Below are 128,519 nucleotides of genomic sequence, written 5' to 3'. Positions count from 1 at the left end.
AACAAATAACTCTGGATAAACAGAAGGAAAAGAACAGATTTCAGCTCTTGTTGCATTTCTTTAAAATGTATTACAGGTAGTCCTCAAGTTACAACAGTTCATTTAGTGACAGTTCAAAGTTACAACGGCACTGAAAAAAGTGACTTAGGACTGTTTTTCACAGTTACAACCTTTTGAATCATCCCCATGATCATGTGATCAAAACTCAGATGCTTGGCAACTGGTTCATATTTATGACGGTTGCAGTGTCCCAGGGTTATGTCATCCCCTTTTGAGCCCTTCTGACAAGCAAAGTCAATGGGAAAGCCAGATTCACTTAACAAAGAGCCTTGATGGTACAGTGGTTAATGCACCCTGTTATTAACACAGCTGCCTGCAATTTCTGCTGGTTCGAATCTCTCCAAGGCTCAAGGTTGACTCAGCCTTCCATCCTTTCTAAGGTAGGTGAAATGAGGACCCAGTTTGTGGGGGCAATAAGCTGACTTTGTATAAAAATATACAAAAGTATGAAGGCTATTGCTTAACGCCTTGTAAGCCGCCCTGAGTCTCCAGAGAAGGGCGGCATATAAATAAACAAAAAACAAAAAAACAAAAAAACAAACGGGTTACTAACTTATCAACTGCAGTGATTCACTTAACAACTGAGGCAAGAAAGGTTGTAAAATGGGGCAAAACTCACTTAACAAATGTCTCACTTAACAACATAAATGTTGGACTCAATTGTGGTCGTGATTCGAGATTACCTGTACTTTGGAGGTGACAAGTTTAGTCAAGGTACTTAACCTGCTTTCACCTGTATCATCTCTTTCCAGAAAATCCAAACCCATCAATGCCCAAAGCACCCACATAATTGTTATCAGGAACACCAACCCCCTTTCAACCCCATATTCCAAACCGCAATGTAATTCAGAAGAAGAGACTAGACAGCCATTTGTCCGGAATGGTATAGGAAAGTGATGGCTAGCCTGTTACGTCACCGCGTGCCAGCCTGAGTGCCAGCCTGTGTGCCGGAAATGGCACATGAAACCATCTTGTGAGGAATGTGCGGCCCCGCTGGCCTTTGCACACGTGGGAGCGCCGATACCCGGAAGAGCAGCGGTCCATCATGCATACGCGAGCTGGCACCCAAACTTCCAGTTTCTGGCATGGATACGCACTAGATGAATAGCTGGCCATCATGTATGCGCGTGACATAAGCCCAGAGGTTTAAGTGCCGGCAGGGGTGAAATGCTCCCGGTTCGGACCGGCTTGGGCAAGTAGGTAGCGATGGCAGAGGGCAGTTCGGAGAACCGGTAGCAAAAATCCCTTCCCCCACAGCCTCCAGCTTGCTTACCTTAGCTGCTGGTCGCAATGCCTGCCTTGCTTCGCTTGCTGTAATCCCTGCAATCCATTGCATCAGCAAGCAACTGAATCTCCCTGCCTGCAATCAAGCTCATCGGTGAGCAGCTTTATCTGCCTGCCTGCCTGTAAGTTTTTTTCCCCTTTGGGAGCTTAAAAAAAATAGTTAATTGGGGTTTTTTTTAGTTGTTCTTTTTTTAGACCTAGCCATTTAAAATTTAGGAAGTTTTAAATTTAGCTGCTTTTATATAAAAATAAAAATAAAATAAAATAATATTTGTGCAGCTTTCTGAGATTTTGTGTGTTTCTGTAGTGTTTCACTCTAACTACACAAACACACAAAATCTCACAAAGCTGTATGTGGAATTCTGTGTGTGTAAAGTGTGAAAGTAGGTTTTTTTGGACTTTTTGTGGCTGTGTGAGGTGTCTGCTTGTTGCAGGGGCCATTTTGCCCCTGCTTTTACATTGTAGGTGAACCAGTTGTGTTGTGTTGTGTTGTGTTGTGTTGTGTGTGTGTAAAGTGTGAAAGTTGGATTTTTGGGCTTTTTGGGGTTGTGTGATGTTCCTGCTTGTTGCAGGGGCCATTTTGGGTCTAGCACAGCTGCTTTTACATTGTGGGTGAGCCAGTTGTGTTGTGTTGTGTTTTGTAGGTTAAAAAAGGGCAAAGAAATGAGTTCGACTTGGCCACGCCCATGTAACCAACAAGCCACGCCCACCCAGTCACTTGACCACCAAGCCCCACCCACTAATTAAGCCCTGCCCACAGAACCGGCAGCGAAAATTTTTAGATTTCACCCCTGGGTGCTGGGCTGCGCATGCATGACAGAACGCCGCTCTTCTGGGTTTCGCTGCTCCCACGCACGTGACAGCAAGCTAACTGGTGCACATGTGTGCACAGGAACGCGGAAGAGGAACCAGCAAAGCTGCACATTCCTCGCGGGATGGTTCTGCGTGCCGCTTCTGGCACACATTCCATAGGTTCACCAACACAGGTATAGAATCTCCTACCATGGGCATGTGGTTGGACTAGAAGAACTCCATGGTCCCTTCCAACCCTATTATTCTATGTTCTACTTTAAGTGTCTCAAAGCAAGCAAGCGTTGCATTCCCTCACAACTGGTACTTAAGTAGGTTATAGATAGTCGTCCAAGTTTGAATTTGAAGCCATATTTTTAAGCTCCAGACCAATAATTCTGGCCTACAGAGGTGTTTGAACTGCTGGGCCTTTCTAAGAATAAAGACACTGTTTTATCCTCAAGAGGACTAGAAACATTGTGCACCACTAGTCATCTCAATTTTTCACTCTACAGCACATGTTGTACAATTGGGCCAGGGGATTCTAGAAGACCTCATTCTGAAGCAAAGCAAAGGGTAACCCAGCAGCAGTCCCTTTGATTGGATCAACTACTTGGGTCGGTTTCACACAACACATTTAATAGGCTACTGATTTCCCACATTTTGGAGAATGAATGCTAAATTTACCACATGGGTGGAGTTCACACTAAGCTCCCCCCAAGCTAACCAGAGTTAAAACAAGCTGTGTGAATGGAGAGACTTGGTCTTTGTGGCATCCTAGGCTTTAGGGAAGTTGGGAATTTGTTTGCCCCTTTAAAAAAGTTCCATTCTCAATCCATCCACCCTGCAATCTGTAGATTATACAAAGCCATAAAATGGATCAGGACCCAATAGGAGATCGGGATATCTGGGAGATGTGTTGAAATCCACGCATCTTAAATTCGCCAAGTTTGAGAAACATTGTTCCCACACAACTGGAAGATACCAACTTTTTAACAAAATGCTTTGTATCATTTACAGATCAAATTCAGAAGGCGGAAAGATAAGCCTGTTGCATTCCTTGATCAAGATGCTTTATTGAAAATGCTGCTTAATATTGTTCTTGAGTCTGATTGCTTAATTGACTGATTTATTTACTGGAGTTTGTAGACTACTCAAATTCAGCACGATTCGAAGTGTACTGGCAGACAGAGAGAAAAGAGGGGGGATTTGTGCTGCTACTGAGGTCTCTCCCCCTCCCCTCCATTGCTTAATACTTGATATAGGAAAGGGTCACATCTCCACTAATCTTGAAAGTGCGGATGTGTCCAATAGTGGCATAACGATGGGCAAAGTTGAACAGGTGACGGCCGCTGTTATAAACCTTGAACTTGTGGTTGTCACAGGCGATAGAGATCTGGGAAGAGAGGAAGGATATTAGTCTGGCAAATCAGCACCTGGATCACTTTCGATCCTCCAGGCAGGACAGTCTGCTGCCTACACCATCCACAGCTTGCATCAAAATCAGGTGTTTACCAGAGCCAAAAGTCTTTTCTATAGCAGGAGACTCCATTGGACAATGTGACCTGATCTAACAGGGGGAAGGAGAATCTAAACTTTAACTATGTAGGTTTGGGCGAGAAATAGTTAGATCTGGTTTTGCCCTCATCTTTGCCAAAATGATGTACTCAATAAAGTTTTGCATTAAGAGATGGGATTGTCTCGGCCGTGCTTGCTTTGGTTCGGTTTATCAGTTGGAATGTTGACGCATGGTTCTGAATGTCCTTCTGACGAGGCAATTCCACTCTTCTCCACTAGAGGTTCAGATTTCAACTCCTGAAAGCTGTGCTAGCTGGGAATTATGGGGGATGGAGTCTTACACTTCTGGAAAGCACTTGCCGGGTCTTCTCTCCCCTCCTCACTGCCTGCCTGCTTGTCGGCCAACCCAAACAAGCTCTTTGATGGAATCAGAGGTGGGTTTCAGCAGGTTCTGACCAGTTCTGGAGAACCGGTAGTGAAAATTTTGAGTAGTTCGGAGAACCGGGAGTAAAAATTCTGACTGGCCCTGCCCCCATCTATTCTCTGCCTCCTAAGTCCCAGCTGATTGGGAGGAAATGGGGATTTTGCAGTATCCTTCCCCTGGATTGGGGAGGGAATGGAGATTTTACAGTATCCTTCCCCTGGAGTGGGGAGGGAATGGGGATTTTGCAGTATCCTTCCCCTGGATTGGGAAGGGAATGGAGATTTTGCAGTAACCTTCCCCTGGATTGGGAAAGAAATGGGGATTTTGCAGTATCCTTCCCCTGCCACGCTCACCAAGCCATGACACAGCCACCAAGCCACACCCACAGAACCGGTAGTAAAAACATTTGAAACCTACCACTGAATGGGATGGGATCCAGGGCTGTCCACCCAAGTCAGATAAAATAGGGGTGATAGCATCAGTTGAATAGCTGTGGCTGCCATCTTGAGTTTTGTGACCTCCCTCCTGCTGAAATCGCCCAACTCACCTCAAAATATTGCCCAAATTGGAAAGGATTAAAGGACAGCTCATCTTCCTCAGCTCCCCAACTGCCATTCAGATAAGTGTTGCGCACCACATATCTCGATGGTTTCATGCGTGGATTAAAGTGCAGAGCAATATTCTGGCCAGCCTTTAAATCAATTACAAACCTTGGAAAGAGAGGGAAAAAAAGCAGGCGCTGAAAACTAGATCTTGGAATAAATAAAAAGGAAATCTGATTCTCCCTTCCCCAGCCCCTTAATGCAATAGCAGCCTGACAGATCCCTCCATGGGGGAAGGCTACAAGAAAAAAAAAACAGCTCTTCTTCCTCTTTGTAAATATTATTTATTGGTAGACTTGCTGAATATTTAAGTTCTATTTATCATTTTAGGTATTTATTCATTGCATTCACGTTCTGCCACAATCAAACCAACTTTTTGTAAGCAATAAATGAGATAGACACATATGAAAAAAAATGCATATTCAGCAGCAGTCTAGTAGTGAATAGCATTCTTCTAATGAAAAAAAGCTGGTCTTGCTTAATGGACTATTCCGATCTTAATCATTCTTTACAGCCATCTCCTTAGCTAGAGTTCCTAAACAATTCGTCAATCCTTTCATGGCATGTCAGATGTCCCCCTTTGGGGAACTCTGCCCTAAGCTAACTGCCCTTGCTTCTTCTGGTGGCAGTGAGTTCCAAAGACTACACGTGGAATTTTGCTTCCACTCTCCTTCACCTCCTTGTCCTCTGAGTTGACCCTGTGGATGTACAGAGGAGATGGGAGAGTCAGAGAAAGGACATCAACCGAGAAAGGTCTACGACAGGCCCTAACACTGATATTTTGCTGTGCCAAATCCAAACCAGCCCTGCAAAAAAAAAAAAAAGAGACCCGAAACCTGGTAGCATTCTTCAGAATAAAGCCTCGCATTGTGATGGTCTTGTTGGGTCCCAGACCTCCAGGAATGTTGCCTATGTAGGGCACCGGCTGAAATAGGCAAGAATCCAGGTTACACTTAGCGCCCCCTGTCCAACCATGCAGCTCTTGTCCCCACTACCTGTGGGTCAAGGTAGTTGCAGTCCAGTAGGTCTTGAGTTCCACAACATGGCAGAAGGCAGCTTGTGAGATCTTATCTTGGATCTTATCTTTTCCTGCATTCCATGCGGTTACAAGCATCCCTGCCTTTAACCAGTCAAGTAATTTTGGGGCTCAAAAGTAAGACACCAGTTGGGTTCAAGCTTTTGTTTTCTCAGTGGGCTGTGGTCAAAACAGTCAAGATGGCAGTCTAGGTAGAGCCACCATGGCAATGGGCAATGAACACAAAGATAGATGGGGTTGTGATGGTGTTGGCATGGCTGCTGAATTTTATTTATCAAACCCTGTGAAAGCCCCGGTTTATCACAACAGACCGAGTTTACAGAGCAAATCATACACTTTGGTTCTAAGTGCTGGTTTCCTTGTGCAGATTTTAACATGGGGCAAATGGACTAATATTAACCCCCCTTCTTAACAGTAAAGAAGCTGATTTTCCCTTAAATATTCCAGTCACTGTTGCTTTCCTCCCCTTTCTGTGTGATTTTATAGGCTTGGTGAACCAGACCAAACATTAACCAGACCAAACATTAAGCAGTGAGACAGGCTGAATTAGCATGTCTTTTGACACTTACTGGATAGTAGACTGCAGAGCCTGTCAACAGCTGATGGGAGAGAAATACAAAGAAGGTGTTAAAAACTGTGTTCAGCCATTGCACACTTCTTGGCTGTTGGTGTTTGTTAATAAGGATGTGTGGGCATCTCCTAAGCCATTCTGGGAGTTGAGTTGCCAGGCTGAGAAATTCTGCTTAATGGACAGTTGCAAAGGGGAGAGCAGGACCTTGGCCTGGGGTAAAACTGCTCCCTGTGCAGCTGCTGGTCCTAGTTTATTTTTGCTTGCTTGTAGAGTTGTAAGCCAAGACAACTGAGGACCAAAAGGCTGCAATTCTTAACGGTTAAGAAAAATGTACGAGAAGAATGACTGGAGGGGAGAAAGAGAAAGTGACGGCTTGGAGATTGAATCAACTCAGTATTTATTCCTAAAAAGTGATCAAGGGTTGATAGCAAACACTTACCAGGTTCCCCACTATTTGTCCTCCCACCATGGTCAGAGATTGAAACTCCAAGTCTCCATGAAGATTAATGAACTTTAGAAACTGGGGTTGGATTCTGTGCCTGAACTTGCAGAGGGGATTCCCGTTCACCAGGATCTGTCAGAGGGTAAAGTTGAAAGGATCACCCATTTTCTTTGCAGGAAAAACCTGTTTATTCTTGCCAGGAACACATCCCACCCCAAATCTGAAGAGAGTAAGCAGAGTTATGGAGGGGATCAAAAGGGTTAAAATGAATACATGTAAAAAGAGAGAGTCCTTCACTGATATATATTTTTTCCCCTGGACCAAAAGGTTTTCCATTCTGCAGCAGGACGTCCTCATTTAGTGACTGTTAGCAGTTAGGACACTAATGAAATAGTAACTTCGCAACTAGTTTGAAACTTGAAAGTGTTGCAAGTTGACACTGGCATTTACAACCTTCACAGGATTGCAAAGCAAAGAAAAGCTGAAGTCTAATAAAAAACAGTCATATTTTGACCCCATTAATGACTAAATTGCTGGCCCCATTATTGTTAAACAAGGACTGCTTGCATATCGCTTAAACCTTATCTGGAAGATATGACGTTGAGAAAGTCAGTATTAAATACATTTGTGGTTCATTCTAGACAAATAGTGAATTTAAAGGGGGTGGGGGAATGAAGAGGTCCCTGCAGTCCCAAAGGAACCTCTGTCACACGTACCAACCTGATATTCGGCCTCATTGACAATGAAGATTATCTCAAAATGCTCGCTCATTTGGAAGGGATTCTTGTGTCTCTCTTCCCTTCCCCACCTGTAAGACTGATATGAGTTGAGCACAAGAGTCCCCTGATTAAAGCGAGGGTTGAAGTGGAAGAGAATGTCGGTCTCCTGAAATTTGCCACAGGCAAAGTCCACCCTGAATCTGGAAGGAAGAGAGGAAAAGGGAAGAGGAATATTAAATTGGAGGGGCAAGAATCTCAGAGTAGAGGTCTTACTCCCTCTTCTCCTTTGCCCTGAATCTACAGGAGGCTGGGTTTTTGCTTGAAGAGAAGAATCAAGTTCTTAGCCATCAATCTTAGTTGTAGTTGGAAGAAGTAGTCCAAAGAATTAAGGAAGACTTTAATCTTGGCATAGAATCATTTAACCTTCCCTTAACAATATGATAATCTTAACACTATTGAGTAATCTTGCCCTTCCTGTGAACCCTCAAAGGAACGTTACTTGTTGCAGTTTCTCAGCACTTTGCCTCGCATATATACAGACATTCCAGGATGGAGTCCATCAGAGACAGGATGATGGTAAGGGAGAGTCTGGAAGACAGAAAATGATGAACCAAACCAATGACCATTGCAAAACAGAACTTTGTGTCAAGGTTCTGACTGACAAACCCAATCAAGCTAGCAAAGTTGAGATGATCCAATCTCTTAATGCAAAACTTTATTGAGTACATCTTTTCAGCACAGCATGAAATCAAAATCAGCTCTAGCTAACTCCCACGTGTCCTGTATAGATAAAGTATAGAACTTTCCCTCCCCCCATTAATGCAGGTCACATTGTCCAATTAGGTGTAGAGGTATTGTTGTGAGAAGATGTCCGTGGCTCTGTCAAACACCTGTTGAAATGGCCTTGCTTCCTATGAGACAGTTTCTTGTTGTCTGGCACTGACATTCCAATCTTCCCCGCCCCTCCCCCCTTGATGAATGGCAAGTTGAAAAGCAATAATGGCTGCAACAGCATGAGCATTTGACACTTTGACTTTCAAACCAGCCAACCGCAGCCTGTGCCTTGTATCAGCCTTTCCAGGAGGTTCTGAGTCGACCAAAGACCTCCTGGGTGAGCCCTCTGTAAGGATTAATTCCCCCAACGTGGCAGGGAAGGAAGGCTGGAGGAAGCACCAGAACTGCAGCCATGGACCGGTTCTGCTTTAGCTCTATGGGGGACAGGTAGAGGCCACACTATTCACCAACTGTATTGAGACCTCAGCATCTCCTGGACAAGATAGGTAAGTCCCATGGGCCACCTCCCATGGACAGCTTCCCACCCAGGTTAATCTCGTGCTTCTAACATGTTGGCCCTCAGGTTCCAGAATTTTTACCAGCCCGGATCACATACAGGATGATGGGAGTTCTAATAACAGATCAGACAATGTTCTCACCCCTTGCATCTGAATCCTGCCTGTTGGTCCAATCAGCAGCAGGAAATAAGCACCATAAAAATTCTAACTGGGACATAGTTTAGGGTAAGAGGTAGCTGTGCTGAGTCGGGCTGAGGCAGGAAGTGGCACTTGAGGGGCACAAACAACATGGACTTTACAGCCCCTCTCTAAGCTGTTTACAGAGTCAGCCTATTGCCCCCAACAATCTGGGTCCTCATTTTACTGACCTCGGAAAGATGGAAGGCTGAGTCAACCTTGAGCCAATCAGGATTGAACTCCTGGCAGTGAGCAGAGTCAGCCTGCAATATTGCATTCTAATCACTGTGCCACTCTACACCACAGCTCCCCTTGTGACTGAAGACACAGGCTGCCATGTTCAGCCATCACATAATTCTTGGCTGTTGGTGTTTGTTAATAAGAATGTGTGGGCATCTGCTAAGCCATTCTAGGAATTGAGGCCACACATCTTAATATTGTTAAATTGAGAAGCACTTCTTTATATTCATCTGCAAGGGATAAAACAGGATCTTGGCCTGGGATAAATTTCTTCCCTGTTCAGATGCTGGTCCTAGCATCACTCCAGGATGGTTATTTTTGCTAGCATGCAGAGTCATAAGCCAACACAACTGAGGACCCAAAAGGGCCACCATTTGTAGGGATGAAGAAAGGTGTATGAGAAGAGTGACTGGAGAGGGGCAAGAGAAAGTGATAGCTTGGAGAATCAATCCCCAAAGAGAGATCAAAGATCAGGAAGTGCCAACATCTCAATACAAATACTTACCATCATTGGTCCTCCCATTACAGACAGAGATTGCAGTTCCAGATCTCCATCAATCCTAATGAGCTGGACATTTTGTGGGGGGATTCTGTGCCTATAGTTGCATAAGACCTTCCTGTTCCCTAGGATCTATCAGAGGGCAAAGCCAAAGGGATCAAGTCTCAGTTGGGAGGTGCATTTTCTTTGCAAAAGAACTCTGTTTATTCTGCCCAGAAACACATCCCACCCCAAAGGTGAGCAAGGGAGCCCCTAGAGGGGGTCAAAAAGGTTAATATGTACATGTAAAAAGGGAGAGGCCTTTATTTCAATGATAGCAATAGCAATAGCACTTAGACTTATATACCACTTCACAGAGCTTCCCAGCCCTCTCTAAGCAGTTTACGGAGTCAGCATATTGCCCCCAACAATTTGGGTCCTCATTTTACCCACCTCAGAAGGATGGAAGGCTGAGTCAACCTTGAGCCTGGTGGGATTTGAACTGCCAAATTGCAGGCAACTGGCAGTCAGCAGAAGTAACCTGGAGAACTGCATTCTAACCACTGTGCCACCTCGGCTCTTGAATACCCATTTTTCCCTCCAGATCAAAAGGTTTTCCCTTCAGTTACAGGTCATCCTCATTTAGTGACTGTTTGTAGTTAGGACACTGATGAAATAGTAACTTTGCCTTCACAGGACTGCAAACCAAATAAAAGCTAAAGTTTGATAAGAAACACAGCCATGGTTTCACTTAGCAACCACATCAATTACTCAGTTGTTACTAAACGAAGACTATTTGTACATCACTTAAACCCTACATGGAAGATACGAAGTTGGGAAATTCGGTATTAAATACATTTGTGGCTCATTCCAGGCAAAGGGTGAATTCTGAGGGGGAAACAAAGAGGCCCCTGCAGCCCCAAAGGAGCCTCTGTCATGTGTACCAACCTGGTATCCGAAATCATAGACAATCAAGATGACCTCGAATTGCTCACCCCTTCGAAAGGGATTCAAGAATTTCTCTTCCTTTCCCCACCTGCCAGCCTGAAGTGTGCTGAGCCCAACTGTCTCTGCATTAATGTGAGACCTGAAGTGGAGGGGAACATCAGCCTCCTTATGCTGGCCACAGGCAAAGTCCATCTGGAAGTTCACCCAGGTTCTGGAATAGAGAGAGAGGACAAGATAAGTGGAAAATTAAATGGGAGGTTCAGGAATCTCAAAGTAGAGTTCTGCCCCTTCCTTCTCCTTTGCCTTGAAACTAGAATCTGTAGGATGCTGGGTTTGTTGGTTTAAAAGAAGAATCAAGTTCCTAGCTCTTATGGCTTACTTGGGAGTTGGAAAAAGCAGGAAGTTGAACTATTCAAACAATTAAGAAAGGGTTTAATCTTGGCATGCAATTGGATAATTGGACATAATAAACTTATCACTATTATTTTCAGTGAGGTAGCTCTTGCCCTTCTGTGAGCCCCCAAAGAAACCTCACCTATTGTTGCGTTCAGGCACTGTGCCTTGCATATAAACAGACATCCCAGGATGGAGTCCCACAGGGACATTTTGATAATAAGGGAGATCCTGGAAGAGAGAAAATAATGAACCAAGCCAATGAATTTACTGCAAAATACAACTTTGACTTTCGAACCAGCCAACCGCAACCCGTGCCTTGAAAAGCCTTTCTACATGGCTTCTGAGTCAAAGACCTCTTGGGAGGGCCTCTGCTAAGGATTAATCCCCAGAACATAGCAGGGGAAGGAAGGTGTGGAGCAAGCACTAGAATTGCAGCCATGGACCAGCTCTGCTTTTGCAAAAAAGAGAAAAAAACAGGCATCCTGTGTTATAGATGCCTTTGGACGAATAATTTGGCTCTTCCTGTTGTGATGATGCTCTGGGGATTCTGGAGATGCTTTTGGTTTAGGTGGAATAAAGATAAGAGGGGTGCTCCCTCCATCAAAGAAGAATATGAAAGAAAGCAAGGACAGAAAATAAACAGAAGCTACTTACATTTTTTTCATCTTCATCATCAGTGAATATACTCTAAAATGGAACAAAAGAATATCTTTATGAAGTAGCTGTGAATCCTATGAGGCTTTGTATGCACCAGGCCTGGGCCACTGCTCTTTGTTCAGAGCGGGTCACTAAGGTCCACAGAGGGTATTATTGGCAATGGGATGGTTTGAGCAGAGTAGATAAAGCCATTCCTACCAAAAGGAATAGGCAACGTCAACAGATAGATCACTTAACATCTGCTGTGATCCAAGGAAATGGCTACTTTCCAATAATCCAATCATCTAAAAACACATGACTTTTCTTTCCATGCTGTCATTGCCAATTTCAATATTAGATATACGTATCATATTTTTATAATTATAATTTCATTACTCAGATAGGAAACATACATTTCTTATCACAACAGAGAGTGATTAGGGCCAAACAGACACCTTGAGGAAAAGTACAAATATTGACGGAGTTTCTTGACTTTTCCTTCTAAGCCACAGGGAAGGCCTATGAAGCCAGAATCTCTCAAGGGTCTTAACAATAGTGATAATAATACCCTCCTTTGTTTCCTGCTGCAATTGTTCCTGAAATGTCTGTAAATCAGTGGGGGGAGGGGAAGCAGTCTCTAGAGGACTACCTCAGAAGGATCTCAGAAGGATAACATTGAGAACATAGAAGAAATTAGACAAGTTAACTTACCATTAGTATAGACACTCCTTTGCCACCCTTAGCTTTCTTGATAATAGGTATTATCTTTTTCCCGATTGACTATAAGGAAGAAGGTATTATACTTAGTAATGTTTTACCTGTAAATGACTTTTTTTGTTTTAATCACAATAATACACAGCCAACAACCGCTTTAAACTTAATGTAAATTGTTCTAAACTTGACTGTAAAAAATATGATTTGTATAATAGAGTTGTCAAAGTCTGGAATGCTCTACCTGATTCAATTATTTCAGCTACAAATTTTCAGTTTCAGTCACAAATTGACTTCCGTGAATCTTACATCATACTTAAGTGGTTAATAGAGGGGACGTGCATAAGTGCACTAATGTGCCTATCGTCCCTGTTGCTGTATTTTTATTCCTTTATTTTTGTTCTCATTTTTGTTTAACAAATTATAATAAACCCGGGGGAACCATCACTCCAGTTTAGGAGTCAGTGTTTTTTAGGGAATATAATAGGTATTTGAAGCTGCTTCACATGAAACAGGTGAAATATTTTCACCCTGCCTGCTCAGTTTCTGCTCCAGAGTCTCTGAAGATGGTAAAAGAAGAAGGCATTCTAGCAGGTATGAATAACAAGAGGCTTATTTTATGGCATGCAAGAAGAATATTACTCAAAAAAATCATGGCATTTGAAAAAAAAATCTACTTACTATTATCTCAGATTTCTTAACTTGATCTTTACCTATATTCTGTAAAGGAAACAGAAGGTATTACTTTTATTTTGAAACGATATCCCACATGATTTCTCCAACTATGTCAGCATGCAAAGAAGACTATCACTTAACAAAAAAGCAGAAGATGAAGAAAGAGCTACTTACCATTAATTTATTAATGTCCTTTCCATTCAAAGCATTCTACAAAGGAAACAAACACATCAAATTCTATTCTGACTCAAAGACACCCAGGACCTTTCTATCCGTGTCATCACTACCATCTTGGATATCATTTACATGAATTACTGCTTCCCTCCAGTTAGGAAACACACATTTCTTATCACAATAGGAACTGCTTAGTTCAAAAACCACATTTGAATTAACAGAGTTCTGAGGCTTCTTTAACCTTTTCTTTCTCTTTTCAATTTTCTTCAACGTTCAAAATATGCATTGAGAAACCTGAGAAATAAAGATTGTACCTATTCATGAACAGATAGAAGATTGCTTTAAAAAGAGGAGCTTTAACAGACATGGCCCTTGGGAGACAACACTCTTTTGAGAACATTGTCCTACAGTACATATCCACATTTCTTGTCTGAATTTAGATTCACATTAGTTCTACACCGTTATAGGTAAGACATCCTTATGATGGAATGTTGTTGTTTTTATTCTGCTTCATGCAAACCCCCTTCTACTTCTTCTGCCTCTCCCTCCTCCAAGTAAATTCAAATGTGAAAAAATTATATATTTATATAATTTTATAATTAAAGGGGATTTCAGTAGCCCCTTTTCACACAAATCTGCAATATATATATAGTCTTGTAGCAGCTACAAGAGGATAGTGTGTGTGTATGTGTGAGTGTGTGTGTGTATATAGTGGGACTATTAACTGAGATTTTTAGGGGGAGAAAAAAATCCCAAAAAGATTTAGGCCATCCTTAGTCCTAAAGCCTTTCTTTTACCATTCAACCCATCCCATCGATCAAGGTTTGGGGACGGTTGAAGGTAGGAAATTTTTAAAAAGTATGGTTGTATGCAAGAAAGATATTTCACATGGAAAAGGGAGAAGATGGTAAAAAAGCTACTTACAATTATTTCTAATGCATATTCCTCACTCAGTTCATTCTGTAATGGAGACAAAGTGTATCAAAACTCTATTCTCACATGAGAAGATATATGACTCCTCCTATCATGCTATCTCTGCCATTTCATATGCCATAAAAATGAATTTCTTTATAAATAAAAACTACTTACCACCAATTCAGCCAGAGGACCATGTTTGAAGAGTTCTTTCTACAAAGGAAATGAAGGGGATCAGTTCTATTCTGATAACTATTATTAATTATAACTACACCATCACAGATAACTTCAATACCATACATCAATTTCATCTATATCTTTTATTCTCCAGATAGGAGCTGTGTCTTTCTAATCGCAGATTGAGTGATAAAACCTAAAAGACACATGAATCAACAGCAATCTGAGACTTCTTATTGTGAGCAAAGCATTTTTGTGGATTTTTTCCTTAAAAGACACATTATTGTCAGCTCTTCTAAAAGTTTCCTGATATCCTCGTTTAAGTGTTTCTCCTAAACCAGAGGGAAGGCCTGTGAAGTCAGACCCTTTCAACTTCTGACAATAGTCAAAACAATGCCTTTCTTGAAATGTTCCCAAGAGCTTATAGCTTCCTGCTGGAATTCTTCCTAAAATGTCTGGGGTTCCTTTGGGGAGAGTGAATCTCAAGAGGACTGATCAGATTATATCTAACAAGGATAACACAGAAGACATACAAGAAATGAGAGAAGTGTGTATCTACTTACTATCAAGTTATATATCAGTTTATCACCATGTGCTATTCCCTTAAAAATATTTAACATCTTCTCTATGATGTTCTACAAAGAAGGAGAAAAAATTATCCTCTTTTATGGATTCCTACATAACTACATTGTTCCAGTACATGACATAAATATCTGGATGGGTCTAGCCTGGGTCATTGCAGTCCATTAAAATAAACTGGTATACTGGGCAGCCTTGAGGGCCATGGAGGATATTGATGTGAATGGTCTCACATCATCAGAGAAGGTATGTAAAGCCATATCAACCTTTTGAAGCAACCAAGGTCAAGGAAAACATGGCAGGGATTCCAAAAATACTGCTACATTTTTGTCAGATTTAGTAGCAGAATCTTGAAAGCTCATCCAAAGCCTTCATTACTCCTTTTTAAGGACAATAAAGTCAAGCTGGAGCTACACTGAGTCCTTTTCTCACCCATTCTACATAACCAGAGCTGAACAATCTTGATGATGATATGATAATACATTACATTTATGGGCTGCCCAATTCCCAGAGTGTCAGCTCGGCATATCTATCCTAATTTATTGGAAGTGGTCATGCGGATGGTGGATTGCAAGACAACTTCTAGGTTAAAGATTCTGGATTGTAAATATACACCCTGTGGAATCTTTGGTGATCTCTGAGTTTGGTTGTTTCCTTGAAGATATAATATTATTAGGAATAATAACAGCTACAGCAACAACAATAATGGATAATCCCATGGACCTTTCCTCACTTTAGGGCACCCTGTTTTACAACAGTGCAGGTGGTGAGGGTATTTTATGGGCTAAAGAGGTGCCTCAAGCTGCTTTATTCAAAACTGGCCCAAGAGTTTAGTCTTGCCTTCTTTTTTGATACTTTGGGGAGAATGGTGATGGTTGCTGGGGGTGGGAATGGAATCACAAAAGGGGTCTTTGATCACATGCAAAGAGAATATGTCACAAGGAAGAATAAAGGATAAACAAAGAGGTATTTACCACAGAATCAGCCATACTACACTCGCCTTCTAGACAATCCTATAAATAAAAGGAATTGCTACTATTTTGTCATCACAACACATATGACTTCTACAATGCACCACCTGAGCAACAAAACGTATTTGGACCATACAGATGTATCATGTCAAAAAGGGTCAGAAATTAGAAAGAGATAAAGAAATTGTTCAGATCAGTCTTCCCCAGTGGAAAAATGTTCCTTGGGGACAGTTCTGAAAAGGCCTTTATCCACACATACAACCAAAAGAAGTAGGTTTGGGTTTTGGGGCCAGTGTTATTGTAATGCTGAGATGTTTCATTGTAGGCAAGAAGAATATTACTAAAAAAGTGGGGGCAGAAGGTGAAGAAAGAGCTACTTACCGTTAATTTCTCAACATCCTGTGCGCTTAAAGCGTTCTACAAAGGAAACAAGCAGCATATCAAATTCTATCTTAATAGAAGACACTAAGGACCTTTCTATTCATGCCCTCACTACCATCTTAGATAGCATTTACATAAGTTGTCAGCTCAGATTCAGAGCATTTTCTGCTCAGAAAAAGGTTAAAAATAGATTTAGGCCATCCTGAGTCCTAAAACCCTTATTTAAGTTCTCCACACACCCCAAGACACTCCCCAAATTTTGGAGATGGTGGAAGTGTGCAATATTTTTTAAGAGTGAGTATCAGATCTTTCATCATAAAATAACTATTTTCCTAAATATGAAACCTTGGTATATTTACTAAATTTTGGTGGGATTGAATCCAAAACGATCAGCTTGAACGCATGGAAGAAAGATATTTCCCATGGAAAAGAGAGAAGATAGGCAAAGAGCTACTTACAACCATTTTCATTGTATGTTCTTCACTCAGTGCATTCTACAATGGAAACAAAGGATATCAGTTCAATTCTCATCTAACAACATATATGATACAGAGCAGTGGTGGGTTTCAAATTTTTTTACTACCGGTTCTGTGGGTGTGGCTTGGCTTGGTGGGTGTAAAATCTCCATTCCCATCCCACTCCAGGGGAAGGTTACTGCAAAATTCCCATTTCCTACCGATCAGCTGGGACTCGGGAGGCAGAGAATAGATGGGGGCGGGGCCAGTCAGAGGTGCCATTTACTGGTTCTCCGAACTACTCAAAATTTCCACTACCTGTTCTCCAGAACATTTTGGATTGGATTGTTTGAAACAAATCTCTACTTACCATAATTTTTTCCAACATATGATTGCTATTTTCCTACAAAGGAAATGAAGGGTATGAGTCTGAGCCTCACATGATAACTTCATGATAAAAAGATGACTTCTCCAACTCTTTCATCTCTGGATACTAGTACACATGTAAATGGCTGCATTCTCCAAATAGGAAACCCATAGTTCTTACTAAAAGTGAGGCCCCCTCAGTGTTTTAGGTGGTGGAATAAAGATAAAATGGGTGCTTGTTCAGTTCAAAGAATAATATGAAGGGAAGAAAATAAACAAAACCTACTTACCATGTTTTCATCACCACCACCAGTGAATATACTCTAAAATGGGAACAAAAGCATGGATTTATAATTATGGTGTGGCAGTATACCTATTGGGAGGGGGAGTCTTCAGAGAGTTACTATGGTCACATCTAAGAAGGACAACATAAAAAACAAAGAAGAAATGAGACAAATTAAGTGTGTATCTACTTACTATCAGTTTAGACACTCCTTTGCCATCATTGGCTTTCTTGATAATAGGTACTATCTTTTTCCCAATTGACTATGAAAAGAAGAAAAACCATTATGGAATCTGTCACAAGTCATTGTCATTGTGCAAATGCATGATACAAGTTGCCTGGGCCACTGCAGTCCACTAAAATAAACTGGTGAGCCCTTGAGGGCCACGGAGGATATTGATGTGAATGACCTCACAACATCAGAGTAGGGACGTAGAGCCACATCAGCCTTTGAGGTAGGAATAATCAGGGAGGCTACAAGAAGGATTTCAGGAAAACTATCATAATATATATTAGCAGAATCTTGAAACTTCATTATTCCTTTTCAAGGAGAGCAAAGTCAAGCTGGCTTTCCAAAACAAATTCTGATAAAACTAATCCTGGGAAGGGAAATGAGGAAACAGGTCTCACTACGAAAATTGCATCTGACAGAAAGACCATTAGAGTCAACAGTTTACCATTTTGCAGAGAAAAAAAACCACAATAAGTAAAGTAACTTTAGAGAAACCCTCCCCATCCAAAAAGTGTCCCTTGGCAACAATTCCAAAATATAAGTTTCTCCCTTGGCTACTGGGTGTAGTGCTATCTGAAGCTGCTTTAAAAGAAAAGTTAAAACAGATGAAATATTTTGGCCCTGTCTTCTCTGTTTCTGCTCTGGGGTCTCTGAAGATGCTTTCTGGGAGGTGTGAATTAACAAACGGAGTGTTTTTCGGATGCAAGAAGACTATTACTCAGAAAAAGCAAAGAATTATGAAGAAACGTATACTTACAATTAACGCAAAAATATTAATTGGACGTTTGCCTATATTCTACAAGGGCAAAAAAGATAATACTTTTATTTTGAAAAGACATCACACATGTTTTCTCCAATTATGGCATCTCTACCATCTTTGATATCATATATATGAATTGCTTCATTCTACAAATGGGATACATGCATTTGTTATCAGAACAGGGACTGACAGAGCCAAAAATGCACACATGGGTAAACTGTGTTCTGAAACACTTCCTTTCATTTTCTTTTCAATACACTCTTCCTCAGTGCAAAACATCCTTGGGGGCCTTGTCCACACATATAACCAAATGAAGTGGGTTTGGGTTTGGGTCAGTGCTGTCATAATACAGAGATGCTTCATTGCAAGCAAGAAGTATATTACTCAAAGAAAAGGCAAAAGACAAAGAAAGAACTACTTACCATTAATTTATCAATTTCTTTTGCATTCAAAGCATTCTACAAAGGAAAGAAGCATGTCAAATTCTATTCTGACTCAAAGCCCCCAAGGACCTCTCTATCCCTGCCATCATTACCTTTTTAGATATCATTTACATGCATTGCTGCTTCCCTCAACTTAGGAAACATACTTTTCTTATCACAACAGGGAATGCTTAGTCTAAAAAACACATTTAAATTAATAGAGTTCTCAGGAGTCTTTTTTCTTTTGTTCCACTTTTCCATTTTCTTCACATTTGTTATACACCTATACATCTAAGGTATTCTTATGATGGATGTTGTTGTTATTTTATTCTGCTTCATGTACTCCACTTCTACTTCCTCTGCTTTTTCCTCCTCTAAATAAATTCAAATGTGAAATATAGACATTAAATATGCATATTTGTGTGAAAATGGGCTTCTGAAATCCCACAATAGCATCATATATCCTCCTCTAAATGCTACAAGAATGTCAACTGAGATTCGGAGCATTTTCTGGCCAGAAAAAAACAAACAAAACAAAATGCTTTAGATCATCCTGAGGTCCTAAAGCTATTATTTTACCACTCAAACCATTCCCACCCATTAAGGTTTGGGGACTGTTGGAGGTGGGGATTTTTTAAAAAGACATGATTGCATGCCAGGAAGATATTTCCCATGGAAAAGAAGATTTTTCATTTTTTTTTCTTTTTTATTTATATGCCACCCTTCTTTGGAGACTCAGGGCAGCTTACAGTGCGTTAAGCAATAGCCTTCATACTTTATTTTTTACAAAGTCAGCTTATTGCCCCCACAAACTGGGTCCTCAATTTACCTACCTTAGAAAGGATGGAAGGCTGAGTCGACCTTGAGCCTGGTGAGAATTGAACTCGCAGTAATTGCAGGCAGCTGGATGTTAAATGCTACCTCAGTAGGAGGCATTAGCCTCCTATGCCACTCAGGCTCCTGAGACCTCAAGATGGTCAAAGAGCTACTTACAATTATTTCCAATGTATGATCCTCACTCAGTTCATTCTGCAGTGGAAACAAAAGTTGCCAGCTGTTTAAAAAACAAATGTAAAGACAAGGCAAATGTTTTTATTCTACCTGCTGGGTTTGTCTCTCAAGGTTCTGGAGATGCACAGCTGACTCATCACAAAACATGTCCCAAGACCCTCATTTGACACCTACACTGCCAAAGCCCTTATAAACAGAATACTGACATTGACATCCCCTAAACTTTGCTGAAGATGTTGCCTAGTCTGGTAATGAAACATTCAGAAACCAACCCACAAGCTTGGAGAATGAACTTTTACCCTCTTCCTATACCTGAGCTACAGATACTGGTATTCGCCACTATTGTAATGCTCTAAGTACTGACGGAAGAAAAATGAAAGAGATGCTCGTTCAGATGCAAGAAGTTAAAGAAAGAAACAGAAGAAGACAAATCAAAGCTACTTACTACCAATTCAGCCAGAGGACCATGTTTGACAAGTGCCTTCTACAAAGGAAACCAAGAGGATCAGTTCTATTCTGATAAGATAACTATCAATAATTATTACTATAATATCACAGGTAACTTCAGTACCATCTATCAATTTCATCTATATATTTCATTCTCCAGATAGAAGCAGTGCCTTTCCAATCACAGATGGAGTGATAAAACCTAAAAGACACATGAATTAATAACATTCTGAGATGTGAGAAAATAGTTTTTATGATTTTTTTCTTAAAAGGCTCATTATTGTGCAGCTTTTCTAAAGGTTTCCTGATATCCTCATTTAAACTTTTCTCCTATGCCAGAGGGAAGGCCTGTGAAGCCAGACTCTTTCAACTTCCGACAATAGTCAAAACAGTGCCTTTCTTTAAATGTTCCCAAGAGCTTATAACTTCCTGCTGGAATTCTTCCTGAAATGTCTGGAGATCCTTTGGTGGGAGTGAGGTTTAAGAGGTCTGATCAGTTCATATCTAAGAAGGATAACATAGGACACATAGAAGAAATGAGATAATGTAAGTGTACATCTACTTACTATCAAGTCATATATTGGCTTATCACCATGTGATACTTCCTTAAAAAAGTATAACATCTTCTCCAGGAGGTCCTACAAGAAAAGAAAAATAATTATCCTCTTTCATGGACTTCTTCATAACTATGCTGTGCCAGGACATGATATGAGCATCTGGATGGGCCTTACATAGGCCACTGCAGTCCATTAAAATAAATTCGGGTGGGCCATGGAGGATATTGATGTGAAAGACCTCACATCAGCAGAGAAAGTACAAGAGGTACTTTCAAGGTCAGAGCTGATTTTCCCAAAAAGCCATATCCCAACCTGAATATTGAAACCCTCTTTTTAACCACTCAATTTGAGTGCAATTTCAACTTCATAGTTGAGTTGAAAGCATTTCATATTTTGCAGAGAGAAAAACCACAAGTAAAGAAAATAAATTTTGTAGGGACCCTTCCAATGTGAAACATGGGGATAATTTCCATAGGGCCTTGATGACACATACAGCAACATAAAGAGGTATTAGGGTTTGGAGCCAGAGTTATATGGTTATAACAGCTATAACTCCCAGAATTCCCCAGCTACATGCTGGCTGGGGACTTCTGGAAGTTGAACTCCGCACATACTAAAGTTGCCAAGATTTAGAACCACCAACACTAATAATGGTAACAACAACAATAATAAATAATCACACCACCCTTCCTCATTTTAGGGCACCCTGCTTTACAGCAGTGCAATGGTGGCTGCGTTTTAAGGAGTAAAACAGTGCCTGAAGCTGCTTTATCAAAACTGGTCCAAGAATTTAGCCTTGCCTTCTTTCTTGAAGGTCTGGGGACAATGGCAATGGTTGCTGGGGTGGGAGTGGAATCACAAAAGGGGTCCTTGATCACATGGAAGGAGCGTAATTTCAGAAGGAAAGAACAGAGGAGGAACAAAGAGGTATTTACCACAAAATCAGCCATTTTACACTCGTCTTCCATACACTCCTGTAAATAAAACAAAAGATATTGCTTCTATTCTGACGTGAAATCACATATGACATGAAATTGCATATGATTTCTCTAACCTGATTTAGGACAGTTCTGCAGAAAACCGCGTTCCAGTTTGTGGCAAAACCAGCCCTAATGACTGAGGCATTTCTTGACAACCATCACAAAAAAAGGTCATAAAGTCATCACAAAAAAGGGTCATAAAACCAGGTCAGTCATATGGGTGACCCAATTTATGGTTACCATCACAATTTATGCCCATAATGGGCAGACTATATTGAGGTCATAAGTCATAAGTCAAGGTCTATCTGTATAGTATGTGATCCTAGGACAAAAGAATAACATGGTAACTGCATCAGCACAACTTCCTAAATTTAGATAGTTTTAATCTGTTTGTTTGCTTTTTTGTTTAATATATTGTGGAAATGCAGACTGTTTGATCATCTTAGTATTTAATATATTATGCAAACCCCAGAAATTCACTTGAATTTGTAGCCAACAGAAGAGGGTTGCATGAAATTTATACAACACTAAAAGTGTGGACTAAGTAACCCAGAGAAAGATTTAGGTTCCATTATAATTTTTTGGATCATTTGAAAAATACCTATTTCTCCTTTCCACATTTCCTGGTAAAACAGAGGCTGGAAAAGGAGATGAGGAAATGCACCAACTGACCAACAAAACTGCATTTGGACCACACAGGAGTCACACCAAAGAGGAGAGAAATTACAAGGACAGAAAGAAATTGTCCAGGACAATCTTCCCCAAAGGCAAAGATTCCTTGGGGACTGAAAAATTCTGAAAAGACATACAACCAAATGAATTTGGTCTGAGGGTCAGTGTTCTTATAACATAGGGATGCTTCATTGTAGACAAGAAGTATATTACTCAAAAAAAAAGAAGAAAAAAAAGCAGAAAATGAAGAAAAAGTGACTTACCGTTAATTTTTCAATATCGTTTTTATTTAAAGCATTCTATAAAAGAATCAAGCACATCAAATTTTGTCACAATGAAAGTACTGAGGACATTTTTAATCCATGCCATCACTACCATCCTAGCTATCATTGATATGAATTTGTACTTCACTCCACTTAGGAAACACACATTCCTTATCAAAACAGGAAGTGATTCTAAAAACAAATTGAATTAATGGTGGTGTGAGGGTTCTTTTTGCTTTTCCTTCTCTTTTAAATTTCCTTCGACATTCACAGAATCAAAATATGCATTGGGAAACTCGAGGAATAATGGTTGAAACAGATAAGATTAGGAAACAGGAGCTATACCAGACATGGCACTTGGGGGGTCGATGCTCTTTTGAGAACATCACCCTACACATCCACATTCCATTCCTTAATCAAGATTTCCATTAGTTATACACCTATACAGGTAAGACATCTTTATGATGGAATGTTGTTTTTTATGTACCCCTTCATGTACCCCCCTTTCTACCCTCCCTGCCTCTTCCTCCTCCAAGTAGGTTCAAATGTGAAATATACTGATGATTAAATATGCAGGTTTGTGTCTCTATCTACATGTGCTCTACTTGATTTTCAGTGTAGCCATGTGATGAAAAGGAGCTGCTGAAATCCTCAATTTCCAGCATCTTATTTCCTCTTTCAAGAATGTCCCTCAGTTTCAGAGCATTTTCTGGCAAGAAAAGGGTTCAAAAAAGATTTAGGTCATCCTGAGTCATAAAACCCTTAATTAGGTTTTCAACACATCCCCAGCCATTCCCAAAACTTTGGAAGTGGGTGGAAGTGTGCAATATTTATTAAGAATACTGTAGGTATCATAGCTTTCATCATAAAACAAGATAACTGTTCTAAATATATAACCTTGCTATAGTTCACTTCTTTGTATATATCTGCTAAACTTTGGTGGGGTAGAATCCCAAAAGAGTCTCTTGATTGCATGCAAGAGAGATATTTCACAATGAAAGAGAAAAAGGTGGTCAAAGAATTACTTACAATTATTTCCATTGTATGTTTCTCACTCAGTGCATCCTACAATGGAAACAAATCAACTTTCACATGAGAATATATATATCATGCTTTAAAATGGGTGGACTCCAATCATTTCCCTTTCTGAGCTGGAGAATTCTGGGAGTTGTAGCCCACACATTTTAATATTGCTGATGTTGAGATATCCTTCACTAGAGGGGGGAAAAACTCTCCACAGGCCCCCTCCTCTATTCAAAAAGGGTCCCTGGGAAGGCTCCAAAATGGCTTTGCTAAAACAGATCCCAAAAGAGAGAGTTAGGGACTTGCCTGAAGTCAGCAGCTGCATTTGTGAATTGCAGGTTCTGTGAACCAAGCAGTTCATTTGTAGCCTTCAATTGGGCCAAATTGGCAACCATTCTTGAACCAAATAATTCAAATCAAGTAATATATATAATGCCAGAACCTATGATTCCAATGGGAATAAAATTAGGGAATGTTGTGACCACCTCCACACCTTCCAACTACACTTTCCAAAACCCGTAGGCTGTGTGGGAAGGGAAGATAGGAGGGACCTGTCCCTGATGTTTTTCCCACCTCCATCTGGCCCCTGTGCCCAATCAGCTGGCAGCAAGGCTGATGGGCTAGAGGCCATTGTCTGCTTTGGAGCAAAGGCCAAAATCTGAAATCAGGGTTGACTAGGGGACGCCAGCTGAGGTGGGACTGACCAGGGAACACCGGCAGTCAACGGCGAAGCCCTCTGTCTATCTGGATGAAGGGGACCTTGGGGGACATGCTGGAATGGGGAGTGGGATGCAATTTTCATTGCAGTCTGTGGCCCCCTTTGTGGTATTTTTCTGAAGCTGATCAATTAAGCAGGAAAGTGGTATAAGTTTAACTTAAAAATGAAAGTCCTGAAATTCACTGCAGTAACTATGAATTGGTGTTTGGTGAGTGTGGGTGGAAATATGAATTCGTAAGTTGATGTTAGTTGCTTTTTAGCCTCCAGGAAATTCAGGACTCAAAGAAAAGAGCTCGAGATAAGGAAAAATTTTCTGACAATGAAAACAATCAGAAATAGTGGGTGCTCCATCACTGGAAGCTTTTAAGAGGAGATCAGACAGTAATTTGTCTAGAATGGTAGGGTCTCCTGCCATGGGCAGGGCAGGGGGTTGGACTAGAAGACTTCCAAGGTCCCTTCCAATTCTGTTATTTTGTATTCTGTACTTACTAGAACTTTTGTCATCATTTCATTGCCACTTTCCTACAAGGGAAATGAAGGGTATCAGTCTGATGCTCTCATAATAACATATATGACTTTTCACACTGTTCCATCACTAGATAGCACACATATGAATGGCTGCATTTTTCAAAATAGGAAACACATATTTCTCACTACAAGTGGGAGCAAGCAACAGGGCCGAAACTCCCAAACTGGAATTAATGGCCTTCTTAGACTTTTTTATCTTTCTTTCTTTCTTTTTTCAATAGGGGGATAGACATTTTCCCAAAGGCAAAAAAAATCAGGACACCCAGCATGATGTAACTTACTTACCATAGACTCTTCATCAGCATTATTCTTGTTATCCTGAAGTGAAAACAAGAAAACTTTAGGGTTAGCATTAGATCCCTTAGATGTTTACAGGTAATATAGCCACATATGATATATGGCTTAAGCACCAATGAACCTCTGAATTTTTCTTTGGATTAAAAGACTAAATACTCAAAGCCCTCTGCCTGCATTTTCAACCCCTTGATCAAGAAATATTAATTAAAGCATGGGGAGAACCTCAACAAAATGCTTACTTGTTTCATCTGCAGGCACCCCAGCTGAAAGGCTATTGGAACCCACAAAATTTAGCCTTACCTGCTGTGCAGAAAGAGCAAAAGTCAAAGCAAAGATTAAAAGGAGATGCATCTCCTTAGTTGCTCTTCAGCTCTTCTGGTCTTTGTTGTTCTTCTAAGTGAGTTTATTCAGCTCCACTGGCACATTTTAATATCTTAATCCTTAGGCCTCATTGCCCAAATCCAATGTCTTCATTGTTACTTTATTTACAAGGAAAAGTTAAGTTTCCATTGCATCATGCACTATTATTCCATTGTCCATGCTCAAAGTGAAACTAAGAAGCAGAACTTGTGTCTCTGCCCTCTGTGAAGTCTTAACATCATATGGGTAACACATCTTCCTGTAACTTTTCCATACCAAATTGGATGAAAGAGGGATTGAACCAAAGTCACACATTGGAAACCACATGGCTGAAAGTCTCTGGAGATTCTCAGTCATCCAGGTCATGGTTGTCCCAAAGGTGCTTTTTCAAGAGGCAACTGGACTTTCTGGTTTTTCTTTGAAAATGTTTCCCTTCTCATCCAAGAAGCTGAACCCGCACTGCATATTGGGCATTAATACAATTGAGTGAGTCCAGAGATATTTCACAAAAAGAGTCCTCCACTCCTCTGCTCACAACAGAATACCTTATGCCACCAGGCTTGAAATGTTAGGCTTAGACAACTTAGAACTTCGCCGTCTTTGGTCTGACCTAAGTGTAGTACACAAAATTATCTGCTACAACGTCCTACCTGTCAATGACTACTTCAGCTTCAACCACAACAACACATGAGCACACAATAGATACAAACTCAAGGTAAACCGCTCCAAACTCGATTGCAGAAAATACGACTTCAGCAACAGAGTGGTCAATGCCTAGAATGCACTACCTGACTCTGTGGTTTCTTCCCCAAACACCCACAACTTTAACCTTAGACTGTCTACTGTTGACCTCACCCCATTCCTAAGAGGTCTGTAAGGGGCGTGTATAAGAGCACCAGCGTGCCTACCATCTATGTCCCAATGTTTTCTTTTATTCATATCCATTTCATGTATTCATAATCATGTTTATACATTTATCTGTTATCTTATACACGCTTGACAAAACAAACAAATAAATAAATAAATAAATGCTTCCTCGTTTTTCTTTGAATATATTTCGCTTTTCATCCAAAAAGCTTCTTTAGCCCTCAGAGAAGCGCAATTGGATGAGAAGCGAAACGTCTTCATAGCAAAACCAGAAAGTCCAGTTGCCTCTTAAAAAAGCATCTTTGGACACATGGCTGAAGTGCCTATGACCTAAATCTGCCTGATCCTTTTCTAACATTTAACACCTCACCCTGCTATTTTAACTGTACCTTGAATGCAATCCTGGTTCTGAGGTGAGTCAGGTAAAAATAATTAATCAGCCAAGAACGGAATCACAGTTGATCACCTTATTTAAAGTTTTGCCTGACTGAGGTAACTCACTCCATATCTACAAAGCATTGGAAGAAGGCTGATCTTCCTCAAGTGGCAATTTTGGTGCAATTTTTTTTTTAAAAGCCAAGCATATCTAATCTCTCCACTTGTATCTTCTGGCTAGGAAGAAAGAGGAAAATGTTCCCTCAAAGCTCTCCACAGAAAATGATAAAACCAAAGAAGAGTTGCATTGACCATCAGCAGGCACTTCAGATTCATACTGTCTTCAGACATATGGTAGCCATTTATTATTAAATGGGATTTAAACCTCTACTAGGAATTGAACGCATGGACAATTGCAAGGTGGAAAGGTGTTAGCATTAAAAATAAAAAAAAGGGGGGGGTGGAATTTCTGGGGTTTAAAATCCACACATCTTAAAGTTGTCAAGTTTGAGAAACATTGTTCCCACATAACTGGAAGGCACTAACTTTAAAAAAAATGCTTTATGTCATCTACAAATCAAATTTAGGCAGAAAAATAGTCCTGTTGCACTGCTAGATCAAGATGCTTTATTGAAAATGCTGCTTAATGTTTTTGATTGTTTTCAAGTCTCTGATTGATTGATTGATTGATTGATTGATTGATTGAAGCTTGTAGACCCCCTCAAATTCAGTAGGATTCTGGCAGACTGAGAAGAGAGAAGAAGGGTCTATGTTGATATTGGTGTGTCTCCCCCCTCCCCTCCGTTGCTTAGTACTTGATGTAGAAAAGGGTCACATTTCCTGTGATCTTGATAGTTTCGATGTTTTTGATAGGGACATAGCGATAGGTGAAGTCGAACAAGTGATGTCCGTTGGTATAAACCTTGAACTTGTGGTTGTCACAACGGATCGAGAGCTGGGAAGACAGGAAGGAGGTTAGTGTTGCAAATCAGCACATCTGGAACACCTCTGGTCCTCCTAGAAGAGTGAGGAAAATCTTCAGGGACGACTCACACCCTGACCGAACCGGGGGCAACCCACCACTGATGCTAATGTTTTATTTAAATGTATGTTTGTACATCAGTGATTGAATGACCTCTGTAGATGCAATATGCTACTTAAATAAAATCCAGAGGTTCAGATTTCAATTCCTCAAAGCTGTGTTAGCTGGGAATTATGGGAGATGGAGTCTTACACCTCTGGAAGACACCAGCTGGATCTTCTCTCCACTTCCGACTGCCTGCCTGCCTTCTCATCAGCCAGCTACCCAAGCTCTTTGCTGGAATCCAGCAAAGTTATTAAAAGAGAAGCGATACATCAATTGAACAGCAGTGGCTGCCCTTTTGACTTTTTTGACCTCCTCCCTGCAGACACTCCTCCCTCCTAAAATCAGAGAAAAACTGACCTCAAAGTGCTTCCCAGGTTGGAAAGGATTAAAGGGCAGGTTGTGTTCCTCAGTTCCCCATTGGTTATTCAGTAAACTGTTGCGTGCCACACATCTCCATGGCTGCATACGTGGATTAATGTTTAGAGCAAGTTCTTGGCCAGCCATAAGACTGATTTCAAATCTTAGAAAGAGAGAAAAAAGTAAGCCTTTGGAATAAATAATAGGAAGTCTGAAACCTCCCTGCACGCTAGATGCTTCCTTGGTGAAGGCTAAAGGGAAAAAAAACAGCTCTTGTTTCTCTTTGCAAATATTATTTATTGGTAGACTGCTGCTGAATGTGTAAGTGCTATTTAGCATTTTAGGTATTAATTCATTGCACTTAACATCCTGACACAATCAAACCAATTCTCAGAGAGCTATAAATCAGACAAACATATTTTTTTTAAAAAACATATTCAGCAGCAGTCTAGCAGTGAATAGTATTCTAATGAAGAACAGCTGATCTTGGATGGATGGATCAAGTCTTACTCATTCTTTAAATCCACCTCCTAAACCAGAGTTCCCCCAAACTCTTCAACTCGTCAATCCTTTCATCAAATTTCTGATTCCCCACTTTGGGGAAACCTGCTCTGAGCTAATAGCCCTTGCTTCTTCTTGTGGCAATGAGCTCCACAACCTGTGTTTATTCTGTGTAGAATTGTGCTGCCACTCCCCTTCACGTCCTCTGGACTTAGCTTTTGGATGTGCAGAGAAGATGATGTTCGTCCATTGTGTTCAAAGAGGACCTTGACATCTAACAGGTTGTGGGCTGTCCACGGTGTGTCCGCAGGTGGTTGGTAAGGCCTATACGGGCACGGAATGTTTTGCCACATGTCTGGCAGACATGTGTGGGCACCATTGTTGCAGCATTTGCAGCTCTGGCTTTGTGGAGTGCTCACTTCTCCGCAAAGCCGGAGATGGGAATCAGAGAAAGGAGATGAACCAGGAAAGGGGCCCTAACACTGGCATTTTGCTGTGCAAAGCCAAACCGGAGTCCTGATGTACTTGTGAGCAGAGGGAAAGTTGGACTGAAATGTGTGATGCCAAGGAGATGCTAGCAAGGTAAGAACTGTGGCCCTGACTGTGGAAAGGCAGCTATGCCCAGTGGTTACAATTCCATTCCTCTGCCTAAATCCCAAAATGCATGCAAAAAAAAGGAGAGACCCAAGACCTGGTAGCATTCTTCGGAATAGATCCTCGCATTGTGATGGTCTTGTTGGCTCCCAGACCTCCAGGGATATTGCCTGTGTAGGGCACCGGCTGAAATAGGCAAGAATCCAGGTTATGCTTAACCTCCTTCTGACTGTGTGGCTCTTATGGCTGCTAGAAGAGGGCAGATTTTAATAGGGGGGAAAGGGTTAAATATTAACCCCCTCCTCAGCCATAAAGAAACTAATTTTCCCTTAAATATTCCATTGATTGATCCCTTTTTTCCCTTTCTGTGTCATCTTTAGAGGCTGAGTGAACCAAAGCACAAATTAAGCCGGAGTGACAGGCCCGGTTAACAAGTTTCTTGATACTTACTGGGGAGTAGAAGGCAGGGTTTGTCATCATCTGGTGGGAGAGAAATCCAAAGAGGCTGTTACAAACTCCATGTTTTCCTCCTAAAATCCCTAGCCCTGGATGTCCTTGCCTGCTGCCCCCCATTTTTTCCTTCTGAGATTTTGTGGTGTCCCATATGAAGGATTCATATGGCCCTAAAGGATAGGAAGACAACAGTTGCTGAGTTTGTGTGGCACATAAACTAGGTCACTTGAAGCCTTCATGATTGCCCGACTTGGTTAGTTTTAATCTGGGTTAGTTTTGGAGAGGTATCTTAGCTTGTGGAGAATCATTCTATTGTGTGAATGGAGGACACAAGCTTAACCGAAAAGAAAGCAGAACAGAGAAAGGCTATTAGGTTACTCACCAAGCAAAGTGGTAGACCTTCTAATGAGTAACAAGCAAATGGAAGAGGCTTGATCTGCCTCTGTTCCCTGTGCTGGGAACCATGTCTGGCATCTGGCTCATGTCACGTGTGTGTGTGGATTCTGCTGTTTGGACTTTTGAATTTTGGACTGGTTGACTACTTTGATCTGGCTCTGAAACTTCTGGAACTTCTGGACAATTCTTCGGCATTCTCCTATTCATGAAGCCAACTGTACAGTTTGTTTACATTGCTTTGTTCACCATAAATTGTTCAGCATCACGGTAAACTGACTATCGCCCAAGAAACTCCCTCTTTCTCTCTCTCTCTCATTATCTTTGTCTGTGTCCGCAATCAGGACAAGCAACTGAACTCAACACATAAGACTCAATTGGGAATTGTCACCTTAAACATAGAAAGGTATTTGCACCATCAAATAGTCCACCGTGGCCTTGGCCCAACCACTTTTTTGTGAACGGTTCACAGAAGGTTATCACCTCAGAATCTGGCTTTTCAGTTGAGAAAACACATGTGATAGACTTCTAATCTTGTGACTGAAAAGGCAGGTTGCCGCGTTCAGCAACTACACACTCTCTGGAGTTCCCCTTTGTTAATAAGGATGCATGGGCATCTCCTAAATTGAGGGCAGACTTCTTAAAATTGCCAGGTTGAGTAACTCTGCTTTATGGACATTCGCAAGGGGAAGATCCGGTAAATTTGCCCCTTATTCAGTTGTCTGTCCAGGTATCACCCTCAGATAGTTATTTTTTATAGCAAGCAGAATCGTAAATCAAGAAGGGCAGCCATTCTTAGGGGTGAAGAAAGTTTTATGAGAAGAGCGACTGCAGGGGAGAAAGAGAAAGTGGCAACCTGGAGATTGAAGCAACCCAAAATCAATTCCCAAAGAAAGATCAAGGGTCAGGAGGTGATGATTTGTGGATAGCAAACACTTACTGTGTTCTCCATCACTGGTCTTCCCATCACAATCAGAGACTGCAGCTCCAGGTGTCCACTGGCACTGATGACCTGTATGCCTTGTGGTGGAATTATGTGCTTGTAGGTACAGAAGAGGCTCCCGTTCACCAGGATCTGTCAGAGGGTAAAACCAGAGGGATCAAGTCTCAGTTGGGATCATCAATCTTGTTTGTAGGGGCGGGGGGTGGGGCGGAGGGGAACTGTTTATTTCTGCCAGGAACACATCCCATCCCACAGCTGAGCAGAGTGTCCATACAAGGGGTCAAAAAAGTCAAAATATGTACATGTAAAAAGGGAGAGGCCTTTATTTCACCAATATGCGTTTTCTCCCGGCTGGACCAAAATGCTTTCTCTTCAGCTACAGGTCCTCCCCATTTAGTAACTATTTGCAGTTAGGACAGCGATAAAATAGTAACTTTGCAACCAATCCTTTACAACCTTCACAGGGATTGCAGAAAAAATAAAAGCTGAAGTCTGATCAAAAAAGTCATGGCTTCACTTAACAACCCCATCACTTAATGATTATGTTGCTGGTGCCAGTTGTTGCAAAACAAGGATTACCTGTACATCACTTAAACCCTATATGGAAGATATCTAGCTGGAAAATACATTTGTGGTTCATTACAGATAAATGTCTATGGAGATTTTCAGTCATCCAGGTCATGGCTGTCCCAAAGGTGCTTTTTCAAAAGGCAACTAAAAGGCTTCCTTGTTTTTCCTGGGAAACATTTCGCTTCTCATCCAAGAAGCCTGACTAGGTGGCTCAGTGCTAAAACACTGTGCTTGTCGATCAGAAAGGTCGGCAGTTCGGTGGTTTGGATCCCTAGTACAGGTCTCCTGCGTGAGCAGGGGGTTGGACTAGATGACCTCCAAAGTCCCTTCCAACTCTGTTACTGTTGAGTAGCTTCTTCAGTTCTGCAGAAGGAACTGAAAAAGCTTCTTGGATTAGAAGCGAAATGTTTTCAAGGGGGAAACGAACAGGCATCTGCAGTCGAAAAGGAGATGCTCTCATGCATACCAACCTGGTATTCCGCCTCGGTGACAACGAAGATGATCTCAAAAGGCTCGCCCTTTCGGAAGGGATTCTTGTATTTCTTTTCCTTTCCCCACTTGCCAGACTGAAATGTGTTGAGCAAAACTTTGTCCACAATAAACCGAGGCTTCAAGTGGAAGGGAATGTCAGCCTCCTTATGCTGGCCACAAGCAAACTCCACCTGGAAGGTCACCCAGAAACTGGAAGAGAGAGAGGAAAAAAGAAAAGGAAAATTAAATGGGGGGTGCAGAAACAGCACAGGTTTGGCCCTTCTTTCTCCTTTGCCCTGAAGCTAAAAATATGTACGATACTCGTATTTTGCTTGAAGAGAAGAATCAAGTTCCTAGCCCTCATGGTTTAGCTGGAGTTGAAAGAAGCAGGAAGTGGAACAATCAAAAGAATTAATCTTGGCAAAGGATTGGGATTATATAATCTACCCTTAGAACATAATAATCTTATCACTATTCTTTGTTTTTAGTCAGATAGCATCTTCCTCTCCTGTGAGCCCCTAAAAGCATGTTACCTTTTGATGGGTTTGAGCACTGTGCCCTGCAAGTACACAGCCATCCCAGGACGGAGTCCACCAGGGACAGAATGATGGTAAGGGAGAGCCTGGAAAACAGAAAATGATGAACCAAACCAAGGACTTTATTGCAAAACAGAACTCTGACTTTCCAGCCAGCCAACCACCATTCCTGTCTTGTATCAGCCTTTCCATGTGGCTTCTGAGTCAAATGAAGATCTCCTGAGAGGGTCTCTGCTAAGGATTAATCCCCCCAATGAGGCAGGGGAAGGAGGATGTGAAGGAAGCACCAGAAGTGCAGCCATGGACCGGTTCTGTTTTAACTCTATGGGTGATCATTGGATTGAGCAAGACTGGCTGGATTGCCAGCCTCTTATCAGATCTCTTCGTGCACTGGAGGAGCTTCTAAGGAAAGAAGAAACTTTGCAAGTGTGAGGGACAGGCTGGTGAGACCAAGCGAGAGTTTGCCTTTTTCTGCGCATTTCTGGTGGGAGGAATTATGTTCAAAAGGAGGAGAATCAAACCCCAAAGAAATGTGGGAAGTTTGACCAATTTATTGTTCAGAAACAAGTGACAAATATTTTCTTTTCTCTCATGGGTTATCATCCCATGTCTCAGAGTCTGGCTTTGCAGTGCAGAAAACAACAAACTTCTAATGATGAGACTGAAGAGATTCAGCCACTACGCACCTCTGGCATTCCCCCTTTACTAATAAGGAATGGATGTGTCGGTGCCTGCTAAGCCATTCTGGGAAGTTGAGGCCCCACATCTTAAAATTGCCAGGTTGAGTAATTCTACTTTATGGACATCTGCAAGGGGGAAGCACAGGATCTTGGCCTGGGATAAATTGGCTCTCTTTTCAGTGTTTGGTCCTAGTATCACCCTTGGATCAGTGGTGAAAGGCTACCAGTTCACACCGGTTCACACGAACCAGTAGTTTAAGTAGTTCAGTAGTTCCTCTGAACCGATATTTCTGATGATCAGCTATGCCCCACGATTTAAAATTGCGAGAAAGCAGGAAATCTAGTGAATCTAAATCGTGCGGCACAGCTGATGCCCCCCTCTTTGTTGCTCTACTTACCTTCCCAAGCCTCCTTTTGGTGTGCACTGTGCATGCGTGTGCAGCACACGTTTGACATGCATCTACATGCATGCAGTGCATGTTTGGCATGCACTGCGCATGCGGGGACATAGCATACATTGGCAAACCGGTTCAGATTTCACCACTGTCTTGGATGGTTATCTTTGCTAGCATGCAAAAGGGGCAGCCATTCTTAAGGGGCAAGAAAGGTGTACAAGAAGAGCAACTGGAGGGGAGGAAGAGAAAGCGGTAGTCTGGCAATTGAATCAGCTCAGAATCAATTGCCAAAGAGAGATCAAGGATCAGGAGATGCCAATTTTCCCATAACAAATACTTACCATGTTCCCCATCGTTGGTTCTCTCATCACCATCAGAGATTGCAGCTTCAGGTCTCCATTGGCACAGATGCTGTGCACACTTTCTGGTGGCATTCTGTGCCTGAAGCTGCATAAGTGGTTCCCGTTCACCAGGATCTGTCAGAGGGCAAAGCCAAAGAGATCAAGTCTCAGTTAGGATCATCCATTTTCTTCGCAGGAAGTTCTTGTCAAAAACACATCCCACCCCAAAGCTGAGCAGGGTGGCCATAGAAGAGGTCAAAAGAGTCAAAATGTACATTTAAAAAGGGAGAGGCCTTTATTTCATCACTGATACCCATTTTATTTCCCCTGAACCAAATTGTTTTCCCTTCAACAGCAGGTCATCCTCATTTAGTGACTGTCTGCGGTTAGGATAGTGCTGAAATAGTAATTTTGTGACGAGTTTTGGCATTTACAACTTTCACAGGACTGTAGAGCAAAAAAAGCTGAACTCTGATCATAAACACGATCACAGTTTCACTTAGCAACTGCATTACTTAATGACAAAGATGATGACCACAGTTGCCACTAAACGAGGACAACCTGAACATCACTTAAACCCTAACTGGAAGATATCAAGTTGGGAAGGTTGACATTAAATATATTTGTGGCCCATTCCAGGCAAAGGGTGAATTCTGAGGGGGAAACAAAGAGGTCCCTGCAGTCCCAAAGGAGCCTCTGTCACATGTACCAACCTGGTATCCAGCCTCAGTGACCATGAAGATGGCCTCAAAATGCTCGCCCCTTCGGAAGGGATTCTGGTGTTTCTCTTCCTTTCCCCACCTGCCAGCCTGAAGTGTGTTGAGAACAACGTTGCCCCCATTAAAGTGAGGGTTGAAGTGGAAGAGAACATCAGCTCCCTTATGCTGGCCACATGCAAAGTCCACATTGAAGTTCACCCAGGAGCTGCAAGAGAGAGGGGAGAAAATGAAGAGGAAAATTAAATGAGAGGTATAGAAGTCTCAGAGTACAATTCTGACCCGCTCCCTTTTTCTTTTTCTTTTTTTCTTTTCTTTGCCCTGAAGCTAGAATCTGTAGGTTCCTGCATTTTTGCTTGAAGAGAAGAATCAAGTTTCTAGCCCTCATGGCTTAATTGGAGTTTGAAGAAGCAGGAAGCGGAACTTTCTGAAGAATTAAGAAAGGCTTTAATATTGCCATAGAAATGGGATTATGTAAACTTTCCTTAACAACCTAAAAATCTTACAACTGTTCTGAGTAAAGTAGCCTCTTGTCCTTCCTGCGAGCCCCCAAAAGCATGTTACCTGTTGCTGGGTTCGGGCACTGCGCCTTGCATATATACATACATCCTCGGATGGAGTCCACCAGGGACATGTTGATAATAAGGGAGAGTCTGGAAAACAGAAAATGATGAACCAAACTCAGTGACTTTATTACAAAACACAACTTCGACTTTCAAACCAGCCATTATGAGTCCGTAAGCCAAGAGCACTGAGGACCACCCGAGGGGCAGCGATTCTTAGGCGCCAGGAAAGATGTATGACTGGAGGGGAGACAGAGGAAGTAGCCACTTGGGGATGGAATCAGCCCAGAATCATTTTCCAAAGAGAGATCAAGATCAGTACTACCGTAATGCTCTCTACATGGGGCTTCCCTTGAGGAGCACCCAGAGGCTCCAACTGGTGCAGAGTGCGGCCGCACGGGTGGTTATGGGAGCGACGTGGCATTCCCATGTAACACCTCTCCTGTGCAAGCTGCACTGGCTCCCGGTGGTCTTCCGGGTGTGCTTCAAGGTTTTGGTTACCACCTTTAGAGCGCTCCATGGCTTAGGACCTGGATATTTACGGGACCGCCTGCTGCCACCAGTAGCCTCTCACCAGCCAGTACGCTCTCATAGAGAGGGACTCCTCCGGGTGCCGTCAGCCAAACAGTGTCGACTGGTGGCCCCCAGGGGGAGAGCCTTCTCTGTGGGGGCACCTGCTATCTGGAATGAGTTCCCCCCCGAGATATGGAGGATCCCGGATCTACGCACCTTCCGCCGCGCCCTCAAGACCTTTCTATTTCAACAGGCTGGCCTGGCCTAACTTTCCCTTTCTAAATTGTAAATTTTAAATTTGTCTTAACCATTGGGGGTGTTTTTAATTTGTCCCGGGCCAAATTATTTAATGTGGTTTTATACTGTCTTTTAAATTTTGTAATCTATGTGTTTTATTTTTTGACTGTTCACCGCCCTGAGTCCTTCGGGAGTAGGACGGTATATAAATTTATTTATTTATTTATTTATTTATTTATTTATTTATTTATTTATTTATTTATTTATTTATTTATTTATTTATTTATTTATTTATTTATTTATTTATTTATTTATTTTTCAGATTTCTATACCGCCCTTCTCCTTTCGGAGATATTTTATAATAAAATAATAAATAAATAAATAAATCAGGAGGTCCCGACTGGCCCGTAACAAACACTTACTGTGTTCTCCATTACTGAGCCTCCCATCATGGTTAGGGATTGCAGCTCCAGGTCTCCCTCAACCTCAATGCCTTGCACTCTTTCTGGTGGCATTCTGTGCTGGAAGCTGCAAACGGGCTTCTTGTTCACGATTATCTGTCAGAGGGATCAAGTTTCAATTGGGATCATTCATAAATTTTTTTTTCCAGAAAAAAAAAAACCTGTTTATTCTTGCCAGGAACACATCTCTCCCCCAAAGCTGAATGGATATAGAAGGACACAAAAAGGTCAAAATATGTACATATAAATACGCAGAGGCCAGTATAACCGTTTTTCCCCTGAATCAAAATGTTTTCCCTTCAGCTACGGGTAGTCCTCATTTAATGACTGTTTGCAGTCAGGACAGGGATCAGTGGTAGGTTGCTACCGGTTCACCCCGGATCGGGCAAACTGGTAGCGACAGTGGCGGGAGGCTCCGCCCACCCACCCAGATGCTTCTGTGCATGCAGAGAAACGTCGCATGCGCAAGCAAGTGCGCACCCACGAGCGAACCGGTAGCGACGGGTTTTGAAACCCCCTACTGACAGGGATGACATAGTAAATTGTGACCAATCCTAGCATTTACAACCTTCACAGGATTGCAAAACATAAAAAAGCTGAAGTCTTATGATAAATACAATCATTGTTTCACTTAGTGACTGCATCATGTAATGAAAAAGATGCTGGCCTCAGTTGTCGCTAAACAAGGACTACCTGTACATTACTATTAACCCTTTCTGGAAGTTATTGAGTTGGGAAAGTCGGTATTAAATACATTCATGGTTCATTCCAGGCAAAGGATGAAACCTGGGGGGGTGAAACGAAGAGGCCCCTGCAGGCCCAAAGGAGCTCTTCTCATGTATATAAATAAAATTATTTATTTTGTTTATTTATTTATGGGTACCAACCTGGTATTCGGCCTCTGTGACTACGAAGATGACCTCGAAATACTCGCCCTTCTGCAAGAGCATCTTGCAACTTTTTTCATCGCCCCACCTACTGGCCTGAAACGAGTTGAGCACAAATTTCTCATATTCAAAGCGAGGGTTGAAATGGAAGGGAATGTCAGCCGTCTTACGCTTGCTACAGGTAAAGTCCACCTGGAATCTGGAAGAGAGAGAAGAAACTCAAATAGGAGATTCGGGAATCTCAGAGTAGAGTTCTCGCTGTTCCCCCCACCTTCTCCTTTGCCCTGAAGTTAGAATCTGTAGAATGCTGGGGTTTTGCTTGAGGAAAAAAAAATCAAGTTCCTAGCCCACATGGCTTAGTTAGAGCTGGAAGAAGCAGGAAGTAGAACTATCCGAAGAATTAAGAAAGGATTTACTCCTAGCAGAGAATTTGCATTTTACAAACTGCCCTTAAAAGCATAATAATCTTATTACGATTGTTTTGAGCAAGGTAGTATTTTCCCCTTTCCTGTGAGCCCCCAAAGGAACGTTACCTTTTGGCATTTTTGCGCACTATGCCTTGCATATATACAGACGTCCCAGGTTGGAGTCCACCAGGGACAGAATGATAGTAAGGGAGAGCCTGGAAGACAGAAAACAATGAATCAAACCAGTGATTTACTGAATTTGTTTGGCAGTTTGCACAACCTTTCCCTGAAAGATTACAACTGACCAAGCTCCTGGCGCAGAGGAATCCATTTTGGTTGATTAGTAACAGTAACAGAGTTGGAAGGGACCTTGGAGGTCATCTAGTCCAACCCCTTGCTCACGCAGGAGACCTGTACTAGGGATTCGGACTGCCGAACTGCCTGATCGACAAGTTCAGTGTCTTAGCTGCTGAGCCACCTACTGGACCCATGCAAGACTCTGTGGATGAGGCGGGATGATTGAGGATGCTCAACCATCCACTTCTGACCTTCACATCTTTTTTAATGGCCGGATGCCCTTCCTGTTGCCAATGCAGAATTTTGTTCAGCAGATATATTCTCAATATGCTCAGAGAGAGAAATATCTACCTCTACCTAGGTTCGAACTCACAGCCTCCTGATTGTAAGATGAGAGCTCTGCCTTTAGGCCATCACACCACTCCTTTGTTTACATTTCTTTGTTCACTGTAAATTGTTCAGCCTCTTAGTAGCACTGAAACACTCTCTTATGAAACACTTACCAAGTTGCCCATCATTTGTCCTCCCATCACAGTCAGAAATTGAAGCTTCAGTTCTCCATCCACACGAATGTCCCGCACACGTTGTGGGTGCATTTTGTGCTTGAAGGTGCATAAGAGGCTCCCGTTCACCAGGATCTGTCAGAGGGCAAACTGAAAGGATTTGTATACATGTAAAAATGGAGAGGCGTTTATTTCACCAATACAGTAGAACTCTGGTCACGACCATAATTCATTCCATAACTTTGGTTGTAACCCGATTTGGTCGTGATCCGAACCTAATCAAAATTAATGCAAGATTAATGCAGTGGCCACATAAGGTCACTGTTCTTTGGTGCTTACAAAAAAAATGGTGCAGAAGGAGAAATCGGCCGCGGCTGTGTTTGATCGCCACCCGAGTATGTGTTCGTGACCAGATTAAAAAAACTCGATTTGGTCATGATCAGAAGCGTCCATGACCAGAGGTTCTACTGTACACTTTTTGCCTCCTGGGTCAAAATATTTTCCATTTAGCTCCTCCTTTAGTGACTGCTTGCAATGATAAAATAGTAACTTTGCAACCAATCCCAGCATTTACAACCTTCACAGAACTATAAAGCAAAGAAAAGCCGAGGTCCGATTCATAAACACAGTCACGGATTCACTTAGCAAGCACTTCACTTAATGACTAAATTGCTGGTCCCAGTTGTAGTTATTAAATAAGGATTACCTTTACATCACTTAAACCCTATCTGGAAGATGTCAAGTTGGGGAAGTTACTATTGTTCGTGGTTCATTCCAGACAAATGGTAAATTCTGTTGGGGGAAACAAAGAGGCACCTGGAGTCCCAAAGGAGCCTCTGTCAGGTGTACCAACCTGGTAACCAGCCCCATTGACAAAGAAGATCATCTCGAAATGCTCGCTCTTTTGCAAGGACATCTTGTGTATCTCTCCATTTCCCCACCTCCTATTCAGAAACGTGGCAAGCATAATTTTCTCCTCATTAATGCGAGGACTCATGTGCAGGAGAATGTCGGCCTGTTTTCCCTGGCTACGGGCAAAGTCCACCCGGAATCTGGAAGCGAGTGAGGAAAAAAGAAGAGGAAAATTAAACAGGAGGTGCAGGAATATCAGAGGAGAATTATGCCCCTGCCCCTTCTCCTTTGCCCTAAAGCTAGATTGCTGAGTTTTTGCTTGAAGAGGAGAATCATGTTCCTAGTCCTCATGGCTTAGTTGGAGTTGGAAGAAGCAGGAAGTGGAACTGCCCAAAGAGTTAAGAAAGGTTTTAATTTTGGCATAAATTTGGGATTACCGTATTTTTTGGAGTAAAAGACGCTCCGGACTATAAGACGCACCTACCTTTTTTGGTGAGGAAAACAGGAAAAAGAAATCTGCCTCTGCCTCCCAGCAATGTTGCCTCGTTGCAGCAAACAGCAAGCAGCCTGCTTTACTTTCATTTTTGTTTTCAGCATAGCTTGATTAGCACAAGAAAAAAAAATCTGCTCCCAGCAATTTACCTCTTTGCAGCAAGCAGCAGAGGCCCGCGCAGCAATAGGCAATGGCAATCCCTGCAGCCTGAAACAGCTGAGAGTCGGAAGGCCAATCCAACGGACAATCAACTTGTGCTAATTAGGCTGTGCTGAAGCTGAAATGGGCTGTTTCTTCTTGCTGCTTGCTGCAAGGAGGTAAATTGCTGGGAGGCAGAGGCCAGAGGGTGGGGGCCAGAGAGTTACATTTGGTGTATAAGACGCACCCAAATTTTCACCCCCTTTTAGGGGGGAAAAAGGTGTATCCTATACTCCGAAAAATACGGTATATAAAGATAAAGGTTCCCTTCACACATATGTGCTAGTCGTTCCCGACTCTAGGGGGCGGTGCTATTTCTCCATTTCAAAGCCGAAGAGCCAATGCTGTCCGAAGACGTCTCCGTGGTTATGTGGCCAGCATGACTAAACGGCAAAGGTGCATGGAACACTGTTACCTTCCCGCCAAAGGTGATCTCTATTTTTCTACTTGCCTTTTTTACCTGCTTTCGAACTGCTAGGTTGGCAGAAGCTGGGACCAGTAATGGGAGCTCACCCTGTTACGTGGCACTAGGGATTCGAACTGCCGAACTTTCGATCGACAAGCTCAGCATCTTAGCCACTGAGCCACCACATCCCTTTTTTGGATTATATAAACCAGGGGTCACCAACCTTTTGGACTTGAGGGACCACTAAATTCATAATTATAAATCCCACGGACCACTAATATGATCTGCCTAATGACTTGCTGGGTGGGCGTGGCTAGGTGGTCATGTGACTGCGTGGGCGTGGTCAACTCGATGTCACTCACATCGAGGGGTGCCTCACCGGCCTCTACTTGCCCCTCCCCACCCAGTCACTCCTCGCCTCCCCACCCGGGCTCCTTAGGGCCGCAACAGGAAGCAATTGTTGGAGCTAAGCAGCCACCATGAGAAAGAGTTGGCAAAACAGCTCAGTTCAAATTGGATCTGACCGAGAAGGAGGCTCAGCAAAAGTACCTCATTGAGGACTAGGAGCATAGGCTTTCCAAGCAGGGGGAATACCTGCGGAGTACAAGGTCAGGTATCAGTGCCTAGAGGCTCAGAGGGCTGAGATGATCAGCCAGTTCCAGGCCATAATGCAGTCCTACTGGAACGAGGCCCTCCGGCTCTTTGCCACCCGCAGCACTTCCCTCCAGACTTCGCCCAAAGCCCCACACCAGGAGGCTGAAGCAGATCCCAAGTCAGAATTTCTGCCCCCCTCCGATCCACACAAGAAGACCCTGAAGGAGGAGACTTTCTGCAGCAACACAAACGTTCATTGCATGTATTCAGCCCAGGGGCCGTAGTTTGAGGACGCCTGATTTAGTGCAATATAAAAAATGCAAATAATTTTTCTGTGGACCACCAAAATTTTCTCGCGGACCACCAGTGGCCCACAGACCACCAGTTGGTGACCGCTGATATAAACTACCCTTAATAACATAAACACCTTTTTACTATTGTTTTGAATAAGCTAGCCTCTTGCCCTTCCCGTGAGCCCCCAAAAGAACGTTACCTCTTGCTGTCTTTGGGCACCGTGCCTTGCACATATACAGACATCCCAGCATGGAGTCCACCAGAGACAGGTTGATGGTAAGGGAGAGCCTGGAAGACAGGAAACCATGAACCAAACCATTCTTGCAAAACACTGACTTTCCAACCAGCAGAATAAAGATAAGAGGGGTGATTGGTTCAGATTAAAGAAGAATATGAAAGAAAGCAATAGCAGAAAATAAACAGAATTTACTTACCATTTTGTCACTATTGGAGAATATACTCTAAAATGGAAATGAAAGGATATATTTATAATTATGGTGATGACAGGATACCCTACCAAGATTTTTGTGCATCAGGCCTGGGCCACTGTTCTGTGTTCAAATCAAGACTCCGTGAACATCATAGAGGGTATTAACGTCAATGGGACGGTTTGAGCAAAGTAGATAAAGCCGTTTGAACCAATAGAAATAAGCAACATCAACCAACAGACACAACACAACTGCAGTGATCCAAGGAAATGGCTACTTTCCAATAATCCAGTACAATAACACACGTCTTCTCTCTCCATGCTATCATTGCCATCTTCAACATTATATAGCATAAGGTAAAGGTAAAGGTTCCCCTTGCACATATATGCTAGTCGTTTCCGACTCTAGGGGGCAGTTCTCATCTCCATTTCAAAACCAAAGAGCCAGCGCTGTCCGAAGACGTCTCCGTGGTCATGTGGCCAGCATGGCTAAAGACCAAAGGCGCACGGAACGCTGTTCCCTTCCCACCAAAGGTGGTCCCTATTTTTCTACTTGCATTTTTTACGTGCTTTCGAACTGCTAGGTTGGCAGAAGCTGTGACAAGGTACGGGAGCTCACCCCGTTACGCGGCACTCGGGATTCGAACCACTGAACTGCCGACCTTTTGATCGACAAGCTCAGCGTCTTAGCCACTGAGCCACCGGGTCCCTTATATACCATATCATATATTTAAATCAATAATTGTATTTTTATTTTATTCTTCAGATAGGGAATATGATTTCTTATCCTAACATAGAAGTGATGAAGGCCAAATAAACACACATTAATTAAGATTGTTCTTTCAGGATTTGATCTTGTTTTCATGAACAAAAGCTTTGGGCAATTTTTTTGGGGAAAAAACATATTAGTAATCAGCTTTTACAAAGAGTTAGGGATTTTTAAAAGATATTTCTTTAGTTAATTAACTAAAGGTTTAAAAGGTTAAAAGAAAAAGGTCTTTCAAAGTCCACATTCTGGACAAAGAAGACCACTGGTCTGAAAGAAAAGTCAAAGTGGCCATCTATGTTAAAACTGAACAGCCCTCTCTCAACAGAGGGGAAGGGATATGACACACCTATCTCCTCTCTGTAGCACACTCCTTTCAGCAGTCCCAAAAAGGTTCCACACCCATTTGCACTCTGATTCAGCTGATTCTGAGGCTAACTGGAGATGCTGGTTCAGGTGCAAGAAGAAATTAAAGGAAGAAATGAAACAAGATACATCAAGGCTACTTACTTCCAATTCAGCCAGAGGACCTTGTTTGATGAATGCCTTCTACAAAGGAAACAACTTGCATCAGTTCTATTCTAATAAGATAACTATCACTAAATATACCATCACAGACAACTTCAGTGCCATTTATCAGTTTCATCTATATCCAGGGGTGGGATCCTACCAGTTGAACAAACGGTTCGCTGAGCACGCATGCGCAGCTTCCATAAAATTGAACTTCCATGTTGCAAACAAGGAAAGGAGCAAGGAAAACAGCTGAGGAGGGCCAATTCAATCTGCCACCCCTGATCAGCTGGGCTTCAGAAGCAGAAATAAAGGTCAGCATAACCCAGGAGTCAGGTGTGGGTTCTAAAATTTTTTACTACCAATTCTGTGGGCGTGGCTTATTTTGTGGGTGTGGCTTGGGGTAATGTGACTGGGTGGGCGTGGCCAACTTTTTTTTTTTTTACTTTTAAAAGCATTTTTTCTACAATCTTAAGAGGTTGCAGGAAAAAATGCTTTTAGAAACCTCTGACGATTAGGCAACTCAGCTGGGATCGCCAGAGGCTTTTAAAGGCATTTTTTTTTCGACAGCCTCTTTGGCCGAAAAGGTTGTAGAAAAAATGCTTTTAAAAGCCTCTGACGATCCCAGCTGAGCCGCGCGATCATCAGAGGCTTTTGTTTTTTACTTTTAAAAGCATTTTTTCGGCCGAAGAGGTTGTAGAAAAAATGCTTTTAAAAGTAAAAAAAAAAAAAAAAAAAGCCTCTGATGAGGTGGGCGGGGTAAGTGAGCAGCGACTGGGCCGGGGACCGGTTCGGGGGCGTGGCCAGCCAATGTTATTACCAGTTCTCCGAACTACTACAAATTTTTAGTACCGGTTCTTGCGAACCGGTGTGAACCGGGAGCAACCACCACTGCTGGGGGTGGGTGGGCAGGCCCACTTTAATAGCAACAGAGAACCGGTTTGCTCTAGGCAGGAAGTGGGAATGGAGTGATAAAAGACACATGAATTAATAGCATTCTGAGACTTGCTATTACAAAGAGTTTTTGTGATTTTTTTTCTTAAAAGAAACATGATTGTGCAGCTCTTCTAAAGGTTTGCTGACATTCTCTTTTAACCCTTTCTCCTAAGCCAGAGGGAAGGCCCGTGAAGCCAGACACTTTCAAATTCCAACAATAATCAAAAGGATGCCCTCCTTGCAATGTTCCCAAGAGCTTATAGCTTCCTGCTGGAATTCTTCCTGAAATGCCTGGAGATCCTTTTGTGGGGAGTGAGGCTCAAGAGATCTGCTCTTGAAAATAGCCTTTTAAGAAAGGATAACGTAGAAGATATAAAAGTAATGAGAGAAGTTAAGTATGTATCAACTTACCATCAATTGATATATTGGTTTTTCACCATGCGATATTCCCTTAAGAACATTTAAAACCTTCTGCATGAGGTCCTACATGGAAAGAGAAAAACCATTAACCTCTTTTATGGATTCCTTCGTAGCTACCTTGTTCCAGTGAATGATATGAGCATCGGGGTGGGTCTTGCCTGGGCCACTGCAGTCCATTAAAATAAACTGGTGAGGCCTTGAGGGACATAGAGGATATTGACGTGAATGGCCTCACATCATCAAAAAAATTACAAAAGGCCACATCAGCCCTTTGAGGTAGGCCAAGGTCAAGGAAAGGCCATAACAGGGATTCCAGAAATGCCATTATATTGTTGTCAGATTTAGTAGCAGAATCTTGAAAACCCATCCAAAGCCTTTATTACGCCTTTTTAAGGACAAGAATGTCAAGCTGAGGTGAGTCTGACTCCCTTTCTACTTACACAGAGTTAAATGATCATTTTCTTCTCCTTCCCCTTCTCAGGGGAAGGATACTGCAAAATCCCCATTCCCTCCACACTCCTGGGGGAAGGATATTGCAAAATCCCATTCCCACCCCACTCTGGGGCCAGCCAGAGGTGATATGTGCCAATTCTCCAAACTACTCAACATTTCCGCTACTGGTTCTCCAGAACCTGTCAGAACCTGCTGAATAGCACCCTTGCTACAAGCCATAACCCAACCTGAATATTAAACCCCTCTTTTGACCCAATCAGTCTTCAATCTGAGTGCAATTTGGACCTCGTAATTGAGTTGAAACCATTTGGCATTTTGCACAAACAAAAATCACAAAAACAGAGAAAAGAAAATTTGTAGGAACCCTTCCCATGCCAAACATTTCCCCCACCACCCCAGGATAGTTTCCAACATGGGTGTATTTTAAATGGTAAAGCAGGGAGTCAAACTGCTTTGTAAAAACTGGCCCAAAATTTTAAGCCTTGCCTTCTTCTTGATGGTGGCCATAGCAGTGGTGAAATCTAAAATTTGTTACTACCAGTTCTGTGGGTGTGGCTTGGTGGGGGGGTTATGTGACTGGGTGGGCGTGGTCAATTTTTTTTTTACTTTTAAAACCATTTTTTACATGTAAAACCATGTAAAAAAATGCTTTCAAAAGGCTCTGACGATCTCAGCTGAGTTGCCTGATCGTCAGAGGGTTTTTAAAACTCTGGGATCGTCAGAGCCATTTAAAAGAAAACAACTTTTTTTCTTTTAAATGGCTCTGACGATCCAAGCTGAGTTGCCTGATCGGCAGGCAACTCAGCTGGGATCGTCAGAGCTTGGCTCGTCAGAGGCATTTAAAAGGGAAAAAAAAAGGCTCTGATGATTGCGCGGCTCAGCTGGGCATGGGGGGCGGGGCCAGGGATTTTTGCTACCGGTTCTCCAAACTGCCTGCCGCCATCGCTACCTACTCGCCCGAGCCGGTCCGAACCGGGAGCATTTCACCCCTGGGCCATAGGGGAAGTTGATTCCATGCAGGGAGGGTATTTCACAAGGGAAGAACAGAGGATGAACGAAGAGATGCTTACCAGGAAATCATCCACTTCGCAATCGCTTTGTATACATTCCTGCAAAGAAAACAAAATACAGTATATTACTTCTATTCTGACATGATATCATACATGACTTCTCTAACCCGGATTCTGCTGTTTAAGATGGGCAGCTATATAAATCTTTGAAAACCATGAAATAACCATGCGATTATTAGAAAAGATATATGCCGTCTTTGATAACCTACATGAGATTCACTCCACCCATGCTACAGACGAGAGGCATGCATTTCTTATCAGAACAGATTGTGATAGGGTGAAAAAGGAACACGTGGATGAACTGTGTTCTGGAACACGGTTTGTTTCATTCTCTTTTCAATGTTCTTCCACATTCACAGAATTCACAGAGAATCCAGTGGAATAATCCTTGTGCTGAATTTCAGCTGCATGCCATTAACAGAAAAAGCAGTTGGGGCAGAGGTGGGTTTCAGCAGGTTCTGACCAGTTCTGGAGAACCGGTAGCAGAAATTTTGAGTAATTCAGAGAACCGGTAGTAAAAATTCTGACTGGCCCCGCCCCCATCTATTCTCTGCCTCCCAAGTCCCAGCTAATAGGGAGGAAATGGGGATTTTGCAGTAACCTTCCCCTGGAGTGGGAGGGAATGGAGATTTTACAATATCTTTCCCCTGCCACGCCCACCAAGCCACGCCCACAGAACCGGTAGTAAAAAAAAATTGAATCCCATCACTAAGTTGGCGGTTTAAAGCTGTTTGGGCATTAAATCTCTACATTCCATATTCGTAGTCCTCGGCTTACAACCAATCGCTTTGCAACTGTGTGAAGTTGCAACAGACATTCCTAGTGTGCTTACAACTCGGTTCCAACAGCTGGGCCCCTCTGCCCTGCTGTTGCCTCCCCACATGTTGGAACCAGCCCATGTTTGTAGCATCCCATGGTCACGTGATTACGATTTACAGCAAATGCGGTTTTCTGAAAATTACATTTACTTCCAGTTTTCTTCCAACTTGAGCATTTCTGAACAACTGTCTCAAAAAACAGTCATAAACTCCAGCACATAAACTGTGCTTTGCTTTCGCACGTGGCTTGCACACATGCACACAGCTTTAAAAACGTGGCTATATAGGACGGCATAGCGCTGGGGCGCAGGTCCTACAGGTCGCAACTACCGGTTTGCCCGAACTGGTCTGAACCGGCTGCAGCCCACCACTAGTTTGGGTTTGGGGTCAGTGTTATTGTAAGACTAAGCTGCTTCATTGAAAGCAAGAAGCATATTGCTCAAAGAAAAGGCAGAAGATGAAGAAAGAGCTACTTACTGTTAATTTGTCAAGATCGTCATCATTCAAAGATTCCTACAAAGGAACGAAGCACATCAAATTCTATCCTAATGGTAGACACCCAGGACTGTGCCATCTCTGTATGCCATCACTACAATCATAGGTATCATTGATATGAATTGCTGCTTTCCTCCATTCAGTCATAAGACTAAAAAAAACCATAATGAATTAACGGTGTTCTGAGTTTTTTCTTTTCTTTCTCTTCTCAATGGTGGTTCAAAAACAATTTAGGATATCCCGAGTCCAAAAACCTCATTTAAGTACTCAAAATACCACTTCTTCCATCCACCCCGTACTTTGAGTACTTAAATAAGGTTTTTGGAAACCCAAACTTTAGGGGAGATCAGTAGAGGTATTAAAAAAAAGTTTTTTTTTTAAAAAAAAGAATGAGTATCATAGATTTAATCACGAAAAAAGGCAACTATCCTTCTAAATATATAACTTGGGTATTGCTCACTGCTCAATCTTGGTGTGGGAGAGGTAGAATCCCGAAAGTGCTGCTTGATTGTGTGCAAAAAAGGTAATTCAGGTTATCTGAAGAACTCTCTCACCCCCATGAGATTTGGCCTACTCCACCTGAGCCAGCAGAGGGGGCATTCTGCAGACTAGAGGTTTTGGCCAGTTCTGGAGAACCGGTAGAGGACATTTTAAGTAGTTCGGAGAACCGGTAGTAAAAATTCTGACTGGTCCTGCCTCCATCTATTCCCTGCCTCCCGAGTCCCAGCTGATCAGGAGGAAATGGGGATTTTGCAGTAACCTTCCCCTGCCACACCCACCAAGCCAAACCATGCCCACCAAGCCACGCCCACAGAACCGGTAGTAAAAAAATGTTGAATCCCACCACTGCTGCAGACCCCATCAGTCAAGGAATTTCGGCTAATGGGGTCCAAGAGAAGAGCCTGTTCTGCAGTAGCTCCTGCTCTTTGGAACATTGTGCCCCCAATGTGAGATCCACACCCACCCTTTTGACCTTCCGTAAGGGCCTGAAGACTGGCTCTGTCAGCTGGCAGGGGACTTCAAAGAGGGCTGCCCCCTCCTGGAGGTTGGGAAAGACCCAACTGAACCCATGTACTTTGTCTTCCCCTTCTCCTCACCTTTAAAGTTATTTTTTACTGTTATTATTTTTTTGCTTTATTATTTTAATTTGCAGTTGTTTTTCATGTTTTTAAGCTACCCTGGGTTATCTCTGGAAAACATAGGTGGCACACGGGCATTAAATGAATAAATAAATAAATCACAAGGAAAGGGGAGAAGTTGGTCAAAAAATACTTACCATTACTTTTGTTAGCATTTCCTCACCAATTCCATTCTACAATGGAAACAAAGAGTAACTGCGCTTTTGCTCAGATGCACACTTCTGGTCAGATGTTCTCACAATGAGTAATTTTGAATTCAGCGAGTATTGAATTGGTGTTTGTTGAGCATGGGTGGAAATAAGAATCCATAGGTTGATTATAAATTGCTTTTTACCCTCCAGGAACCTGAATAATTAAGGATTGGGATCACCCAAGGGGAAGCCACAAGATAAACCAAGAAGTACTTACCATAGCTTTTTTCATCATTTCACTGCCACTTTTCTACAAGGGAAATGAAGGGTATCAGCCTGATCCTTACATGATAACATATCTGACCTCCAACTTCTCCATCTATGGACAGCAGACATATGAATGGCTGCATTCTCCAAATAGGAAATATATACTTGTTACTATAAGAATGAGTGATAAGGCCAAAAAACCCAAACATGAATGATTAGTGTTCTGAGATATTTTTTATCTTTCTTTTTTCAGTTATTCTTCCACACTGGCACAACCACAATATGCATAAATAAATCTGAGGATTCAGGACACCCAGGATCTCTCTACTGTAGCCATGCCATCACTGCCAATTTAGATATCATTGTCAAATAACACAAATTGTTATTTCCCTCCAGTTAGGAAACACATATTTGTTATCATAAGAGGCAGTGCTAGGTAGGGCCAAAAAACAAATCCGAATTAACAGAGTTCTCAGACTTTGTTGTTGTTTTTTACGACGTCTTCAGACAGCGCTGGCTCTTTGGCTTTGAAACAGAGATGAGCACCGCCCCCGAGAGTCGGGAGCAACTAGCACATATGTGCGAGGGGAACCTTTACCTTTATGCTATTATTTCTTTTCATTTTTCTTTTCATTTTTATACATGTATTGTGAAATTCTAATTAAAATATTAATATGGATATATATGATATCTATAGAGATAGATATCATATATAGATAATATATCAATGAGAGCGTATGCACCAAAGACAAATTCCTTGTGTGTCCAATCACACTTGGCCAATAAAAAATTCTATTCTATTCTATTCTATTCTATTCTATTCTATTCTATTCTATTCTATTCTATTCTATTCTATTCTATTCTTCTATTCTATTCTATTCAGGTGTGGGTTCTACTTACCTTTACTACCGGTTCACATCACACCCATGCAGATCACCTATGATGACATCTGGTCCAAACCGGGGGCAACCCACCACTGATTCTAATATATCTTATCATATATATGTATACATGTATATGGTGTAACATATAGGAGAGAATATCTTTTAAGTCTTTCTCCTAAGCCACAGAGAACACTGTGAAGCTGGACACTTTCAGCTTCCAACAATAGTCAACACAATGCCCTCCTTTAAATGTTCCCAAGAGTTTATACAGTAGCTTCCTGCTGGAATTCTTCCTGAAATATTTGGAGATCCTTTGTGGGGAGTAAGGCTCAAGAGAGCTGCTGAGGTCATAACTAAGAAGGATAACATAGAAGACACGTAAGAAATGAGAGAACTCAACTGTGTAACTTACCATCAATTGATATATCAGAATATCATCCTGAATTTTTCTCCTAAAAACAGACAATATCTTCTGCATGAGGTCCTGCAAGGAAGGAGAAATAAACATTACCCTCTTTTATAGATTCCTTCATAACTATGTTATGCCAGAAAGATCTGGGTGGGGGTTGCCTGGGCCACTGGCATCCATTAAAGCTAATTGGTGAACCTTTGAGAGACATGGAGGATATTGAGGTGAATGGCTTCACATCACCAGAGAAGGCACGTAAAGTCACATCAACCCTTTGAGGTAGGCAAGGTCAAAGAAAACCATGGCAGGGATTCCAGGAATGCTACTATATTATTGTTGGATTTAGTAGCAGAATCTTGAAAGCCCATCCACAGCCTTCATTACTCCTTTTTAAGGACAAGAATATCAATCTGGAGCTAGTCTGACTCCCTTTCTCACCCCTTCTACTTACACAGTTAGACGATCATTTGCGTCTCCTTCCCATTTCTTAAAGCCAGAGATTACTTTCTCTACAAATCATATCCCAACCTGAATACTAAGACCCCCTTTTTATCACTCAGCCTTCAATTTGAGTGCAAAATTTGGATCTTAGCTGAAACCATTTGGCATTTTGCAGAAAGAAAAACCACAAGGCAGAGAAAAGAAAATTTGTAGGACTCTTCCCATGCCAAATACTTCCTCCAGGGATAGTTTCCAAAAGGTTTTGATCACACAGGCAACAAAATGAAATGGGGTTAGGGTTAGGAATCAGAGTTATAACTTATATGACTTTAACAGCTATGATTTATAGTCCACTACAGTAATGGCCAAAATTATGGAAACCTTTTGGGAAAAGTGTATTTTTGAGGTTTGATGGCTAATAACACCACTTTTTTGGGGGGTGGGGGCATTTCAAGATAATCCTATTCCACTGCTGGAATGGCCTGGGAATAGCCCAGACCTTCACCCAATTGAACATCTATGGAACCGACTAAAGCAACTTGTTAGTCAGAAGCGACTCAGCAATAAAACTCAGTTAACAGAAGCAATCATTCAATCTTGGTTTCACATTATAACAGCTGCAGAACTAAAAGACTTGGTTCACTCCATGGGAAGACGTTGTAAGGGCGTAATTCATGCTAAAGGTTACCCAACTAAGTATTAACTGAGAGGGCAATCATTTTTGTATATCTTGTTTTTTTCTATGGTGATAATTTTTGTATATCTCATTTTTTCTACATGTTTTACTTTTCTTCTTTATACTGTAACTGCTATTCTAACAACAAATGCTTCATAAGTTATTGCATTATATTCTTGATTCAATTATCTTTCCATTGATCTATAATTTTATGGGACTACTCCCCCAGAAATGGTGTTATTAGCTAGTTTTATAAAATACATTCCACAATTTTGGCCACTACTGTAGAATATTTCTCACTTTTGACAACTTTAAGGTGTGTGGACTTCAACTCTCAGAATTTGACAGCGACATGTAAAAGGCAGCTGTACTTGGACTAGCTTACATCCTGCAATGATAGCTACAACACTGTCAAACAACCACATTTGCTTATCCCAGGTCCTTGAGAAGGACTTTATAGATGGATAAAAATGCCAACTCCAGTCCAAACATCTGGTTGTTTGTGTGACCAACCATAACAATAATATTTCCAATATCAGTTAAAGAACAGATTCACATTGTTTAGTACAATAAAAATAATGATAGGATAATATATTTACATTTATGCACTGCCTGGTTTCCAGAGTGCCTGGTAGGTTGGTATGAATTTGTTGGTTGTCTCAGTGCTGGGGATCTCTATCTTACTTTATGGAATGTGGTTATTTGGATGCTGGATTGCAAGATAGTTGCTAGGTTAAAGATCTGTCTTGTAATCAGACAACCTGTGAGGTTCCTTGCTGCTCTCTGAGCTTGGTTGCTTCCCTTCTAACAGTACTATGAATAATAATAGCAACAACAACAATAATGGATAATCCTGTGGACCCTTCCTCACTTCTGGGTACCCTGCTTTACAGCAGTGCAGGCGGTGGGGGTATTTTAGAGGGAAAAGAGGTGCCTCAAGTTGCTTTATTCAAAACTGGCCCAAGATTTTAGCCTTGCCTTCTTTCTTGATGCTCTGGGGTCAATGGCGATGGAGGCTGAGTTGGGAGCAGACTCACAAAAGGGGGATTTCATCACATGAAAGGACAACATTTCACAAGGAAAAAACGGGATAAACAAAGAGGTACTTACCACAAAATCATTCATTTCACAAACACTCTGGATACATTCCTGCAAAGAAAAAGAAAAAAAATTATGACTTCTATTCTGACATGCTATCAAAATATGACTTCTCTAAGCCGGATAGGGCTGCATAAAATGGGCAGTGCTGTTATAACACAAGGAAGCTTCATTACAGGCAAGAAGTATAATACTTCAAAAGAAAAAAAGAAAAAAGCAGAAGACATCTCCACCCCGGGCCATCCCAACGATGCCCTTGAAGTGATGTCCCAGTGCCTGGAGGCCGTGCGGATCTGGATGGGGAGTAACAGGCTCCGACTCAACCCTTCCAAGACCGAGTGGCTGTGGCTTCCGGCGTCCCGATATAGCCAGCTGGTACCATCGCTGGCTATTGGGGGCGAGTTATTGGCCCCCACGGATAGGGCTCGCAACTTGGGCGTCCTCCTGGATGCACGGCTGTCTTTAGAAGAGCATATGACGGCTGTGGCCAGGAGGGCTTTTTATCAGGTCCGCCTGATTCGCCAGTTGCGTCCCTTTCTGGATCGGGATTCCTTACGCACAGTCACTCAGGCACTCGTCACTTCCCACCTGGACTACTGTAATGCTCTCTACATGGGGCTCCCCTTGAGGAGTACCCGGAGGCTCCAACTGGTGCAGAATGCGGCCGCGCAGGGGATTATGGGAGCGAGGGGTCGCTCCCATGTGACACCTCTCCTGCGTGAGCTGCATTGGCTTCCAGTGGTCTTCCGGGTGCGCTTCAAGGTGTTGGTTACCACCTTTAAAGCGCTCCATGGCATAGGACCTGGGTACTTGCGGGACCGCCTTCTGCCGCTGATAGCCTCCCACCGTCCAGTACGCTCCCACAGAGAGGGACTCCTCAGGGTGCCGTCAGCCAGGCAATGTCGGCTGGCGACCCCCAGGGGGAGGGCCTTCTCTGTGGCAGCCCCCGCCCTCTGGAACGATCTGCCCCCGGAGATAAGAAGGATATCGGATCTTCGGGTCTTTCGCCGAGCCCTGAAAACTCTTCTTTTCCAGCAAGCAGGGCTGGCGTGAACCCCGCCCCCCTTTTTTAGTTTTTAATGGTTATTAATTGTTTAGTTTTAATTTGTTAATGGGTTTTAATTCGCACTGTTTTAATTCGGGCCAAAGTATATAATTCTTTTAATTAATTTTAAATTTTGTATTGTTATGTATTTTAGTTTTGGCTGTGCACCGCCCTGAGTCCACTAGGAGAAGGGCGGGATACAAATTGAATAAATAAATAAATAAATAAATAAATAAGATGAAGAAAGCTACTTACTGTTAATTTGTCCAAATCGTCATCATTCAAAGATACCTACAAAGGATCGAAGCACATCAAATTCTATTCTGATAAAAAGACACCCGGGACCTCTCCATCCATGCCATCGCTACCATCTTAGATACTTTTGGGTTGCTCTCCTCCCCATCTTTTAATAGTATTTATTACAGTTGTTGTTTTTTTCTTTATGATTTGAATGTATAGTAGTTTTAATATTTTTAAGCTGCCCAGAGTCATCTATGGACAAGATGGGGTGGCACAATAAAGAAAGAAGAAAGAAGAAAGAAGAAAGAAAGAAAGAAAGAAAGAAAGAAAGAAAGAAAGAAAGAAAGAAAGAAAGAAAGAAAGAAAAAAGAAAAGGATGAAAGAGCTATTTACCATTAATTTTGTTAGAGTGTTCCCACCAATTCCACTCTACAAGGGAAACAAAGGGTATCAACTCTCTTCTCACATGAGAACATATGACTTATCAAACGGAGCCATTTCCTACATGATAAAATTGAATTCCACATTCTAGATTTATCTCTCTCAAGGCTGTCTCCCAGGGTTACCCACAGCAGCTGGAGGGGAGTGATCTCTACAATTGCTCCGTTGGCAAATGACACACCCTGGGAGGAGGGGGGAAACAGAGTCATGATTGGGGCGTAAATTATGTGGGGTCAGAGTTGGCTTCACTTGAAATGTGCCAACATGACCCTCCTAATAAATAACTGGATTTCTTTTTAAGCTTGGTTCGAGGCTCAATATTTTAATTAGGGCATCAATTGGACCCTGACAGCCTTGCCTCTTCACAGACTTTTAAGAAGAAATTGGTCAGTCATTTGTCCAAAATGGTATAGGATCTCCTGCTTGAACAAGGGGTTGGACTCGAAGACTTCCCTCCCAATTCTGTGATTTTGTACTTACTATAACTTTTTTCATAATTTCTCTGCCATTTTCCTACAAGGGAAATGAAAGGTATCAGTCTGATCAGCACATAACAGCATATATGACTTCTCCGATTGTTTCATGACTACATCCCACACATATGAATGGCTGTATTCTCCAAATAGGAAAAGCTATTTCTTACCAAAAGTATGAATGACAGGACCAAAAAACCCCAAACTTGAATTAATTGTATTCTGAGACATCATGAAGTAACTTACTTACCATAGACTCTGCATCAGCGTCATTCTTGTTATCCTGAAAAGAAAACAAACAACATATCTTTTGCGTTTAGGATTCACCCCCTTAGATGTTTATAGGTAATAAAGCAAGATATGATATACAGCTTAACTACCAATGAACCTCTGAATTTTGCTCTATCCTTTATTTCTATTCATCTCAAACTTCTCATAACAACCAAAGAAACGTGCAGTCTTCTTTATTGGTCCAATTCAGTAGATCCAACAAGAGGTTATTATCTTTGATTCTTATGCTAATGTGAACCCTGAGAAATCCAATGCAGAGAACAGGATGCCAAACTAAATTCAGAACCACTGATACAGTGGAATTCCCAGTGATTAAAAAGGCTGAGTACGCAAAGCCCTCTGCCTGCATTTTCAACCCCTTGATCAAGAAATATTAATAACAGCATGGGGAGAACCTCAACAAAATGCTTACTTGTTTTATCTGCAGGCACTCCAGCTGAAAGGTTATTGCAACCCACAAAATTTAGCCTTACCTGCTGTGCAGAAAGAGCAAAAGTCAAAGCAAAGATTAAAAAGAGACGCATCTCCTTGGTTGCTCTTCAGCTCTTCTGGTCCTTGCTGTTCTTCTAAGTGACTTTATTCAGCTCCACTGGCACATTTTAATATCTTAATCCGCAGGCTTCATTGCCCAAACCCAATGCCTCCATTGTTACTTGATTTACAAGGAAATGTTGAACTTCCATTGCATCATGCACAATTATTCCATCGTCCATGCTCAAATGGAAGCTGAAATGCACCCTCTGTGAAGACCTAACATCATTCAGGTTTCACATCATCTTCCTGCAATTTTTCCATCCATACAAAATCGATTGAGAACGATTGAGCCAGTCACTTACGGAAACGACATGGCTGAAAGTGCCCCATGACCTCTACTCGCCTGATCCTACTCCAACATTTAACGCTTCAGCCTGTCTAAAAATAGAGAAAGTCCCCTCCCTCCAAGAGTGAGGAGGGGGGGCATGACTGAATGTAATATGTGTATTTTTCCGCCCAGAGAGAAGATGGACTGGATCAGTAGTGAGATTCAAATCCTGGTGTTACCGGTTCGCTTTGCGAGCGCATGGTGCTTCTGCGCATGCGCAGAGCATTTTCGATGACGTCTGGGTGGGTGGACGGAGCCTCCCACCGCCGCTACCAATTCGCCTGAACTGGGGCGAACAGGGAGCAACCCACCACTGGACTGGATGGACGGCTCTGCTAAACAGTGAGGTGTGTTTCAGCTACTTCAGCTGAACTTCTGGTTGCTTTCAGAGACATCTAATTTTTCATAGTGTAGGTTGCATTGTTAGGTCCTTTGAGCCTGCTTTTATTCTTGCACAGGTTTCATTCCCAAGATAGCCAATGAAATGTCTGCAAGAAAAGCAAGGAAGTTCACCCATTCAAAAGCAGATCATGGCTGGTTCCTCTTATTTCCAAATTGCAAGACTTTCAAGGACTGTTCGCTGAGCAGCATCTGAGATCCTAAAGGGAATCTGAGGTCTTATCAATCCACTGGGATCATTGCTCCTAAAACCTTTAATAAATTCTCCATCCTTTTCACTTCCTCATGTTTACAAAGGGGAAACTGAGGGATGCCAGGTGATGGGAGAAATGAGGAAGAGAAGGAAAGTTCTGGCTGGGAGTGAAAGGCATCCCTTACACAATGGGTGTGCCCCCAATTAGAATGGTCTTGCACCTGTTTACTGCCCCAGAGATGCTTCGGATTGCATTGGGAGGGGGGGAGATCCCAGCAAAGTCCCCAAAGGGCAGAGAGGGAATGAGGGGTGTAAGCCATGCTTGTGGCTGTGGTTAAATCAAGGATGCCCCACAGCTCCTTTGGGGCTTGAGCCCATCCACAAAAAGGCCTGCCCTGCACAAGGTCTCCAGCTGCCCCCTGAAAGGGGCCGAAGGGACAGTGAGAGCCGCTGCCCAGGCAAATCGGGTCAGAGAAAGAGACCCGAATCCAGCCACAGAGCAACTCAGGCCAGGCTGAAGAGGAAGGCAGGAAGTCCAGCCAGTCTTGCAAGATCTGAGGCTGCAACTTTCGCATGAATGCAACATTAACAAGCAGACATTGGTGACCCTGCCTGCCTGCCTGCCTGCCTGCCTCACAGGGCTGGCATCACACGGCCTCCCCCTGCCTGAAGTCCCCAAGAGAGTTTTGGTTGGGGGTCCTAATTGGAAGAGAAGCCCAGATGGACTAGGAGATACCCAGGAGGAAGGCATGGATGCCCTTTTGAAGTGTGTCAACTTGTAGAGCTGGGAAGAGTGTGAGTCTGGGTGTGGGTGTGGGTATGAGTGTGGACGGGCACTGCCACACTGAGGCATCACAAAAGGCTGCTGGATGTTTCTGGTTATCAGGCGCCCTCTGAGGGAGTGAGGAAAATCTGGCCGGAGACAGAGAAAGCCCGCCAAAACTGAGGTAAATAGATTTGACCAATCACAAATTGCTGACGTCACCTACGACGTCAGTGTGAGGGGATGTTGAGCTCATTGGCTTTTTTTTTTTTCAAAGAGTTTTTATTTTTATTTCTCATAAACATATTTAAATGTACAATCTTTTATCCATCATTTTCCATTCATCTTATCTTTTAACTTTCATTTTTAGTTGTTCGGGGCTGCTCTTTTACCATATACCCTCCTTTATTTTACAACCTTTCCTCTTCTCCTCCCCTTCTCTTCCTTCCTCCATTTCTTCCTACTTTCTTCATTCTTCCTCTCCTTCTTTTACCTACTTCCCCTTCCCTTTCCCCACTCCTCTCTTCTTCCTCCCTTTCTAACCCTCTTTCCTACTCCTCTTTCTCCTCCCTTTTCTTCCTCTCCTTTTCCCTCTCTTCTATCTATCCCTCTCCTTTCCTTTCTTCTCCCTTCCACTCTCTCTACTCCTTTCCCTCTCTCTTCTATCATGGATTAAAGAATGGATAACCCTGGATAACCAAAGACTGTTAAATCTGGAAGGACACGACTTAATGAAGGGATGGCATGCCTTTATATGGAGCTCTGGAAATAAAATATACAAACATTTCAACAATCACACTATCAGGAAATCTTTAATTAACACATGGCAACAAATCAAATGCAAACACTATATAAAAATTCCTGGCTGGCTATCAACAATAGAAGCAATAACTCACCCCAATATATTAGCAAAACAAAAAATGTTAAAATACAGAGAAATATTAGATGTACAGAGGAAATTGAAAACTAGGGAAGAACTCAAAGAACAAGGAATAGTAATAGACTGGTGGCCCTATTCACAAATAAAGATAAGATATAGAAAAGATCAAGAGGAGGGAGGAATAGACCTAAAACAAAACCGATTGGATAAATTATTAGAATCTAAAGAAGGGAAATTAATTTCAAAAATTTATAAATACTTACTTGAATATGATTTGGCAGAAGAATTGGTCAAAGGGCAGATGATAGCGTGGGCGAGGAATATCGGGCACAGTATACAGTTAGAAGAATGGGAAAGGGCATGGGAAAACAATTACAGTATGACAAAATCGGTAGCTTATAAAGAAAATCATTCATTTCAGTTTATTTGTTTAGTAATTACATCTGTTTCATCATTTGTGTACATTTTAATAATGATCTCACTTTTTCCCTCCCCCCCCACTTCCCCCCTTTTTCCTTTAGCTAGGCATCGTCTGGGTTTCTATTCTTCTAATTATTTTTGCTCTTTTTCATCTTTTCCCTATCTATTTTATCTCCATACTTTTATTCATATCTCTTTTCTAACCAATCATAAAATTTTCCCCATGTCTTGAAATACATCGACTCCTCTTTATCTTTTATTCTCAGTGTTAATCTGTTCATGTCTGCACATTCTAAAATTTTCTTTATAATTTATCCTTCCAAAGGGATTTTATCTGCTTTCCAATTCTGTGCAAATACAATCCTGGCCGCTGTTATTATATGAATAATCAAATATGTATCCTCTTTACTATAGTATATTTCTCTGGTAATATTCCCCATAAAAATATCTCTGGTCTTAACCCGGAACCAGCAAAATTTGGGGACTGGGCAGGGGACAGAATAGTGGAAGGGATTGCCACTCTCGAATTGGCCTTTTTAGTCCCACAGATGCTGTTTTAGGACCAATTTCCAGAGCACAATACCATAGTCTTTTGAGACTGAAGGTTGCCAATGATGGTCTTAACTCTATATGTTGCTGCAGCATTCCCTCTAACCATGTCTGTATTTTAACTCAATAGTACTTTGCTTCTTTACACGACCACCACATATGATAATATGATCCCGGCAAGTGCTCATTTGCTTTGAGACACCTGCAAGCTAAGGTGGTAATTTTGCTTGGCTGCTGATGCAAAATTTGGTTCCCATCGGCTTTGGAGGGAACTCTAGGGTCAAACAAGTCTCCAGGCCTCATTTCTGCACCCTTGTTTTCAAGAGTTCAAGAATGCATTTAACAATGAAATAAAGTAGCCCATTGTGGCTTAGGCAGCCAGGGAAACATGGCTTAGAGTGAATGATACAACAGTGCCCGTCTTGGCTCTTTATTTTGTCGCTTATATATTAACTGCTGTTCCAAAAAAAGCCAAATTAATTTAAGCATTTAATCTTTATTAAAATCTTTATGTGGACTACACCAATCCAGCAGGACTCGGAGTTTCCTGGCAGACCTCAAGAGAGGAAAAATGGAGGGTCTCTGCCAGGGCTGCCCTCTCCCTCCCCTTCCCCACCACCCATGCTCAGCATTGGATATAAGAAAGGACCACGTCTCCATCAATCTGCAGGGTGTTGATCTGTGGGAAATTGTGGTAACGATGGGCGTAGTTGAAGAAAGGCTGGCCATTGACATAAACCTTGAATCGGTGGTTGCCACAACGGATTGAGAGCTGGCAAGAGAAGAAAGATGTTAGTGTGGTCGAAACAGCACATCTGGGTCAACTTCGGTCCTGGGGCCTGCATCAAAATCAGAAGACACCCACAATACTATAAGGAGTGGAGCTTTATTAATGGGAGAGGGGGTTGCGACTGCCACCCTTTTTTCTCCTCCCCCCTAATGCGCCAAGAGCAACACGAGGACAATTTTCCAGGAGAGAAGTAAAAACGGGATTCTGAATGGCTTCCTGGAGAGGCAGTTCCACTCTTATCCATGATTACATATTAACAGAGTTGAAAGGGACCTTGTAGGTCATCTCGTCCAACCCCACTGCCCAAACAGGAGTCCCCACACCATTTCTGACCAAGGGCAGTCCAGTCTCTTCTTGGAAGCCTCCAGTGATGAAGCTCCCACAACTTCTGAAGGCAACTTCTGTTCCATGGGTTGATTGTTCTCACTGTCAGAAAATTTCTCCTTATTTCCAGGTTGAATCTCTCCTTTTTCAGTTTCCATCCATTATTCCTTGTCTGGCCTTCAGGTGCTTTGGAGAATAGCTTGATCCCCCTCCTCTCTGTGACAGCCCCTCAAATATTGGAAGACTGCTCTCCTGTCTCCCCTGGTCCTTCTCTTCACTAGACTAGCCAGTCCCAGTTCCTGCAACCGTTCATCGTATGTTTCAGCCTCCAGTCCCCTAATCATCCTGTTTGCTTTTCTCTGCACTCTTTCTAGAGTCTCAACATCTTTTTTAAAGTGTGGTGACCAAAACCACACTACATTGGGTGATTCATCCCAACATCCTTCCAGAGGTTCAGATATCAATTCCTCATGGTTGTGCTTGCTGGGAATTATGAGAGATGGAGTCTTACACCTCTGGAGGCACCCGAGTGGATCTTCTCTACATTCCCCACTGCCTGCCTGCCTACCTACCTGCCTGCCTGCCTTCTCGCAGGTCTAGCTCTCTGCTGTAATCCAGAGATATCTCCATGAGCCAGATAAAATAGGAACCAAGCATCAGTTGCCTAGCTGTGGCTGCCATGTTGACTTTTTTTTTACCTCTTTGCTTGACGAGACCCCCACTCTGTGCTGGAATCAAAGCCAACTCACCTCAAAGTACTGTCCAGGTTGGAAAGGGTTAAAGGGCAGCTCCCGTTCCTCAGGACCCCAGCTGCCATTCAGAAAACTGTTGCGCACTACCGTTCGTTCTTGCATGCGTGGATTTATGTGCAGAGCGATATCCTGGCCAGCCGTAAGATCGATGTGGAACCTTGGAAAGAGAAAAAAAGCAAGCATAAGGACTATTGAATGAAATAAAGGGAAATCTGATTATCCACACACCCCCACCTCCTCCAATAAGATGCTTCCATGGGTAAAGGAAAAAAACAGCTCTTGTTCTCCTTTACAAATATTATTTATCAGTGAATTGCTGCTGAATGTGTAAGTTTGTTTAGCATTTTAGGTATTTGTTCATTATATTTAGCTCCTGCCCCAACCAAATCAACTCTTGGTGGGCTATAAATGAAGCACACAAATATGGGGGGGGGGGGAAATCCCACATATTCAGCAGCGGTCTAGCAGTGAACAGCATTTTTCTGATGAACGAGAGCCGAGCACTGCTTAATGACCTAATCATTCTTTAAAGGGGCCCCCAAACTTTTTATCTTGTCCATCTCTTCGTGAAGTTTGAGATTCTCCATTTAGAGAACCCTGCCATAAACTAGCAGCCCTTGCTTCTCCATGTGGTGATGTGTGTGAAATTGTGGCTTTTACTGCCCTTAGTCTCCTTGCCCTCTGGGCTGTCCCCCGCAGATGTGCAGGGATGGGAAAAATCAGAGAAAGGAGCTGAACCGGGAAAGGTCTACGAGGGGCCCTAACACTGGTGTTTTGCTGTGCCAAAGCAGAATCTTGGTGTCTAATTTTCAGGCAGAGAGCGAGTCGATGCCAGGGACAGGCTGGCAAGGTGAGGCCGGTAGCCCTGATTGCAGAAGGGCAGTGGTGCCCAATTGTGAGAACTGTTCCATTCCTCTGCCGGAATCCCCAAATGCAGGCTGAAAAAGAGAGCCGAGACCTGTTAGAGTTCATCGGAATAGAGCCTCGTACTACGATGGTCCTCTTGGCTCCCAGACCGCCAGAGATGTTGCCTGTGTAGGGCACCGTCTGAAATAGACACAAATGCAGATTACACTCAATGCCCTCCTTGCCCCCAAGCAGTGCTCTTGGCCCTGCTACCAGGGGATCAAGATAGCTGCAATCCAGTCGATCTTGGCTTGCCAAGCAGGGGATCCAGCATATCGCGCAGAAGGCAGCTTGCAGGATCTTGTCTTGGATGGATTTTTCCTGCATTCCTCGGTGGTTTCAAGCATATCTTCCTTCAAACCAGACCAGTAATTTTTGGCCTCAAAAGTAAGGCATGTTCAAATCAGAGGTGGGTTCTACTTACCTTTACTACCGGTTTGCAACGGGGGTGCGCGCACGCTCTTCTGCATCTGTGCAGATCATCAATTATGACGTCCGGGCCAGTGATGAAATGTAAAAATTTTTACTATCGGTTCTGTGGGCGTGGCTTAGTGGAGGGGGGGGTAATGTGACTGGGTGGGGTGGCCAACTTTTTTTTTTTTAACTTTTAAAACCATTTTTCCTACAACCTCTTCGGCCAAAGAGGTTGTAAAAAAAAATGCTTTTAAAAGCCTCTGACGATCCCAGCTGAGTTGCCTGATCGGCAGAGGCTTTTTTTTTCTTTTAAAAACATTTTTTCTACAACCTCTTTGTAACAAAAAATGCTTTTAAAAGCCTCTGATGATCCCAGCTGAGCCGCGCAATCATCAGAGGCTTTTTTATTTTTACTTTTAAAAGCATTTTTTTCGGCCGAAGAGGTTGTAGTAAAAGAAGCGGACAGAACCGGGAGCAACCCACCACTGGTTCAAATGGTTTGTTTGCTCCACAAGGTGAGGTCAAAATAAGCAAGATGGCGGCCATCAAAGCCAAACCTGTTGGGCAACAATACTTACAGCAACCAAAACAGCTTTGTTGGGCATAATTATTTGAATAGCCTTGTTGGCCATAGCTTAGTGTAGTACGATAACTTTGAAATTAGACAATTATATGTACAAATATAAAGGCACTCATTAAGCTTAGTTGCACACTTGCTTTGCTTTTTGTCCAAATAACACAAAAACTCTGGAAAACTCTATTCTGAGCGGCTTGAACTCAATTTTATGACATGGTTCTGAGCCGAAGAGCAGAAAATACAAGCTTCCTTCAATTCCACCTGAACACAGGTAGTCCTCAACTTACGACCACAGCTGAGCCCAAAATTTCTGTTGCCAAGCAAGACATTTGTGAAGCCAGTTTTGCCCCATCCTATAACCTTTCTTGCCACAGTTGTTGAGGGAATCACTGCCGTTGTGAAGTTAGTATAACCCAATGGTTAAGCGAATCTGGCTTCCCCCGTTGACTTTGCTTGTCAGAAGGTCGCAAAAGTCGATCACATGACCCCGGGACACTGCAACCGTCATAACTACGAGTCAATTGCCAAGGGTCCGAATTTTGATCATGAGGTCACAGGGATGCTAAAACGGTCGTAAGTGTGAAAAATGGTCATAGGTCCCCTTTTTCAGTGCCATTGAACTTCGAATGGTCACTAAATGAACTGTTGTAAGTCAAGGACTACCTGTACACACACACACACACACACACACACACACACACACACACACAAAAACAAACTCCCCACCTCCTGGTTTCTGTCCCATCCCGCAAATCCAGGCTAACATAAGGAGAAATAGGCTGGGTTAGGAAGTCTTTTGGTACCTACTGGATGGTAGACTGCAGGGGACTGCATCATCTGGAGGGAGAGAAATCCAAAGAGACTTGTGTTAACTCCATGTTATTTCTCCTAAGATCCCTAGCCTTGTATTTCCTTGCGCGCTGCCTCTTTTTTCCCCCTTCTGAGTACTTACGGGAAGATTTTGCGGTGGCCCATATCCAGGGTTTGGCATCATATCCTAAAGGATAGGAAGACAACAGTGTCTGAGTGTCAGCCCTGGAAGCCATCCTTTTCTTCAGGGCTGCCATGCTTAGTGCTGTGGGAAACTGGGAGGGGTGATTGCGTGGAGTAGCAGGGATATCTACCCAAAATAACATTCCTTTCTTGAGAGTCAAGGACATTCAGTCTGCACCTAGAGTTGCGTGCCTGGGAGGCATCTCCAGTTGGGACAATGCATTGATTGGAACATGTGATGGACATATGGGTGCAGGGGAAGGGACTTGAACTTTCTTTTGGGTGGAGAAAACCCAGAAGCTTTCAGATCCGGGTTTTCCCAGGTGTGCCAATATGACCTCTCTAATAAAATGGAACTTTGAAGAACTTCTAACCTCAGAGTCTTCTCTTATTGGGGGTGTTACTTGGAACCCTGACACTGAGTTAGTGTGGTATATTCTCCCAAGGTCAGTTGAAGCCTCCATGGGTGCCTTTGTACCATTTGCTCAACTCGGTTACTTTCAGCTTGGATGGATTCTGGAGAGATGCATGGGCATCTAATCTAAGCCCTTCTTGGAGTTGAGACCACATGACGTAAAGTTGCCAAGTTTGAGAAATTCTGTTTTATGGACCTCTGTAAGGGGGAAGCGCAGGACCTTGGCCTGGGAGAAATTTGCTCCATATGTGCAGTTGCTGGTCCCAGTATCACCCTTGGATGATTATCTTTGCTAGCATGCAGGGATGTATGCCACTCCAGGTCCCAGAGGAGCAGCCATTCTTAGGGGGTCACAAAGAGTGATCGTGTTGTGGCCCGCCAGTGGCCAGCGGATCTGGCAGCAGATTCGGACAGTGAGGAGGCTGGGGAGGAACATGGGCCAGTCCTGGAGTCTGGGGCAGACTCTGAGGAGGGCTCTGCATCAGAGGCAGAGAGGGGGCCAGGACCGTCTGACAGGTATCAGCTGCCTTCAGAGTCTGACATCAGTGAGGCAGACAAACAGCTGGAGCCTGTTCCCATGTGCACATGCGCAGAGTTGCCAGACGAAGGGAACAGCTAAAGAACCAGGGTCGACTTGGGAGTAAGGCCACAGGTGGACGATGAATGGCCCCTCCCAGGGAGAATAAAAGAGGAGCGAAAGGAGAGTAGAGTTTGCAGGAGACAATTAATTCATTCCTGCATTCTTGCCAAGTATTGCAGCATCTGAAAGATATCGGCCTGGCCACTCTCCAAGCCTGATCAAGGTCGGTAATTTTGAACTATCTTGAAAGACTGTGGGAGAGGAAAGACTTTGCTGGAGAGGAATTCACTGTCAATTAAATAAAAGGGGTTTATCAGGACGAGGACTCAACTTCGTGCTTCGTGCTGAGGAAGCCTAGGTCAGAACAGATTGGAGGGGAGAAAGAGAATCTGGGGTTGAACCAACCCAGAATCAATTCCCAAAGAGAAATCAAGGATCCGAAGGTGCCGACTTGTCCATACCAAACCCTTACCATGTTCCCCATCATTTGTCCTCCCATCACGGTCAGAGATTGCAGCTCCAGGTCTCCATCAGCACTCACGACCTGCACGCTTTGGGGGGGCATTCTGTGCCCATAGGTACAGAAGGGGTTTCTGTTCACCAGGATCTATTAGAGGGCAAAGCCAAAGGGATCAGGTCTCCATTGGGATCCTCCATTTTCTTTGCAAGAAAAACCTGTTTGTTCTTTCCAGGAACACATCCCACCCCAAAGCTAAGCAGAATGGCCGCAAAGAGGTTTAAAAACCAAAAGTGAACATGTAAAAAAGGGCAAGACTTTATTTCACAAATAACCTTTTCTCCCCTTAGACCAAAATGTTTTCCTTCAGCTACAGGCTGTCTTCATTTAGTGACTGTTTGCAGTTACAACAGTGGTGAAATAGTAACTCTGCCACCAATCCTGTATTTACAACCTTCACAGGTCTGTAAAGCATGAGAAAAGCTGAAGTCTGATCACAAACAGTCACTTAGTTAATGACTAAGTTTGCTGGCTCCAGTTGTCACTGAATGGGGATTACCCACTGGTGAAATTAATTTTTTTTACTACTGGTTCTGTGGGCGTGGCTAGGGCAGGATACTTCAAAATCCCTATTCCCTCCCCACCTCTGGGGGAAGGATATTGCAAAATCTCCATTCCCTCCCACTCCAGGGGAAGATTTCTGCAAAATCCCCATTTCCTCCCGATCAGCTGGGACTTGAGAGACAGAGAATAGATGGAGACGGGGCCAGTCAGAATTTTTACTACTGGTTCTCTGAATTACTCAAAATTTCTGCTACCAGTTCTCCAGAACCTGGGGCCAGCCAGAGGTGATATTTGCCGGTTCTCCGAACTACTCAAAATTTCCACTACCAGTTCTCCAGAACCTGCCAGAACCTGCTGGATTTCACCCCTGGGACTACCTGAACATCGCTTAATCCCTATCTGGAAGAGAGGAAGTTGGAAATACATTCATGGTTCATTCCAGACAAAGGGTGAATTCTGGGGGGGAGAGAAAGAGGCCCCCGCGGTCCCAAAGGCGCCTTGGTCAGGTGTACCAACCTGGTATCCGACGTCATTGATGATGAAGATGATCTCGAAATGCTCGCCCTTCCGGAAGGGCATCTTGTGAATCTCTTCGTGTCCCCACCTGCCGGACTGAAACGTGTTGAGCACAGTTTTGTCCCTCCCATCAAAGCGAGGGTTGAAGTGGAAGGGAATGTCAGCCCCCTCATGCTGGCCACAGGCAAAGTTCACCCGGAATCTAGTAGAGAGAGAAGAAGAAGAAGAAGGGAGGGGGGAAGGAAAATTAAGAGAGGTGCAGAAATCTCAGAGTAGAGTTCCCTCTCCTCCCTTCTCCTTTGCCATGAAGCTAGACCCCACAGAAAGCCAGTTTTTGCCTGAAGAATCAAGTTCCTAGTCCTCAGGGCTTAGGAACTCCCCTAGGAGTTGGAAGAACCAGGAAGTGGAACTATCTGAAGAATTAAGAAAGGCTTTTCGAGGTCAGAGTGAAAACTTTACCCAAGACCCGGAGTCACATGAGCAGAAAATGTCCATTTCTTTGTGTACAAATGCATCCATGCCACAGTTTTGGGACAATCTTGGTATCGAATTTGGATTATATAAAGTACCCATAACAAAATAATATTTTGTTATATATATTATATATATTTTTAACAAATATTTTGAGTAAGGTAACTTCTTGCCCTTCCCGTGAGACCCCGAAACACAATTACCTCTTGGTATGTTTGGGCACCGTGCCTTGCACATATACCGACATGCCAGGACGGAGCCCGCCAGGGACAGGTTGATGGTAAGGGAGAGTCTGGAAGACAGAAAATGATGAGCCAAACCAGGGACTTTATTGCAAAACACAACTTTTTTTAAAAAAAAATTCTATTATTTACATATAAATATATCAAACACAATGTGACTGTCCTGGCATTTCAAACGCCATAGAAGCCAAAGTGAATGACAAATAACCAGGGGTGAAATGCTACCAGTTCGGACCGGTTCAGAGAACCAGTAGCGAGGGCAAGGCTCCGCCCATCCGCCCGGTGGTTGTTACTTCCTGGTTTTAACCAGGAAGTAACCTGTTTTTTACCCTCTGCACATGTGCGGAAGAATTTGCGCACGTGCAGAGGGTCCGGTGCGCACACTTCCGAACCGGTAGGGAAGGTAAATAGGTTTCACCCCTGCAGATAACATATATACAACTTACACAGTGCTAGTCTTATACAATTATTTTTGACCAACGTATTCATTCTAATACATATATAATAACTCATTTCAGGTCTAATTAGCCTAATTTTTCCATGTTCCGACTCCCACCTGGTGTTTCCGGCCATTGACAAAATCTATTCCATGTGTCTCTCCTTTGTTTTTTAATTCTAACGTTAGTCTATCCATTTCTGCGCATGTTAATATCTTCCTTATTATCTCCTTTTCTGAAGGGGTGTTTTCCCTTTTCCATTGCTGTGCATACACCATTCTCACTGCTGTTAGGATGTGAAGTATTAGGCTATAGCCTTCTGTAATAATACCTAATAGAAAGAGTTCTGGCTTGAATTCTATACGTTGTCCAACCATTTTTTCTAGCCACATCTGAATTTGTAACCAAAATCTCCTTGTTTTTTTACAGGTCCACCACATGTGATAGTATGTGCCTGGTAATAGTTTACATTTCCAACATTTTGGGGAAGTGTTGCTAAACCTTTTAGCCAATCTTGCCGGGCGAAGATGCCACCTGTAAAACATTTTATAAACAAAACACAACTTTTGAATCGGGAAACCACAACTTGTGCCTCGTATCAGCCTTTCCATGAGGTTCTGAGTCAAATAAAGACCTCCTGGGAGGGCCTCTGCTAAGAATTAATGTCCCCCAATGTGGCAGGAGAAGGAAGGCGTGGAGGAAGCACCAGATCTGCAGCCATAGACCGGTGCTGCTTTATGGGTGCTCAGTGGATTGAGCCAGACTGGCTGGATGCCAGCCTCTTATCAGATCTCTCCATGCACCGGAAGAACCCCTAAGGAAAGGAGAAACATTGCAAGTGCCAACTGGGTCAGGTTGGTAGGAGCAAGAATGAGTTTGTTTTTTCCTCTGAAATTCTGGAGCTTTTTATAGGAGAACTGTGTTTCATCTGCAGGTGGGTGAGAGGAATTGGATTGAAAAGTGGGGAGGAGATTTGAACCCCATTTAGGCCATTTGGCCAATTTATTTTGAGAAATAACGGATAAATATTTTCATTTCTTCTGATAGAAGAGAATCTCTGAAGCTCAGGATTAAACCATGGAGTTCTTGGTGGTGTCTGAGCATGGGTGTGTACTTGCCGACAGCAGAAAGATTGTGTCCCAATAAAAGGGAGTATTAACCTGTGGGAGTTTGGTTTCCTAGTCTGGTCTACTTCGAAGGGCTGAGCTCCGTTTTGCAAATCTGAATGCGCTTCCCCCTCCCCTCCTTCATTTACTTGAGAAGGAGGAAGGGTCTTGTCTCAGGCGGTTTCTCACCTTACATTTCTACCCCAAACTCAAATTTCCTTGATCCCATTGTCCCTTTATTTTTCCAAGATAAACCTGAAAAAATACAGAAAAGTGAGAAAAAGACCAAAATATAAAAGGGGAAAAAATGAACAGTAGAAAGACAAAAGAGGAAAAAAGATGTGATTTCCGACCTTCTATAGGAGTTTCAAACCAACTTATTATCGCAAGAGAAGAAAATATATGTAAGCTCAGAGTTCAGCTCAAGTCCGTGGCTCTCTCCCAGCTTGAAGGAAACCACCAAGTTTAAAAACCATCAAAATCTCCACTAATTTATTCTCTCTGCTCTTCTTTAATATTACATTAGAACAGAGGTCTTCAAACTTGGCAGCTTTAAGACTTGTGGACTTTCAACTCTTAGAATTCTCCAGCCTTCTGAGGGTTGAAGTCCACAAGTCTTAAAGCGGGCAAGTTTGCAGACCTCTGCATTAGAATATCCCACATTCAAGTCATTTTTCAATCAGCAAACCCAGACGTCCATCATTTTGTCCATTTTCAGCAAAAAGTCCAAAACAGGATGTCCAATCTTTTATAGAAAGTACTTACCGTTTTATCCCTGATTCAAACAGGTCAGTTCCGCCACCTTTCTTATCCAACGCTCCAGTTTTCAGTATTTCTCCATCCGGGGGGTGTATAAATAATTTTGTCGCAAAGATAATAGTGAGGTTAATAAGACCAGGTGGGTCTTATTACCGGGTTATAACTTACCGGGTTATAAACAGGCATGTAGCCAGGTGCTGGGAAGTAAGTCATGCTGATCCTGTTTCGAGGTGCTGGTCCAGATTCAGTGCCCAAATCAGAAGCGAAGAAACTGTATCTGTTGCTTTTATAAAACAAGGAAGGAAGGGTGGAGCACAGAGCAGGTGGCACCAGCCCACCTGTCCTGACGAATGAGAGGTCACTGCTCTGGTAGCTCAGCATGTCCTGGACGAGGTAGGAAAGGCTCATGGGCCAGGTCCACCTTGTTACAGAAGAGCCATGCCAAGGCAATGGTCAGTGAAGAGGGGGCTTGAGCCCCACCGCAGGAAGTCACGTGAAAAGCATCTCAGAGAAACCCCACCTAGTTCACCAAAGGGAGGGGGAAGCAAATTCAGACGCGCAAGATTCCACTTGCGCCTTTTTTTAAAGGCGCAAGTGGTATTATTAAACATGAAGAGCATCGTGATTTCTTCTTTCGATCTATCTTGTGGGGTCGAAGGGTTGACTTCCTTCTTGGATTCCATCTCCGTTATCCCACCAACTGTAAGGCAAGCAAGGGCTTTTAGTCTAGGCTCAACGACAGGTCATGGCTGTCCCCAAAGGTGCTTTTTCAGGAGGCAACGGGACTTCCTTGCAGAAAACATCCTGCAGCCAAGAGGGTTTCATACCCATCTGCGCCACTCAGGTGGCCCTGAGGACACAGAGAAACCTCCAAGGGGCCTCAATGACTCTCTATAGCAGTGTTTCTCAACCTTGGAAGCTTGAAGATGGGTGGACTTCAACTCCCAGAATCCCCCAGCCAGCAGCGCTGGCTGGGGGATTCTGGGAGTTGAAGTCCACCCATCTTCAAGCTACCAAGGTTGAGAAACACTGCTCTAAAGGGATGCAAATGACCAGCTGTCTGCAAGGAATATAAATCCTTCCGTTCCCCACCATCCAGTCAGAACCGAAGAAGCTTCTTGGATGAGAAGCGAAACATCTTCACTATCAAAAACCAAGGAAGTAAAAAGAAAAAAGCACCTTTGGGACAACCATGACCTGGATGACTTGAGAATCTCTACACCCCTTTGGGAAATTTCTTCCTGAGCTTTACCAGCCATTTGGTAGGCGTGCGTTGCAAACACCTGAGCCCTACCCGCTTGGTTCGATCAGCAGGAAGTCAGGCCCCATAAAAACCTCTTTCAACTGGGGCATCGGTTAGGGTTAACGGGCGGTCTTGGGCGGTCTGCAGAGGCCGAGGCTGAGGCGCGGCACTGGAGGGAACGGTCAGCAAATAACTTTGTAGGGTTTTATAGGGTGGGTGGGTGAGGATATTCCTGACTAAACAAGCTGACAGTTTTATGGAACGTAACTTGGGAGACAAGAGGGCTGGGCAGCTCGGTGAATTGGGAGAGAGGGCAGGATGGCGCTGGGGCAGAGAAGTGAAGCCATAAAAAGATACTACGGAGACTGCAACTACGCCCTGCCAGTTGGACTCTGGCCCATCTCTGTGCCCAGATGGCAGGAGATGGAAGAGGATATAGCAGGCAGTATCCTCTGAAAGTTGGACCATAAGGAAGGCTGAGAAGGCCAAAGAATGGAGGCCTTTGAACTCTGGTGCTGGAGAAGACTCCTGAGAGTCCCTTGGAGTGCAAGACGATCAAACCGGTTGGTCCTAGAGGAGATCAACCCTGACTGCTATTTAGAAGGCCAGATCCTGAAGATGAAACTCAAATACTTTGGCCACCTAATGAGAAGGAAGGACTCCCTGGAGAAGAGCCTAATGCTGGGAACGATGGAGGGCAAAAGAAGAAGGGGATGGCAGAGAAGGAGGTGGCTGGATGGAGTCACTGAAGCAGTCGGCGTGAACTTAAATGGACTCCAGAGGATGGTAGAGGACAGGAAGGCCTGGAGGAACGTGGTCCATGGGGTCACGATGGGTCGGACACGACTTCACAACTAACAACAAGCCTCTGTCCAAATTTAGCTACAAAGCACTTATTTTCTCAAATGCCCTCAGATTTCTCTTAAACTAAACAACACGATCATTAAACTCCTGCCAGCTTTTACTCTATTCTTACAATCACAATTGTGCCCCCGTAGGCCGGGGCTCCATTCCTAAAGTTAACCCCCAAAACCCCGTATTTTCCTCCTGCTCTCTAATACGGCCGCAGCAGCGGATAAATGACGATAAATTAGAATCGCTTTATTTGTAGGAGGAAATATGTATTAGCCTACAGCAATAAAGAAATAATTTCAGAAGCTTCATCTCTGGAAGCTTTCAAGAAGAGGCTGGACTGCCATCTATCAGAAATCCTGCTTGGGTGGAGAGTTAGACTGGATGACTTACAAGGTCCCTTCCATCTGTTCAAATGAAATAGCCCGATGAAAAAAAAACCTGCCGTGGGATAAAATATGCAAGTCGGAAAAGGTACTGCTGGTCTCTTGATTTTTGAGAATCGACTCTGCAAAAACTCCTGCTTGTAAATAAAATTTACTAATCAGAAAACATGCTAACCACGTTCCTCTGGAGTTGTTGTTGTTGTTTTTTTAACTGTCTGCAGTAAAATAGAAGAGAGTTTCCCATTACTTTCCTCTTTTCCGGCTGACCTTCCATCCCCTTGTAAAATTCATAACCAAATCCTTAAAAGGAAAAAAAAATAAGATTTGACTTTTTTTTTTGTTTTTTTTGGAAACGGCTGCTGATATAAGAACAACAACAAAATAAAAAGCCAAAACAGGCCAACGCCGTACAATGAAAACAGGATTTAATCTTTTTTTTAAAGCTTTTTCAGCGTCTACATTCATATACACTCCTCCGTTGCTAACCTGCGTGCTTGGGAAAACGCCCCCCCAGTTTCAAAGGGGGGGGGCTTTCGCTTCGCAGCATCCCCAAAAGAAATTGGCAGGTGAGCCAGAAGGGAAGAGGCAGGAGGTGCGTGATTCAAAGGCACTTGATGCTATTGTCTGGCTTGTGTCCGGGCTCGGCCTCTGCAAAGGTACCGTGTGTGAGCCAATTGCTTCAGGACAAGTTGCCACCTAGAGTTTGGAATAGACCACGTCCTTGGGGGACTTCTTCTCCATCACAGCTTGGGCGGACTTGATGATGTCCTCCGTTTGAAGCATGCTCATATTCCAGGCGGCCTGAAGGAGAAGGCGGGCAGGAGTTGGGAGAAAGTTAGAGAAAGGGAGTTAGAGCAGGGGGGTCTCCAACCTTAGCCACTTTAAGACTTGTGGACTTCAACTCCCAGAATTCCTCAGCCAGCAAAGCTCCACACCTTGAAAGGAACGAGAGCCACAGTCTGTTTTCCAACTTCCTATCCCATTTTTCTCCCACCAGTTACATAAAGCGAAGGAGGGGCCAGGCTCCTGTCTCAGGGCCCACCCAGCCCGGCTTCAAGGAAGGTCCTGCATCACCTGTCCTCTGGCCGCTCCCAGGGACTCAGGTGTGGTGACAGCCCGGAAGAAGACTCAATAGCCCATAATGCAGCAGCATCAGAAGGGCCTGAGTTGCAGGGGATTTGCCTTTTTGAAAAGCCGAGATCCATGACTAGGTAGGGGGGTATCTAAGACAGGGGTCTCCAACCTTGGCCACTTTAAGACTTGTGGACTTCAACTCCCAGAATTCCTCAGCCAGCAAAGCTTCGCTGGCTGAGGAATTCTGGGAGTTGAAGTCCACAAGTCTTAAAGCTGCACGTTTGAAGACCTCTGGTCTAAATTATATATTAGGCCGAAACCTAATCACTTATCACGAGTTGGGACCGTTTCTAAGGCAGGGGTCTCCAACCTTGGCCACTTTAAGACTTGTGGATTTCAACTTCCAGAGCTTTGCTGGCTGAGGAATTCTGGGAATTGAAGTCCACAAGTCTTAAAGTGGCTAAGGTTGGAGACCCCTGAGTTAGAGAAAGTGACTTTCCCTTGTCTCAGAAACCTCCAGGGTGAGGGACACTTTCACCCCTCCGCCCTGCCCTAGAGAACAGCCTCTTCCTGACCCCGCAAAGCCCCAACCCGCTTGACCTTCTGCCAGGGGACAAAGACCTGATCGATCCCCCCAAGAACTGGAGCCCAGAAGCCAAAAGGAACCAAATGTATGGACTGGCGAGTTAGTTACGCCGTACTTCGATGGTTGCACAATGCCTCTCTTATCTTTTGGATTGGCTTATAGAGGTTTTATTGTGCCATTGTTGTTTTTTCTTCCTCTTACAAACCAGCTGCGAGCCCTGAGTTATTTAGTTAGGAAAGGGGTGTGTGTGTGCATTTTCCAAATAAAACAAGACCGATGCAAAAGGTAATTGACTGCAAGGGTTCCCCCCCCCCCCCCTCAAAAGCACGGGCTGACTAGCCATGTTGAATAGAACTGGCCACTCTGATTTCTGCCTGGTCCTTTCCGACCTCGGACTTTCAAGGCAGATGCTGATCGTCGCTGCCGGCCTCCTGTCACACTTAGTGCGCCCCTTCTGGCTTGGGTATTAAAAGGAGACTTTTCCTTTTTATTAAAAGGAGGAAATGCTATTAAATGCTATTAAAAGGAGACTTTTCCAAACGAACCATTTTTTTTTAAAGCAAAAAAGGCACCAAGTTGCAAGCCCTCATGAAGGAGACGCAAATGCCAGCGAATGGGTTCTGGCAACATGCTGCAAATATTTACAATGGAAATGGAAATGGAAATTGGAATGGCATAGCATAGCATAGCATAGCATAGCTAGGATAAGATAAGATAGGATAGGATAGGATAGGATAGGATAGGATAGGATAGGATAGGATAGGATAGGATAGGATAGGAGTAGGAGTAGGAGTAGGAGTAGGAGTAGGAACAGAAAATAGAATACTCCAACACTGGAAGTTTTCTAAGAAGAGTCTAGACCAGGCTCTTTTACAACCTGTGGACTTCAACTCCCAGAATTCCTGAGACAGCTTGTAAAAGAGCCTCAATTGCCCACCCCTGGTCTAGACAACCATTTGTCCAAAATGATAATAAGGCTTCCTGCCTGAGCAGGGGGTTGGACTAGAAGACCTCCGAGGTCCCTTCCAACTCTTGTTATTCTGTTCTCCACTATCCGGCCCAAACGTCCAACGAGACCTCCCAATACGCAGACCCAGAAGTTGCACGTATAAAGAAGACCCACCAACTCACCATGTATTTCAAGCTCTCGGCCACCGAATGGTCTCGGGCGTAAAGGAGGTTCATTTTTGTCCCCTGCACCGCGATGGGGCTCTTGCTGGCAATTTCGCTGGCCAAATCAAAGGCGCTCTGCAGCATCGTCTCGTGATCTCGGAAGACACGGCTGGGAAAGGAAGCCAGAGGAATTTCGGAGGTTTTTGGCAGCTTCCTCCAGCCCAAGCCTTGGATTCGAGGGAATGTTCTAATAAACTATAAAAGCCCCAGGTAGGGAATGGCTGCATTAGGTGCTGGCCAATCCTCCTTTTCTTTTTTCAGTCCAAGGGAAGTTGGGAGAAAAACCTTACAATCTTGCTCGACAATCTACTTTAGCTCATCGTTTCTCAAATTTAGCAACTTTTAAAAGGGGTGGACTTCAACTCCCAGAATTTCCCAGCCAGCAAAGCTCATGGAATTAATATACTTCCCCTGGTTGCAGATGTTTCAGAAGAAGATCAACCTTGCCTGGTCTTGAAAGCTAAGCCTGCTTAGTTCCTGGATGAAAAAACTCAGCCAGGAAATCTTCTATAGAAAAGATGGGAAATGCCAGACAATTGTGGGAGAATGAAAAGCACAGAGTTCTGGGGATGCCTCCATGAAAACATCTGGATTGAGCTCTCTGGGAGGAGGTGAGGATCTGTTGTGGCCCGCCTGTCGCAGAGCTGGCGGCAGACTCGGACGGTGAGGTTGGGGAGGAACATGGGCCAGTCCTGGAGTCTGGGGCAGGCTCTGAGGAGGGCTCTGCGTCGGAGGCAGAGACGGGGCCAGGGCCGTCTGACAGTTATCAGCTGCCTTCGGAGTCGGACATCACTGAGGCAGACAAACAGCTGGAGCCTGTTCCCATGTGCGCATGCGCAGAGTTGCCAGAAGAAGGGAACAGCTAAAGAACAAGGGTCGACTTGGGAGTAAGGCCACAGGTGGATGATGAATGGCCTCTCCCAGAACGAATAAAAGAGGAGGGAAAAGGGAGTGGAGTTGGCAGGAGACAATTAGTTCATTTCATTAGTGTGAAGATCTGTTTGTGACTCTCAGAGACTCCTTGCCAAGTATTTCCTTCTACACAGCATTGCATTTGGAAGATATCGGCCTGGCAGCTCTCTGTCAGAATATTCATGACTGGGAAGACATGGTAACAAGGTCAGCCAATGAATAGGCATAGCAACTAAGTCAGCCAATTGGGAGCTGAGACAGACTGAAGCCAGGGCATCTTAGTCTGCAGCTTCTGAGTCTGTGAAGAGAAACTGAAACCAGTGTGTATGAACTTGTCTGCTGATGTGAGCTGAAATGAAACTGTGCATCTGCTGTTGGTATTGTACGTTTACTTCATGTATTATTGTGAATATAAAGAAGTTAATGAATCCTGCTGCATCAGTCTGCCGGTGTGTGCTTTCTGGATTTGATTTTGCAAGAAACTCTGACACTCTCCAAGCCTGATAAGGTCTGTGGTTGTAAATTCACCCTTGAAAGACTGCTTGCCGGGACTTTGCTGGATGTGAATGAGAGGAATTCAATTAATAAAGAGGGGTTTTGTCGGCACAAGGAGTCTGCTCTGTGCTTTTGAGACGCCAAGGTCACAACAGGATTTTTGGTAATTGGGCAAGGAAGACTCAGATAATATTTAGGGTTTGTTTTTTTTAAAAGATGGGAGCTAACCCATTTCATTCTATCTGAGAAGATACTTTCTAGTTTCCTGCTTCAACGAGATGGGAAATCAGGGAGCTGATTTTGACAAGGGGGCTCTGGGTGGAAATCACAAGACTGAGAAACTTCCACAGCCCCCGGACTCGGCTTCAAGGCAGACCCACCTGACAAGGCCGCAGCTCTCGGCTTCTGGAGCCATCAGCTTTCTGGAAGTGAAAGCCAGCTCGTTCACTAGGCTGGAAAGAGAAGATCAACAGGGGGTTAAGAGAAACCTCAGTCACGCCTAACAGAGAAAGAACTGGAGAACAAAAATGGAACATGGTTACTAAAATGAGCCGAGGTGGCGCAGTGGTTAGAGTGCAGTACTGCAGCTCCTTCAGCTGACTGCTAGTTCAGCAGATCAGCGGATCAAATCTCACCGGCTCAAGGTTGACTCAGCCTTCCATCCTTCCGAGGTAGGTAAAATGAGGACCCAGATTGTTGGGGGCAATGTGCTATTTAATATACTGTCTTTGGTGTAAGCCGCCCAGAGTCCTCGGAGAGTGGGCGGCATAGAAATATGAATAATAAAGTAGTAAATAAATAAATAAAAATCTATGTTGACAGCAGCAAGACTATTGTATGCACAAAAATGGAAGGACGCTCCGATTCCTAACATGGACAAATGACTGCAGAAGTTGATGGAGTTGGCTGAAATGGCAAAATGGACTACCGTACTTTTTGGAGTATAAGACGCACTTGGGTGGAAATGTTGGTGCGTCTTATATACCGAATAGAGCCATTTTTTTGCCTCCTGAAACCGCACCCCATGCGTCCTGTTTTCACCAAAAACAGGCCTGTTTTTCTGACAAATAGGATATGCAGAGGGTTTGGGAGGCCTGCAAAGTGCTCCTGGGAGTCGGGGAGGGCAAAAACTTTTTTTTCCCTTGTTTCAAAATCTTGGTGCATTTTATACTCCGGTGAGTCTTATAGTCGGAAAAAATAGGGTATTTTGCTTAAAGAAAAGAATATAAGTACTTTTGTTTCCACATGGAGACCGTTTCTGAACTTCGTGCTTGATGTGGGAAAGAATGAAACTTTGCTTTTGAGTTTTACTGATTAGACTGAAAGATCTTTACAGAAATGGCTTGCTCCTCTTATGGAAAAGCAGAAAGTTGTGATTTGATGTTAATGCCTGATTTTACTGCAACAGGGTCAGAAGTCAAGGCTTCTTTTTCTTTTTTCTAATCCTTCCTCACTTCTCTTCCCCCCCTTCCTCCCCACCTTTTTCCTATTTACTTTTGTATTTTGTACCTTGTAATATTTGATAACTCAATAAAAATGTTAAAAGCAGGAGGAGAGACCTGGGTCACAAGCAGGCAGTTTTCAGGTGGGCAGAGAAGGAAATGGGGGGGGCGGCTGTTTGCCCATCCCCAGACTATATTTGGGCAATCGACCTTTGACCCCACTTCCAGCATGTGTAGCGGGCTTCCCTTGATGTTTTGAGGTGCGGCTCATGGGGTCTTCCAAAATACCCCAAATCTCAGATGCAAATCATCTGAACAAACGATGGGCTGGATATTCCTGGCTCCTTTAAGCTAGAGAAAAATTCCAACGGTCGCTTTCCAAAGTAGGGGAAGCTGTGGTTCCTGTCGTGCAAAACCCGGAAGAGAGGCGAGCCGACAGGAAGCATAGCCCTCACCTCCGATTTCCAATGATCCGTGGCAAACGCTGCAATGTGCCAACGTCGGCTGCCAGCCCGATATCCACTTCCTGAAGAAAGGAGACACAAGGAGAAGGTTGTTCATTCACTGAGGTTTTACTCCAAAGGGTGATATGGGCACGGAGATATCCTGACACCCACCCCGGGCCTTATAATACTCAGGTGGCCCCTTGTAATGCCGGCCCATAAGGAGAAGTTTTTTCCACTAGTATAAATCCGTATCTGGCAAGCCTATGGCCTGGAATATTTATTTATGCACGTTTGTGTGCTAAGAGACCGAGGAAGGGTTAAGTTACAACGGCACTGAAAAAAGGGACTTATGACACATTGAGCTGCAGTGGCGCAGTGGTTAGAGTGCAGCACTGCAGGCTACTTCTGTTGACTGCCTGCAATTTGGCAGTTCAAATCTCACCAGGCTGAAGGTTGACTCAGCCTTCCATCCTTCCAAGGTGGGTCAAATGAGGACCCAAATTGTTGGGGGCAAGAGGATGACTCTGTAAACCGCTTAGAGAGGGGTGTAAAGCACTATGAAGCAGTATATAAGTCTAAGTGCTCTTGCTATTTTTCACACTTACAACCTTGGCCGCATCCCCACGGTCATCAAAGTTCAGACGCTTGGTAACTGGTTCGTACTTACGACCGTCGCTGTGTCCCCACAGTCACGTAACCCCCTTTGGCGACCTTCTGATGAGCAAAGACCACGGGGAATCCAGATTCACTTAACCCCCGGGTGACTAACTTATCAACCACAGAGATTCACTTAACAACTGCGGCAAGGAAAGTCGTAAAATGGAACAAAATTCGCTTAAACAAGTATCTCACTTTAACAATGGAAATTTTGGGCTCAATCGTGGTCCTAAGTTGAGGACTGCCTGCGTATCTGTCCCTTTGTTAGCGTCATTGGTGCTTATCATGTAGACGTTTCGAGGGTAAAACTGTGTGGCGGCAAACTCACCTTCACCTGGAACCAAGCGTCCTGCGTGCAGTAGCGAATATCGCAGGCCGAAACGAGATCCACACCTTGAAAGGAACGAGAGCCACAGTCTGTTTTCCAACTTCCTATCCCATTTTTCTCCCACCACAGCTACATAAAGCGAAGAAGGGGCCAGGCTCCTGTCTCGGGGCCCACCCAGCCAGGCTTCAAGGAAGGTCCTGAATCACCTGTCTTCTGGCCACTCCCAGGGACTCAGGTGTGGCGACAGCCCGGAAGAAGACTCAATAGCCCATAATGCTGCATCATCAAAAGGACCTGAGTTGCAGGGCATTCGCCTTTTTGAAAAGCCGAGATCCATGACTAGGTAGGGGGGGTACCTAAGACAGGGGTCTCCATCCTTGGCCACTTTAAGACTTGTGGACTTCAACTCCCAGAATTCCTCAGCCAGCAAAGTTTCGCTGGCTGAGGAATTCTGGGAGTTGAAGTCCACAAGCCTTGAAGCTGCAAGTTTGAAGACCTCTGGTCTAAATTATATATTAGGCCGAAACCTAATCACTTATCACGAGCTGGGATCGTTTCTAAGGCAGGGGTCTCCAACCTTGGCCACTTTAAGACTTGTGGACTTCAACTCCCAGAATTCCTCAGCCAGTTTTGCTGATATTATTAAGATATTAATTAATATTAAGATATTAATATTAATGGTATTAATGATACAGATGAGGATTCACGTATGTTACTGCTAATGAATTTTGGATATTGATTGATGTGGTAGATTGATAACTTTGAATCGTGGATTGATATAAGAAGAGCTCTGGTGGCTCAGCAGACTAAAGCACTGTTATTAACATCCACTTACATCTGCTGCCTGCAATTACTGCAAGTTCAAATCTCACCAGGCTCAAGGTTGACTCAGCCTTCCATCCTTTCTAAGGTGGGTAAAATGAGGACCCAGATTATGGGGGCAATAAGCTGACTTTGTATAAATATGCAAAAGTATGAAGGCTATTGCTTAACGCATTGTAAGCCGCCCTGAGTCTCCGGAGAAGGGCGGCATATAAATAAAATTAAAAAAAAAATGTACTCAGAAATTACAAGTTATTGGTCCTAGTGTGTTAAGAGAGTGTATAACAGATATAGAGATAAGATGATAGATCTGGTGATAAATAGAAAAGGAATAAATTAAGAAATAGTTAGGGAGTACTGGAGGAAAGCAAGAGGATTATAAATAAGTGGGGAGGTTGGTTTAAATTGGCCGTAGAGATGACCAGTATACCGAACTTAAACGAGGATTGGCACAGGAAAACAACAGGCAGCCCAACCTACGACAATAAAGTCCACAAGTCTTAAAGTTGCCAAGGTTGGAGACCCCTGATCTAAGAGACCACGTTCCTTTCTTCCATGAGCAGGGGGGAAAAATGCATCTCAAAAACCAACATCCTTGGCTGCGTCAGGCAGGAGACAAAAAAAAACAAAAAAACCCTTTTCCTTCCAGAATTCCATTTTTACTCATAGATTAAATGAGAGCAGAATTCCAGCCAGGCTGACACCAAAAATCACACAAGCACTCCTAGTGTTGCCCTGGCAAAGTCTTTAAAAATTGCCCAGGTTAAGAAACACTGAGTTATGCCAGCCAGTTTAATCGAAACGACTTGTACCCTTATGCAAAGCAAGATCCTACTGTTTAGCTCCTGTCGTTCAAACGGTGCAGAAATCTGGAGTTTGGCCGTTTCCGCAGCCCACCCATGAAACCAATTCCAGGAACCGAAGCCACAGGCAGAGATACGCGTGACTTATGGGGCTCACCTCCTCCGATGCAGGCTCCGTGAACGGCTGCAATGATGGGTTTGGGACACTGAAAAGCAGAGACGCCATTAAGTGCGGGTGGGAGCGGTTTTCTGGCACACCTGCCCAGCCACAGTCCCTCCCTTCAACCCAGGCACCTTCTCCAGGACCGTGAAGGACTCTTGGTAGTCTCGGATCTTCTTGCGGATGTTCCAAGCCTTCCGAGCCACGTCGTCACCTTCTGCCATCAGGAAAACGCTGCCCATCTCCATGAGGTCGATGCCTGCGGAAGGGAGAACACGGATGGAGAACAATAGGGGTTCACTCTAAGCCAGGGGTCTCCAACCTTGGCAACTTTAAGCCTGGTGGACTTCAGCTCCCAGAATTCTGGGAGTTGAAGTCCACCAGGCTTAAAGTTGCCAAGGTTGGAGACCTCTGCTCTAAGCCACGTTTACCTGCCAACCAGGGATAGGTTGCTGGGGGTTCGGGAGAATCTCTAAGCTAAGATTCTCTGCAGTTCGGAGAACCCCCAAATCCACTCCTGGCTGGCCTCTCCCACCCCACCCCTCCGAGGAGTCCCCATGCAGCCCGGTTTGGATGCAGGTAAGTGCAGGGCGCACGTAGAGCTCAGGGAGGGCGAAAAATGGGCCTACCCTACCGGAAGTTCGGGAAGCCTGGAAATGGGTCCGTTTCCGGCCTCCAGACAGCCTCTGGAGCCTGGGGAGGCAATTTTCACCTTCCCGGAGGCTCGAGGAAAGCTTCCGGAGCCCGGGGAGGGCAAAAACGCCCCCTCCGCTGTGGTGGAGGCGGCCAACTAGGCCACACCCACCGTGGCTACGTCCACCCAGCAACTGTGCAGAGAACCCCATGCTGAAATTTCTGAAGCCCACCGCTGCTGCCGGCCCTCAGCCAACTAAGCCACCATGGGCTACGTTATTTGTTAAATGCATTCTTCAACTCCTGAACACAAGGCTGCAAAACTTTTTTTTTTTTTCATTTTATGAAACTTGGTGTCTACTTGGAGATCCTTGGGCCCTGGAGGTTTCTCCAAAGCGGGTGGAACCAAATTTTGCATCCCATTTTGCACCTTATTGGACTCGCTCAGCAGCACAAGCAAAACTCTTTGACTTGTATCTTGTAGGTATTAAAAGTACTCACGTTTCTCCTTAAAACTCGGGATTCTGTCCCCCATCCCCCACACACGCACTCTTTAAACTCTGAAAGGGAGTCCCTTCAAACCTGCCCCTAAACATGATCTGCGGTATAAACTGTAACTTCCCAACATGCAAAAACTAAGCCAAAGGAGACTTGGGAGTGATTTTGTAAATTGAATTCTGATAGGACTGAAAGTTTGATCTGAAATGTCTATGGAGGTTCTCGGTCATCCGAGAATCCTGGTTGTTTCCAAGAGGCAACTGGACTTTCTGGTTTTTCTTTTGAAGATGTTTCACTTCTCATCCAAGAAGCTTCTTCAGCTCTGACTGGATGGTTGGGGGAAGGGAAGGATTTATACCCCTTGCAGACAGAAATCCTAGCTAAAATAGAAAATAGAATATCAGAGTTGGAAGGGACCTTGGAGGTCTTCTAGTCCAACCCCCTGCTTAGGCAGGAAACCCTACACTACTTCAGACAAAATGGTTATCCAACCTCTTCTTAAAAACTTCCAGTGTTGGAGCATTCACAACTTCTGGAGGCAAGTTGTTCCACTGATGAATTGTTCTCACTCTCGGGAAATTTCTCCTTAGTTCTAAGTTGCTTCTCTCCTTGCTAGATTTTCCTGACCTAAGGAGGAGAAGGAACCTCTTGGCCGTAATGCCTCCGTTCTCCTTACCTGCAGTGAACATTTTCCCAGCGCCCGAGATCACCACTGCGCGGCATTCAGAGTCCTGGCCAATCTTGTTGAAGCATTCGACCATCTCTCTATGACAAGAGAAGACCACATGGGACGGGAGAACCTTGGAGACCTGATCTGCCAGGCGGCTGGCTTTAGATTTTTCACCAATTCAGGCGGTCCTTGACTTATGTCCACAAGTGAGCCCAACATTTCTGTTGCCGAGCGAGAAATCTGTTGCGTTTTACCCCGTCGTACGACTTTTGTTGAGGGAATCGGCGCACTTGTAAAATTAGTAGCCCCGTTGTTAAGTGAATCTGGCTCCCCCGTTGATTTTGAAGGTCGGAAAACAGGGATCACGTGACCCCGGGGGACGCTGCGACCGTCGTAAATATGAACCAGTGGTCAAGCATCCGAATGTCAATCACGCAACCATGGGGATGCTGCAATGGTCATAAGGGCGAAAAACAGTCAGACGTCCCTTTTTTCAGTGCCGTTGTGTTGTGACCCCGACTCCCGAGCCTGTCCTAACAGAGGAAGAGGACTCAAAAGGGGATGGGGAGGAACTGACAAGGCCTCCCTCTCCAGGACCCTCCTCTCAGGCAATGCCTCAGGTTCCATCCGAAGGCCAGGAGGAACAGCCTGGGATGTGCCAGGAGGAAGGCATATCGGAGCACCAATTGATAGGGAGCGAGGAGGATGAATCCTGGCTTGATCCCAGGCAGCGTCAGAGGGAGAAGCGTGCGCAGCAACGGAAGAGGCGTGGGAGGGCCAGAGATTGAGCTGAGTCACGGAGCCACGCCCCACCAGAAATAAAAGTGGGTGGGATTGCTCTTCCGGCTTTGTGACGGACAAAGTTAAACCCTGAAAGTCACATCGTGATCTCTGAAATTCAGCTTGGATATGTTTTGGATTGAACATTGACTAAACTCTTGTCTCGTGGATAATTTGTTGCTCCTGGAACGGACTGAAGGTAAGTCCTCTTCTGCTTTATGGGAGTGAAAACGGTCTTGGCAGGCATTCGGCAGTTTGCTGCCAAAACCTTGGTCTGCCAGGAATTCTAATCTGTTTACCTAATAAAATATTGGCAGGCATGCTTGGTATTACGTTTGCCTGTGTGAGGAAGGGGGACAGAACACGTTGTAAATTCGAACAGTCACTAAGCGAACTGTTGTAAATCGAGGATTACCTGAACACTTGAAACAGTGTAGTGACCGAAGGCATTTATCTGGGACACTGAAAGCCCAGGGCCAATGGGGCAGAGGAACCGTGCCTTAGTCTTCCCCGATTAATCCTCATTTTAAAAAAAAGAAGCACAGTTCCACCCAATCCTTAATCCATATCAATGAAGTTGCTTTGTAATAGGTTTCCCAAGGAGATACAAGAAAAAGATGAAACAGAATATTACTAAGTTTGGGAGAAATGGTATAAATGGTTGGAGGAGAAAGCGGGGGGGGGGGGGGAAGTGGGGGGACAAAAGAAAACTAAACAATGGTTAAATTAGGTGGAGGAATATGGAAACAAATGGGAAGATATAAAAATTGTGGAAAGGAAATTAGGTACCTGTTTATGTTAAGTGTGGTGGTACAGGGGTTTAAGGCACCCTGTTATTAAGCTGGTTATTAAGACCAGCTGCCTGCAATTACTGCAGGGTTCGAATCTCGCCAAGGCTCAAGGTTGACTCAGCCTTCCATCCTTTCTAAGGTAGGTAAATTGAGGACCCAGTTGTGGGGGCAATAAGCTGACTTTGTATAAATATACAAAAGGATGAAGGCTATTGCTTAGCGCATTGTAAGCCGCCCTGAGTCTCCGGAGAAGGGCGGCATATAAATCAAATTAAAAAAAAAAAAAAAGTGTAAATAAAATATTTAGATTAAGAGAATATATTATGATGGTATATATATACTAGAAATATATGTATAAAAGATAGATTAAGATAAGAAAGAGAAAATGTAAAAATACGGATTACTGATGCGAAGATGTTGAAAAGATGTAAATTTTTGTTTGTTTTTTGTTTGTTTTTTAAAAACTGTTTAATAAAAATTATTGAAAACAACAACAAAAAAAAGAAACACAGGTAGTCCCTGACTGACAAGTTCGTTTAGTGACTGTTCCAAGTTACAACGGCACTGAAAAAAGGGACTTGCTTATGAGCATTTTTCACACTTATGACCACTGCAGCACCCGCATGATCACGTGATTTACACTCGGATGCTTGACTGATTCATACGACGGATTCATATTTATGACGGTTGCAGCGTCCTGGGGTCCCGTGACCAATTTTCGTGACCTTCTGATGAGCAAAATCGACGGGGAAGCCAATTCACTTAATGACCGTTGTCACTAACTTAACCACTTCGCTGAACCGCTGCGGAAAGGAGAGTCATAAAATGGGACAAACCTCACTTCGCACATTTCTCGCTTTAGCAATGTAAATTCTGGGCTCAACCACGGTCGTAAGTCAAGGACCACCTGTACCTCATTTTCGGTTTGGTTACTCAAGAGCACGATAAGGATTGCGGGTTAAAAGCCAGGGCGGATGCCTCCCAGGCTTCTCCTGCCGTGTTTCCCGGGCCCCCCGCGACTTCCGTCAGCAGCGCCAAAAAAAAATCTGATTTCCCATTACCTCCAAAAGGCGGTATTCATGGCGTTCCTTTTCTCGGGGCGGTTGAGCTCCACGTGCAGCACTTTCTCGCGGACCCGTTCCAACTTCAAGGTCTCGTAGGCGGGCAAGGAATTGGACTGCGGCTGTGACGGTTGCTGTTGCTGCTGTGGCTTTGAGGCCATGATCCTGAAGCTGCGGCAGGAAGCAGGATGAACGGAGAGATCTGGGAGGAGGGGAAAAAAATGGACGGTGAGCAGCAGAGGGCTAAGCTTCGTCCTGAAAGGAAGGAAAGTCACCTGTGCTCAGGTGTAAACTCCAGTAGAACGGTGGGATTTGGCTGCGCAATTAACTAGTGTCATCTAGCGCAGGGGTCTCCAACCTTGGCCACTTTAAGACTTGTGGACTTCAACTCCCAGAATTCCAGAGCCAGCCATAGTTGCTTGCAGGCTGAGGAATTCTGGGAGTTGAAGTCCACAAGTCTTAAAGTTGACAAGGTTGGAGACCCCTACCCTAAAACAAAAGCATTGGAAGGGACAGCAGGCAAAAGTCCATAAGGCACAACTTGGTGGCTGGCTCAGGAATTCTGGGAGGTGAAGTCCACAAGAGGGCCATGGTTCCCCCAACCCCTGATCTAGTGGGACCTCTGGAAAGGCCTCTCCCCAGAGATCCAGAGGGCTTGAATCCCCGTGTCCTTCAGGAAGCTCCTGAAGACTTGGCTCTCCTCCCAGGCTCTGGGTCAGGATGATGGTTGAGCTTCGAATGGATGGATGGATGTTTCGTTGATATCTTTCCCCTTGGGAGTCTCCTGGCTTTTTTTCTATCGTGGATTATTCACCACCTGGGATAATTAAGACTTAGGCAACCTCTAAAATCTCTGTTTCTCAACCTTGGCAACTTTCAAGATCGCAGAAGTTGAGAAACACCGATTTACAAGTTTGGCATCGTCTAGCTGCCAAAGATGAAAAGCAGGGCTCTCTAACAAACCAACAAACTAACTCCCCGATGAGTCCAGTGGGGCTGAAACCCTGAAGTGTGGGAGGCCTGATTTACGTCGTGATCATATGAAGACCCCTCCCTGCCCCCAAGCCTTGGTTCTACCCAGGCCCCTCTCCCCCCCTTTCCCCCCCCCCCCTCAGCCACAGAAGCTCCCTGGGAGATTTCAAGAATCCCAAAGCTGTGGCTTCTCTCAACAGGGGCACGAGGGACCTACACACAGGGAGTCCTCGACTTACGCCCACAATTGAGCCCAACATTTCTGTTAAGTGAAACAGTTCAGTGAATTTTGCTAAGTGAAATGGTTGTGAAGTGAATTTTCGCCCCATTTTGCGACTTTTCTTGCCCCTGCTGTTCAGTGAATCCCTGAAGGTGTTAAACGAGTCACACGGTTGTAAAGTGAATCTGGTTACTCCCCCCCACCCCCCCCGATGACTTTGCTTAGAATAGAATAGAATAACAGAGTTGGAAGGGACCTTGGAGGTCTTCTAGTCCAACCCCCTGCCCAGGCAGGAAACCCTACACCATTTCAGACAAATGGTTGTCCAATCTCTTCTTAAAAACTTCCAGTGTTGGAGAATTCACAATTTCTGGAGGCAAATTGTTCCATTGATTAATTGTTCTAACGGCCAGGAAATTTCTCCTTAGTTCTATCAGAAGGTCGCAAAAGGGGGGCCATGTGACCCCGGGACACTGTGACCGTCATAAATACGAGCCAGTTGCCAAGCCTCTGAATTTGGACCACGGGACCCTGGGGATGCTACAATGGGCGTCAGTGGGAAAAACGGTCATAAGTCATTCATTCAGCGACGTTGTAACTTTGAACGGACACCAAATGAACTGTTGTAAGTCGAGGATTACCTGTACCTTCCTGCTCCTTAAGCCACCCCTCCTTTTCCTTCTAGGGGCTAGAACTACCTCCAATGAGGAGAAACCGAATTGCTGTGGCCGGGACCCCCCAAAGGAGAGATGGGCCAACTTGTAGAGCCTTAGAAACCAAAGAACTCTCCAGACCAACTCCAAAGTTCCCGCACAAGAGATCGGTTTGCAACCTCGCTGAAAAGGGGGCGAGGGGCTTTTCTTTTCAGAATAACAAGAGTTTCTGGCAAAGGAGGAGATCCCAGGGAAGGGAGGTCCCTGACTGCTCTTATGCCCACCCACTCGCCTTCCCCGCCTCCCTCCCTTCACAGGGCCAAAGGTGGCTCTTTTTCCTGGGAAAACATCTTGCTTGTCCTGTCCTGTCCTGTTTTTGCAATTCCACCACAATCAGGTGACAGTTTATCTCTTTGCCTGCGGTGGAATTGCAAACTGCTCAGCCTGATCCTAAAATGAAGAGAGTTGCAGGTTGCATGCACCGTAGGCAAAAAAAAAAAAAAGATGGAGGTGGGAAGAGCAGGACGGGGCAGGAGTGGAAGCAGCAAGCAGGGAAAGCAGGACGAGGCAGAAGGGGGCATGTGGGGGGGGTCGTCAGCTCCAAAAGGGCTGCAAATCCAGAGGGGTTAAAACCGTAAGGTCAGGTGGTCCTCAATTTACGACCACAACTGAGCCCAACATTTCCGTTTCGTAAGCGAGGCATTTAAGAGTGAGTTTTGCCCCGTTTACAAGGCACCGCCTTTAAGCGAATCCCTTTGCCACCATCTTTAAGTGAATCCATGATTAAGTTAGTCCCAGGGTTGTTGGAAGTGAATCCGGCTTCCTTCAGTCAACTTGGCTTGTCCGAAAGTCGCAAAAAAGGGGGAAATCATGTGACACACACACACATACACCTGGGGGATGCTGCAACCGTCGTAAATAGGAGTCGGTGGCCAAGCGTCTGAATGTTGACCCTGGGGATGCCGCAACGGTCATAAGTCTTTAAAATGGCCATGTCCCCTTTTTTTTTTTCTCAGTGCCATGGTGCTGGAAAACGGTCACTAAATGAACTGCTGTAAGTCGAGGACTACCTGGAGAGATGAGTTTGTGGGTGGTTCAAAGACACCTGCTTTGGATTTTTTTTTGGGGGGGGTGGAGAGAGAGAATGAGCAAGCCAACATGGCTTGCAAAGAAGGCAAAGGATCGGGAGGAAACCCCCCACCCCCACCCTTCCCACTGCCCCCACCTCCAGAAACTGAAGGGCTGAGTGGCAGGGAGGGGAGGGGGCCCCATCTGCATTCCCCCCCACCACAATCCCTGGGAAGCTGTGCAGGGGCCCCTCCAGAGCCAGCTCGCTTCTCCCCAGCCGGCTGAGGATGATGGGCACTGAGGTCCAAGGCCTTGGGAGGCTGAGCTGGGGTTGGGGGGGGCAGGAGGGGGTTAGGAGGGGGGGTCAGCAAGAGAAGCAGGGGGGCAATGGGACCCCGGGGGGGGGGAGAGCAGGGGCTGCAAGCGGAGGGAGGGACCGGGGAGAGGGGGAGTCGGCCCACTCACGCCTCCGAAGCAGCCCCCCGAGGACCCCCGACGCCGCCACCGCCATGGCTCTCCGCCCTCCTAACACAGGCAAGGGCGAAGGAGCGGACGTACCAGTGAGTGGCTGGGCTAGACGGGCTCCGTCCTTCTCTCCACCGCCACTCCGGAAGGAGGCGCCGCTTGTGCACTCCGCCTCTGTAGCCGGACAGCTATAAAGCGCCGCCCTCCCTCGCCCGCCCTCTTGTGGCCGAAATGGGAAAGCAGGGAATGACGTTTGGGCCGCCGCAGACTTGTCAAGCGTGGTTGACAAGGGAGGCTGCTGGGAGTTGTAGTCCCCTCTCGAAAAAAACAAGCAGAGAAGGGACCTCGCCTTCTATCCCATGAACCTCAAGCAAGGTTAAGGCGTGTGGTCTTCAACTCCCAGAATTCCCTAGCCCAGAATTATTTTATCTAAAAATGGCTTAAATCTAACCCAGGGGTGGGCCTTTTACAACCTGTGGACTTCAACTCCCAGAATTCCTGAGACAGCCAAGCTGTCTCAGGAATTCTGGGAGTTGAAGTCCACAGGTTGTAAAAGGGCCACAGTTGCCCACCCCTGATCTAAGCCAACACTGGAAGCTCCACGGAGGCAAAAGAGGAAGAACCCCTGGTCTTCCCTTTGGTAAAACCTCCCGTCATGCAAAAATGTTGACAAAAGTCAAGAGCACAATCACATCCCTTCCTGTTTGGAAGCATTTTTATCTTCTCCCCCTTGGCATGAGTACTGGCAGCTCTCAGCCATTCAGAAGTTGGCAATTTTCCAAAATGTTTTAAATGCTGGTGTTGCAGGAAGCCAATATAGGATTTTATTTTTTTATTTTTTTAATTAAGAGCCTTGGTACTACAGTGGTTTAAAGCACCCTGTTATTAACACAGCTGCCTGCAATTACTGCAGGTTCGAATCTCACCAGGCTCAAGGTTGACTCAGCCTTCCATCCTTTCTAAGGTAGGTGAAATGAGGACCCAGTTTGTGGGGGCAATAAGCTGACTTTGTATAAAATATACAAAAGTATGAAGGCTATTGCTTAACGCACTGTAAGCCGCCCTGAGTCTCCGGAGAAGGGCGGCATATAAATCAAATTAAAAAAAAAAAAAAAAAAATTAAAGGTAGCAAAGATGCTGGGCCTTAAATTCTGTAGAGATTCTCGGTCATCCGGATCACCGTTTGTCTCAAAGGTGCTTTTTTCAGGAGGCATCTGGACTTCCTTTTTTTTTTTTTCCTTTTGAAGACATTTCACTTCTCATCCAAGAAGCTTCTTCCGCTCTGACAGGATAGATCTGACCCTAACCCTATCCTGTCAGAGCGGAAGAAGCTTCTTGGATGAGAAGTGAAACGTCTTCAAAAAAGAAAAAACAAGTAAGTCCAGTGGCCTCCCGAAAAAAGCACCTTTGGGACTTAAATGTTCTTAGAAACCTAGGAAAGCTAAAACTAAGCATGAAGGCTGTTGAACACTGTATGGCATAGTGTGGCATAGATTTAGTAATATCTCCCTGCTCCATTCTTTAAATTATAAAACCTCCCAGCAGACAATAAAGCAAGGCAAAAGAATAAAAGGTTTGCATAAAACAAGTTAAATGGTACCTCCCTTTTTTAAATTTAGCCTGGCCTTCCATGGAAACAAGGTAGAGAGACACCCAGACCAACTTAATTCCCTTCACAAATAAAAATAAAAATAAAAAAAGACCTTCGACGTACCTGCCTGTCCTCTTGGACAAAAAAACTTCTCAAGGCGTTATCAGGTTCAGTTTGTACAACAATTTATTTTCCAAACAGCTTTATTAAATGTGCCAACTAGCACAGGCAGCACACATTGTATGAATGGGAGGGGGGGGAAACATATCACAGGTACCATCGTTTTAAAATTCGATGTCATCAGAATGCCACGGGGCTTCTCTTCCCAGCTGACCTAGCTGCAGGCAGCCTCTAATTAAGCTTTTTTGTTTTCATTGTTTTTTTTTTTTACAAAAAACGAAGGGACACCGGAGCAAACAAAAAACAAAAACAAAATCACACACAAGTAAGTTAACGGAGCAGCCTTCTCGGTCAGGAACCGAAGAGCAATTAGGAAGCGTGTTGGGCGGTGGAGAAGCAGAGTTTCAGGGTGTAGGGATATGGCCCATCTAGGAGAAAGACAGACAGGTTTAGGAGTCCCCTCAACTGTATTTACGTGAAAATAAAAACAACAGTCATCATCCACAGGAAAGAAACATTTCTCCAGCTTTCCCCAACATCTCCCACTGTGATCCATTTGGGGCTGAACAGTCAAGAAAACGTGTCTAAACAAATAAACCTCTCATATTCAGATTTAAACTAAAAACACTTGAGGTGTTACTTGTACTTAAGTGATTATAAGTAATGCTCAACTTATGAACACAATTGAGCCTCAAATTTCTGTGGTTACACAAAGACAAATTGAGTTTTGCTCCATTTTATAACCATTTTTGCCACAGTTGTTAAGTGAACCCCCTGCCGTCGTGAAATTAGTAACACGGCTATTATGTGAATCTGGGAGATGGAACTCCACAGGCCTTAAAAGTTACCAAGACCGGATACTTCTGTTCTAAACACTGAGGCTCAGTAGCTGCTTTTTCCTGACTGATCCCAAACCGATTAATTTGGCCAGGTCTCCAAAACGGTCAAATTCAGTTGGGTGTTTTTAAGAGCCTTGGTAGTACAGAGGTTTAAGGCACCCTGTTATTAAGCTGGTTATTAAGACCAGCTGTCTGCAATTACTGCAGGGTTCGAATCTCGCCAAGGCTCAAGGTTGACTCAGCCTTCCATCCTTTCTAAGGTAGATAAATTGAGGACCCAGTTTGTGGGGGCAATAAGCTGACTTTGTATAAAATATACAAAAGGATGAAGGCTATTGCTTAACGCATTGTAAGCCGCCCTGAGTCTCCGGAGAAGGGCGGCATATAAATCAAATTAAAAAAAACAAAACAAAAACCATCTACTAGCTTCCCTTCCCTGCCACTAAAATTAAACAGAGGAAGGGGAAAGAGGAGGGAGATTCCCAAATCCTAGTGTTATCAAGGCCTCCCCTTCTTCAGCATCTACAAAATGCGACAGGGGCTTACTTGGGTTTTTCATCTGATAATGGTTGAGGAAAGCCAGAGTCTCCAGCGCATCCCCTTTGGTTTCCCACTCCAGCAGTCCCGACGAGCTCCTTTCACCTGCGGGCATTTCAAGCAAGATACGGGTTAAGCTGGAGCAGGCCCACCTCCTTGGAACACGAACCGCTCTGTCGTCCTAGAGCAGCGTGGCCCCGGGTCCCTGCTTTCCAAACAGCAGCGTTCCCAAAAGCAATCTCTGCAGAGGGATACTCACTCTTCCCTGAAAACACCTTGACGGAAGCCGGTCTCTTCACCCCTAGCTCATCGCAAATCTGATGGGGGAACAATGCCACATGTATTAACACAGGAGCGTTAAGCCACTACCCTGATCACACCAGTGTATATTTTAGGATTTTCCTCTTCTGTCAAGTCCTATTCCCAGGGGCTCTTACAGAGATGCCACTGCCTTCCTATAGTTTTCAGCCATCGTGGAACTGCATTTTACATATATTTCTGTGCTGTGTTGAATACTGTGTTTCTCCTAAAACACGGCCCACCCAAAAAAAAGGCCCAGCACTGTTTTGTGCGCATGCCCTAGCCCCCCAAATTTGGCCCTATTTAAGTGCATGCATGGCCAGGCTTGCCGGAGTGGACGATGGCAGGCTTTTTCAGGTGGACGGCTACCGGTAGCTGGAGTGACCATTACAAGTAGGAAAGGGTGCACGAGGCCGCAAAAAAGCCCGGTGGCCAGGCCAGGCGCACGGGGGAAAAATTAAGACACTCCTCAGAAAGAAGGCCTAGCCATTTGGCCAAGCAGGCTGAGGCTGCCCCAGGTCACAATCCTTACCTCGTAGAAGTTATCTTCCGTCACTTCTAGAGGCGCGTTGAAGAAATGGAGCACGTTGCTGGGATGCTGGATTCGGTTCTTGGCGGCTTGTTCCGGGGTGGAGAAGCGATTGTTCCGGGAGCCGCTGAAATCTTTGTAGCTGCAGGAACCGTCCTCGAGACCGTAAGACTGACCAGGCATGATGGCCTGTTGCTTGGACACGCTGCGGACAAAGCGAGACAGGCTTGCTCAGTCCCGCCCTCCTGGCTTTGACCCAAGTTCCTCAAGAAGGCCTGGGAAAAATGCAGGTGGAACTCACCAGACGTTCAACTTCTGATCAAACATGAAGTTATTGTTGAGGTGGGTGATGGCTCGGTCCACCGCGTAGCCGTCTGCCATCTCCACCATGGCTGCTCCAGGCTTGCTTTTCATGAACTTCACCTTTAAATAAATAAATAAAAAAAAAAGGATTTCTTGATTCAACTGCAAGAAGGCAAAGGTAGACTGTCAGGCCTGGAAGGCATCTTTTTCGTTGGGCCTTCAGGCCGGCCACATTTACTACTGTGGGGAACAGGGAGGGGGGAATTGTATGGAGCAGGGGTAATATATAGTCTTAACAACATTCCTTTCTCAGAAAGTCAAGGTCATCTCACCCTGCACCTGGAACTGGCTGGAACTGGGAGGCATTTCCAGTTGGGACAGTGTTTGGAGTGGACCATGTGATGGACATGTGGATGCTGGGCAGGGATCTGGACTTTCTTTTGGGTGGGGAAAACTTGGAAGCTTTCAGATTTGGGTTTTCCCAGATGTGCCAATATGACATCTCTAATAAGATGGAACTTTGAGGTAGCCTCGGAATCTTCTTTCCATTGGGGGTGTTACTTGGAACCCTGACATAAGACGCCCTCCCACCCACCCAGCACGGGTACAAACTTTGTCTCCATTTTAATAGGGATTGTTTCAGAAACAGTAGATCAAAGCAACCACCAGCCTCTGCATTCAAAACGACTTGCTTGGGTACACCCTGCGAATCACACAGGCAACCCTCAACTTATGAACCATTCATTGGTTTGAAGTTACAGCAGCAAGGCAAGAAGTGACTTAGGATCGTTTTTCATCTGACCTTTGCAGCATCCGTGCGGTCGTGTGATCAAAATTTGGCCGCTTGGCAACTGACCACACCTCAACCAACGCAAGAGCAAAGCCTTTCCAATGTAGCACCAGCTGCCCTTTGAACGCAAACCTGTTTCCGAAGAAGTGAAGGCTCCAGGCTCTCGGGAGCCCGAGGGCTTCAACTTCTCCCACAGTGGGATTTGGGATTTCCAGAGGCTGAAGGGTGCTCAGCCTTTCCAGGAATTCTACCCAGGGAGCCTCTTGTGATCAGGGGGAAGGAAGTCTCTCCACCTCCAATTTCACCAGGTCCAAATCTTACACCTGGTTTGGGGAACTGGCCAATCCAAAGACAAAGCGAGCAGGTTATGTAGGCATCCAGAGATGGTACTTGGGCTTTCTGAGCAAAAGGGAGCATCACAACAGCATCTTGCCCAAAGATCTCCAAAGCAAGCAAAAACTTTGTGTGTGTGTGTGATATGTATGGAGGCCAAACTCAGCACCAACTAGGCCGTTCCAGAAGCTCTGCCAACATCAGGCCTGCCCTCTCCCTCAGCCGCTCACCTTCTCCACGTTTCCATAGAGGCAGAAGACGTTGAAAACACGGTCGCAGTTCATCTTAGACTGGTCCAGGCCGTAGACCATCAAAACGGGGCTGTCGGCATGGGGGCCGTACTCCGGAGGGGGTGGCGGAGGCGGGGGGTGCCCGTACTGAGGCCCGTAGCGGCTGGGTCCTCTATGGCGGCCCCCCACAGGCGGCCCCATCCGCCTCCCTTCATAATGAGGAGGAGGAGGGCCATAGCCTTCGTCGTGGTAGTGGCCGTGGTAGCCCCCGTGAGGTCCTCCTGGAGGAGGAAGCAAAAGTCAGCCAATGCCAAGGCAAAACTGGATGAGGGCCAGAGACGACACTGCCCCACCCACCAACCGGGCCTCACCGTATTCCGCAGGATGATCCCCAAGGAGAGGAGGCTGCCTCTGGCGCTTGTTCGGATTCCCGCCTGGCTCCCCTGTCAAAAGCAGACCAATGTTAGAAACTTCTGGAAACAGCTCAGTCGCCTTGATTTCTAAGGCTGACCTGTGTTGGGACACTTTGGTTAGGCTCTGAAGCCGGCCTAAAGCATTCTCCATATTAAAACTCCAGATTCCTCTGAATATGTCTCTTTTCTTTCCACCATGGGAGACGGGGGGGGGGGAATTTTAAAAACAACACTTCCTTTTCAGAGGCACACCGTACAACTCCCTCTCCTCCCAGTCCACCCAGTTAGGCGACTGCCCGAAGAGGCCATTTGGGACAGATCCTGATACTACCTCGAACTGATGCGTCTTCCGGACCTTTATTTAAGCAGCAAACCTGATGAACTAGAACTCTCTTGGGCACCAAGCGTTGTTCTCAACCATCTATCTGGCCTAACAAAGGTTCTCCATCTTATCTTAAAGCCTGCCACCCTTTCCTCCCGAAAATGTAACCCTGGGGCTTTTAAAAATATATAACAGGATCGACAGAAGTTAATTTCACCATACCAATTCGAACATTAGAGCAGCAGGAAAAAAAAAAGAAAAAAAAAAGAGGAAACGGAAGTCCTGGCCAGCCCACTCCCCACCTCTAGCAGAGCTAAAAGGATTAAAACAAGACCAAGAAGAAGATGGCAAAGCAAAGCAAAAATTGTCCAGTTTAAACACAAATCGATATACAAAGACAGAAGAATTTAAAGCAAGTCATACAATTCTCGTTCTTTTTTTAAAAAAACAAAAAAGTAAAAAAGAGTTTCGCAGTTTATTTCAATAGGCATTTACAAAGATTGAAAAAGGCTACTTACAGCAGGAGTTTACAGTACAATGTCCCTTGTCACAAATATATTCTGCATTTCTCTTACCATTGGACGCTTCAACAGTGTAAGCACAGTTCTGAAAGATGGCGTCCCATCAAACATACACTGCGACCCTGCGTTACATGGTTCCAGAGTCAAAGTCACGTCAAAAGGCACCAAACTGACACAATCAAATTTTTTTAAAAAAAAATTAAATGAAAAAGGGCTCACAGATTTTTGTTTGTTTTTGTTTTTGTCTTCAGATGGTATCAAGGAAAAAAAAGGACATGACAAAAGGTGTGAATGAGTGTCCCTTCCGTGTTGCGTCTCCTGATGTTTTTTTTTTTGTCATGTGCTGTTAACAGGTTTTTTTTGGTGCTTCTGGCTGTGTAGGTCTCCCGTGTGCGTGTCTCTCTCCTCTGTTAATGGAGTGTGCCTTGGATCTCAAGTGCCCCTGAAGCGGAAAAGACCCCCCCAGTCTCTAGGGAACTGGGAGGCTGTCGGGGACTTGGGTGTTTTTGTCTGGGGTTTGTCTGTCTCCGCTTGGCGCTGATAAAAATGTCGGCAGCCGAGGACTGCAAGAAAAGAGTAATAAAAGGCCCTCCCAAACCAAACCAAGTTGATATGGAGAGCATCTTATGTCTTGAAGGGTCTCGGGGATCTACTCCGTTCTCCGTAAGACCGTTGGCGCACTTTGTCTGAGACCCCTCTGGTGTTTTTCCTAGTTTCTGTGTTACCTTCTTGGGTTCAAGGTTTTTTTTTTTTTTTGGCTTTTGTCTGTTTTTGTTTTGTAAGCATGTCGTGGCCTGGTGAGTCTCTCTCTGTCTCTGTCTCTCTCTCTCTCTTTTTCTCTGTCTCCCTCTGTGCTTGTAGATGTCTCTCGGATCACGGTGTGGTGTTCTTGATGTGAGGACATGAACTCAATCTGTTGCCTTTCGGGTAACACTTAAGATGCTGCATGTTTTCTCCAGGAAGAGCTAATGCAAGGTTGAGATTTTGTTTTTTTTTTTCCTACACTGTGTAGTGTTGTTAAAGAGAGTGTCTAGCAGAAGGCAGATCCCAGGCAATTCAGAACTTCCACGGCAGCTGCGCGCGGGTCCCCCAGGGTCATGTGGGAAATCGATTCAGAGCTGGGGAAAGGCCAGATATATCGCCCCTTCCTCGGTGCCCAGCCTGAGGGAGAGGGCAGAGAGCCGGGAGGCAGCTTCTGAACTGCCCAGCCCTGCCAACTTAAGCCACTGCCAATCTGCACAGCGCCTAAGTATGTACCTTGGAGGAGAAAGTGAGTCATGTTCATGTCAAGTCATGTAATGCCATTGCTTGCTTCGCCGTGAGGGTGGGGTCAAAAGTGACCTCTGCCGGAGCCTCACCCACCTGCCCGCAATCCAACAGCCTCCCCAGGCAGGTTTGCTCCATGGAGCCAACCAACCCAACTGCCAAGCCTGAAGGCAACACCTCCTGTAAAAGCCTAGCCGTGCCCGTGCTTGGAGGGACAATGCTGCTGCCCACCTCACAGAGGGAACGTGCTTTTCTTTCTGCACGCGTGCAGTAAGAAGGCAGGCCAAGGCAAGGCTTCCAACTCGCTTTAGACTGAGCTGACACAGATGGCGACACCCCCCCCCTCACCCTCCTCACTGTCCCCCTCAAGGAAATGGCACTGGAGACCCCTTTAGCCAAGACTTTTGCCACCCTCCCAAGTCCCAGAGTCTGCACGCAGAAAACGTTTCCCTTCAACATGAGAGAAGTGCTTTCCCCTCTGCCCACCACCCTCCAGCCATGGAATGGCAGAAATGCAATATGCCCCCAGACCCACAAAGGAGGTGGCTTGATTAGCACCAGGGCCAAAGGTCTGTATAAGGCCTGAGGCTGATGGGAATAGCCATCTCTGGACCTTCCAGGAGTTAAAGCTCCCTAGCATCCATTCTGGGATGCCCCAGAACATAAAAGAAAATCTGAGCACAGCTTGCTTTTCGACTCCCCCCTCCGCTACTATATCCCCAACCTTCCTAGTAGCTGCAATCCACACACAGAGCCTAGAGACGCAAGGGTGGGGGGGAGGATACTTGACCAGATGCAATCAGGGAGACAGAGCTGCCCTGATTCCCTTGCAGCTATTCTCGACCCACCCACCCCACTGCGCCTCCAGTCTTAGAAGGCTCGGGAAGCCTCCTGCCCTGAAGCCAGGACGCTGCCCTCCAAGCTTCCCCCAAACCGGGCCCCATGTTGGACAGCAGGCAAATGGCATTACATCACACAATTCAGCTGGAGGAAGTGTGCTCTTCTTCAACAGGAAAAAGGGTCTGTGTGTAGCTTGAGAGCAGGCTATCAAGGTTACCTTGCCCGCTGAGGTTGGGGTTGGTGTAGTCCCAGGTATCCTGGTCATTCTTGAAGACGTTCAGGCGAGTGGGCTAAAACGAAGCACAGATGGGTCAAAAAACAATACAGGGAGATCGAGAGAGGGAGCAGCAAAGCCACACTGTGCGATCATACGGGCTGCGGACAGGTCACAAAACAGGGACCTAACTGGCTTATAACCATAGGTATCTAACTATCTGTTCCAGCTTAACCCATAGTATATGACAGTTAGCACAACTGTTAGTAAAGCCTATGTAATTTTAGCAACAGGCCGAGTCTTAACCCTCTTCCTATTAAGGATGCTGGACTTACAATTTTTTCCTAGTTTGGGGGGTGGGGGAAGAGGGGACCACCCTGAAGTTTAACATCCAATAGCCAGTGGGAGCATGTTAAGAGTTCTTTGTTCTGGCAGCCACTGCAACAGTGTTGCTGTAACTCACAGGTAGTCCTCGACTTATGACTGGTTGCTTAGGGACCAAAGTTCCGACCTGGTTCCAAAGTTCTAACAGCCACCAAAATGGTTCCATGTGCCATTTTGGACAACAGGCTGGCATTTACAGTTGTTTGTAGCATCCCACGACTACAATGTACATTTTTACTGGAAACCAGAAGTCCTGGAGTTTGCTTAATGACTGCTGCTCAAAAGATTGTAAAATCAGGTTGGTCACATAATGACCCAAGTGTAAAGACTTACAACCGTTAACTGGCTGGGCTCAATTATCCCCGTTAAGTGAGGACTAGCTATATTTTATAGATTACCTGCCCTACTGGTAGGAATTCCTACCATTCTGTAACAGAGCAGAAACGCTAGATTGGTTTCCCCAGTTTTTCAACCCAAGGTTATCTTATGCAAAGAAGTAACGTCAAAGAAGCTACAATTCTGCCATTTCACAAGGTTTTTTGGTATCAGCACAACCATTGGGAACCTTCAGGACAAGGGTACAGAGCTAATTAGGGGGGGAATCTGGGTGAAGCAATTTCACTGGGCCCGTTTGCCAATCCCTTCAGAAAAGAAGCGTTTGCGGATTTGGGGTGGGAGGCCGCAGACCCTCCTGTGCAACACAGGGGCCCCTCCTCTCTTCTGCAACCCCCACTCACCTTGGCGTATTCAATCTTCAGCGTGCAGCAGCCAGAGTAAATGTCGGCCCCGTTCAAAGAAGCTTTGGCTCTCTGAGCACTTTGCACAGAGTCAAATGTTTGCAGAATTAAGGAGATCTTAACTGGGTGTTTCCTAGTCAACTCTCTTCAAGCTACTAACCTCCTACAGCCCCTGCTGAAGCAGACAGTTCTGCTTCGCTCTTCTCAGCTATCAAAAGAAAAAAGGATATTCCACCATAGCTTGGACCCCATTTTTTCTAAAGATAACAATGCGCTGCACTGGACCACACGGGTTGCAGATGGTATACAGGACATCCTATAAGACAAAGACCGTAAAAGTCAACATGATCTCACAAGGACAGCCCTGCCCGTCACAGATCTCAATGCCCAGTTTATTGAGACAAGGAGACAGACCCACAAACCATTCAGACGGTATCTTAACCCTCAGTCTGCTCTTCCTGCCTGGATCTAAAGTAAACTTGGAGGCCCAACGAAAGCCAGGACCGCCACACCCTAGATTTGGGTTCCCCCCACAATGAAGCAGCCTCGTAACGCACCGTCGTAATGGAGTAGATGGGGTTCAGAATGGTGAAGAGCAAAACGTTGTTTACTCCTCGCGAATCATCTGAGTCCCCGGGCCGTGAAATCTTCTGGCTGGTAGAATAGTTGACGAAGGCCGGATGCCCAGCAATGTAGATCTGGTTGTCCGCTGCATAATTCACAGCATTGCATGCTCCGAGTATGTCCTCAAACTCTACTAGAGCCTGCCTCTTTTTGGGCATCACCACCACATAGCTTGGGGGGGGGGAGGGTTGGGGAGGCGAGAGAGAAAAAAGAACTAAGTCACTGAACCTCCACGACCTGTCATGATATCCCCCCCACCCCCAATGGATGTTCTGGCTGCCCCTTCCTCACCTGATAGGGCCAAATTCTTGCAAGGCCTCCACCAGATCAGCTTCCACCACACCATCAATCAGACCCCTGATATGGACCACAGGAGAAGCAGCCGGCTTGTGCGGATCATCATAGTTCTCCTGCGAGAGAAGAGGAGGTCATTTGACGCTTCCCTGGTAAAATTTTAGTGCAAAATAACAAGAGGAGACTCTTTCACAAAAACGTGTTTCTGGGAGACTGCAAACTGGAACAGCTGAAGCAACGCTAAGCAGCCCAAACGGATTCTGTTGGGCAGAGGATAACTTAGCAGGATGCAGTTCAAATGGAATTCCCCGTCATCAGAGGTAAAGTTACTGCCTTATTTTTTTAGTGGGAAAATTAACCAGGAAAAGACCATCCTTGGCTATTGTGGCCTATTTTATATGTTGATGGGAAGCAACAGAAGCAGCTGTTGCCTGGATCCAGCACAGCTCTTCTGCTCCCAGCTTATGCTAAAAGAGCACCAGTTACATTTCTTTGGCCAATTCATGCTCAAAATCCCCTCCTAAATCTATGCAAATGCTTCTTGTTCAAGAAAGAAATATATCCCACATATCCTTTGACCGTTCCAGTAAATTTGAACCCACAATCTAGATGTTCTGGGACCAACAGTTAAATCCAGTAAAGTATTAAATTTATACATGGCCCATCTCAATATGCAAAGCGACTCTTGCTTTACAGTTAAACCAGGAAACCGCTACCAAAAACCCTGCAAGATGCACACACCCAAACTGAAAAAAAAAGGCAGTTAACCAATGACTTTCTCCACAAAAGGAAAAAGCCCTCGGACACCCAACCCAACCCGATTAAATGACTCTCCCTGCAGATGGAATTGGACGCTGCAGAATGAGCTGCCTTGATCCTGATCACCACATCCCTTCCACTGGCTCTTAATTGGGGCACCAGAACTAGAGTGCAATAAATCACAATTAAGCATGCAAACAAGCCACTCCTCCCAACTCTAACCACCTTTGTGCACAAGGTAAATACACCCGCCTTGTCATGCACATTTGCAGCAGGTAAAAGCTTGCCTGGGGTCTGAGCCTCAGAGGCGTCTTTGTGGATCCATAAGGCTCTGCTAGTCAAGGCCAACCCTTCCTTACGGGCCTTCCCGTCCTGACTCGAACCTGGGGTGAACCCAAGTCTTTCAAAGGGCCACTGAATGCAGTCATGTTAAGGCAGGGATGGGCACCTATGGCCCCTTTACAATCTGGGGACTTCAACTCCCAGAATTCCTGGCTCAGAATCCCTTCCTGGAATTCTGGGAGCTGAAGTCCCCAAGGTCATAAAGGGGCTATAGGTGCCCATCCATGTTAAAGCATCACAGGAAGGAAGGCGAAGCAGGCAGCTGTCCTTCCTCACAGCAGCCCCAACAGACTGCTCCTGTCTGCAGGAAGTCCTCGACTTACAACAGTTCATTTAGTGACAGCACTAAAAAACCTGACTCAGGACCCTTTTTTCCACACTAAACGACCATTGCAGCAGTCTTTTTTTTTGGGGGGGGGGGGGGGTGTTCACTTGGTACAAAATCCGGACCCTTGGCAAGTGGTTCCTCTTTATGACGGTCGCAGTGCCCCAAGGTCACGCGATTCCCCCTTTTGCGACCTTCCGACGGGCAAAGCCAATGGGGGAGCCTGATTCTCTTAACCACAGAGCTACTCAACCGCAGGGATCCCCCTTAACAACCGTGGCAAGGAAGGAAGGTCTTAAAACGGGACAAAGCTGACTGGAACCAACGTTTCCACTCAGCAACAGAACCCTTGGGCTCCCTGGCGGTCGTAACTTGAGGACCACCTTATACTTACCCGGTAGGGCGACCCCCGCCCTGGGGCCCCTCCCACTTTTCCCCCTTCAAGCTCCATAAGCGCTGAAGAGCTGCTGGGGGGGGAGAGAGAGGAAGGGACGTCCCCTCTTTGGCCCCTCCCCTCCCACCAGGCGGCCGCAGGTTCAAAGAGGGGGGGAGAAAAAGAGGCGTGAGTCCAACGGTAGACTGCGCCTACCCGTGGAGGCTCCACGCCGGGCCTTCGGCTCCCACGCGCTAAGACTACAACTCCCATCTTTCCACCAAGCCACTACGCAGCCCGCGGAACAGCAAACGCCCCCCCCATGAGGGACGATGGGAGTTGTAGTCCAGCGACAGACACGCTTTAAAAGGCCTTTCGGCCCCGCGGGACGTCTCGGCCTGGAAACGCCGCCCTTCTCCCCTGCCCCGGCTGCTTTTCTTCTCTCTCTCTTTTTTTTTTCTCCTCAGCCCAGCGGCCGTTCTCTCACCCCGCCTCCGCCGGCCGCTCCCCCCGGCCCGTGATCCGCGTTCTCCGTTTTCTGGCGCTTCGGGGCGCGCCCGCCTTCAGGGCCGCCCCCGTAATAACGGCCGGATCCTCCGCCGCCGCCACCACCGCCGCCGGCCATCTTCACCATGTCCCCTCCGCGTCCCGAGCCGCCGCCGCCGCCTTCGCCGCTCTGCGAACCTCGCCACCTCCGCCGCGACATGGCGCCCACACTACACCAGCCCACCCTCGCTCCCACCTCAGACACGCCTCTATTGGGCTGGCCCGCCGTCGCTCAAGACCTTCCGGGCTCTCATTGGGTCGAGGTGGTGTCTTACCTACCCTTGTCCCGCCCTCCGCCGCCATAGGGTCGACTGTCTCCCGCCTGCCGATGTGATTCGCTCTCGCATCCGTTTATCAAAGGTCTTGGCCTTTTCCGTTGGCCAGCAGGAACATCCGTCCCTTCTTCCTTCAAAGTGATTGGATCAAGGCGACGTCTCTCCTCGCGGCATCCCGCCCCACCACATTGCTCCTCATGAACTTCCCTCCTTCTTCTTCATTAAAACCGTCGGGACCCCTGAAAAGCGACGGTTTGACCCTGAAATCCCATTGGCTCAAGGAAGGGTCAATCTCAGCCGTTCGAAACCGGATTGCCCCAAATCTGAAACGGACACCCTGATTGGGTCCCATAAAGGAGACGCGTTCGCTCCAAGATGTTAAACGATATTGGCCGATTTTTATGCCCGTCACTCTTCTTTCTGGAAACCCATTGGACCGGCAACGCTCGAGCTTTATTTTAATTGGTAGACGTGACTTCGGTCCCAACCCTGCCCCTCTTCATCATATGAACCAATAAGAATCTCAGTTCCAGAATAGAAAAGGGGAGGGGGCAGATTCTCCCAACGGTCGTCTTGAACGTTCAACCAAGAGAAGCCCCGCCCTCCGTCCCTCCCTCCTTTAACGTCGAGATGGTGGAGAAGCAAAGGCTCATGGGAAAGGCCTGGTGCTGAGCCAACCCTGCCCGGGGATTGGTTCAAAGGACCTCTGGGCCGCAAAGGATCATGGGAGCATGTCTTGAACTTTGGCCAAGGAGTTGCATGCAAGGCAATGCTGGCTAAAAGATGGCTTATGGAGTTTATGCAACGCACTAACCCTAATCAAGCCACGTGAACTGGGTCAATGCGACACTAGAACCATACTGTTAACCCCATGCTGGCCCAGGTGTTGTGTGAACCCAGCCTGCCTCTCTTATTGCTCGGGAGCGTCTCCCACGGATCCCAGCCAAGCAGGAGGGGAGGTCCCAGGGCCTGTTTCCGCTCCCCGATAGCTTCCCCTGGCTTATCTAAAGCAGGGGTCTCCAGCCTTGGCCACCTTAAGACTTGTGGACTTCAACTCCCAGAATTCCTCAGCTGAGGAATTCTGGGAGTTGAAGTCCACAAGTCTTAAAGTGGCCAAGGTTGGAGACCCCTGCCTTAGAAACGGTCCCAACTCGTGATAAGTGATTAGGTTTCGGCCTAATATATAATTTAGACCAGAGGTCTTCAAACGTGCAGCTTTAAGACTTGTGGACTTCAACTCCCAGAATTCCTCAGCCAGCTTTGCTTTGCTTTGCTGAGGAATTCTGGGAGTTAAAGTCCACAAGTCTTAAGGTTGCCAAGGTTGGAGACCCCTGCTCTAGAGAGATTCTCAGTCCTCCAGATCAGTTGTCAATCATCCACCATGGAAGCTCATGACTTGGGACCTGGATTCCCAGGAAGACCTCCCTTAAGACTGCTCTGTTGAGCAACCATTCCAAGTTATAACGGTGCCGAAGAAGTAACTTTTACGACCGGTCCTCACACTTACAACCTTTGCAGCATCCAGAACGTCTGGCCTGGTGTTGCGACATTACCTTTCCCAAGTGGCCACTTTGCAGCAAGGAAAGTCCACCATCTAGACTGTTTTGACCATCTTGCAGAACTTAGCAAGTTATTATTATTTTTTTAATTAACTTTGGGCCGAGTCATTTGGAGCCGAGTGGCAAAAAAACGTAATACGCAACCAAACTTCTATGGACTTTTGCCTGCTGCCCCTTCCAATGCTTTTGTTTTAGGATATGGGTCTCCAACCTTGTCAACTTTAAGACTTGTGGACTTCAACTCCCAGAATTCCTCAGCCAGCAAACAAGCTGGCTGGCTGAGGAATTCTGGGAGTTGAAGTCCACAAGTCTTAGAAGTTGACAAGGTTGGAGACCCCTGCTCTAGAGAGATTCTCAGTCCTCCAGGTCACAGTTGTCCCAAAGGTGCTTTTCTTCCAAGAGGCAACTGGACTTTCTTGGTTTATCTTTGAAGACGTTTCGCTTCTCATCCAAGAAGCTTCTTCCACTCTGACTGAAGAATTCCATTCCCCACCATTCAGACAGAGTGGAAGAAGCTTCTTGGATGAGAAGCGAAACGTCTTCAAAAGGCAAAAAAACAAGGAAGTCCAGTTGCCTCCTGAAAAAGCAGCTTTGGGATCCCCATGACCTGGATGACTGAGAATCTCTACAAACTTTGAAACACGGGGAAGGCCATTAAAGAGAACCTTGCTCCTTACTGGGGCAGGAAAGGAAAAAGAGGACAAAGTTATCATTTGCACCCACAGCTGTCAGCAACATTCCTGTGTCTCAGATCAGAATTTATGGTCGCTCAGCAATTAATAATCCTGAGATGCTTGCACAGACAACCGTTTGCTCAGCAGAAAAAGGCAAGCTAGCCTGCTCTTCAGCTGAGCTTATGACTTTGATCCCTCCCTTCTTCCTTCCCGGGAAGAGAAAAAAAAAATTGCTTACCTCTTTTTAAATTCTAAATCTAAAGCATTACCCAGTTTGGAATCAAAGCTGGATGGGAAAAACACTTAGTGATCTAAAACTGAAGTCCAAATTCTGCCGTCGGCTTTTCTCAATGATCTGGGGAGATTGTATTTTGCACAGTTGGTTTTCGAGAAGCAACGGTTGGAAGGGGTGTAGAGTTTAGGCAAGGCAGGGATTTGGGCCTGAAATGCAGAAACCGTAAAACTGGAGTAGGAATTAAGTAAATCGGCCCAAGCGCTGAATTGTAAGCCAGGCAGAGCATTTTGGCTGAGCTGGGTAGCCATAGAAATGGAACAAATAAATAAAGCATTATAGCTAAGTGGCTATTTTGTCAAGCTCTTCGTATGCATTGTGTCAGGAGTTGGTCAGCTCAACTGCGATCCTTTTTGTAGATGGGAAAATGAACAAAAGTCACACTGGTACTGATTTGCCTGTAGAGAATTGCCTGAAGCTCAGCGTTGAAATGAGGGGTCCTTGGTACTCTCTGAGCTTGATGATAAGTCACCAGTACTAAGGTGGAGTGGAATTTGCTCTGTTTATAAAGCTCACTCCCTTCTACCGCTGATGACGTTCCCTAGTTGGGTCATGAAAGGTCTGCCAGAAAACCACCAAGCTCAGAGAGCACCAAAGGCCTTACATCGATATGTCCAAGTCTACCAAGAAGGTGGACAATGCATGGTGTTCTTAACCAGATCCGTTAAAAATTCACATGCCGTATTTTCCCAACATGCTCGTTGGTTTCAGGTCCTGATGTGCCTGACCATATTGTGTGAAGCCACTTGAGGTCTGATGTCATGGGAAAACCCAGAAAACGGAGTCCATCTGGTTCAAAAGTTGGGAGGCCAAGATCACATCTGAAAGGAGCAAAGCAACTCCTTATTCCTAACCTTCGTATCTCCCTTCTTTATGTATTGACTGAGAGCAAGACAGAACTTTAAATCAGTGGTAGCCCTCGACGTACAACCACAGCGGAGCCCACAATTTCTGTCGCTAAGTAAGACATTCGTTAAGTCAGTTTTGCCCCATTTTACAACCTTTTTTGCCACCTGGTTGTTAAGTGAATCTGGTTTCCCCGTTGACTTGGCTTGTCAGAAGGGCGCAAAAAGTGACCACAGGACTCTGCGACACTGCAACTGTCATAAGTTCGAGTCAGTTGCCAAGTGTTTTTGACCACGTGACCATGGGGATGCTGTAATGGTCATGTGAAAAACTTTTTTCAATGTCGTTGTAATTTTAATTAGCAATTTTATTATGTTGTGTATCTATATTTTTCTTGACTGTACACCGCCTTGAGTCCTACGGGAGAAAGGCGGTATAGAAATATAATAAATAAATTAAATAAATAAATAAACTTCAAACGGTCACTAAACGAACTGTTGTCAGTCAAGGACTGCCTGTGTCACGCACCGGATTGTGGTCCAGACTATTCTAAGTCTCTAACACCAGATTGCACATTTTCTTTAGAGACGCCCAGACATTAGGAGGTCAAAAGAAACTGGTTTTTCTCCATTTCGATCCTCTTTTTCACTCTCCTTTTTGGAGGGGACAGCAAGTTCAGGCTCTGCAATTTTATTTATGTATTTTTAAATTCAAAATATTATCCGTGGCAGGGAAACCCTCTGATTCTGGAAGGGAGCTGTGTGTATGGGGCAGGGAAACAGCTGCAGACAGCTTGGGCAGGATGGCTGTTAAAAACCAGCTCCTGCCGTCCTCGCGGTTGAAAGGGGAAGGGAATACAGAAACTGGAAGCTTCCCCCTTACTATTATTTGACTTTTTGCGTCAAATTTTCCACTTGCTGGGATTCTGCCTTTTTTCCCTCTAGCACAAGATTTAGGATGGGCCAAAGCGGGGGAGGGAGCTGCTTCCTACGCCTTGAGTTGAGACAGAAAATTTTGCCGTTGTCTGAATTTTCTTTAACATCCTAGGCTGGTTAAGGAATAAATAAATTTGGAAAAGTAAACTGGGTCGTTATTTGCGAATGAAGGCAAATATAGGTGTCCCTGGATAATATTGCAGGATCCCAATCTGAGTTGGTCACCGGGACGAGAGGTTTATTCTTCTGGGATTTCGGGCTCGTTCTCATTCTCTCTCTCCAGAATTCTCTTTCTCACACAAGTTCCAAAGAGAGAGAGAAGTTCTGTGAAGATGGGCTCCGGTACCGGCCCCAAAAACTTGGAAGAGTAAACTTTTGGACCTCATAGCTCAGATCGGGTCCTGGGTCTCTATTTCTCCCCCTTCCTCATCTTTTTGGAAGGATAATGAGAGCCACTGCCCATTTTTAGATCCCAAAGTGTTTCCTGGACATTCTTTCCCACCTACCCAGACCGACAAGCAAAGCTTTAACGTTTTCAGTCCAGGTCACACTGATCTGCGTGGGCTTCCAAGCAGGTAGAAAATACGTGATTGAAATTTCTGATATGCCTAATGCCACGCTGGCCGGGGAATTCTGGGACTTGAAGTCTTACACCTCTTAAAATTCACTGGCCTGCCGGCTGGAGAATTCTGGGACTTGAAGTCTTACACCTCTTAAAATTCACTGGCATGATGGCTGGGGAATTCTGGGAGTTGAAGTCCACACATTTTTTGAAAGGTTGAGAAACACTGTCCTAAATGTTGGACTGACAAACCCAGAACATCAGAGAAGCCGGCAAGATAAATAGAAAAAAACTCAGGGGTCAGCCCAGCGTCACCTGTTGTTTGCAAAAAATGTCCCACGCAGTACAATGACTGCTAAACTCTTGAAGAGCTCCAGCTTCAGCATTCCACCATGGGTCAGTCTCTCCCTCCCCCCCCTCCCCCCGCTTGGCAGTCCCTTCTGCAAGTTGCAAGTAGCCGACAAAGCAAACTCAATGGCAGGACAGGCTTTGGACAAAGGTGGAATATTAACCATACAATAATTAACTTGCTTGGCTGTTTTTAAAAGCCGGTCAGGCTTGACAAGGGAACAAGCTTTCAACCTGTCACATGTCAACAGGTGGGGGACAGACATCCATCCCGCCTGCCCTCTGCCCCACTTTCTCAAAAGCACCAGGGATTAATCCAGCAAGGTGCTCTGTTTTCTTTTAAATAATGTCATGAAGTATTATAATTGCAATAGTAAAAATTAGAGAAGGAAGGAAGGAGGGAGGGAGGGAGGGAGGAGAAGGGAGGGAAAGAAAGAAAAAGGAAGGAAGGAAGGAAAGAAGAAAAAAGAAAGATGCAAAGGAGGAAGAAAGGAAGGATATAGTAAAGAAAAATAAATAAGTAACTCCTGACTTTCATCAAAATAAGTGTAAGCAATTTTAGTAATTTTCACCTCTTAAATTGCAACAAATGATCTCTTTTCCCCATATCTTATCTCTTATCTTTAAACAAATCCATAAAATATTATCATTTCAATCCTGGTAAGGATTGTCATCAAGTCCAGTAAGGAGTGTCAGAAATAACTATATCTATTTCAACCTTGATCATGTAAACCAACCTTACATTCCTTCCTTATACTTCTAACATTTGATATTGTCCATTCAAGTAACATAGAATTGGATTTTTTGAGTGAAACGAGAATGGCTAGATTCAGATAGAAGGCTAAGTTATAAACTTTGGGTAACAGTTCACAATGGCCCAGCCTAAGCCCGTTTTAAGCCAACCACAGTTATAGCACTAACCCAGCATTTCCCCGGCGTGTGGACTTAAACTCACCGCTGTTAAGGAATTCTGGGAGCTGCCTAATTGCAAAAGAACACACTGATCCATTTTCCGAAGCTAGGTTCATGTAACATGTTAGTCTTACTGTAACACTGCAACGATGAGCATTGCACCATGGCGCAACTGTACATCGCCTGCTTCGTATCATTCAGTCCCAATCCAGCCAGGGAGCAACTAGGAGCATTGGCAGCGTGACTCATTGCCTCATTGCTTCCTGCGACTAGCAGCAAACATTCCTCCAAGGTTTGCTCAGCAAGGCCGCAATCCAGCTTCACTGCATTCTTCTCGATGCCCACTTCCTGCCCGTCATTCACTTGTGCTTCTGGCTTGCAAACGTTGCCGTAATCTGTTCACACTGCCTCCGAGAAGCAGGGGATCTCCAGATGGGCCTGTCAACCCTCCCCAGGTGGTATTCTACTGGTTGGGCGCGATAAATTGCAGGAAGGCTTCGCTAATCTTTTTGCCATCACATGTCAAAAGCGGGGGGAGTGTGGGGGAATCACACGCGTGCGTGCCCACACCCATAATTCAATGCCCCCACCTCGCGCATGTGCACGTGACTCCCCCACACTCCCCCCGCTTTTGGCACACGACGGCAAAAAGGTTACTGGTGTGCCCAGTAGGCCTGTTTTTCACCTTCCCCAGGCTCCAGAGGCTTTCTTGGAGCCTGGGGAGGGCAAAAACAGCCTCCCCAACCCCCCCGGATGTCTCACGGAGGCCAGAAATGGCCCATTTCCCAACTTCCGGTGGGCCCGGAAGGCCCGAAAATCAGCTAGCTGGCGCGTGCATGCGTGCTGGAGCTGAGCTAGGGCAATGCTCACGTGCCCAGAGATATGGCTCTGTGCACCACCTGCGGCACACATGCCATCACGGCCCTACACCATTTCTGACAGACAGCAGTCCAGTCTTGAAAGCCTCCAGTGATGAAGCTCCCACAACTTCCAAAGGTAACTTCTGTTCCATGGGTTGATTGTTCTCCCTGTGAGAAAATTTCTCCTTATTTCCAAGTTGAATCTCTCCTTGGTCAGTTTCCATCCATTATTCCGTCTGGCCTTCAGGTGCCTTGGAAAATAGCTTGACCCCCTCCTCTCTGTGGCAGCCCCTCGAATATTGGAAGATGCTCTCCTGTCTCCCCTGGTCCTTCTCTTCACTAGACCAGCCATGCCCAGTTCCTGCAACCGTTCATCATATGTTTCAGCCTCCAGTCCCCTCATCATCTTGGCTGCTCTTCTCTGCACCTTTTCTAGAGTCTCAACGTCTTTTTTTATAGTGTGGTGACCAAATGTATATAGTGTTTTAAAAAAAAAACTCAAATGCCTTTTTTAAGAAAAAAAAAAAACTGGTAATCACTTGGTCTTGCTTTAAGGAACCGGATGTTCCAGATTAATCTGAAGGGAAGTATGTGTGTATACCCAACAAGGGACGGTTGGGTGTTTCACTTCTACCGCAAAACACACCCATGAGCCCACACAATCGGAAGAATCGAAATGATGGGGGGGGGAACATCTCAGGACACGCGCATGCCAAGGACGGCCTTCAGGCAAGGATGGAAAATGACGTTTCCCCGGTGGGCTTGAGCCACAACTACGTTGAGTTTCATTTACTGCAATACCAAATACAATAAATGTGATTTCCCCCCCCCTTCCTGTTCCCTAAAACTGAGAAGTTCTCAGGACCGCACCAAAGGACGTGTGAGCTGTCGTTCTTAGTAATAGCAAGCGGAACAAAAGGAAATGAAACTTTTGAATGCTAGCAGGCCTTGTGATCTCTACTGACATCAATCACAGCTGTGTTTTAAGCCAAAATTAAAAGAGGAACAAAACAACAAAAAAAAAGTGGCAAAAAAAATTACAAATGCAACTTTCTTCTTTTCCCTGGTAATCGAAAGGTGTCCAGAACCGCAACTCACCCCCATTTTTAAGGCGCTACAACAGAAGCTGTTCCATGCCCTGCAGAGATAACACCTCTGAAATTCCATCGCAAAACTGGCAAAATTTGGGGCCATATGGTTCTTTGTGGTCTGGGAAGGGGGGGGGGGCGATACTGGTGTAAGAGGGTTAAGTCATGGGTCTAAATCAGAGGTCTTCAAACATGGCAGCTTTAAGACTTGTGGACTTCAACTCCCAGAATTCTCTAGCCAGCAAAGCAAAGAATTCTGGGAGTTGAAGTCCACAAGTCTTAAAGTTGCCAAGTTTGAAGACCTCTAGTCTAAATTTTGTATCAGGCTGAAACCCTAATCACCTATCACGAGTTGGGACCGTTTCTAAGGCAGGGTCCTCCAATCTTGGCCACTTTAAGACTTGTGGACTTCAACTCCCAGAATTCCTCAGCCAGCAAAGCAAAGGATTCTGGGAGTTGAAGTCCACAAGTCTTAAAGTTGCCAAAGTTGGAAACCCCTGTTCTAGGGGACTGGCAGTTACTAATACTTAGCCACAGATATGATGGGAACAGCAAACTGGTGACTGACAGATCACAGAGAGATGTTGGGTTTTTACACAGACAGACACACGTCATTTTTCATGAAGATTTGAAAATCGTTTATTTTTTAAAAAACAAAAAAAACAAAACAAAACAGTGAGCCCTTGTTTGTAATAGGGGGTTCCCACCCCAGGCACTCATATAGCCACCAGGAACGTGTGAACACCGCCCTTCCCGTACCCTAGCCCCCCCCCAAAAAAACCCAGATTCTAAAGAAATTCCAGCAATAAATGTACAGTACATTTGTATGTGCAGCTGAGCATCCAATAAACACACCCTTCATTTTTAATTCAGGGGAACGAAAAACAAAAATACCCCTTTAATTTTAAACCCTCGAAACAGATCAGCGTATTCAAGTTCCACAGCTGCAGTTTTTAAGTTACAGAAAAAGTACCTTGTTTTTCCTTTATATGTGACAGCCTTTATGGAAGGCATGGGGGGGGGGGGAAAGGAAAAAAATGAGTTATTTTCACACGGATCATTCTCTGACCATCAACAGGCTTTTTTGGAGGTGGGGAGTGTGGGGGGGGAAATAATAACCATCACCCCGTGTCTGGATTTGATGAGTGATTTTTTTTTTGGGAATGATTCCACCACAAGACAGGAAAAAATGACAAGCAATGAAGGAAAAAAGGCCACTAAAGATTTCAGGGCAGGGTTGAGGATTTAAGTGCCTTTAGAATATTATACCCCGCCACTCCCAACCTGTCAGACAGATTAGGACTACAAGACCCAGCATTCCCAACCAAGGAAGGACACTAGTAGGAGGAAGCCCGATTTTCAGATCAAGACGGTTCCCACACGCCAGCTATGGCGGTACATGCTGAGTTTGGGAGCCACACATTAAAGCATGTCGTAGCCCCCTTCCCTTAAATTTGGATGCCTCTCTCCCCCTACAGCCTCGCCTTTCTGGGCACCCTAGAGAGAGGGAGGGAGGGGGGGGACTATGAATCCCATCTATTCCACTGCTAGATGGGGACTGATGGGGAGGGTAGTCCTGAAGCCGTAAAGCAACATACATGATGCACGTCCAGAGGCCCAAATAAGATTTTCTTTCCAAAATGTTGAGACGCACCATGGGTACGTAAGCTGCAGAAGATGGCATCACGGCATGAAAAGTTTATTTTGGAAGAAAGCTGGAGAGAGAGAGAGGTGGGGAGGGACCCCCCACACACACATCAGAAGGAAGGGGACGGAGGAGCAGAACCCGGGGACTCCCCTGCCCCAATAAATCTCTCCAGGCTGAATGTCCTGCCCTACCAATTCTCCGGATGGCATAAATTAGCTTGAAGATCTAGGTAGAACTTCAACTCCCAGAATTCCCCTGCCGGCCATTTTGGTGAGGGTATTCTGGGAGTTGGAAGTCCACCCCTATCTTCAAGTCGCCAAGGAAAAGAAACACCGAAAAGGCATTTTGGAGGGCTTTGCATTGCGTGCACACAACTTTTAACACAACTCTGCTACAGGTTCTCCAGATCAAAATGTATTTCTGAATACTCTCACCCGACGAATGAAACTGTGAGCTTGGAAGGAAACACTCGGAAAAGAAATAAAGATCAAAGAACTCCTTCATGCGCTCTCCCTCCAAATGTTGGAGAAAGAAGGTGGAGGGGGGGGGAAGAATTCCAGCTTTCAGGAGCCTCTGCAGGTCAAAAAAGTCAAAATGGCCTCCCGAACCACACAATCAACCCTTTCTGCCTGACTTTTTAAAACATTGTAATTTTTATTTTATTTTTAATTTAATATATTTAATTTAAATATATTAAAAAAAAACAGGTGGAGTTTAGATTACACTATTTTGGCCTCCATCTATTTTTTTTTTTTACCGTAAGCTACAAGACATCCTTGTGAGGATTATTCCTGCGCTTTTTGAAATCCAGAAAGAGCTCAGCTGAGAGGGGAGGGACAGGGAAACGGCTGAAGAGAACATTTTACGCTGGCTCAGCGCAACCGAGAGGCTCTCCCCGTTGAGTCACATCTGATCCAGATCACACCCAGAGTGCAAGCCGCAGTGGAAACTGCAGACAGAAAATGCAATCTGATTTTTTTCCCCCACCTCCTTCCAGGGTTAGCACAACCACGGTTCTCTAGCAGAAGGGAAAATCAATTCTTCCTTCTCCTTTCTCATTCCAGGTTTTTCTCTTCCCCACAAGGTCTTCCCAAGCTGGTCAGAATACGAGTTTCAAGGATTCGGATGAGAATCGTGCATCTTACAATGGCCAGGGACGAGAAAATCTGAATTAAATGGAGGGGCGGGATTAAAAAGAGACGTCGCAAGCCCCCTTCGGTGCGTCAAGACATGCTTGAAAATTGGAGGAGGGGGCAAGGAAGTCTTTCTGCGTCGCAGCCAACTTGCAATGCTCCCCCAATTCATCGGTGGACTCATTTGGGGGTTCATAAAGCCCTCATATTAAAACAGAGAGTTTTGTTTTTGTTTTTTTAAGGGAAAGAGAAATTTAAAAACTGCTTAAGGAGAGGAGGCAAGGACAGATTCAGCCTGATGGTTCCAGCACTTCAAATTGGCCATTGCTTAAATAGGATTTAAAAAGCGAGCGAGTGAGCGAGTAAGCAGGAGGAATTGGGGGAGGGAGGGGGTTAGCAACTGGAAAGGGCTGAAATCAGAGGGGAGAGGGACTTATTCCCCCCCCCCGCCCCACCATCCTTAGAGCCTCCTGGCAAAATCCTCCTCTTTGGTCTATGCCAGTGTTTCTCAACCATGGCCTCTTTAAACTGGATGGACTGCAACTCCCAGGATTCCCAGAACCTCCTGGGATTCTGGGAGTTGAAGTCCACCTATCTTAAAGGGGCCACAGTTTAAAAAAAAACAACAACCCACTGATCTGTGCTGAAGGCCACACAATCTAAGGTGCTGGAAACGAGATCTATGCCCCTCCCCCCAATAATGGATCGTATCAGTACAATTTTTTTTTTTTTTAAAAAAAAGAGGATTTATACCCACCGCTTGGAACTGAACCAGAAAAGCACATTTTGTTCTCAAGAAACAATGTCCCACGCCCCTCGAGCAAAGACAGGTAAACATTTCCAAGGATGGGCCTTTGCTCCGATTCACCAGGTTGAGCCCCACCGTGCTGCCAGCTGTGGAAACAGGGTGGCATCCTAAGGATCGTGGACCGAAGACGTCCATGGCAGGAAGGCTGGGAGAACAGGGAAAGTTTTCTCTCGGAGAGGGGGCAATACCAAGTTTGAATTCGTGAAAGAGCCGGTCAAGGAATGTGACGGACACCCCCGTTGTGGTCCCAACTTGAGTCCCTTGTTTACAGGAGGGAAGGGACCCTCCACAGAGCCGTAGGCAGGAATTTGGGGATAAGACAGCCACCAAAGCACGGAGGCTTCCGTTCCACTCCCTCCTGGCAGCGGGCAAACGGGTTCGGTCGGGCGCTAGGCATGCCTGCCCTTGTCTCTTCCCAAGCAGGTGGAACAGGTCAGGAGAGAGGCGAGGCGAGACAAGGCGAGGGCAGGGCGTTCCCGGCAGAGACACTGGAAGAGGCAACCTGAGGAAGCGAACCGTCCCACCGAGACTCCCCATCCCCACCAAAAGCTTAGCCTGCTAACGCAGCACCTTCGGAAGCTTGGCGGGGTCTCCTCTGCCAACCTGGTGTGCCCAAGCGGGAGGATTGGTTTCCAAGAGGCCACGGCGGAGCAAACTCAAGTTCCTTGGAAGTGCCAAGCTTCCCCACCTTTAAAAGGTGGGCGGGGGAGGACGGGACCACCCCCAAGTCAACACAGAGCTCCTGGAACTGGTCCCAGCCAACGCTCTTCACGAGGGTCTTCACCTTTGGCTTAGACTCAACTCATTCGGAAGACACCTGAGTTCGGAGGGCTTGAGGAGGGGGGGGGGCGGGGAATGTTCCAAAGGGGTGCAGGCAGGTAGCTATGGATCAATGGGATGGGGGGAGGGGCCAAAGGACCCCCCCCTCCCCTCCACTTTTCCATCCGCAGAAATCAAGGCATCTTCCGAGAGAGAGAGAGAGAGAGAAGCAACGAGATCTTCCAGGCCTCGACGTTTGATGGTGAGGCCTCTGCCAGGAGTTGGAGAAGAGTTGAAGAGGGGGGGGGAGGGGACAGATGGAAGATAAGATTTGAAGAACTCGTCGGTTAGGGAGGTTGCGTGCGCCCGTTATCGAGTTAGCTCTCCGGCTTCCAGAATTACGATTTGTAGTTAGAGGTAAGCCACATTAAGCCTTCATAGAGTCCTTCTCCCGATGTCGCGCACGACGGCTGGACGTACCAATTCCTGTCCCTAATGCGAGTGAGCCCCAGTTTCTCCTGGATCTCGTGAGGTTTCATGGCGTCCGGGAGGTCCTGCTTGTTGGCAAAGACCAGGATGATGGCGTCCCTCATCTCCCGGTCGTTGATGATGCGGTGAAGCTCTTGCCGGCCTTCGTCGATCCGATCCCGATCGGCACAGTCCACCACAAAGATCAACCCTTGGGTGCCAGTATAGTAGTGTCTCCAGAGAGGCCGGATCTTGTCCTGACCTCCCACGTCCCAAACGTTGAATTTGACGTTCTTGTAGGTCACCGTCTCCACGTTGAAACCTACGGTGGGGATGGTGGTGACGGGCTGGCCCAACTTCAGCTTGTAGAGGATGGTGGTCTTGCCGGCGGCATCTAAGCCCAACATCAAAATCCTCATCTCCTTGTTACCAAAGATCTTGGATAGCATCTTCCCCATGGCTGCAGGCAAGGACCACACAGTCCATACAAGACTGGAGGGGAAGGGAAGGGAAAGGGGGCAAAGGAAGAGGAGAGAGAGAGAGAAGGTTGATTGAAAACACAGTACGAACAGCGGAAGCACGCTAAATTTACATTTCTCCTGGTCTCCTTGCCAATGCCTTGATGTAACTCCAGGGTCCTCCTTAGCCAAGGTAGAACCTTTAGCCAATGGAACGACTTGCCACCAGATTTTGTGGGTGCTCCAACACTGGAGGTTTTTAAGAAACTGGAGAGCCATTTGTCTGAAAATGGTCTAGGGCCCGGGTCTCTAACCTTGGCAACTTTAAGAGTTGGGGACTTCAACTCCCAGAATTCCTCAGCCAACTTTGGCAACTTCTGGGAATTCTGGGAGTTGAAGTCCACAACTCTTAAAGTTGCCAAGACCTCTAAGATCCCTCCCAATTCTGTTAAGTCTAACAAAATCCTCTCTCCCACCCTTGGCCAAATCTCCCCCGCCCGTTACCTGGTCACTTCCCTATTCTCACCTGAGCAGAGCCACTGCAGGTGGCAGTTGCCAAGCAAAACGGAGCAAAGCATGGTCTCGTACCGTGAGCAGAATATTTATTTAATCTTCCCAGGCAACAAGGGAGGTTCCCTTCTCTCGTCGACTGGAAAAGTCTGTTCTTCCTTCCAACCTCAAGCCCCATTCGGCCAGCATAATTTAAAAAGAGATCGGACAACCCATTGGTTCAGACAGTGACAGTTCTGTTTAAGCAGAGGGCTGGACTAGAAGACCTTTAAGGTGCCTTCCAACTCTTGTTATTCTTGTTAATGGTGCCAAAGTGAAGGCAGCATACCAGGAATGAATGAATGAATGAATGAATGAATGAATGAATGAAAATGAATGAATGAATGAATGTTAACATTCAGGGAGATGCCAAGGCCCCATACAGCTGGTATGGCTTATTATATTATTATATTATTATCCTTAAGATTCTTTTTATATTCCTGCTCCACAATTTGGAACTCATCATTCCCAAACTCAAAAGAGAAGGGATTTGAGGACCTAAAACAACTTCTACAAAGAATACAGGTAGCTCACAACTTATGGCCTCAACGGAGCCCCAAATTTCCATCGCTAATCAAGACATTGAGTTTTGCCCCATTTTACGACCTTTCTCGCCACAGCCGCTAAGCGAATCGCCGTAATTGTTTCAGCTAGTAAGACCGGCTGTGAAGTGAATCTGATTTCCCCATGGAGTGTGCTTGTTTAGGAGGTCACAAAAAGCAGATCACGTGACTCTGCCAACGGTCATAAATACGAACCAGCCAAGTGTCTGAATTTTGATCCCGACCATGGGGCTGCTGAAATGGTCGTTAAGCATGAAAAACGGTCATAAGTCACTTTTTTCAGTGGTGTTGCAACTTTGGTCACTAAACGAATGGTCGTAAGTCAAGCACTAGCTGTATCTCCCACTTTTCATCCATCAAACGATCAACCAGCAAAGCAGAGGCACAATAAATACATTCAATAAATAAGACCGGGTCTTATATTAATTTTTGCTCCAAAAGACGCATTATGGCTTATTTTCCGGTTAGGTCTTATTTTGAGGAAAATACGGTACTAAATGCGACTGTCTGGCTTGATCATCTTAACTGGGGTTTATTTTGGGGGCTTATATATTACGAGCATCCTGAAAAATCATGCTAGGGCTTATTTTCCAGCTAGGTCTTATTTTGGGGGGAAACAGGGTAAGTATAATTATTGTATTTTCTTCCAATTGCATTTTAAATTGTTTTTATAGGATTTTTAGTAAATCGTTTGTGTTCGGAACTCTGTATTTTGATACGGCCGATGGGCTGATCCATAAACCCAAGCGAATTCAACTTAACAAAACTTGGCGAGAAAAATGGGCTCCCTTTAACAGATTTCTCACTTAGCAACATAAACTCCGGGCTGAATTGCGGCCGTTAATTTGAGGACTGCCCATCCCTGCGGCCTTTAAAAAGGAACATTCGGGTTTCCTTCTGGAGGCAGGAAAAGAAAACCGGAAGCCCGGAAAACTGTCACGCCCATCCCGTGTTTCTGGCTTTTTCAACCTTCTTTTCCCAAAATGTCTCCAGACCAGTTTTTCCCAAGCTGTAACTCAGGTGACACCTGCCTATTTGCATTGCAATTAGTCATGCTCTGCAATTAATTCTCCTGTGAGTCAAAGGGCGGGACGAGGAATTTGGAAAGGCATAAATTATCTCCCGCTCTTCCAGCACAAAATCTTGCCAAGTTACTTCTACAGGTAAGTCCTCAACCTACGACCAGCAAGGAGCACCAAAATGTACATTGTTAAGCGAGGCCTTTAAGTGAGTTTTACCTCGCTTTACGACTTCTCTGGCCACGGTCGCAGTGGATAAATTAGTAACCCGGTTGTCAAGTGAATCTGGCTTCCCCCCCCCCCCAGTGACAAGGTCGCAACGGGGGATCGCGTGATCCTGGGGGCCCAGCAACGGTCATAAATAGGAGTCAGTTGCCAGAAGAGTTTTTAAGTTAGTGGTTGAGAGTGAATCTGGTTTCCTCAGTGACTTTGCCTGTCAGATGGTCGCAAAGAGGGATCGCAGGACCCCGGGGACACTGCAACGGTCGTAAGTCTGAGAACCCGTTGTCAAAGCATCTGAATTTTGATCATGGGGATGCTACCGAGATTTGAACTGTTGAAAAACAGGTATGTCACTTTTTTTCAGCAACCTTGGGAACGGTCACTAAATGAACCGTCGTTAAGTCGAGGACTACCTGTACACCCCTCTCTGCCTCCCAAATCTTTCTCCTTTCTCCCTTCCCCAGTTCACCGGCCTCCCATCTTAGTGTGCAGAGAAAGTCACACACGCAGGAAGTTAACGTGGAGGTCCCACCTGGGGCCACCGGAACATTCTCAGAAAAAGCAGCCCAACCCACTTCGGGGCCTCCCCCCCTCCTCCTCCCAAACACACGCACACACACACACACAAAAGCGAAGGTCACATTTTTAGAAGTAAAGACACCAAAAACCACAATGACAGGCATTGCTGAGGCCAGCTCACGTCCAGAGTCTCCACTATTAGTCACCTTTTGCAAGGTGGTTAGGCTTAAGAAAGGGGGAGGGGAAGACCGGCCTTGTTCGACAGGTGAGCAAAGAGCTGACCTTGGCAAAATAAATAAATAAATCCTGCCTCTTCATCCTACTAGATCTCAGCGAGGATGGATTTCCTAATAATCGTGAGCTCTACTCTGCGGGACGGTTGGGCTGGCGCTCCTTCTGAAGTTCTCCAAAAACTTCTTGGCTAAATTTGCCTCCCCCCCCACCTTCCTGTTTTTCAGCCCCAAGACAGAAGAAGATACTCAAGGACCTTGCTAGTTCAATTCCCGATCACCTGTCAGTTAAGGCCCCAAATCCACAGAGAGGTGAAACGAAACCAGCATCAGAGACAAGTTTCCAGCCCTCATTTCCATCTGGAGGCTCATTTCAGCCCGGTTCACTCCCTTTTAATTTCAATTTATGCGTCGCTGAAGCTGTCGCCATCCTTCTGACACCCTCACTTTCCCATGGGGAGTGTCCCCCCTCCCCCTCCAGGCCACCTCACCCCCGCCCCCGTTTCACAGGTTCCAAAACTCCGAGAAATAATCTTCCTTTCTATTCATCAGAGCCTTTTTCTGGATAGGTTTTGCTATTTCAGCTCCCAAGTTTAAAAGACTGAAAAGAGGGAGGGAGGGAAAAGAAGGAAGGGGAACAGAGAGGGAAGGAATGAACGAAGGAACGAAGGAAGAGGAGAGAAGGAAGAAAGGAAAGTAAGGGAAGAAGGAAGGAAGGAAGAGACAAGGAAAGGGAAAGGAAGGGAAAGGGACAGGGAGGGAGGAGAGGAAGGAAGGGGAAAAAGGAGGAGGAAGGAGAGAAAGAGGAAGAAAGGAAGGGAAGGAGAGAAAGAAGGGAGGGAGGAAGGGCTACTGAAATGGAGGGCCAGAGGATCAAAGTCTCAGTTTCTCTCTCTCTCTCTCTCTCTCTCTCTCTCTCACACACACACACACACACACACACACACACACACAGTGTTTCTTCACCTTTCTGAAGCTGGAGAGGAAGAAAGAGAAGAAAAAAAAAAATCAGAGCACCCAACCATTTTCAAGAGGAAACGCCCAACTTTTCAAAAGTCTTGCCAACTTTTCTCCACCTTCCCCAAATAGCGGCCTTCACAGGCTGTCCCAACACCTGCGCCGGGCTTCTCTGGCAGCCTGGCATGGAGGAAGGAAGTTATGCTGAATCACAGAAAAGACCTGGAAACTTTTTGTTGGTCTATTTTAGGGCAGTGTTTCTCAACCTTGGAAGCTTGAAGATGGGGGGACTTCAACTCCCAGAATCCCCCAGCCAGCAGCGCTGGCTGGGGGATTCTGGGAGTTGAAGTCCCCCCATCTTCAAGCTTCCAAGGTTGAGAAACACTGTTTTAGGGGGGGAAAACCCCCCCAAAGCACCCTTAAACCTCTGGCCGAAGCCTTCAGGCCCAGCTCCAGGCTGAATTAAAGAGCTGGGAAGACTTTTCAAATGGGGGGGGGGAGAGAGACCAAAGGGAGGAAATCTCAGTCCTGGCCTTTAAAGGGCTCCTGCCAACCTGTCCTTGAGCCAGCATGAAATGACCCTGGACAGGGGGCACTGATTTATTTCTCCCCCCCCCAAAAAAGGAAGGGCCAGAGAGGCTTTGAGGGAAGTTTGTTTCTGCAGGTCCAAAGAGGAGGGGGGGGGAAGATTTTGCTCCAGGGGGGGAAAAAAGAGAGAAAGAGATTTTGCTCCTGGAAAAAAGATGGGGGGGAAAAAAAAGAGATTTTTTTTGCTCCAGAACAAGAAATTCAAAGTTTTAAAAATTTAAAATTTGTAATGCACAACCTGAGAAAAAGAAGCAACCCCCCTCCTCCTCCAGAACAGCCCGAAAAGAACTTTTCCCCCCCACCACCACCACCACCTGAAAGAGCTGAGGGGGGGGGGGAAGGAAAAAAAAAAGCAAAAGAAGAAGAAACTGCAACATTGTTTCCAAGAAAGGAAGTCCTGGGAGAGGAAGTTCGGGGCTCCTCCGCCCCGTAGACAGCAAACCCCCCCCACCCACCCAGCCCCAGCCAATCTCCCCGACCCCTCCCCAAAAAAGGCCTTTCTCCGCCAGCTCTCCCCCCTCCCCGACACACACACTTTTCACATGCGGGACAAGGACGCACCGCGCTTCCGGACCCGAACACGTGTCTGCCGATTCAGCCCTTCCTTGCCTGCCTGCCAGCGCCCGACCGGAACGGCAGTTTTAATTCAAATCCGAGATCCCACCCAAATCTCCACTCGGGAAGGCGGTGCCCGGGGTGGGTGGTAAATCTTCCCCTCCCCAAGTTTGCCCACCCCCTGAAATTCTCACCGGGGGGGAGGGGAGAGGGGGGGGCGGAGCGACGGCCCCATCTCGGTCCCCCCTCCTCCCCCCTCGTCCTGCCTTTGACCTCCAACTTTTTCAAGAGCCTTCACACGCCCCCTCCCCTCCTATTTGGGCTGCGAGGGGCCGGGGGGGGGGAAGGGTCCCCGCAGAGGCGCCCTTTCGGTTGAACTCGGGATGGGGAGGGGGCTGCAAGGAGAAAAGAGACCCCCCCTCTCTCTCCCCCCTCCCCCTGCCCTCTCTCTCCCCTTCCCTCCCTCCCTCCCTCTCCCCCCCCATCCATCTCCCTCTCTCTCTCTCCCCCCCTTCCATCCCCGCACATTCCCGGCCGCGCCCCGCCAACCAGGCTGCGTTCGCACGATCCGGCTGACTCGCGTCTTGCCTTTAAAGAGCAGGGGCTGTAAGGTTTCAGGGGCGGCGCCCCCCGGGGAGATGAATCAGGGGAAAAAAGGACCCATTGGGGAGCGAAGCCAGGGGGCCACGCCTTAAAAGGACCCTTCCCCTCTCTCTCTCTTTTCCCAGGGTCTCCCGCCCTCCCCCCCCCCACGCAAGCAGGCAAAGGCACTCAGCACGCCCCCCCCCACACCCCTCGCCCTCCACTCACCTGGGGAGAAAGGAGGCGGGCGCGCGCCCCGACGGACGAGCAGAGGGCGGGGGGGGGGTCCCAACCCGGCTGACTTTCTCCCGGCGCGCGCGGGGAGGGGGAGATCAAAGGCGGCTTTGGAACGTTGGGAAACTTTCCGCGGCGGCGTCACAAAGGGAAGCGGCCCTCAACGTTCCACGCGGAACCCCCCGCTGGGCCGGCTGCAAAGTCACCCACGGCTTCCTCGCCGCTCTCCCTTCCCTTCCCTTCCCTTCGCAGCCCGGCCCCGGCGAGCTCCAGCGCAGCCCCCGCCGCCGCTTGGCTCCTTCTTCTCCGGCGGCTGGAGCGGCCGAGGCTGCGAGCGGAGTCCCTGGGCGCGTGGGATCGGCGGCCCCTGGCAGCTCGTGGGTCCCGGAATAGGAAAGGGCGCGGACGCAGAAAGGGAGCCTCCCCCCGCCTCGTTCAACGGCTGGCGTCAGGGCGCATGCTCGCCCTCCTCTTAAAGGGCTAGCGCCTTGAAAAGGAAGAGGAGGAGGTGGGCGTGGGCGGCGGGTACCCCTCTCCTCCTCCTCCTCTTCTTCCTTCTCACCCGGGCGGAGCTGCCCTTTGGCACCTTTGGACGAGAAAGCCTCCGGGCACTTGCGGAGACGTCGGGCCTTTGCTGCTGCGGGAACGACAGCCCGACAAGGTAGGACGGCCCAACAGAAAAGACTCGGGAGACCTGATCCGGCAAAGGAAGAGAATTGCGGAGCGCCTCGCAAAAAGTCCGTTCAGATGAAGGCAACGGAAAAGATCGCTTTAAGTGATCCACCCGCCCCCACGACCCCCGTGTCTCCTTCCTGGTCCTGCTTCGCGTTCCAGAGTGAGAAAATTGGGGGGGGGGTATCCCAAAACTGTTTCTTCCTCTCCCCCCCCCCAAACGGGCAACTGGACTTTCTTGGGGTTTTTTTTGTTTTCTTTTGAAGACGTTTCGTTTCTCATCCAAGAAGCTTCTTCTGTTCTGACTGGATGGTGAGGAATGAAAGGGATTTTTATACCCTTTGGGGGTGGGTGGGAATCAAATGAAGGAAAAAGCCCAAAGCAGATCGCAGCTGGCGACCCATTGGGGAGAGCCACTCGGTCCGCCCTTGGAATTCAGGCGTCAGACCTTTTTTTTAAAAAAAAATCATTTCTGAGCGAGTTAGAGAAATCCTGCGATGCTAAACGAACAGAATACACGGGTGAACTCCCGTGTTTGTCAGTTCCAACGTTACAGTCAGTAGCAGCTCCTTTCTGGCCCGGTTTCAAGCTGCATCCGCCGGACGATGGGATCGCGTGTGTGTGTCTGTGTGTGTGAAGCGGCCAGTTTGCCCTGCAGTTTTCGACGCAGCAAAAACTCTCGCGTGGGAACCCAGGAAACTCAGGTTGCGAAGTCTGTAAACTTTGTCTGAACTGGAAAGGAGATTTTGCAACGTTTTGTGCAACGAGACAAAAAAAAAAAAAGCTGCAGTCGAGTCGCTTTTCCAGCAAGCCGAGCAAAATTGACCACATATTTCCATCACGCGTGCACTTTAGTATTATGATGCGCTCCTTTTATCTATGTTTCCTGCTATTATCCACGTACCCTATACTGTACCATACGCTAAATAAATAAATCACTAAAATAATTCACTGCGCTGAAATGCGCAGATCCGCCAGCAGAGGGCGGGCCGCTCCAGAGAACGGGGAGGGCTGCGGGAAATCTGGCTTGTTCCATTGCCAGTGGATTGAAAGAAAAGATTCTTGAATCGGCTGCAATTTGTGATAAACTCATTTTGCTTCTTAACAAAAATGGAAATGATTTGCAATTAATTTTTCTCTCTCTCCCCCCCGCCCACTTTGCAGTCTGGGCTGTTGTGGTCGTAAATCGAGGACTGCACCACAGCCCTCATTCTGGAAGGCAGGAGAAATCATTAAATTGAAACCAGAAAACATTTAAAAGAGCATCAGTTTCTTCCTTGTATATAATTTATTGATTCAAAGAGCCCACGCAGATAAGACTAGAGTTGATTCTAAAATTCGGCTTATTTTTTCCCCAGCGCCAGGGGCTTAGAAGACAAATCGCCCTTTTATTTAAAAAAAAAATTTCCAAAACATACATCTTTTTAAAACCGCTCAGAGAAAGGCCATCACAGTTAGATTTTTCCCTTTCCAAGGACACCGTACAAATAAAGCCAGGATTAAAATAATCATTATTATTAACAAAATCTAGGAAGGCCGCGGATTACCGCAGCCCTTTTTAATCTACATTTTTAAAGCGAAAGGAGGCAAAAACAGGAAAAGAAACGAGTGGGTGGGCTTTGCCGTCACCAATTCTGCTCCTTCTTCCCTGCTGCCCCCCCAAAAAATCCTCGTAATTCTTGGCAGAAAATCCAGTCCACCTTTTTATAAAGTGCAGAGGGTCAGTCAGCAATCGAAGGCAGGAACTCAGAGAGAGAGAGACGGAGAGAGATTTTCATGCCATTTTGGGGAGAGAAAACCTTTGAAATAGAAAGGAGAAAAATATTAATGAAACGCCAGGTTGGGATATGCCTCAGGTACGGGCGATCCTCGGCTTACAACTGCTTAGTGACCGTTCAAAGCATAACTGTGCTGGAAAAAACGTGATTTGCAACTGGTCCTTGCACCAGTGGTGAAATCCAATTTTTTTTTACTACCGGTTCTGTGGACTCGGCTTGGTGGGCGTGGCATGGGAAGGATACTGCAAAATCCCCATTCCCTCCCAACTCCTGGGGGAAGGATATTACAAAATCTCCATTCCCACCCCATTCTGGGGCCAGCCAGGGGTGGTATTTGCTGGTTCTCCGAACTGCTCAAAATTTCCGCTACCGGTTCTCCAGAATTTGTCAGAACCTGCTGGATTTCACCCCTGCCCTTGCACTTAACTCAAGCAGGAAACCCTATAGAATCATTTCAGTGATGGAGCGCCCACTTCTGGTGGCAAGCTGTTCCATTGGTTCATTGTCCTCACTGTTAGGCAGTTTCTCCTTAATTTCAGGTTGCTTCTCTCCTTGATGAGTTTCCATCCATTGTTTCTTCTCCTGCCTTCTGGTGCTTTGGAAAATAATCTGACCCCCTCTTCTTCATGGCAGCCCCTCAGATACTGGAACGCTGCTATCATGTCCCCCCTAGTCCTTTTTTTTTTCTCTAGACTGGCCAAACCCAAATCCTGCAACCTCCTGAGGTCTGGACCATCCCCACCCTATTTGCCTTCCGAAAAGCGGTGAAGACCTGGCTTTTCCGGCAGGCCTGGGGCCGTTGATCTCGCTCTTGGGATCTGGCGAGATCCGGCCATGAATGGTGTGAATGAGTTTTTAATGTTTTTTTTTAATTTTTCAATGTCTTTTTATAATGATTTTTTAAATGTATTGTGACCCGCCCTGAGTATTCGGAGAGAGGCGGCATATAAATTAAATTATTAATTAAATTAAATTCTTCATAAATTTTAATCTCCAGGACTTCAATCATTTTAGTCAGGAATGGTATTCACTTACCTTCTGCGCATGCCCCCGGCCTCAAAAATGTGCTTAAATAGGATGGCATAGAGCTGGGGTGGGCCCGGCCCCACCCACAATTTCGGCTACCAGTTCGGGAGAACCACTCCGAACCAGCTGAAGACCATCTCTGATCTTAGTTGCTCTTCTCTGCGTTTTTTTCCCAGAATCTCAACATCTTTTTTATAACATGGTGACCAAAAACTGGATGCAGGATTCCAGGTTTTATAAAGTGGTACTAATAACTTCATGTCAACTATTAGTAACACTTTAAAGCAGAGGTGTCCAACCTTAGCCACTTTTAAGACTTGTGGACTTCAACTCCCAGAATTCCTCAGCCAGCAGAGCTCTGGGAGTTGAAGTCCAGAGGTCTTTAACGGGCCAAGGTTGGAGACCCCTGCTTTAAACTGTTCTTGGAAAAGGAAGCCAATAATTGGGAACGTGTATTCTTCCAGCATCTTCCATCCTCAATAATATCATCTTAAGTTTCCTATCCTTCCTCCCTCTCTTTCTTTTCACATCCTTCTCCCAAGAAGGCAACTTTTTTCTCATTCTTATCTGGGTTTGGGCAACGATCCGTGTCCTCGATCAAGAATCAAACTTCATGGAGACAAGGATCAGCCCAAACACCTCCGACGGAATTAAACAATGAAAGAAACAACCGGAGAACTGGAAAAGCCTCCAATGGTGCCGAGGGTGTTTTGCCTTCCGCGTTTGGAATTGACGTCTTTAATCAAGGAAGCAGGTTTTGGGTTTCTCGGAGCGCCGTTGTGTTAAAAGCAGAAGTAATCAGTTTGTCCCCATTTCTTTTCAAGGGTTTCAGGTGACTCTCCGTCGTTTTCACAAAAGAAGAAATGCCAATTTAATCCATTTGGAAGGAAATAGCGCGGAAAGTTAATCCAGGCTTAATCTGCTCTCTAAACTCCTTTTTTGTCAGAAGGATTGACAGAATAAAAGGGGGGGGGGAGGGGGGAAGGTTGGGATATATTTATTAAGGGACAAAGGAGGGGTGTGTTTTTTTTGTTTGAAAAAGCACTAATTAATTTTGTTCCAGGTCTCGCTGACTCCAGCAAGCTCCCAATTTTGATGGCAGCACCAAATACAGGCCATCCTTAATGTATCGCCATCCCGTTTTAACAACGGTTTAAATTTACAGCGGTATCGGAGAAAGTAATTTATGACCGGTTCTCAGATTTACGACTCGTTCCACCTTCACGGTCATGTGATTGTGGCGCTTGGCAACCGTGGGTCACAAAAGTGAGATCCGGTGACCCCGGGACACTGCCACCGTCATAAATACGAGTCGGTTGCTATGTGCCTGGGTTTTGATCACGTGACCCCCGGGGAGGCTGCCACGGTCGTAAGTGTGAAAAAATGGTCAGTAGTCCCTTTTTCCAGTGCCGTTGTAATAACTTCGAACAGTCCAGTCAATGAACGGTCGTAAGTCGAGGACTGGCTGGAAGACGTTCCTGGGAGGCACGCAGAGTGGCACAAGTCCAAAACTGCTTGGACTTGTGCCACTCTTGTGCCAGTCATCTTTGAGCCCCAGGAATTACATTGGGGAGGGTCTCATGTCCCCCCGCCCCACTTCCCCGGAGCTTCAGGTAGAAAAGGGGGAGGGGCCCCAAAATACACACCGGAGGGTTAGCTGAGCCCCAAACAGCCTCTGAATTCGGGCAGCGAGATCAACTTGTTGCCGCTGAGATCGCAGTAATCCAGGAACTTCCGGACGCAACGTTTGGGCCGGGCGTTTTGCTTCATGTACAGCTTGAAGGGACGGAGCTCCCTCTCGCTCAGGCCGTTGCTGAAGTCTCGGTCCAAGTGGGTGAACTGCCAGCGCACGGCCCGGTCTTCCAGGCTGGGGGCCGCCAAGGAATCCGGAAACCTACCGAGGGGGAGTCACATTTTTTAATGTGGTTTAATTGTTGGCGCAAGTCAAGACAGCACGGGTAATGCTCCCAACAACAACCCTGAGAGGTAGGTTGGGCTGAGGGGAAGCAACTCGCCCCGAATCCCCCAGGTGGGACTAGAACTCATCACCTCCTGGCAATTGGCCCAAAGTCACCCAGCCGGATTTCATGCCTAAGGCGGGACTAGAATTCACTGTTGACGATTGGCTCAAAGTCATCCAGCTAGCTTTCATGGCTAAGGCAGAACTTGAACTCATGGCCTCTAAATTCATGGCCCTGAAACTTTGCCAAACACTCTCTCTGCCCCCACCTCTCTCCCTCTCTCTCTCTCTCTCTCTTCCTCTCCCTCTCTCCCTCTTCCCTTCTCTCTTTTTTCTCCCCCTCTCCCTCTCTCCCCTTCCCTCACTCTGTCTTTCTCGCTCTCTTCCTCTGCCCCTCTTCTCTTCCCTCCCTCCCTCTTTTTTTCTCCCCCCCCTCTCCCTCTTCTCTCCCTCTCTGTTTTTCTCTCTTCCTCTGTCTCCCTCCCTCTCTTCCCTTCCCTCTCTCTTTTTTTTTTCTTCCTCTCTCTCCCTTTCTCTCTCTCTCTCTCTCCTCCAACTCTGGCTAGCTGTGTGGGTCTGGGTCTCCAGGACCCTCCAGATAATAATACATCTATGTACAGGGTTCATATATGCCAACTGTACAAACGGTCTTAGCAAAATCTCTCAAATTAACCAGGTCCCAAAATTTGAGTTTGGCGTATGGTCGTCACTTCACCCGCAGCCTAACTCCGTGTTTCTCGATCTTGGCACCTTTAAGGGGTGTGGACTCCAACTCCCAGGATCCCCTAGCCACCACGTTGAAGTGCACCCATCTTCAAGTTCAAAAGGATAGCGGGGGAAACGGTGGAAGTTGAAATCCACAGACCTTAAAGCTGAGAAACGGGGACGCTGCACGATATCTTTGATTGTACGGTTCACCGACCGAAGGCGCTTCCTTTTTCGCGATGGGCGAGCCGAATTTACCTGCGGTACGGAATGGTCATCAGCCTCGATTGCAGCATGTGGGAACTCAAGGCTTTGATCAGTTGGGTAAGGAATTGTGTTTTCTTTGACCCGGGACAACCTAGTTGGGAAGATCAAAAAACAGGAATCTTTCCGACAGAAAGCTGCAAAAAAACCCTGGTTGAAAATAAACGTGTCGTCTTATGACTGTTTTTAAAGGGACGGAAACAGCTCTGACTTACCTGGCAGGATACGATCTCGGAACAAGGACCCTATTTCCGTGCTCTTGGTTGCCATATCAGCTTCGCAGTCCGGGGGAAAGTTTCTGGGAAAACGACGAGAAATTAAGGGAAGGCCGTTGGGGAGCAGTAAATTATATTATTATTATTATTATTATTATTATTATTATTATTATTATTATTAT

General features: G+C 45.4%; 6 protein-coding genes across 10 annotated transcripts in view; all 6 read right to left on the bottom strand.

Moving 5' to 3' along the window:
- Nucleotides 1–27,619: 27,619 nt before the first annotated feature.
- On the bottom strand, nt 27,620–41,796 carry LOC139321318 (galectin-6-like). The gene is made up of 13 exons (XM_070949989.1): nt 41,753–41,796; nt 37,510–37,708; nt 36,584–36,718; nt 35,413–35,501; nt 34,846–35,056; nt 34,133–34,267; nt 32,714–32,802; nt 32,180–32,390; nt 31,137–31,271; nt 29,801–29,830; nt 29,448–29,536; nt 28,256–28,418; nt 27,620–27,766 (listed from the first exon to the last, which is right to left on the bottom strand). Exons 1-13 carry the CDS (start codon nt 41,794–41,796, stop codon nt 27,620–27,622), a joined length of 1,677 nt encoding a protein of 558 aa, XP_070806090.1.
- A 16,775-nt stretch (nt 41,797–58,571) lies between these two features.
- Nucleotides 58,572–72,396, bottom strand: LGALS4 (galectin 4). The gene is given in 11 exon segments (XM_070950208.1): nt 58,572–59,821; nt 60,913–61,072; nt 61,874–61,962; nt 63,620–63,649; nt 63,765–63,809; nt 65,273–65,407; nt 66,338–66,539; nt 67,012–67,100; nt 69,521–69,807; nt 69,810–70,052; nt 72,320–72,396. Coding segments are annotated over 11 exon segments (1,488 nt in total). The 5' UTR covers nt 72,381–72,396; the 3' UTR covers nt 58,572–59,674.
- Nucleotides 71,757–88,710, bottom strand: ECH1 (enoyl-CoA hydratase 1). Of its 2 annotated transcripts, none has more exons than XM_070950211.1 (10): nt 88,636–88,710; nt 85,165–85,366; nt 82,539–82,627; nt 80,866–80,990; nt 80,729–80,777; nt 78,947–79,011; nt 77,971–78,041; nt 76,454–76,525; nt 74,625–74,775; nt 71,757–72,634 (listed from the first exon to the last, which is right to left on the bottom strand). In XM_070950211.1, the coding sequence occupies exons 2-10, from the start codon at nt 85,323–85,325 to the stop codon at nt 72,530–72,532; spliced, it is 888 nt and encodes a 295-aa protein (XP_070806312.1). In that variant the 5' UTR covers nt 85,326–85,366; nt 88,636–88,710; the 3' UTR covers nt 71,757–72,529. The 2 variants fall into 2 exon arrangements, with proteins under 2 accessions (XP_070806312.1, XP_070806311.1); XM_070950210.1 differs by lacking the exon at nt 88,636–88,710 and adding an exon at nt 88,543–88,626 and having other exon boundaries at nt 71,760–72,634.
- Nucleotides 88,711–90,301: 1,591 nt separating this feature from the next.
- Nucleotides 90,302–102,239, bottom strand: HNRNPL (heterogeneous nuclear ribonucleoprotein L). Its single transcript, XM_070950206.1, has 13 exons — nt 102,016–102,239; nt 99,727–99,845; nt 99,369–99,606; nt 99,042–99,127; nt 98,812–98,908; nt 97,694–97,766; nt 94,486–94,557; nt 94,115–94,395; nt 92,760–92,881; nt 92,462–92,663; nt 91,889–91,946; nt 91,639–91,734; nt 90,302–90,681 (listed from the first exon to the last, which is right to left on the bottom strand). The coding sequence occupies exons 1-13, from the start codon at nt 102,232–102,234 to the stop codon at nt 90,623–90,625; spliced, it is 1,722 nt and encodes a 573-aa protein (XP_070806307.1). The 5' UTR covers nt 102,235–102,239; the 3' UTR covers nt 90,302–90,622.
- Nucleotides 102,240–112,801: 10,562 nt separating this feature from the next.
- Nucleotides 112,802–121,820, bottom strand: LOC139321477 (ADP-ribosylation factor 6-like). Of its 2 annotated transcripts, none has more exons than XM_070950213.1 (2): nt 121,712–121,820; nt 112,802–115,733 (listed from the first exon to the last, which is right to left on the bottom strand). In XM_070950213.1, the coding sequence occupies exon 2, from the start codon at nt 115,697–115,699 to the stop codon at nt 115,172–115,174; it is 528 nt and encodes a 175-aa protein (XP_070806314.1). In that variant the 5' UTR covers nt 115,700–115,733; nt 121,712–121,820; the 3' UTR covers nt 112,802–115,171. The 2 variants fall into 2 exon arrangements, with proteins under 2 accessions (XP_070806314.1, XP_070806313.1); XM_070950212.1 differs by lacking the exon at nt 121,712–121,820 and adding an exon at nt 116,226–116,517.
- Nucleotides 121,821–123,671: 1,851 nt separating this feature from the next.
- The window catches only part of LOC139320949 (SPARC-related modular calcium-binding protein 1-like), a 26,459-nt gene continuing 21,611 nt past the window's right edge, over nt 123,672–128,519 (bottom strand). For all 3 annotated transcript variants that reach the window (XM_070949508.1, XM_070949509.1, XM_070949510.1), the window contains 4 exons: nt 128,338–128,420; nt 128,117–128,216; nt 126,840–127,087; nt 123,672–124,188 (listed from right to left, as the gene is read on the bottom strand). In XM_070949508.1, the coding sequence (XP_070805609.1) occupies nt 126,847–127,087; nt 128,117–128,216; nt 128,338–128,420 (424 nt within the window). In that variant the 3' untranslated portion in view covers nt 123,672–124,188; nt 126,840–126,846. The remainder of the gene's footprint in view (nt 124,189–126,839; nt 127,088–128,116; nt 128,217–128,337; nt 128,421–128,519) is intronic.

Source organism: Pituophis catenifer, unplaced genomic scaffold (genome assembly GCF_029215685.1).
Source record: "Pituophis catenifer annectens isolate HBS135680 unplaced genomic scaffold, rPitCat1.0.hap2 SCAF_9, whole genome shotgun sequence".
Lineage (NCBI taxonomy): Eukaryota > Metazoa > Chordata > Lepidosauria > Squamata > Colubridae > Pituophis > Pituophis catenifer.
Note: the sequence above shows the minus strand (reverse complement) of the source record. Positions and strands in the feature narration are given on the sequence as shown.

What these genes read in the sequence shown, in the direction of transcription:
- HNRNPL (XM_070950206.1), bottom strand. Translation starts at nt 102,234, where the DNA reads ATGTCGCGGCGGAGGTGGCGAGGTTCGCAGAGCGGCGAAGGCGGCGGC. An exon ending in GAGCGGCCGGCGGAGGCGGG is followed by an intron (nt 99,846 to 102,015) that starts GTGAGAGAACGG and finishes CTTCTCTCGCAG; the next exon opens with GAGAACTATGATGATCCGCA. An exon ending in GATCAGAAGTTGAACGTCTG is followed by an intron (nt 92,664 to 92,759) that starts GTGAGTTCCACC and finishes CTTTGTCCGCAG; the next exon opens with CGTGTCCAAGCAACAGGCCA.
- LOC139321318 (XM_070949989.1), bottom strand. Translation starts at nt 41,796, where the DNA reads ATGTCTGTATATGTGCAAGGCACGGTGCCCAAAGACAGCAAGAG. An exon ending in TCACAGAGGCCGAATACCAG is followed by an intron (nt 36,719 to 37,509) that starts GTTGGTACCCAT and finishes TCCCTCTGACAG; the next exon opens with ATAATCGTGAACAAGAAGCC. An exon ending in AACCTGGGAAGCACTTTGAG is followed by an intron (nt 27,767 to 28,255) that starts GTCAGTTTTTCT and finishes CTGTCTTCCCAG; the next exon opens with CTCTCGATCCGTTGTGACAA.
- LOC139321477 (XM_070950213.1), bottom strand. Translation starts at nt 115,699, where the DNA reads ATGGGGAAGATGCTATCCAAGATCTTTGGTAACAAGGAGATGAGGATT.
- ECH1 (XM_070950210.1), bottom strand. Translation starts at nt 88,588, where the DNA reads ATGGCGGTGGCGGCGTCGGGGGTCCTCGGGGGGCTGCTTCGGAGGC. An exon ending in CCTTCACGGTCCTGGAGAAG is followed by an intron (nt 80,778 to 80,865) that starts GTGCCTGGGTTG and finishes TCTGCTTTTCAG; the next exon opens with TGTCCCAAACCCATCATTGC. An exon ending in CCGAGAGCTTGAAATACATG is followed by an intron (nt 72,635 to 74,624) that starts GTGAGTTGGTGG and finishes CTTCTCCTTCAG; the next exon opens with GCCGCCTGGAATATGAGCAT.